General features: G+C 51.9%; 4 protein-coding genes across 14 annotated transcripts; 3 read left to right on the top strand and 1 right to left on the bottom strand.

Annotated features, from left to right (window-relative positions):
* Positions 1 to 5,187: 5,187 nt before the first annotated feature.
* LOC133247929 (interleukin-2 receptor subunit beta-like) lies at positions 5,188 to 17,758 on the top strand. Of its 2 annotated transcripts, none has more exons than XM_061417393.1 (8): positions 5,188 to 5,279; positions 5,499 to 5,619; positions 5,983 to 6,199; positions 7,019 to 7,121; positions 7,695 to 7,800; positions 9,471 to 9,619; positions 10,908 to 11,073; positions 16,943 to 17,758. In XM_061417393.1, the coding sequence occupies exons 2-8, from the start codon at positions 5,532 to 5,534 to the stop codon at positions 16,987 to 16,989; spliced, it is 876 nt and encodes a 291-aa protein (XP_061273377.1). In that variant the 5' UTR covers positions 5,188 to 5,279; positions 5,499 to 5,531; the 3' UTR covers positions 16,990 to 17,758. The 2 variants fall into 2 exon arrangements, with proteins under 2 accessions (XP_061273377.1, XP_061273378.1); XM_061417394.1 differs by lacking the exon at positions 16,943 to 17,758 and adding an exon at positions 11,353 to 11,619.
* An 11,565-nt stretch (positions 17,759 to 29,323) lies between these two features.
* IL2RB (interleukin 2 receptor subunit beta) lies at positions 29,324 to 46,417 on the top strand. The gene is made up of 10 exons (XM_061417392.1): positions 29,324 to 29,456; positions 32,863 to 32,983; positions 33,313 to 33,529; positions 34,371 to 34,473; positions 35,025 to 35,130; positions 36,762 to 36,910; positions 38,329 to 38,494; positions 39,036 to 39,156; positions 40,517 to 40,601; positions 44,172 to 46,417. The coding sequence occupies exons 2-10, from the start codon at positions 32,896 to 32,898 to the stop codon at positions 44,925 to 44,927; spliced, it is 1,791 nt and encodes a 596-aa protein (XP_061273376.1). The 5' UTR covers positions 29,324 to 29,456; positions 32,863 to 32,895; the 3' UTR covers positions 44,928 to 46,417.
* Positions 46,418 to 63,479: 17,062 nt separating this feature from the next.
* Positions 63,480 to 103,050, top strand: TMPRSS6 (transmembrane serine protease 6). 6 transcript variants are annotated; one of them, XM_061417372.1, is made up of 18 exons: positions 63,480 to 63,718; positions 69,271 to 69,467; positions 74,304 to 74,437; positions 75,848 to 75,915; positions 76,471 to 76,655; positions 76,897 to 76,938; positions 80,961 to 81,165; positions 83,886 to 84,022; positions 85,379 to 85,491; positions 85,787 to 85,896; positions 94,319 to 94,464; positions 94,842 to 94,940; positions 95,882 to 95,995; positions 97,358 to 97,474; positions 97,801 to 97,969; positions 99,330 to 99,601; positions 101,596 to 101,813; positions 102,242 to 103,050. In XM_061417372.1, the coding sequence occupies exons 2-18, from the start codon at positions 69,272 to 69,274 to the stop codon at positions 102,398 to 102,400; spliced, it is 2,484 nt and encodes an 827-aa protein (XP_061273356.1). In that variant the 5' UTR covers positions 63,480 to 63,718; position 69,271; the 3' UTR covers positions 102,401 to 103,050. The 6 variants fall into 6 exon arrangements, with proteins under 6 accessions (XP_061273356.1, XP_061273359.1, XP_061273357.1 ...); XM_061417375.1 differs by having other exon boundaries at positions 63,481 to 63,718; positions 75,848 to 75,903; positions 76,462 to 76,655; positions 101,596 to 101,732; XM_061417373.1 differs by having other exon boundaries at positions 63,481 to 63,718; positions 101,596 to 101,732.
* A 2,995-nt stretch (positions 103,051 to 106,045) lies between these two features.
* On the bottom strand, positions 106,046 to 116,803 carry KCTD17 (potassium channel tetramerization domain containing 17). 5 transcript variants are annotated; one of them, XM_061417388.1, is made up of 9 exons: positions 116,575 to 116,763; positions 115,295 to 115,403; positions 112,858 to 112,949; positions 111,827 to 111,922; positions 109,940 to 110,065; positions 108,530 to 108,599; positions 108,263 to 108,337; positions 107,844 to 107,934; positions 106,046 to 106,911 (listed from the first exon to the last, which is right to left on the bottom strand). In XM_061417388.1, exons 1-9 carry the CDS (start codon positions 116,746 to 116,748, stop codon positions 106,842 to 106,844), a joined length of 903 nt encoding a protein of 300 aa, XP_061273372.1. In that variant the 5' UTR covers positions 116,749 to 116,763; the 3' UTR covers positions 106,046 to 106,841. The 5 variants fall into 5 exon arrangements, with proteins under 5 accessions (XP_061273372.1, XP_061273367.1, XP_061273371.1 ...); XM_061417383.1 differs by having other exon boundaries at positions 106,046 to 108,337; XM_061417385.1 differs by lacking the exon at positions 106,046 to 106,911 and having other exon boundaries at positions 106,929 to 108,337; positions 116,733 to 116,803.
* Between the last annotated feature and the right edge of the window lie 22,987 nt (positions 116,804 to 139,790).

The raw sequence follows: 139,790 nt of genomic DNA, 5'->3' as shown, positions 1-139,790 counted from the left end.
GGAGCCTGGTAGGATACAGTCCATGGGGTTGCAAAAGAGTCAGACACCACTGAGAGAATAACACTTTCACTTTTCCTACTCCCATACTAAAAGATGCTTCCTTGATTTAGACAGACTTCAAGTCCCACACATCCTGTACCTCCCACACTGCCCAGCAGGGTGCTGGCAGTAGGTATTCTATGAATCCCTATTAGACTGATGAAAGCATGAATAGACACTGTCTCAATCCAGTACCGAGACCTTCCTTCTTTCCACCCTCCGTCCTTCTCTCCATTTGTCTATCCCTCCATCCATCCATCCAACCATTCTTTCAACAGCTACAATTTGAGCACCTACCATGAGCCACATATAGCTCCACTTGCCAGAGAACCCATGGGACACCATGGACTTGACCTGTGATCTTGAGGAGCCACAGTCCAGCCAGGAGGACAGATCCCAAGCAAATCCTTCCCCAATGTCCAACCAATTACAAATGAGAGCGAGTGCTCTGGGGAGACAGGTGGGTTCCACGACTTAACAGGCACATGTCAGCTTTAGATGGGGTGAGGCCGGTCTGGGAAGACTGTAGTAGGAGCTCAGAGGGAGCATGGTGAGGATCTGGCAGGTTTGAGCTTAGAGCCCTCCAGGGACTGACAGGGAGGCCGGGGCAGGGGTGGCAGGGCTGAGACTTGCAGGGTGAACAGGTGAGGTTGTATCATAAGTGCAGCAAGAAGCCTTTGTTGGGTGGCGGGTAGTTCAAGCAAGGACAGGATGTTATTCGATTTTCATTTCTTTGCAACTCCATGGACTGTAGCCTACAGGCTCCTCTGTCCATGGAATTTTCCAGCAAGAGTACTGGAGTGGGTTGCCATTTCCTTCTCCAGGGGATCTTCCCAACCCAGGGATTGAACCCGGGTCTCCTGCATTGCAGGCAGACGCTTTACCATCTGAACCACCAGGAAGCCCAAGAGGACAGCAGCTGAGGCTTGGCAGTGGTACTTGGAGAACAGAATGATGGCCAGATGAGCAGAACAAGGGAGAGAGAGGGCTGAGGAGGTGGGTCAGAGTGAGAACTGCAGGACTGTGAATCCTTGGTAGTTAGGGTTGGAGGTGAGGGTATTTGGGAAAGAGATGCAGGAGGAGCAGAGGGCTGGGGCCTGGGGCTGTCTCAGGAACCCATTTCTGATCTGTACCAACTGGAGGAAGGTGAGGGATCCGTTGAGTTAAGCTTCCTTCTCTGTATCTGGTGGTTAAGTGGGATGAAAGGTTCTGGGAGGCTGGAGGGCAGGGCTTAAACCTCCACCTTGCTGTGTGACCTAAGGCTGACATCTGCCCCTCTCTGGGCCCAGGCTAACCATCTCTACAGGGACAGGATAGATCTGAGAGTCTCTAAGATCCCTTGTGGGTCATTCTCTTGGCTTTCTCTTTCCTTGGGTTCCCCTCATGCTGCCTGCCTGGAATTGACCGGCCCTGCTTGCTTCCCCGTCTTGTCCTGTGGGCACCTGGAGCTCCCAAGGAGGAAGAGGCCACTGTCCACATTGGGCTCCTCCATGCTTTCATCTCACCTTCCTGCTCCAGTGTGGAGGCTGGGAAGAGGCACACATCGCCCTCTAGTGGCAACTTCTGGGCTCATAATTGGTGGGGTTTTTTCTTTTTCTTTTTCTTTTTTTTTTTGCAGAATGCCAGATCTTGGTTGAGGCCAGGAGGATCTTCCTTGCATCATGCCAGATCTTTACTTGTGACACATGGACTCTCTAGTTGCCGCACGTAGGCTTAGTTTTACTGCAGCGTTGTTCAGTTTTGTTCAGTTGCTAAGTCATGTTCAACTCTTTGCAATCCCATGGACTACAGCATACCAGGCTTCCCTGTCTGTCACCATCTCCCGGAGCTTGCTCAAACTCATGTCCATTGAGTTGGTAATGTCATTCAACCATCTCATCCTCTGTCGTCCCCTTCTCCTCCTGCCTTCAATCTTTCCCAGCATCAAGGTATTTTCTAATGAGTCAGCTCTTCACATCAGCACTGGAGCTTCAGCTTCAGCATCAGTTCTTCCAATGAATATTCAGGGTTGATTTCCTTTAGGATTGACTGGTTGGATCTCTTTGTAGTCCAAGGGACTCCCAAGAGTCTTGTCCAACCAGGGAAGCCCTTAAAGCAATTATTGAGCACCCTTTGTGTGCAAAGTACTGAGACAATGCTCTGTTCTGTAGAGGACTGGAGGATCCAAAGAGACAACCAGCCTGGTCAGGGAGCATTGCTCTAGGGAGACATTGTGCTGGGCAAGGAGGAGCAACTAGGTACCTTTCTGGGCCCTGCTCCACACTCAGGCCAGATGCCTTCTGGTGGGCCAGTGAGGTTCAGGAGGGGAAGCTGCGGGCCTTACTTCTGGGACAGGATCTGGATGGGACAGAATAATGGGAGGGAACGGGCCTCTTGGTGCAGCCCTGGGGTGGAATCCCAGCTCTGTTTCTTCTGCAATATGACATTGGGTGGGTTCATGGCTTAGAGCCTTGGTCTCCTCATCTGAGTAATGAGACAATACATGCTTCCAGCCCCTGCTGCTGACAGATTAGATGAGCTGGTGCACATGAAACCCTGGCAGAGCGTGAGGGCTTAGTCCCCATTCCCCCACTCCACCCCTTACTCAAGAATTGCTATGAGGTTTTGTTACAAGATGATCAGCACAGTTTACTGGGCTCTAGGCAGTGTGCCTTGGCTCAGATTCCACAGCTGCTTCTTATCAGCTGTGTGATCTTGGGTAATTTGCTTCACCTCTCTGCACCTCAATTTCTCTTCTGAAAATGGGAATACTGAGTGTATCTCCAGTAGATAGCCTGATCGCCATGGTTAAAGGTTTGAAATAGAGCCTGGCATAGAGGAACTGTAACAGGAGGGAAAGGGCAGGGCACAATTTTTGAAAGCATGACAGCCCAAGGACACAACATAAGCACATTTGATTAAGAATCAAATGGGTCCAAGATGGCAGACAAGTGGACTTTGATTAGACCTTAATCCTCAATCAGCAAGCTAAATGACATAACAAGAGACCCCTGGCAGTTCCAAGGCACTGTCAAAAGAGCAAGGTGGTGGCCCAATTCCTGGAAATCTCCACCCTTTCCCCAAAATAGTTGGAATAATCCTCCTACTCATTAGCATATGAAATTACCCAGTCTATAAAAACTAACCAGGTCACATTTCACTGCCACTTCACAGTGGCCCATACCCTGTCTGTGGAGTGTGCTTCTCTCTGAGTCTGAATAAATCCCCTTCATACCTATCACTTTGTCTCTCACTGAATTCTTTCTGTGACAGACACAAAGAACCTGAGCCTCAGTAAGTCCAGACATCAGGTGAATGATTCTAATTAAAAGATTGTGGGTTCAAGTCCCAACCTGGGTTTTGGCTGGGTTCCAGTCCTGGCCACCTGGGTTCAAGTCCTGCTGCTAAATCACTTCAGTTGTGTCCGACTCTGTGCGACCCCATAGACGGCAGCCCACCAGGCTCCCCCATCCCTGGGATTCTCCAGGCAAGAACACTGGAGTGGGTTGCCATTTCCTTCTCCAATGCATGAAAGTGAGAAGTGAAAGTGAAGTCGCTCAGTCGTGTCTGACTCTTAGTGACCCCATGGACTGCAGCCCACCAGGCTCCTCTGTCCATGGGATTTTCCAGGCAAGAGTACTGGATTGGAGTGCCATTGTCCTAACCTGAGGTTAATGGTTTCAAAACATCTTAACAAATGGTTTTGGTGTGGGTGAGTGAGCAGCCAGGTAGAGAGGATGTGTTCAGTCACTCAGTCATGGCCAACTATTTGCAACGCAACGGACTGTAACCCGCCAGGTTCCTCTGTCCGTGGAATTTTCCAAGCAAAAATACTGATTTGGGTTGCCATTTCCTTCTCCAGGGGATCTTCCTGACCCAGGGATCTAACCTGAGTCTGTGAGCTCTAATTCCATCTCTGTGCTGGCCTCTCTATGTGGATGTAAGCAGGTCTTCCCTCCTTCTGGGCCTTATTTTCCCCAACTTTTCAATAAGGGTTGGGCCCACTCAGAGAGTCCTTTCAGCAATGACAACATGAGTCCCTGAATCTCCAAAGGAAAGGAAAGAGCATGTGTGGGGCAGAGGGACTGTAATAGGAGGGAAAGGGTCAGAGCACAACTTTGACATAGCCCAAGGGCACAACATAAACTGATTAGAATCAAATGCGTCCAAGATGGTAGATAAATGGACTTGATTAGACCTTGCCGGGAGAAATATCAATAACCTCAGATATGCAGACGACACCACCCTTGTGGCAGAAAGTGAAGAGAAATTCAAAAGCCTCTTGATGAAAGTGAAAGTGGAGAGTGAAAAAGTTGGCTTAAAGCTCAACATTCAGAAAACTCAGATCATGGCATCTGGTCCCATCACTTCATGGAAAACAGATGGGGAAACAGTGGAAATAGTGTCAGACTTTATTTTTTGGGGCTCCAAAATCACTGCAGATGGTGACTGCAGCCATGAAATTAAAAGACGCTTACTCCTTGGAAGGAAAGTTATGACCAACCTAGATGGCATATTCAAAAGCAGAGACATTACTTTGCCAACAAAGGTCCATCTAGTCAAGGCTATGGTTTTTCCAGTAGTCATGTATGGATGTGAGAGTTGGACTGTGAAGAAAGCTGAGTGCCGAAGAATTGATGCTTTTGAACTGTGGTATTGGAGAAGACTCTTGAGAGTCCCTTGGACTGCAAAGAGATCCAACCAGTCCATTCTAAAGGAGATCAGTCCTGGGTGTTCTTTAGAAGGACTGATGCTGAAGCTGAAACCCCAGTACTTTGGCCACATCATGCAAAGAGTTGAATCATTGGAAAAGACTCTGATGCTGGGAGGGATTGGGGGCAGGAGGAGAAGGGGACGACAGAGGATGAGATGGCTGGATAGCATCACTGACTCGATGGACGTGAGTTTGAGTGAACTCTGGGAGTTGGTGATGGACAGGGAGGCCTGGCGTGCTGCGATTCATGGGGCCACAAAGAGTCAGACACGACTGAGTGACTGAACTGAACTGAAACCTTGATCTTCGATCAGCAAGCTAAATGACATACCCAGAGGCAAAAGACCAAGGAGTGGGCTGTGGCCCAGTTCCTGGAAACCTCCTTCCCAAAAATGGTTGGAATAATCCTCCCACTCATTTACATATGAAATTACTCAGTCCATAAAAACTAACCACATCACACTTCCTGTCTGCACTCGCCTTCTGAGATGGCCTACACTCATTCTTGAGACATCAAGAACTGAGCTTCATTAGGGCCTGAACACAGGTACTGTGGATTTTGACTGGCTTCAAGTCCTGGTCACGTGGGTTTGAGTTCCAACTGAGGTAAATGATTTCAGAACCAGCAGGTGCAAAGGCCCTGAGGCTGGCATGGTGGGGAGCCGATGGGTGAACCTCGGGAGGGCAGAGCCCAGCCTGTCTCTTGGGTGGGGGAGGAGGTGGCTGGCTGCTCACTCGTGCTCTCTCCCCTTCTTCCTCCATCCAGGGCTCCCTTCCCCAGCCCCCATCCGTGGATGTGATGGCGGCTCCGGCTCTGTCCTGCTGTCTGTCCCTCCTCATCCTCCTCTTGCTGCTGGCCATCCCTCAGACATCTACAGCAGTGAATGGTGAGGACCCTGGTATCTGGAGAGCTGGGCTTTCCCTCAGGAGGGAGGCTGAGGCCTTTCTAGAACTTGTTCTAAGACCCCTGGTTCTTGGCAGAAGCCCCATCAGCAGGGGCAGAAGGTGGGGGAAGGGGCCAATGGGACCAGAGACCGGTATCTGGTCTTTTCCCAGATTTCCCAAAAGGGTATCTACCTTTTCCTTCAACCATCCTGTCTACATTGTACCCACAGGCCTCTCCGAATCCCAGGAAGACAATGTCTTCTTGTCCCTGCCCTGCCTCGACCAGTCTGGGGGTCCTTGTGGGCTGTGGGACTCAGTTTTGTCCTCTCTGAAGCGGACCCACTAACCCTTTCTCTGCCCACCAGGACTGAGCATCTCCTCACCTGGTAGGAACAGGAGTGGCGGGGGAACCTTTGAAGGCCATGGGTGCCCTACAGCCAGCCCCACACGCCGCATCTTCACGGCATATGCTTCCAACATCACATGCTTCTATAACTCGAGAGCCAACGTCTCCTGCATCTGGAGCCATGATGAGGGCCTGCGGGCCACCACCTGCTGCTTGCACAGCCGTCAGCCTCAGAGGTGCGTGTGCGGTTGACGGGCAAATATACAGAATTGCAGCGTGCTGAGATCTTGTCATCCTGACTTCTGGACTCTTGAAATCTTACTAACAGCTCTCAGACTCCAAGAACTCTGCACTTTGAGAATTTTGGACTAATAAGACACACAGACTGCTGGTGTCACAGGAGTCTGGAAGAACTGAGGGAGTCAGATATTTAGGATCCTGGAGCCTGAGTGGAGGTGGGGTGTGTGATCCAGGCTGCAGTAGCAGGGCTGGGCATGAGCCAGACTAGGTAGTTTGGGGACACTGGGCTGCTCGCCTGATATGCTGAGGATGGACTCGATGTTAGAGGCAAGGAGGACCAAATGGGGTTCCCCAAAGTTTTTGAGTAACCTGGGATTTTGTGAGATGTCTAGGGCAGCTGTGGGGACAGGGGACTGGGGAGAGGCTGGGGGAACGAACTTGCCGGCTGGGAAGGAACCAGTGAAGGGTCACTGATCCAAACATCCTGCTGGTAGCAGCCAGCAGGGCGGCTTTGACCTTGGCTCCCAGGTGGGTAGTGATTCTAAGGAGCTCTGGAGGGCCTGTCAAGGATTGTGTGCACCCTATGGGGAGAATTTGGAGGGCTTTAGGTGGAAAGGGCCATGTGCCCTGAACAGATTTGTTTCTGGATCACTTTAGCTGCCCTGGGGCTTGACTGAGATGAGGAGGAAGGGAGAGATGCTCACAAAGGGAAGCAGGGCAGGTGGGGTTGGCATAAAACCCAGGCTTAGGACAGTAATGCTGCATGGGCACCCTCCTGAGGCCAGCTCTGAGGGGGTCCCTCTTTTTCTTCAAAGAGAGGTGCTTTTTCCTACAAAACAGTGGAACCACACCTGTGAGCTGCAGCCAGTGAGGCCAGGATCCTGGGCATGCAACCTGGTCCTGGGACATTCTCCAGAAGTGAGTAGCCAGAGCTGGGAGGGGCAGCCGGGGCGGGGGGAGGTGCAGAGGAGCTTCTTTCTGGTGGAGGTCGCAGCACACCCAGTGGTCAGGGCTGCGGCAGAGTGGGCTTCCTAGGCTGGGGAGGCAGGAGGAAGGAGGCAGCATCCAGGGAGAGCAGATGACTGACCCAGGCGCGGAGGGATCCGAGGTTCATGAGGTGTCGGCTGCTCAGCTCTGCTCCTATAAATTAAAATTAAATTAAAAGCTCTGCTTCTCTGCTTTTATAAATTAAGTTTTATTGGCACACAGCCACACCCATTTGCTCTCTTGTTTTTTTATGGCTGCTTTTGCAGGACAGCAACAATGGCAACGTTGAATAGTTGTGACAGAGATCATATGACCTGCAGCGTCAAAATTATCAACTTTCTGACCCTTTTCATAAAGAGTCGGAGCCATGCCTTAGATGGAGGATCTCAGGGAGAGGGTCCAGCTTATTACAGCCGTGGTTTCCCCTGCCATCCACATCCCAGCAGCCTCTCCGTCCCCATACCAGCTACTGGCAATTACATCCCCAGCCTCCTTCCCTTGCAGGCTCAGAAACTGACCATAGTGGACATCATGAAATTGACGGTGATGTGCTCTGAAGGCGGGAAGTGGAGGAGGATGATGACCCAGGATATCAAGCCCTTTGATTACAGTGAGTGAGGCCTCCAGGGTGGAGCTGGTGTGGGGTGGGAAGGGTGGGCTTCCCTGTCTTCCCCTTTGGGATCGCCCAGCACTAGTCTCTCCCCATCAGCTTCCACACCCCTATCAGCTTCCAACTCACTGCCCCTTGAACTTGGGCTGAAGTCCCGGACCCTTACCCTAGTGTTCAAGGTCACTTGGCCTGGCTTCCTTCTCCAGCACGCCTCCTCTTGTGGCTTATATTCCTGTCACACCAAGGACCAGCTCTCCAGGCTCAACTTGCCCTTCCATGCCTCTAAACACTTGCACACCAAGCAGCCTCAGCCTGCTTGGAAGGCTGTTGTCACCCCGAAAATTGCCACTCTCCCATCAAGTTCAGTGAGGAGTCACCTCCTCCAGGAGGCCTTCCCAGACCTTTGGAGCCCCTGGTACCTTCTCTTTCAGGGTGTTTACTTCCTGGGTCTTTGCTGCTTGATAATGGGTCTGTCTCCCTCATTGGGCTGAGTTTCCCTGAGGGCAGAGCTTCTGCCATCCTTACATCTCTGTTCTGAATACTCAGCATCAGGGCTGATCTGGGTGGTGCTGGGCTGAAAGTTTGTTGAACGACTGAGTGCCCTCCCCCACCTCCAGCCTATCCCCCTCCCTCTCCAAGCTTGGAGGTCATCTCTCGGGAAGAGATGGGAGCACAGAGTGAGATCCAGGGTTCTAAATGCAATCCTGCATTAGTGAGTGTAATCTAGCTGGCAGGCCATTTAATATGTCTGAGCCTCAGTTTCCTCATCTGTAAAGTGGGGATAACCAGTTACCTGCTGCCTGTGGTTGCTGTAGGGCTTATGTGGTGGTGCAGCGATAAAGAATCCACCCGCAATGCAGCAGATGCAGGTTCAACCCTTGGGTCAGGAAAGTCCCCAAAGAAGGAAATGGCAATCCACTTCAGTTTTCTTGCCTGGGACATTCCACTGACAGAGGAGCCTGGTGGGCTACCGTCCGTGGGGTCGAAAAGAGTCGGACACAACTTAGCAACTAAACACCACCAAAAGCATGGTTGCTGTAGGAGTCTATAAGCCAAGATACAGAAATTGTTTAGCACTTGCTCAATAAACATTTGCTAATTATTATTTGTGGAGTTCTACAGAGTCTCAGAAGTATAAAAATTAAGATCAATTGAACTTCAGAATCATACAATCTTATAATCATATAAGAGTGATGAAGTAGAATTAAATTAAATAAATGAGATGATTCAGGTAAATCTCTGATCAAATCTGAGTGCAGAGAAAGACTGCCTTGACTCATTCATTCTGCAGATATCTAATCAAGTGCCCACCACTTGCTGGGTAATGTTCCAGGCACCAAGGATACTCCAGAGATCAAGTCCTTGCCCCCTCAGAGAGCTCAGTCTGGTGGGGCAGACAGAAAACGAATAAAGAATCAGAAGTAGATATTTAATATATCAGATGATGATAAGTACTAGGGAGAAAAATGAAACAAGCGACAGGGGCAGAGAGTGGTGGGTGGTTGGGGTAAGCGTCTCTGAATGGTGATATTTGAGCAGGGACATGCCGATCCCTGGGAAAAGAGAGCACCAGGAGGGAGGAACAGCAGGTACAAAGGTGGAGGTGGGAGCTCGGCATGTGGCATCCCCCAAGCTTGTTCTCTCTGCCTTTGTCTCTCTCCTGTCTCCAGTTCGTCTGATTCCACCCCACTCACTCCAGGTCGTCCGCATAGAGACCCATAGGTGCAACATAACCTGGACCGTCTCCCAGGTATCCCACTACATCCAAAACGACGTGGAGTTTGAGGCCCGGTTAAGGTACGCCGACCACAGCTGGGAGGTGAGTACCTGGCTCCATCGCACCTGCCCTGACTCCTCCCTGTCCTGGTTACCCTGTCCATCCTTCATCTCAGCAAAGCCACAGAAGCCCCTAATCAACCCCTCCTGCTCCTTGGAACTGCCCCCCACCACCCCCCTCTGGGGTCCCCTGACACCCCAAGGGTCCAGCTGGCATCATATTCAAGGCAAGATTTACAAAGCCAAGAGGCAGGTGACTCCCATTCTGAAGATTACAGAGGCCTTGGGCAGCCACTCTTCCCTCTTCAAATCCAGTGTGGTCCACGTCCATGGGGGTTGATCGCTTACTCATTCACCATGTGTTAGTCACTCAGATGTGTCCGATACTTTCAAGGTAGGAATACTGGAGAACGTTGCCATTCCCTTCTCCAGCGATCTTCCTGACCCAAGGATTCAACCCAGGTATCCTGCATGCAGCAAATTATTTACTGTAGAACCACCACTCATTCACTTACCCATTCCTTTATTCGCTCACTCAGTCAACAAACATTCCCTGAGTACCTACTGTGTGCTGAATGCCGGGGCAAGAATCGGGGGAGAGTCTGACAAGCTGCCTCTGAGGAAACTCACATGGGGGATAGGAACAGACTCTGCGCTGTTTTTACATACTCTCATGAAATTTCATTGTGATAACACAGTTCAGAAGGCCTGGGCCAGGCTCCTTCAGACTCATGTGACCAGGGCTTTCCGAGATCTGGGGCTTAGGCAGGAGTTGAGCCTTTGAGGATCTGGGGAGGGTCTTCCAGGCAGAGGAAAGAACCATTGCACAGGCAAGACACGGCCTATGTGTCTGGAGTGCTGGAAAAAAAACAAAAAGGGTGACTCCAAGCAGGTAGAAGTCTATGGGAAACCCCTCTTTATGGCTGAGTGGAGAAGAGACTGCTGCAGAGCACAGGGGTGCGGGGCGCAGGGAAGGAGGGAGACCTTGGACGGGGCTCAGAGGTCGTGGGAGCTCAGACCTGCAGGAGGAAGGAGTGGAGGGAAGAGGGAAGGGTCCAGAATAGGTTCTGGAGGTGGAGCCAGCTGATTGACAGATGGCTTTGGATACTGGAGTAGAGAGAGGGGGAGGAGTTCAGGAAGACCCTGATTCCTGGGGCCCCTGCAAGTGGCTAGTTGGGGAGCCTTTCTGTAGGAGGGGGGACAGTGCAGGGTGGATGGCTGGAAGGGATAAAGGAAGGCACTGCTTTGCTCATACTCTCAGCCAGCCCTGCCACAGGAAGTGAGGGGGCAGTGCAGACCCCTCTGGTCTGACAGCCCTGTCTCTGCCCCAGGACGCCCGGCTACTGACCCTCAGGCAGAACCAGCAATGGATCTCCCTGGAGAATCTCGCTCCAGGCATGGAATATGAGCTTCAGGTGCGGGCCAAGCCCCGGCTAGGCAGCCACGAGGTTTGGAGCCACTGGAGCCAGCCCCTGGCCTTCAGGATGCTCCCTGCAGGTACTGATGGGGAGCGGAGGTGGGGAAGCAGCCTGGGCAGGAGGCAGGGACTGGAGGCAGCTGCTCGGGCAGCATTGGAGTGTGGGTATGGCACCCTTTGACCATCATTAACTCACTGGATGTGACCTGCAGGGTGGTAACGTGGGCATGTTTTACAGATGGGAACAGGGATTCAAAGAGGGAGTGGAACTTGCCAGTGGGCTTGTGAGTTAGTGTGAGGCCAGTGAGATTCTTTCCACTCTCTCCACCCTGAAACCTCAAACTTTTGATTTCTTTTAGTTGCTCTGAGACATATGGGATCTTATAGGACCAGAGACTGAACCTGTGTCTCCTGAATTTGCAAGTGGATTCTTTACCTCTGAGCCACAAGGGAAGCCCCTCCTTATGGAATTTACTTGGCTCTTGCATTTACTGTCTGCCCACCCACTGCTATTGTCTCCCCTGACCCCCACTCCCACCAGACTGTAAGCTCTATACTGTTATAGTCCAGGAACCTAGAAGAGAGCTGCTACATAGTAGGTACTCAATAAAAATTTGTTGATTGAATGAGTGCAAGTCTAGAATTTTAGAAGGTTAAGGGCATATATAGAAGGTTTAGAAGGTATCTAAAAGGTCTTCCCTTCTAGGCTCAGTCAAGTAAGGATCTGTTTTTTTTCTCTCTGCATATGTTTTATTTGAACTGGCCTACTGTATGCATTTTATACTTAATACGACCACATTTTCTAAAGACAAAACTGCTTATATAGTCTGAAAAATGATTGTTTTTCCCTGCATTGTTACTTTATTTAGATAAAACCTTGAAGGATTTAGAATCAAACATAGTATTTACTGTTATCATTTGATATTAGGACTATTCTGAAAATTTAACCCAATGGTTATTGTACTGACAGCCTCCCTTTGTTGTTATTATTTGCATATTTGCCCTACTCCCATACTAAGAGATGTTTCCTTGGGTTAGACAGATTTCAAGTCTCATGCATTCTGTAACACCCAGAGTGCCCAGCACATGCTGCCAGTAGGTACTCAGTAAATCACTGTTAGATTAATAAATGGATGAATAGACCCTTTCTCAACCCAATGTCAAGACCTTCCTTCATTTCATCCTTCATCCTTGTCTCAATCCATCCATCTATCCCTCCATCCTCCAGTGAAAAAGTTCACTTTAAATTCAATGTTCAAAAAATTTAAGATCATGGCATCCAGTCCCATCACTTCATGGTAAATAGAAGGGGGAAAAGTGGAAGCAGTGACAGATTTTATTTTCTTGGGCTCCAAAATCACTGTGGGTGGTGACTGCATCCATGAAATTAAGACACTTGGTCCTTGGAAGAAAAGATATGGCAAATCTAGACAGTGTATTAAAAAGCAGAGACATTACTTTGCCAACAAAGGTTCATATGGTCAAAACTATGGTTTTACCAGTGGTCATGTGCAGATGTGAGAGTTGGACCATAAAGAAGGCTCAGTGCCAAAGAATTGATGCTTTGAGACTGTGGTTCAGGAGAAGACTCTTGAGAGTTCCTTGGGACGCAAGGAGATCAAAACCAGTCATCCTAAAGGAAATCAACCCTCAAGAGTCATTGGAAGGACTGATGCTGAAGCTCCAATACTTTGGCTACCTAATGCAAAGAGCTAACTCATTGGTAAGGACCCTGATGCTGGGGAAGATTGAGGGCAGGAGGACAAGTGGGTGGCAAAGGATGAGAAGGTTGGATAGCATCACCGACTCAATTGACATGAATTTGAGCAAACTCCAGAAGACAGTGAAGGACAGGGAAGCTTGGTGTGTTGCAGTCCATGGGATTGCAAAGAGTCAGGTATGATTTAGCGACTGAATAACAACATCCCTCATCCATCCATCCCTCAGAGAGCTATTCTTAGGTAGGTTGATAAGGAGTCCGGGGCCCTCAAGGAGGAGAAAGGGACAAATGCTTTTTTCTACATTCCTTCATCTTAGTTACATAAGACTTTTTTCTTAAGGTCTGAGTTGTTATGGAAACAATCATAACAACTAAATTAAAACCAATTAAAAATATTGCTTAATACTAACTTTATTTAAGCCCAGAGCTAAGGGCACCCCACTCCAGTACTCTTGCCTGGAAAATCCCATGGATGGAGGAGCCTGGTAGGCTCCAGTCCATGGGGTCGCCAAGAGTCGGATACGACTGAGCGACTGTACTTTCACTTTTCACCTTCATGCATTGGAGAAAGAAATGGCAACCCACTCCAGTGTTCTTGCCTGGAGAATCCCAGGGACAGGGGAGCCTGGTGGGCTGCCGTCTATGGGGTCGCACAGAGTTGGACATGACTGAAGTGACTTAGCAGCAGCAGCAGCAATGACTACACAACAAAACAGCTCATCTTGCTGAAGGGTATGTTTTTCTTTAAGCTCTAGATGACACCACCCTTATGGCAGAAAGTGAAGAGGAACTAAAAAGCCTCTTGATGAAAGTGAAAGTGGAGAGTGAAAAAGTTGGCTTAAAGCGCAACATTCAGAAAACGAAGATCATGGCATCCGGTCCCATCACTTCATGGGAAATAGATGGGGAAACAGTGGAAACTGTGTCAGACTTTATTTTTGGGGGCTCCAAAATCACTGCAGATGGTGACTGCAGCCATGAAATTAAAAGACGCTTACTCCTTGGAAGGAAAGTTGTGTCCAACCTACATAACTTATTGAAAAGCAGAGACATTACTTTGCCGACAAAGGTCCGTCTAGTCAAGGCTATGGTTTTTCCTGTGGTCATGTATGGATGTGAGAGTTGGACTGTGAATAAGGCTGAGCGCCAAAGAATTGATGCTTTTGAACTGTGGTGTTGGAGAAGACTCTTGAGAGTCCCTTGGACTGCAAGGAGATCCAACCAGTCCATTCTAAAGGAGATCAGCCCTGGGATTTCTTTGGAAGGAATGATGCTAAAGCTGAAACTCCAGTACTTTGGCCACCTCATGTGAAGAGCTGACTCATTGGAAAAGACTCTGGTGCTGGGAGGGATTGGGGGCAGAGGGAAAAGTGGATGACAGAGGATGAGATGGCTGGATGGCATCACTGACTCAATGGATGTGAGTTTGAGTGAACTCCAGGAGTTGGTGATGGACAGGGAGGCCTGGCATGCTGCCATTCATGGGGTCGCAAAGAGTTGGACACGACTGAGTGACTGAACTAAACTGAACTGAAAATGTATGTTATGGGAGTGGGTCTAGTAAGACTTTTAAAACCTTGAAACATTCTTTTAGTCTACTGTTACTAACCAATTGATAAAGTATATAAAACCCCATCCCAACTAGTGAGTGGGGTGCTCCCTGCCTCCTTCTGATGTCTATGTCAGAAGCTTTCTCTATCTCTTTTTCACTGTAATGAAACTTTTGCAAAGCTCTGAATGACTGGAGCCACGTCTTCGGTCCTGAAGTGAAATCCTTTCCTTCGGAGATCACGAATCCAAGACTGCTCACTGTAAGCTATCACCTCCATCCATCAGTTCTTTCAACAATTACAATCTGAGCACCTTCCCTGAATCACAAAGGGCTTTACTTGCCAGAGAAGCCGTGGGACTTCATGGACTTGACCTGTGATCTTGAGGAGCCACAGTCCAGCCAGGAGGACAGATCCCAAGCAAATCCTTCCCCAATGTCCAACCAATTACAAATGAGAGAGAGTTGTCTGGGGAGACAGGTGGGTGCCAGGACTTAACAGGCACATATTGGCTTTAGATGGGGTGAGGCTGGTCTGGGAAGACTGTAGTAGGAGTTCAGAGGGAGCATGGTGAGGGTCCAGCAGGTTTGAGCTTAGAGCCCTCCGGGGCCTGACAGGGAGGCAGGGGCAGGGGCGGCAGGGCTGAGACTTGCAGGGTGAGCAGGTGAGGTTATATCATAAGGGCAGCGGGAAGCCTTTGTTGGGCGGGGGTTCAAGCAAGGACAGGACGTTATCTGATTTTCATTCTAAGAGGACAGCAGCTGATGCCAAAGGCTTGGCAGTGGTACTTGGGGGACAGAATGATGGCCAGATGAGCAGAACAAGGGAGATGGAGGGCTGAGGAGGTGGGTCAGAGCAAGAGCTTCAGGACTGTGAATCCTTGGGTAGTTAGGGTTGGAGGTGAGGGTGTTTGGGAAAGAGATGCAGGAGGAGCAGAGGGCTGGGGCCTGGGGCTGTCTCAGGAACCCATTTCTGATCTGTACCAACTGGAGGAAGGCGAGGGATCCATTGAGTTAAGCTTCCTTCTCTGTATCTGGTGGTTAAGTGGGATGAAGGGTTCTGGGAGGCTGGAGGGCAGGGTTTAAACCTCCACCCTTCTGTGTGACCTAAGGCTGACATCTGCCCCTCTCTGGGCCCAGGCTTATCATCTTTACAGGGGCAGGATAGATCTGAGAGTCTCCAAGATCCCTCGTGGGTCATTCTCTTGGCTTTCTCTTTCCTTGGGTTCCCCTCATGCTGCCTGCCTGGAATTGACGGGCCCTGCTTGCTTCCCTGTCTTGTCCTGTGGGCACCTGCCCTGTTCAGGGCAGAAACAGCCACTGTCCACACTGGGCCACTCTCCTTGCCTTCGTCTCAGCTGCCTCCAATGTGGAGGCTGGGGAGCGGCATGCATCGCCCCCTGGTGGAAACTTCTGGGCCCATAACTCTGTGTTTTTGTGTTTTTTTTTTAATATTTATTTATTATTTCACTTCTGTAGGGTCTTAGTTGCAGCATGCAGGATCTTTGCTGCCTCACGTGGGATCTTTCCTTGTGGCCCATGCCGTATGTGGGCTTCTGGCATGTGGGATGGTGTGTGGCCATCTCCTTCATGGCCGGGCAGGTTCTTAACCGCTGAGCCATCAGGGAAGTCCCTTAACTCAAATGTTCTAAAGCAGTTACTGAGTGCCCTTTGTGTGCAAAGTACTGAGGCAAGTGTGGAGGAGGTGGGCAATGAGGGGAAGGAGGGAAAGAATCTTGTGTAGGTGCTCAGAACTCAACTCTAGTGTCGCCGACCTGAGCTCAGATCCCAATTACAAGGGAGCCCTGGGTGTCCTCATGTCTAGTGTTAGTCATGGTGGAGGGAGGTCCTGTGGCTGCAATGGGTGTGAAATGGCATTGTAGGGGGACCTCCTGTCACCGTCACTTCAGCCCAGGACAAGCAGGCTGTGTTTATTACATGTGCATGCTCAGTGCCCTCAGCAAAGAGCACCATCCAGAGAGGCTCCCTACTGTGTGCGTGGACATGCCAGCTCAGGGTTCTTCCAAGCAGGGTGGAGTCCAGACGCTAAGGGCCCCTTTCCTGTGTGGACCAATACTCTGGTGGGGTATCCCACGGAGCCAGGACTTCAAGGCTCTAGAGGTGGGAGCCTGTCTAGTACAGCAGATGTCTTGGGCATTTAGGCATCTCTTATTCCCCAGGTAGCAGCAGGACTGGCTGGATATGCATAGCTCAGGTGTGCTTGAAGGACATCTACCTGTACACAGGTGTGCTGGCTAGAATGAACCCATCTGTGGGCATGCCAGAGATAGCCTGGGCTTCCTGCTATAGGAAGGAGTGGTCTCCTCATCACAGGGGGGCATTCAAGGGAGTCTGGGCACTCTGGGTGAGATTCTGTGGAAGGGAGCTGGGCATCAGTTGAGGGTTGGATGGGGGGATGCTTTAAGCTAAGCTCCATGCACCTACTTCAGCCACACAGGCCGCTTTACACCTGTATCTACACCCCCCTCTGCCCCTTCACTCAAGCTGGCCTCTGACCCTTGTCCTGTGTTAGATATTTCAGCCTTCAAGGTCTGGCTCAAAGCTTCCTCCTCCCTGCAGTCTGCCTTAAAGAGGCAGCCACGCAGGGAGTGTCTGACCACCTCCAGATAAAGTTTTATTCACCCATGTGACCATTCCTGTCTTCTGTCTCTTCTATTAGGCCCTGGACTCCCGGCGGCAGACTTGAATCCTGAGCATCTTTTGTAAAGGTCATAACTCCCAGGATGACACATGCTTGACGAATGGTCCATGCAGTTGGTGGGTTCTTACCTTCTATGCCTGAGAAAACCGTGATTCAGAGGGCAGAAAAGTAGTGGGAAGGCTGGAGTGGGTTCTGGAAGGTAGGGCAGCACAGGTAGAACAGGTGCCGAACGGCCAGCAGTGACTGGAATACCCACGGTCCTCTCATTCCTAAGGCAGTGGCCTCCCAGCAGTGAGCAGTGTGTCCTCTGGAGCCAGACGGCCTGGGTTCAAGTCCCAGCCCTGGCACTAACCCCGCTGTGTGGCCGTGGGCAAGCTGTTTAACCTGTGCCTTAGTTTCCCCATCTGTAAAAGAGGATCATAAGAATACCTACCTGAAAGTGTTAGTTGCTCAGTCGTGTCTGACTTTTTGTGACCCCATGGACTGTAGCCCACCAGACTCCTCTGTCCATGGAATTCTCTAGGCAAGAATACTGGAGTGGGTAGCCATTCCCTTCTCCAGGGGATTTTTCCAGCCCAGGGATTGAACCTGTTTCTCCTGCATTGCAGGCACTTTCTTTACTGTCTGAGGTACCAAGTGCTGTTATCAGGGTTAAATGAATTAATATGATGCTTCTCAAATTTCCGTGTGTGCAGAAATCACCCGGGAACCTGGTTAAGATGCAGATTCAGATTCAGTCTGGGGTGGGGCCTGAGATACCGCGTTTCTGACAAACACCTGGGGATGCTGGTGCATTGGACCTCAACCCACACTTGGCCTATTCAGGAATTAACACCCATAAACTAGGAACAGGGCCTGGAGCATGGGAGGGACCAGGCCAGTGTTGTCAGCACTGGTACCTGGTGCCTCAGAGAAGGCTTTGAGGACTTTCTGGCCTCTTTCAGTGCACCTTCGCGGTGCTCTGCTCTCTGGAGCCTTGGTGATGCTGGCGCCTCTGCTGTCTGAGGTGGGCTGTTCTGAACCTTCTTGGTGGTCTATGCTGGGGGCGCTGAGGAGGGACAGGTGTTAGTGGGCAGGTTTCAGGACAGAGCTGAGAAGAGAGACACAGGAAGAGGGCCTGGCAGCAGAAGCAGCTCACCAGGCCCACTCACTCTAGTGTCCGGGCTCACCCTGGTATGCACTTCACAGTCTAAACCACACACCTCGCAGCTTCCCCTGCCCCCTCCGCTCCTGCCGCCCCCTGCTTCCTGCGGGAAGGGCACAGGTGACTTCAGCCAGGGGCCAGCAGCGCTCTGGCTGGAACCACAGGCCCAAAGCCCTCGGCCACATCCTCTCGATGGAAGTGCCCCTTGGTCCCTTCCTTGCTCTGCCCAGGCCCCCCCAACCCCACCTGGGTTCTGGTGCACTGGCCAGACCTGGTTGGTCCTTGAGTCCTGGCTTGGACAGTGGTGGTGAGGCTGGGCTTCCTGGGTGCTTCTGCAGAGGTGGAGGTTGGGGGATGGGAGAGCCAAGAGGTTGTGGACAGATAACTCTGTGTTGGGGGCCTGGATGGCTGAGCATCTGACTCAGCTCTGCCTTCGAGACCTGCCCCTCCCTTTGCTCCCTCATCCCACGGTCTTTGTTTTCTACCTAATAGGGTTGTTTCCAGAGGTGCCATGTGGTGACCCATGAAACGTGGGTATACAAATCACCTTCCTCAGTCAGGAGCAGGCGAGGGCCTCCTGGCGGGTACAGCCGGTTGCTGACCGAGTTCCAGTTTAGGTTATTTCCCGGCTCCAGGCCCCGAGGAACGAGCTAGTCACAGTGTTCCTCCGGCCTTGCCCTGAGATGGGCTGATGCAGCCTGGGGCCCTTCATCCTTTGCTGCTTTCAAGTTAGCTCATAAGCTCCCTGGGGCCCATGAGAGCAAGGTCACTGGTTTAAGCCCCATGTGGGGGAGGAGGTAAGCATCCCTCCTTCCCACTCAGGCAGCTGCCTTGACTCTGCCTGGTTCTCTCTTAAATAGGGAGGCTTCAGGGTGGGTGTGCAATGCACCCTCATGCCAGGAGTCCCCTCTGAGGTCTGAGAAGAGCCTCTCCCACCACCCTGTGGCTCCCCCCACACCCTTCTGCACCCCACCCCAGCAGGGAAGCAAGGTGCCCAGTTTGGATTCCTCCAATCAGAGGATGCCTTTCCTGGAAGAATCCATCTGACCTGATCCTGTCCTTGTAGGGCTGGGAGGCTGGGCCCAAAGAGGAGTGGTCTGACCCTTTTGGTTCTTGCTTATTCAGCATCATTTGGCACCCTGTTTCTGGTAACATCACTCATTTCTCTTTGGAGATTAACCTTCTGCCCTAGAAGACATCTTGATCAAGCTGTCAATCAAAGTACCCCATCCAACCTCTCCAGCCAAGGGGTGGCCATTTGACCTCATCATAGCCAATGGTACTGTTTGAAGAGGAGTGGAATGAGGCCAGGAAACAGCTGGAGTTTGGTGCCTTGAAGGCAAGAGGCAGCCAGGTCCCTGAAGATGGTCTGGAATCTGCTCCCCTGAGGTCTTGGTCTTGGGAACCACTCCAGATCTTTTCATTTCTGTAACGCCCAAGTTAGCCACAGCCTGTTCCTGTGGTCTGCAGCCCCAGAATGGTGATTACCGTGGGGAGGATATGTGACTCAGGGGTTGGGGGTGCTCCTGGAACTCAAACCCAGGTCCCTAGATTCCCAGCCTGTGACCCCTGAAAGGCACCCTGGCCTGGCAGGAGGGACAGGACTGAAATGAAGTAGAATCATAGAGAAGATACATGTGTTAACTCCAGCCTGGTGTTGGGTGGGGGTGTTGGTGGTTTGACTGCTGGGCAGAGTGTGAGAGGCGTGTGAAGGTGGGAGGGAGTCAGCCAGTGCTGGAGGCTCCCTGCCACCCTCACACATGCCCTGGCCCTGCCCAGAACCCCTGGCACGTGGTAGAAACTCCCTCCAGGTAGGGATGAGGGGGTGCAGGCCCTCCCCAGGGAAGGAGGAATTGGTAAACAGAGCATGCGCTGATCTGGTTCAGACAAGTCAGGGTGGGTTTGTGACTCTGTGCAGTGGGAGGATTCACAACGGGCTGAGTCTAACTCATCCTGAAAGCGAAACCAGCCACCCACCAAACATGGGGGCCTCCGGCAGGCTGTCTCTTTATTAACCAGCACCCAAAGTGGAAACCAGTCAGTGAGAGAGATTCAATGTCAGCCAGCCCACTAAGTGTTCATGGGCCTCCCGGGCATTCAATCATGGAATCGGCTAGGAGGACATCCAGCCGTGACTGCCTCTTTAGAGTCACCTACAACTGGAGAACACAAGGCAGGTTTTTGTCTTAACCCCCCCTGTTTTGCCCTCAAGAGCTAGTGCTCATGCCTGGCCATCAGATCTGCATTACAACACAGATTTTATTCCAAGGGCTGCGGCAGAGAGAAAACCCCACACAGACACATTCCTCTTGTGCCCTCTCACTTGGTTCCCACTTTGCCATCACCCTAGCTGGTCAGCTCTACATGAAGAGTGGGATGGTGTGTGTGTGTGTGTGTGTTAGCCCCTCAGTGGTTTCCAACTCTTTGCAACCCCATGGACTGTGCCCACCAGGTTCCTCTATCCATGAAATTTCCCAGGTAAAAATACTGGAGTGGGTTGCCATTGCCTTCTCCAGGGGATCTTACTAACCCAGGGATGAAACCTGGGTCTCCCGCATTGCAGGTGGATTCTTTACTGTCTGAGCCACCAAGTCCCGGGATGGGGTGGGGAGCTAGTAATTAAACATGATTTCAAGTCTTAATCTGCATGTTAAGCGATTGTCCACCCTGCCCGGCTTCAAAGCACCTGTGTCAGTCAGGAATCTCAAATGCAAACCAAAGAGCCCCACCTGGCCACTTTCGTTAGAAAAGCGTTTGGTTCAGGATCTTCTGCAGCTCGAGAATCTCTATAAACCAGGCTTGGAGGGGTACAGTTTCTGAAAGGCTCTGTTGTCACCTTCTCCAGCCTCCTGGAGTTCTCTGCCTCCTAACCTGCATCCCTGGCTCCCATCCCGAGGAAGGTCTGCAGCAGACACTCCTGAATGGGTGAGCCCAATCACGTGCTCGCTGCCCCCGCTGCAAGGGAGACTGGGAAAGTAAAGCTTGAGCTTGTTGCTTGGGACCCAAGGCTCCTAAAGAGGTAAACACCACAAACACAGGAAAGGTTTGCAAAGCTGCAGTGTGACCACGATGAAAAATAAATATCCGGCCAGTACCTAAGAAGAAACATCCCCAACAGAGGGTCCTTGTCAGCCCTCAGCCCCACCCCTCCCTCCTAAAGTCGGCTTCCTCACACCTCGTGGCCGGCAGTGTGTTCTCTCTGGGCCGGCCTGGTGGTGGGTGTCTTGCTGTGGGTTGAAGTTAAAATAAATGACCATTATTTTAAGTAAGAGAATTTCACGTTTAAAAAATAAATTCTCAATTTTCTGCTTTTTATGAAAATTGAGAATTTCCTGGCAGTATTGAGCCATTGTTCCCATCTGCCATCTCCCACAGCAATGGAGACCCCAGTTTGCCATGGTCCCCTCCTGCCAGCCTCAAGCGGGGGTTCCTGTCTGGCCCCTGTGGCATCTGAGTTGGGGTCCCCCACCCAAACCCACAGGGAGGAGGAGACGAGGCCACCTCCCTCACCCAAAGAAAAGTCTTTGATGTTGGGAGACTGAGGGAGTTGGATGTATTTTAGTGAATTGCCGACTGTCCGAAAACTCTACTTGATCCCTGATATCTCTACAGTACAGCTGAGGTGGCCCTCAAGTGGGCCTGTGAACCTGAGTGGGTAGAATGATGTCAAGAGAAGCCTGTTTTAAACTTGGTGGAGCCCCTGTAGGAGCACACAGCTGGCAAAGCTTCGAGCTGCAGGTGTGGGGGAATAAGGACAGGACGTCCCCCAACCAGCATGCTTCCCAGAGTGTCACCCAGAGGGGCCCTCCTCCATGAATTCTCGATGCTGGCCCAACACCTTTCGAGGCTTTGCACTTGCCCAGAGCTCCCCCTCATCTGGCTCAGTTCAGCCCCTTTGTTCTGAAGGAGACTCAGGGTCTTTTCTATACTCTCATCATAGTTGTTTCAGAATCTGCCAAAATATGGTTGCCTCTCTTCTCTCAGTCCCACCTTATTTAGATCCTTGAGGTGGCAATGAGACCCACATACCAGGATGCCAAGAATCAAGGGCCAGGGGAAGGTTTCACAGTCTCTCTGTATGATCCTGGGCCAGGTGGTAGCCAGATGTGCCTCACCTTGCCCCTCCCTACAGCCTGAAGCAGGCATTTTCACTGCTCAGAGGAGTTCAGGGTTCCCGTTCTCTGGGTGGAGGCAGCCATCTACGGTTCCCACCCCTGTGGCCAGGCTGCACTGGGGCCATCATTCCAGAGCTGGGTGAGCTTCTGACCCTGTTTACTGCTTTCCTCCAAGCAGACGCTGTAGACAATACTGACAGCTGGGGACAATCTAAGCAAAGGGACATTTAAATGTTTTGCCATTCCTTAATAAAAACACCCAGAAAAGAAAAGCAAGCAACATAACCTCTAGATAGAGAGGAACTTCTCACAGACACTTTGCAAACATCACACGTCCTCTTTCCTCGCTGCAACACCTAGATTGTCTTCTGAGAAAGATCACAGATCTTGGTGAAACCTACTTAAGAATAAGAGCAAGTGAAAAGATCTTTTTTCTACCTGTTTCTCACGGGAAAGGGGGGGAAACCATTGTGGGAGCTGTCAAAGGGTCCTCATAGCAGGGGACCTGTCTGGCAGTCTGGACTCTGGCAGCAGGACTCTGGCCTGGCAGTCAGGAGACAGGGGTGAGGAGTTGGTGTGACTGTGGACAAAACGCTTCCCTTCCATCAGCACAGGGAGGTGACCCCAGCGTTCCTCTGTAGAGGTTGGAGTTAAACAGGAGTAGTAGGAGGTCTCGGAGAAGGCAATGGCACCCCACTCCAGTACTCTTGCCTGGAAAACCCCATGGACAGAGGAGCCTGGTAGGCTGCAGTCCATGGGGTCGCTAAGAGTCGGACACGACTGAGCGACTTCACTTTCACTTTTCACTTTTCTGCATTGGAGAAGGAAATGGCAACCCACTCCAGTGTTCTTGCCTGGAGAATCCCAGGGATGGGGGAGCCCGGTGGGCTGCTGTTTATGGGGTCACACAGAGTCAGACATGACTGAAGTGACTTAGCAGCAGCAACAGCAGGAGGAGGTCTGGTGTCTGGTGATCCTTGAGGAGAACCCCAGCCCCCTCCAAGGGTCCCATGCTTTTAGAGTTTAATTTTGATTCCTATTTTATTTATTTTCTTAAATAGGTATTATGTTCCCATGAAGCAAAGTTCAAAAGGTACCAAAGGTTATTCAGGAAATATTCCCCACCCTCCACTGCTTCTTGGGTCTCCCAGCTCCCTCCCTGAGGTAAATCCAGTCCCAAAGAATTAGTTCCAGAACAACCCGGTGCCTGTACCTGCCAGGTCACAGACACACGCACACAGCACGCACTCACTTGCACACACATTCTCACAACACACAACAAGCACACACCCCACTCCCCCTCACACATGCACACCCTCTCACACACAGACAGACTCACCCTACACCCATAGACACTCACACCTACACACTCCCCCCCACACACACCCCCTCACAAACACACACACCCACACCCTGGTACGTGTCCTCTCACAGTCACACACTCATGCAGTTACACCCTTCCACTGCACACTTTGAACTGAACTTGGCTTGTTTTCACCCACTGGCACATCCTGGGGATTGTTCCACATCAGGAGTAGACAACTGTCTCTTCCTTTAAAAAAAAAAAATGAATTTTATTTGTTTGTTTTTGGCCTTGCTGGGTCCTTGCTGCTGCATGGGCTTTTCTCTAGTTGTGCTGCGTAGGTTTCTCACTGCAGTGATTTCTCTTGCTGAGGAGCTCAGGCTTCAGTAGTTGTGGCTCCCGGGCTCTGGAGCACAGGCTTGACAGCAGTGGCACACGGGCTTAGTTGCTCTGCAGCAGGTGGGGTCTGCCCAGACCAGGGACTGACTCGGTGTTCACTGGCAAGTGGACTTTTTACCACCAAGCCACCGGGGAAGCCCTGGCAAACCTTTTGAAGCTTCAAATACTGATATTCTCTGTGTTGTTTCTAATCTGCCACTTCTTGGTCCTTTAGGGCATTAGAGATCTGGAAACCTCAGTTGCTGGGGTCCAGCCCCAGCAGGATCCAGGGATACCCTTAGGATGACGGCCTAGGCGATAAGGATAGCAAAGCGGAGAGCAGGGCTTGATCTTCCTTGATAAACACAGAAAGCCAATAAAGCTCCTGTGTTCCAAGGAGTCATCCTGAAAGAAGAACAGAGAGAGAAAAGGAGGGAAAAGGAAAAAAAGAATGACACGGAGAGACCAAGCTTCGGTGAGCGAGGCCCATAACTTTATTTTCAAAAGGAACTTTTATACCTTGACTTATACATAGAGGGAAATGAAAGATACAAAGTCATACAGAGTCAGCCCAAACAGTACACCTGTTTTGTCTTTATCAGAACCAGGATTTTTTCTGCATGCCTTTCGCATAAACAATGTTGTGTGCATTATCTTCTGGCCTTGGAGGCCTGTGGATATTTTATGACCCTTTACTGATAAAGGCTGATCAGCGAGAAACTTGTTTTCCCTTAAAGTGTTTCTTCTTTATTTCTCCCAGCCTCAGAAAGTACTAAACAGAGTTACATTCTCATGGAGCAAAGGTGCAGTGGGTCACAACAAAGAAAGAACCAATTAGCTCAAAGATCTGATGTGGTTAATTCCAAGGCTGCTACTTGTTTTTCTTACATTCCAGTTACGTTAACCAATGCACTCCCAGGTGCAGAGTGGATAAGGGATATGGGAACTTGGCAGCAAGCATTGGCCCAGTAATGAAGCCCTTTACCAGTACTATCTATTCTAATGATTTTGCATCCCTTAAAGGGCTCTATGCTCATTAGGACTTTTAGAATGTTTTGGCTTCCCATGCCTTTCAAGGTTGGGGAGTTGTGAACAATCACGTGTGTTAATTGCAAGAGTATGGATAAACCTGTCAGACAAGCTAGAATGCCATCAGAGGGGTTAAAATAGAAATATTCCTTTCATGTTCAGGAGACTTATTAACTAAAGCCCTAAGCTGATTTTTTCCAGAGAAAGGTGGTCGGGGATAGCCCCCTGTTAATGTCAGAAGAGTTGGTGAAAGGCACAAAATAGTAAGACAGACAGATTCTGGTTTTGGGGTAGATGCTCGAGCAGATTCAGGGGGTCCCTCGAGGCCTGATCTGCCTTTGCCTGTCAGGTCTCTTCCGCATGACCTTCGTCATAGGTGGGATCTCCCGTGGTGGCTCCCAGCACTCAGTTCTTTTCCTTTTCCTTTTCCCTTTTTTTCCTTCCTTCCCTGCAGATTGACACCTCTGTGTGTCAGGTCATTTTTGAGGCTCTGGGACAATCTGGGTGAATCAAACATGATCCCTCTTCTCAGGCAACTCCTAATGTAGACACCTGAATGGAAAGTCATGACCCAAAATAAGCAAGTGATGTGTGTCTTGGATCTGATTAGTCTTGGGTGTCGGTTCCGGGAAGAATCAATTTTAAATCAGCCAATTGAGTTAGTTTGGAAGAGTGGGCTGGCAATGGGGGTGACCAGCTCTGTCCTAGTTTTAGCATTGAAAGTCCTGTGTTCTGGAAACTGCCTCAGGCTGAGCAGGACAGCTGCTTCCCCAGGAGCCGTGCTGGTGAGGAACAGGAACAGGGAATGACTTTCTATGTGAATGTCATGATTTGCATGAGACATGAGTTGCTCAGGGCTGGTGCTGGAATGGCTGATGAACCAGGCCACTCATGGTGGAATGCGAACAAATGGTCATGTGACTCAGTTATAGCCAATGGGATGTAAAGTAGAAGTGTCTAGTGCAACTTTGGGGAAAGATCCTTACCTGGCAGAGGATATCCTTCTTTGCTTCTTCCTCCAACTGCCCAACTGCAGGAATGTGTATGTGATGGATGGAGCTTGTAGAAGAGAGGTATTGGGGATGCCCCAGTAGCAAAACGGCGTGGACTGAGGATTCTGATGTCATCATAGGGCCCCTCCACCAGCCCTCAACAGCCTCCCTCTGACGACTTTTTAAAAATTGTTTATTTTATTTGTCTGTGTCGGGTCTTAGTTGTGGCACGTGGGCTCAGTAGTTGCAGCACATGGGCTTAGTTGCTCCGTGGCATGTGGAATCTTTAGTTCCCTGATCATGTCCCCCACATTGATCAGAAGACCCTCAACCACTGGACCACCTGGGAAGTCCCTGGATGGCTTTTATGTGAAAAAGAAATAAACTTGCTCTCTTACTTTAGGGTCCTGTTACGCTCTTCAATTCTCTTTTGACAGACACAGCTGGACTCAATGCAAACTGGGACATTGTTGCAGAGTGGAAGGGGTGGTGGCCGCAAGGGGGTCTGGGGTGCCACAAGTCAGGGTGATGACGGGGTCCCAGGGTGGACCTGGGCTGCAATGTGGAGTCAGCAGAGGGTCCCTGGGGAGAAGATGGTGCAGAAGTCTGAAGGCTGCTATGAGGCCCTGAAGTTACCTGGGAGCTGGAGCACAGAGGAAGGGGGAGGGAGCATTTGGTAGAGGCCACGGCTGAGGTGGGCACAGGGTCTGGCATCTCCAGAAGAGGCAGCCCTGTGATGGGTGGAAATGTCATGGTCAGAAAGGACACAGGAACCAGAAGAGCCCAAATACACATGCCCCACAGCTCCTGTGAAAGTGGGGTCCCTGGGCAGGAGCCATGGCTCTGTCCATGAGAGCCAAGGGTGCAGGGAAGTTGGTTCACAGTGGGACCCTGAGGACAGTGTGGAAGGCACAGGACAGGGTTTAAGGGGCTTTGTATATTGGGTGCTGGGACGGAAGGAGGATGGCTGGAGGAGGCTGGGTGTAACCCCCAATCTCCTGAGACCAAGGTCTGGGCAGGCCTGAGAGGGCTCTGTCAGGCTCCTGCCATTGGAGAAGTTCCTGGATTCCTCTTCAGGTCGTCTCAGAGAGAATCTGATGTCTCCCGTCAGACAGACAGTGGTTCTAATCCCGGTCCTGCCACATTCTGGTTGGGTGACCAGTTAGCCTCAATTTCCTTGCCTGTAAAATTGGAAGGAAGGCATTAGCTCTGCAGGGAGCATGGAACCAGCTAGGTGGGCATCAGTGTGTACACAGGGGCTGGGGGTGGAGGTGGGGTGCTTGGCATGCTTGCTGACAGCAGCCATGCCTGAGCATGGACAAAGCTGGGTCCACAGTTTCTGCCTTCACCTGCAGATGGATTTTATCTTTCTTTTTTTTAAACTGAAGTGTGGCTCAGACAGTGAAGAACCTGCCTGCAATGCCGGAGATCTGAGTTCGATCCCTGTGTTGGGAAGATCCACTGGAGAAGGGAGTGGCAACCCACTCCAGTATTCTTGCCTGGAGAATTCCATGGGCAGAGGAGCCTGGCGGGCTACAGTCCATGGAGTTGGAAAGAGTTGGACATGACTGAGAGACTAACACTTTCACTTTTCACTTTCATAGCTAATTTGCAATGTTGTTAATTTCTGCTGTATAGTAAACGCAGGTATATACCCATAGACAGTCTTTTTAATATTCTTTTCCATTATGGTTTATTCCAGGGGATTGGATATAGTTCCCTGTAGAGTGCAGTACAGTAGGACCTCGTTATTTATCCATTCTACACGTAAGAGTTTGCAAGTTCTGCCAACCCCAAGCTCCCAGTCCATGCCTCCTCCTCCCCCCTCCCCCTTGGCAACTTTGCGTCTATTCTCTGCGTCTAGGAGTCTGTTTCTGTTTCATAGATAGGTTCATTGTGTCATATTTGAGTCCATACAAGTGATATATGACTTACCACTTCATATTAAGTGATACGTATGAAATACCACATGATATTCCCATGTGGTATTTGTCTTCCTTGGATTTTTCTTTATATGCATGGATTCATGAGTTTGGGGACAGGAAATATATGCATGTGATATAAAAGGGTCTACAGCAAAAAGCAGCCTTCCTCTCCCTTCCTGAGCCAGCTTTCCTGCCTGGGAGAATCTGCATCCCTCGTTTCCTGAGAAGCTTCCAGAACTATTCTAGCCTTAATAAATCTCGGCTGTTATCCTCATCTTTGTGGTGCTCATGTTTGTCACTCTCTCCCGCAGTCAGAAGACTTGCTCTAGGGGAGAGGGGAGATGGGCTTCTTGAGGGCCCACTCCAGGGATCACCAGGTGAGAGACTCACGCCCTCCTGCTGTTCGGTCCTCCTGACATCCCTGCAGGAACACCCACCCCTCATTCTACAGGTGTGGACAGGGAAGCACAGGCAGGCAGGTCACTCAGCTTCCAGGAGCCTCGAATCTGGTCTTGTTCTTCTCGGCCACACTGGCTCCTGCCTCCTGCTCAGAAGGGAGTCGGCCTGATTGTCTCTCAGGGTCTTCAACTCTGTTTTCTCACTTCTCTGCTGACAGAAACTTCTGCAGAACTGCTCTTTTTATTCCCCGTCCTTCTCACCCCATTCCTTGTGGTGAAAGAGATGGCAGCTCACAGGAAAACCTTCCCCGAGGCAGAGAGTTTAGAATCAAGAGACAGCAGAGTTGCTTCTTCTGACACTGGATGGAATGTCACGGGGTCCCTAGGCCTGTGACACTGGAAATAGGTGGACATGCACCTTCCCAAACAGGGGGTCTGTAACTGCTTGGTATTAAAAAAAAGAAAAAGCCTGGAACTGATTCTCTCTGCCAAAGAAAGGAGGAGAAAGGGGATTACAAACCGTGACTGGAGAGGCAGAGGAAGGTTCTAGAATGTTCAATAAGTGGCCATTTGATTGCAATTGTTTGCAAAGGCCCCCCAAATAGTCACCCCTGAAAGCTAAACTGAGTCAGGGGCTTATTGGAAGGCCGGATGAGAAAGGGTGTCTGAGGTAGTTGGGGTGTCTCTTTCCATGGCTGGGGTACACCTAAAGGATCGGGTTTGCGTGAGGCCTGGGTGTTAGTGGACATGTGTGTGACTGGATGAAGGTGTCAGAGGCTTGAGGTGGCCTGTGAGATGGGATGGGGGTGGCATGAGAGGGAAAAGATGGGACCTTGTCCCCATGGGCTCTTGTGTGCAGCGCGGCACCTATTTGAGAGTGAGAGACAGCATGTGTGTGACTGTACACGCGCCCCTGCTGCCGCAACACCCACAGTGGCCCCCCCCCGACCCCCCCATACCCCAGCCGCCCCCAGCGGAGGAGGGAGATCTTTATCTGGCTCCTGGTGCTGCAGGAGTTTCAGGCTTTCTAACCAGTCAGATCTCCCCCGCCTTCCCACCCCCAGGCCTTACCCCCTCCATCCTCTGCACAGGAAGTGGGCTGGCCCTGGGGTTTTAGTCTCTGCCTGCTCGGCCCAGCCGTCTACTACCTGGGCCGAGGGAGCCGGAGCCCGGCCCTGGGGAGATGGCTGCGGTCCCAGCAGCGGAGAGAAGCAGAGAGAGCGCGTCGCAGCTCCATGTCCCAGCCAGGTAAAACCCACCCTGCCCTGGTCCTGCCTGGCCTGGTCCTCAGGTAGCCAAAACCTCCCTCCTGACCCCTGCCACCAGCCAGGGGGCTGGAGGTGAAGGTCACGGGGATTTCTTTCAGCTCTGACTCAGACCCACCAGAAGTTTCTGCCTGATCTGCCATCTCTCAGCCCTTGCCCCCAAGCTTATCTTAGAATCCCCCAGGGATGGGTCAGGCCCTGTTCCCATGGCTCTGGCTTCAGGTTCTAGTCTTTCCCTCCCTTCCAACTCTCCCCGTGGGAGACCAGGAGCTACTCTGGGATGATGGGCTTTCCCAGGCCCTGTGCTGGGTCCCCCAACTGAGAGGAGTGGAGAAGGAGGTTCGAGGCCTGGGAAGGGGAAGGCTGGCTGAGACTGAGATGTGCTAGGTGCCCAGAGAGGGTGTGGGGTGTGGGTGGGAGAGATGTGGCCGGCACCGGGGAGGTGCCCCTGTGTAAAGGGTGCCTCAGGAGGCTGTCGGGTGAGGGAAAAGGAGAGGGACCCCTCTGAAACCGGGCTATGAAGTGGGTGTTCTGGGAGGTTTCTGGGAGCCCTGGGCTGGAGGCCAGACTCCTGAGCTTGAGTTCATCTTTGTTGTCCCTTACTTGTATGTGTGACCCAGCAGGTCAGGAGGGTCTCCAGGTGCCCCCAAAGGGGGCAGGACTCCCTTCAGGTCAGGGTCTCCCTCCACTCCTGGGGGCCGAGGCCTCCCACCTTGAACTGTGTTTGGAACATCTAAGGGTTAGAGCCACCCCCAAGGGTCCCCTTTCTTCCCCCAAAGCCAGCATCCCACACCCAGCTGGGGTGATGCTCCCAAACTTAAACAGCAAGAGGGAGTCCTAGTGTGGGAGATGAGGGGTTGGCCGGAGAAGCCAAGGGGAGATGGAGCCCCTGCTTCAAAGGTCAGGTGGGATGTGACTCGGACTACTGAGGCCCTGCTTCAAACCCTCCCCCAGCCCCTCGGTACCCCACATCCCACGATATTAGCCCTGGCAGAACCTCAGGCTATACTGACTGGGTTCAAATCCCAACTCCAGCCCAAGAGGCTTACAAGGGCCTTAGTTTCCTCATCTGAGAAAAGGAGTCATAACAGTACCTACTCATAGGGTTGCTGTGAGCTTTGAATGAGGTAACATCTGAAAGTGCTAAGGACAGTGCTGGGCAGAGTGAGGGCTGAGCATTAGTCATCATGACCACTAGCATCACGACCACCATCACCATCACCATCATCATTTACTCCATCGCCGTCACCATCGCCATCAACTCCATCATTATCACCATCACTGTCACTGTCATCATTATCCTCCTCTAACTTGACATCAGATAACCTGCGTTAGAGTCCAGTTCCTTGGGCAGCTCTGACAGTCTTGACACCTATCAAATGGGGATAACAACACACATTCCCAGGGCGAGGTGGGGACCTAATGAGTCCCTGAGTGTGCTCGGCTGTGCAGTCATGAAGGAAGGGCAGGGCACAGGTGCGTGGACGTGTGTGAGAATCCAGGATGGAGCCAGCTGGGGACTCAGAGATCCCACTTGCCCTCTCTGAGGCTGGGCCTCATCATTCCTCTGCGAGCTTGAGCAGGTTTCTTAACTGACCCGAGACTCTCTCTCCTCCTCTACAGGAGGGGGCAGCCTCAGAGACAGTTGGGAGCCCTCCTCACCCCATCCTCCTTGCTCTTTGCTCTGTCGGGGTTCCGCTGCACCCTTTTGGCTATGGGTGGTGGGAACTCATTCTCGATGATGCGTCTTCTCCTGCCCGACTCACGTAGGCTGGGGCTGTGGTTTGGCCCTGACCTTCTTGTGATACTGCACACCTTTGCCTCTACCCTTCTCCTCTCACACAGAGGCTCTGTGCCAGATCCTTTCCTGGGCCTAGGGTGACCCTGCTGGTGGAGGTCTATCCCTAGGCAACTCCCTCTGGGGGGCCCCAGGGCCATGATCCACAAAGAGAGGGCACCAGGGGCTTGTTGGAGCTGCTTTGCTGGGCTCCCCAGCTTCTGGGGTCCCAGCCCTGTGCTCTGTGCTATCGTGGGTTGGAGGATCCAAAGAAAGAGGCAAATAGCCCCATCCTAGGAGCGTTGCCCTGAGGAGACAGTGGGCCAGGCAAGGAGGTGCCCCCAGGTACCTCTCTGGGCCCTTCTCCACAACCAGGTCAGATGCTCTCTGCCCCTGCCAGGGTTTGACTCCCCAGGGAGGGGAAGCTGTGGGCCGTACCTCTGGGACAGAGTCTGGGTGGGGCAGAATGATGGGAGGGAATGGGCCTCAGGGTGCAGTCCGCAGTCCGGGGCTGGAAATCCAGCTCTGCTTCTTCTGCGATGTGACCTTGGGTGGGCTTATGGCTTACAGCCTTGGCCTCCTCATCTGAGTAAGGAGAAAATACACACTCCCAGCCCCTGCTGCTGGAAGATTAGATGAGCTGCTGCTGCTGCTGCTAAGTCACTTCAGTTGTGTCTGACTCTGTGCGACCCCATAGATAGCAGCCCACCAGGCTTCCCCGTCCCTGGGATTCTCCAGGCAAGAACACTGGGAGTGGGCCGCTATTTCCTTCTCCAATGCATGAAAGTGAAAAGTGAAAGTGAAGTCGCTCAGTCGTGTCCGACTCTTAGCGACCCCATAGACTGAAGCCTACCAGGCTCCTCCGTCCATGGGATTTTCCAGGCAAGAGTACTGGAGTGGGATGCCATTGCCTTCTCCGTTAGATGAGCTGGTGCACACAAAACCCTAGCACAGCATGAGGGCTTAGTCCCCATCCCCCACCACACTCACCTCCTCTAGAACTGCTATGAGGTATTGTTATGAGGTGATCAGCACAATTTACTGGGCTCCAGGCCGTGTTCCTTGGCTCTGGTTTCACAGCTGCCTCTTAAGAGCTGTGCGACCTTGGGTAATTTGTTTCACCTCTCTGCACCTCAGTTTCTCATCTGAAATGGGAATAATGAATGTATATCCAGTAGATACTCTGATCGCCATGGTTAAAGGTTTAATTAAAATAGAGCCTGGCATAAAGGAACCTCTTGGCAAATGGTTTTGGTGTGGTTAAGGGGGCAGCTGGGTAGAGAGGAGGTGGGTTCTAATTCTAGCTCTGTGCTGGCCTCTCTATGTGGATGTAAGCAGGTCTTTCCTCTTTCTGGGCCTTATTTTCCCCAACTTTTGAACAAAGTTGGACATGCTAGAGAGTCCTTTCAGCAATGACAACATGGGTCCCTGAATCTTGAAAGGAAAGAGCATGTGTGGGGCAGAGGGACGCGCAGGTACAAAATACTTGAGGCTGGCATGGTGGGGAACTGATGGGTGTACCTCGGGAGGGCAGAGCCCAGCCTGTCTCTTGGGTGGGGGAGGAGGTGGCTGGCTGCTCACTCGTGCTCTCTCCCCTTCTTCCTCCATCCAGGGCTCCCTTCCCCAGCCCCCGCCCGTGGATGTGATGGCGGCTCCGGCTCTGTCCTGCTGTCTGTCCCTCCTCGTCCTCCTCTTGCTGCTGGCCATCCCTCAGACATCTACAGCAGTGAACGGTGAGGACCCTGGCATCTGGAGAGCTGGACTTTCCCTCAGGAGGGAGGCTGAGGCCCTTTTAGAACTTGTTCTGAGACCCCTTCTTGGCAGAAGCCCCATCAGCAGGGGCAGGAGGTGGGGGAGGGGGCCAATGGGACCAGAGACAGGGTATCTACCTTCTCCCTCGACCATCCTGTCTACACTGTATCCACGGGCCTCTCCGAAACCCTGGAAGACAATGTCTTCTTGTCCCTGCCCTGCCTCGACCAGTCTGGGGGTCCTTGCAGGCTGTGGGACTCAGTTTTGTCCTCTCTAAAGCGGACCCACTAACCCTTTCTCTGCCCACCAGGACTGAGCATCTCCTCACCTGGTAGGAACAGGAGTGGCGGGGGAACCCTTGAAGGCCATGGGTGCCCTACAGCCAGCCCCACACGCCACATCTTCACGGCATATGCTTCCAACATCACATGCTTCTATAACTCGAGAGCCAACGTCTCCTGCATCTGGAGCCATGATGAGGGCCTGCGGGCCACCACCTGCTGCTTGCACAGCCGTCAGCCTCAGAGGTGCGTGTAGGGTTGACGGGCAAATGTACAGAATTGCAGGGTGCTGAGATCTTGTCATCCTGACTTTTAGACTCTTGAAATCTTACTAACAGCTCTCAGACTCCAAGAACTCTGCACTTTGAGAATTTTGGCCTAAAAAGACCCACAACTGCTGGTGCCACAGGAGTCTGGAAGAACTGGGGGGTCAGATATTTAGGATCCTGGAGCGTCAGATATTTAGGATCCTGGAGCCTGAGTCACAGTGGGGTGTGCGGTCCAGGCTGCAGTAGCAGGGCTGGGCATGAGCCAGACTAGGTAGTTTGGGGACACTGGGCCACTCGCCTGATATGCTGAGGATGGACTCGATGTTAGAGGCAAGGAGGACCAAATGGGATTCCCCAAAGTTTTTGAATAACCTGGGATTTTGTGAGATGTCTAGGGCAGCTGTGGGGACAGGGGACTGGGGAAAGGCTGGGGGAACGAACTTGCCGGCTGGGAAGGAACCAGTGAAGGGTCACTGATCCAAACATCCTGCTGGTGGCAGCCAGCAGGGCGGCTTTGACCTTGGCTCCCAGGTGGGTGGTGATTCTAAGGGGCTCTGGAGGGCCTGTCAAGGATTGTGTGCACCCTATGGGGAGAATTTGGAGGGCTTTAGGTGGAAAAGGCCGTGTGCCCTGAACGGATTTGTTTCTGGGTCACTTTAGCTGCCCTGGGGCTTGACTGAGATGAGGAGGAAGGGAGAGATGCTCACAAAGGGAAGCAGGGCAGGTGGGGTTGGCATAAAGCCCGGGCTTAGGACAGTAATGCTGCATGGGCACCCTCCTGAGGCCAGCTCTGAGGGGGTCCCTCTTTTTCTTCAAAGAGAGCTGCTTTTTCCTACAAAACAGTGGAACCACACCTGTGAGCTGCAGCCAGTGAGGCCAGGATCCTGGGCATGCAACCTGGTCCTGGGACATTCTCCAGAAGTGAGTAGCCAGAGCTGGGAGGGGCAGCTGGGGCGGGGGGAGGTGCAGAGGAGCATCTTTCTGGTGGAGGTGCCAGCACACCCAGTGGTCAGGGGCTGCGGCAGAGTGGGCTTCCTGGGCTGGGGAGGCAGGAGGAAGGAGGCAGCATCCAGGGAGAGCAGATGACTGACCCAGGGGCGGAGGGATCCAAGGTTATTGAGGTGTCAGCCACTCAGCTCTGCTCTTGCCTACTGTCTGCTTTTAAAAATTAAGGTTCATTGGCACAAAGCCACACCCATTTGCTCTCTTATTTTTTTACGGCTGATTTTGCAGGACAGCAACAATGGCAACACTGAATAGTCGTGACAGAGATCACATGACCTGCAGCGTCAAAAATATTAACTATCTGACCCTTTTCATAAAGTTTGCTGAGCCGTGCCTTAGATGGAGGATCTCAGGGAAAGGGTCCAGCTTATTACAGCTGCGGTTTCCCCTGCCATCCACATCCCAGCAGCCTCTCCGTCCCCATACCAGCTACTGGCAGTTACATCCCCAGCCTCCTTCCCTTGCAGGCTCAGAAACTGACCGTAGTGGATGTCATGAAATTGACGGTGATGTGCTCTGAAGGCGGGAAGTGGAGGAGGATGATGACCCAGGATATCAAGCCCTTTGATTACAGTGAGTGAGGACTCCAGGTAGAGCTGGTGTGGGTGGGCAGCCACCTCCCTCCCTGTCTCCCTCTCTAGTTTCTACTCTCTCCCCATCAACTTCCACATCCCCATCTGAGCAACTCACTGCCCACTGAACTTGGGATGAAGTCCCGGACACTTACCCTAGTGTTCAAGGTCACTTGGCCTGGCTTCCTTCTCCAGATGCCTCCTCTTGTGGCTTATATACCTGCCACACCAAGGGCCAGCTCTCCAGGCTCAACTTGCCCTTCCATGCCTCTAAATACTCACACACCATGGACCCACTGCTTGAAAGGCTCTTGTCACCCCAAAAATTGCCACTCACGCTTCAAGTTCAGTGAGGAGTCACCTCCTCCAGGAGGCCTTCCCAGACTCCTGGGGCCCTTGGTACCTCCTCTTTCAGGGTGGTTTATGTCCTGGGTCTTTTCTGCCTGATAATGGGTCTGTCTCCCTCATTGGGGCTGTGAGTTTCCTGAGGGCAGAGCTTCTGCCATCCTTACATCTCTGTTCTGAATACTCAGCATCAGGGCTGATCTGGGTGGTGCTGGGGGAAGGTTGGTGAATGACTAAGTGGCTTCCCCCACCTCTAGCCTATCCCCCCTTCCATCTCCAACCTTGGAGGTCATCTCTAGGAAAGAGATGGGAACATAGAGTGAGATCCAGGGTTCTAAAAACAACCCTACTTTAACTGAGTGTAATCTGACTGGCAGGTCATTTAACATGTCTGAGCCTCACTTTCCTCACCTGTAAAGTGGGGATAACCAGTTACCTGCTGACTATAGTTGCTGTAGGGCTTCTGTGATGGCTCAGAGGTAAGGAATCCATCTGCAATGCAGCAGACGTGGGTTTGATTCCTGGATCAGGAAAATCCCCTGGAAAAGGAGATGGCAATTCACTCCAGTACTCTCACCTGGGGCATTCCACTGACAGAGGAACCTGGTGGGCTACAGTCCTTGGGGTCGAAAAGAGACACGACTTAGCGACTAAAGAACAACCACAACACCATGGTTGCTTAGGAATTTATAAGCCAAGACACAGAAATATCACAATAAACATTTGCTTATTTTTATTTGTGGAGTTCTATAGAATCTCAGAAGTATAAAAATTTAGATCAATTGAACTTCAGAATCATACAGTCTTAGTATCATACAAGATTGCTGAAGTAGAATTAAATTAAATAAATGAGATGATCCAGGTAAATCTGAGTGCAGAGAAAGGCTGCCTTGATTCATTCATTCTGCAGATATCTAATCAAGTGCCCACCACTTGCTGGGTAACATTCCAGGCACCAAGGATACTCCAGAGACCAAGTCCTTGCCCTCAGAGAGCTCAGTCTGGTGGGGCAGACAGAAAACGAATAAAGAATCAGAAGTAGATATTTAATATATCAGATGATGATAAGTACTAGGGAGAAAAATGAAACAAGCGACGGGGACAGAGAGTGGTGGGTGGTTGGGATAAGCGTCTCTGAATGGTGATATTTGAGCAGGGACATGCCGATCCCTGGGAAAAGAGAGCACCAGGAGGGAGGAACAGCAGGTACAAAGGTGGAGGTGGGAGCTCGGCATGTGGCATCCCCCAAGCTTGTTCTCTCTGCCTTTGTCTCTCTCCTGTCTCCAGTTCGTCTGGTTCCACCCCACTCACTCCAGGTCGTCCGCATAGAGACCCATAGGTGCAACATAACCTGGACCGTCTCCCAGGTATCCCACTACATCCAAAACGACGTGGAGTTTGAGGCCCGGTTAAGGTACGCCGACCACAGCTGGGAGGTGAGTGCCTGGCTCCGTCGCACCTGCCCTGACTCCTCCCTGTCCTGGTCACCCTATCCATCCTTCATCTCAGCAAAGCTACAGAAGCCTCTAATCAAACCCTGCTGCTCCTTGGAACTGCCCCCGCACACCATCCCTCTGATGTCCCCTGACACCCCAGGGGTCCTGCCAGTGGCAATTTCTAGGCAAGATTTACAAAGCTAAGAGGCAGCAGACTCCCCCTCTGAAGATTTCAGAGGCCCTGGGCAGCCACCGTGCCCTCTTCAAATCCAGTGTGGTCTAAGCCACGGAGGTTGATCACTTATTCATTCACTTACCCATTCCTTTATTCGCTCATTCACTCAACAAACATTCCCTGAGTACCTACTATGTGCTGGATGCTGGGGAGAGAATGAAGGGAGAGTCTGACAAGCTGCCTCTGAAGAAACTCACATGGGGGATAGGAACCAACTCTGCGATGTTTTTACATACTTTCATGAAATTTCCAGAGAAGGTAATGGCACCCCACTCCAGTACTTTTGCCTGGAAAATCCCATGGATGGAGGAGCCTGGTAGGCTGCAGTCCATGGGGTCGCGAAGAGTTGGACACGACTGAGCAACTTCACTTTCACTTTTCACTTTCATGCATTGGAGAAGGAAATGGCAACCCACTCCAGTGTTCTTATCTGGAGAATCCCAGGGACGGGGAGCCTGATGGGCTGCCATCTATGGGGTCGCACAGAGTCGGACACGACTGAAGAGACTTAGCAGCAGCAGCAGCGTGAAATTTCATTGTGATAACACAGTTGAGAAGGCCTGGGCCAGCTCCTTCAGACTCATGTGACCAGGCCTTTCTGAGATCTGGGGCTCAAGTAGGAGCTGATTATTTGAGGATCTGTGGAGGGTCTTCCAGGCAGAGGAAAAAACCATTGCACAGGCAAGACACAGCCTGTGTGTCTGGCGTACTGAAGAAAAAAGCAAAAAGGGTGACTCCAAGCAGGGAGAGGTCTATGGGAAACCCCTCTTTATGGCTGAGTGGAGAAGAGACTGCTGCAGAGCACAGGGGTGCGGGGCGCAGGGAAGGAGGGAGACCTTGGACGGGGCTCAGAGGTCATGGGAGCTCAGACCTGCAGGAGGAAGGAGTGGAGGGAAGTGGGAAGGGTCCAGAATAGGTTCTGGAGGTGGAGCCAGCTGATTGACAGGTGGCTTTGGATACTGGAGTAGAGAGAGGGGGAGGAGTTCAGGAAGACCCTGATTCCTGGGGCCCCTGCAAGTGGCTAGTTGGGGAGCCTTTCTGTAGGAGGGGGGACAGTGCAGGGTGGATGGCTGGAAGGCATAAAGGAAGGCACTGCTTTGCTCATACTCTCAGCCAGCCCTGCCACAGGAAGTGAGGGGGCAGTGCAGACCCCTCTGGTCTGACAGCCCTGTCTCTGCCCCAGGACGCCCGGCTACTGACCCTCAGGCAGAACCAGCAATGGATCTCCCTGGAGAATCTCGCTCCAGGCATGGAATATGAGCTTCAGGTGCGGGCCAAGCCCCGGCTAGGCAGCCACGAGGTTTGGAGCCACTGGAGCCAGCCCCTGGCCTTCAGGACGGTCCCTGCAGGTACTGATGGGGAGCGGAGGTGGGGATGAAGCCTGGGAAGGAGGCAGGGACTGGTGGGGCAGTCTTGGGGTATGTGTACAACACCCATTGATCATCTTTAGCTCACTGGATGGGACCTGTAGGGTGGGAAATGTGGGCAAGTTTTGCAGATGGGAACAGGGATTTGATGTTGGGGTGGGACTTCTCAGAGGCCTTGTGAATTAGTGCGGAGGCTCTTTCCTTTTTCTCCACCATTTAACCTCAGGCTTTTGGTTTCTGCCAAGGTCTGGGGTGGGCTGTTTTCACCTGTTAGCCTATGTCTTCGTCTGTGCAGTGGGTCCCATGGTACCACGGCAGGGCCGCTGTGATGAAGGCATGCAATGCCCCATGTCGGCCAGGTACACAGCAGCTCTGCTGGGCCAGCTGGGACCCTACAAAGGCCTTGGGTCAGTGGTCATCCTGTCCCTCAGCACCACGTTATGGGTGGGGGATGCTGGAGTGGCTCGGGGCAGGGCACTCTTCTTTAACCCTTCCCCTTCTCCTTTTCCTACTCCCTGGGCAGAAACCAAGAAGAAGATCCCACCTCTCCCTTGGTTGAACCACATCTTCTTGGGCGTTGGCAGTTTCTTTGGTCTTGTCGTCTTGGTTTACTTTCTGGGCAGCTTCCGGTGCATCAGGCTATGGTAAGGAGAATGCTCCCTTCCCCGTCTTTCACGTCTCGGTATGACATCCCCCATGGCCAGGTCAGCTTCTGGGCTGAGCCCCGTGTTCTGACACTCCAATGCTCCCTCTGCCATCCCAAGGGTCCTCCCTGCCTAACATCTGGCCTTTCCTCCCAAAGAGGGAGGCCCAAGGGACCAGCCCAAGAGGAGAGGCACAGGGAGAACCCCATGGGAGCTCTGCCCCGAGCATTAGGCTCAGGAGTTGAGTATGTATTTGTATACAAGCCAGCTGCCTGTGGTGGGGGATGGAGTGTCATTATGGGTCTGACCATTCATTTGTTCTTTCCTTTATTTCCGAGTCCCAGCTTAGAACCAGGTATGGTGCTGAGTGCTGGGAACGTAAGCACAGCCACAGGCATGGCGTCACATTTTCATGGACTCACTGTCCCATGGGGGATGGCAGATATTTATCATGCAGGGTTATAATGACATGAGATTAGGGTGGTGAAGGAAAGAAGGTGCTAGATGTACTAGAAGAAGACAGCAGGAAGGGCAGCCTCAGCTCAGGGGTGACCAGGGTAAGCATCCCCGAGGAGGTGATGACGGCCTTGAAATCTGGAAGAGGAGCAAACCAGGCAGGGAAGGGTCAGGAGCTCGTCCATCCCAGGCAGAGGAAAAGCTTGCGCAAAGACCTTGGGTGGGAACAAGGGAGGAGCATTCCAGGAACAGAGAGTATAGGAAAGTGGGTGTGGTCAGAGACCAGAAGGAAGTCTGCGATCTGAGCCTGGACTTCTGGGCAGCAGCAGGGTTTCCTGGGGTCTTGAGGCATACATCTTGAAGTGGATGCACACAGACACTGGGGCACTCAGCTTGGCAAGCAGTGCATGGGCTGGTATTCAGCTTCCAGTCACCATCGGTCCTCCCCCTTAAAAAAAAAAAAAAAACCCAGGCACCCTTGGGCAATGCACACCTTGTACCACTGTCCACGGCAACCTTGACTAGGAGGCCCACAGTCTGGCCTCTCTCCTACCCACCTCCTCGTGGTTCACTCTGCTCCGGTCTTCTCTGTGGTCTCCCACCCCCACGTCCTTCTGCTCTTTGTCTCCACAAAACAAACGGTATTCTTGCACACTTGGTTTATTGACTGGCTCCCCATTAGAATGTCAGCTCCTTAAGAGCAGGGACCTCCTCTGTTGATTCTTCTTATGTTCCCAGCGCCCAGGACAATACCCTCCCTTACTGGGCATGCAATCAACATTGACAAAATAATGTGTGTGGTGAGGATCTGTGCCCTGCGCTCAGAGCTGCGGGACTGATGGCAGGGCACTGTGGGCCCCTTTCCCTTCTCACCCTTCTTCCCTCCCTCCTCTCCCCTCTGTAGGCTGAAGAATGTTCTCAAGTGTCACATCCCAGACCCCTCGGAGTTTTTTTCCCAACTGAGCTCTGAGCATGGAGGAGATTTCCAGGTAGGAGTCTGGCGGAGGAGGACAGGGCAGGCATTTGACGCAGGCTGGCCAGAGGGTGGGCTAGGGTGTGGACAGGGTGGGGAGGAGGTGCAGAACAGTGGGTTTTGCACTTTGGGTGAAGAAATGTAAAGTCAGTTGCCTCGTGGGTATGTGTGTGCACAGTCGTGTTGGACTCTTTGCAACCCCATGGACTGTAGCCACCCTGGCTCCTCCGTCCGTGGGATTCTCCAGGCAAGAATACTGGAGTGGGTGGCCATGAACTCCTCCAGGGGATCTTCCTGACCCAGGGATCAAACCCAAGTCTCTTGCATCTCCTGCACTGGCAGGCAGATTCTTTAACAACTTCACTACCTGGGAAGCCCTGGACCCCTTTCCCCAGTTCTGGCACCAGTGTTCTCAGGCTGAATGGCAGCGTCCATCTGAGTGAGCCAGCCTACCTGGGCTCTAATTCTGGCTCCACCACTTCCTGGCTGTGTGGCCTGGGGCAAGTTATAGAACCTGTGTGTCAGTTTCCTCACCTGTAAAATGGGTGGGTGGGTAAGGTGAGATAATGTTAATATGCTTACAATCCCAAGGACATAGCCCAGCACACAGTTAATGCTCACAAAACCCTCACTGGAATTACCCGCACTGGGCTGCTGTTGGAGCAGGATTCACCAGGTCCAAGTTCTCAACCCTCTCTCTTGCAGATCTGCTCTGAGGGGCTAGTGCTTTCGCTGCTCTTGAAAAATCCTCCCAGCCAGCCTCCATGTTTTATCACAGACACTAGCAAGGCCTTTTGGCATTTCTAGTTACAAAACAGATTCATTTAAAAAGTGCACCCCTGTATGTCGGAACGCTCTGAATGCCATGCAGAGTTCAGTTGTCTCCCTCAGCCCACACATGCTTCAGGAAGCTTCCAGTGGGGAGGCGGGTGTGGTGGGCCAATTATACCACCCCACCCCATACTCTAGGCTCTCTGGATTGGTGTTGGTGGAGCGGGGTGAGGCGGGAGTGGACAGAGGTTGAGAGAAATGCCCAGAGGCTGGAAAGCCATGCTGGAGCAGGCCTGTCACAAGCTGGCTTTGGCGTTCTCTATCGGGGCTGATCAGGGCCCCTTCTGGAAGTCTCTGGAAAACTCCCAGGTCTGGGCACATCTTGCCTGCAGTGCTCTTTATGTGGGGTTATGCTGCTGCTGCTGCTGCTGAGTCGCTTCAGTCACGTCCGACTCTGTGCGACCCCATAGACGGCAGCCCACCGAGCTCCCCCATCCCTGGGATTCTCCAGGCAAGAACACTGGAGTGGGTTGCCATTTCCTTCTCCAATGCAGGAAAGTGAAAAGTGAAAGGGAAGTCGCTCAGTCGTGTCCAACCCTCAGCGACCCCATCTCCTTAAAACTCTTCCTTTAGCCTGAAAGGTAGTGATCTCCCCACCAACAAAGGTATTCAAGCCAGCCTTGGCTGACTATGTGTTGGTCACATGGCAGAAGGGATTCCTGGTGGGACGCTGGACTAGATGCAGCCTCAGACCTCTTCCAGCTTGAGGTCCTTCTGAGTCAATGGGCTTGGGACATTTTGAGGCAGGACTGGGGTCCTTTCTAGAGAGCTGCATCTTCCCATGAGATCAACCCCAGGTCGAAATGCCTGGCCCAGTCCTTCTGTGTGTGGTGGGGGGTATCCTGAAAAGGCCCTGGGGATGCAGATGTGACTCGGGGCGACAGACAGCCGAGAGGGACCCCACCCTCTCCTCTGCATCTGGGTGACAGGCCAGCTCCTCTCTGTCTCTCTGCCCCAGAACCCCAAGCTCCAAGACCCCAGGGCCCACTGCCTGTGGGACCTAGGAATGCATGTGCCATTGTGTGTGATAAGGATGAATTTCTTCCAGTGTCGCACCACAATCCCCCCTCCCCTACCCACGTCCACTTCAAGGCATTGTGGATGGAAGCCCAGGCCCCGAAAATGGCTGACCACACAGCTCTGAGGCCCAGCACACCAGCGCAGGCCACAGGGCTGCCCTTTTCTTCTGGCCACTGCTCAGCACTGCTGCCTGGCCCTGCCTTCCACTGCCTCTTGGAGTGTTGGAGCCCCACCCGGCCTGGCTCTTGCCCTCTCTCCAGCGCCTCTGTCCTTTGCCATCCTTAGTTGGCCATCACTGTCCTTCTTTCTTGGCCTTTTCTCCTGTAACACGAACACCTGGTTTGGGGAAGAGGGTAGATGTTGTCGAGTGGTTCAGTCATTAATTCACCTGCAATATATCAACTGGGCCTCTGATCCCCACGCTGGGCACAAGGGTGCAGGGGGACCCGTCACACCTGGCCCCTGTGCTCAGGGGACCACAGTCCAGCTGCAGAGGGCTCCCAGGACAGAAGGTGTTGGGGTTCTCAAGTGCACCCTCCTGAAGCCCCATCACCCTGTCCTCAGGGGGGTACTGTCCCCTACATCTCTGCTGGGCATGTGCATGTTACCTGTGCCAGGAGTTTCCATCTTCATTTTCTTCTTTAACATCTCTTTGCCGGGCCAGAGTGAGGCAGTCAGGAAGGAGGCAGCTAACTATTACAGAACTGAGGCTCAAGAGGTGCAGTCACCTGCCCAGGGTCACACAGCTCATGAGTGCCAGGGCCAGGGCTGGAATTGGGTCTCCTTGCTCCTTGCCAGGGCTCTCCACACTCCAGAGCAACTGAGAAGTGCTTGCCTCTGATGGGTGCTTGCCTCTCTCAGTGGGTGGAGGGTGTGGGAGGCATGGGGCAGGACCATTAGTTCCCCGCTGGAGATGGTTCCATGGCAGTGTGAGTGGGGAACCTGAAGCCCAGCTTTTCTACCTGCTGGCTGAGTGATCAGGGCCAGGACATAGGCTCTCTCTGGGCATTCGTATGGTGGTCGTGATGTACTCTCAGGGCTCTTTCTGCTTTGGCAGTGGTTGGTTGGTTGGTTCACACACTCACACTGGTCCCCACGAGTCAGTCTGAGGATTCCACCTGTTGCTATGTCCCTGGGACCTGGAGCAGCACTAGGTTCCCAATACTGCTGCTGCTGCTGCTGCTGCTGCTGCTAAATCACTTCAGTCGTGTCCGACTCTGTGTGATCCCAGAGATGGCAGCCCACCAGGCTCCCCCATCCCTGGGATTCTCCAGACAAGAACACTAGAGTGGGTTGCCATTTCCTTCTCCAATGCATGAAAGTGAAAGTGAAGCTGCTCAGTCGTGTCCGACTCTTAGCAACCCCATGGACTGCAGCCTACCAGACACCTCTGTCCATGGGATTTTCCAGGCAACAGCATATACTAGCTGCTCAATAAGCAGTCAGGTATTGACCCAACACATCCCCTGGGCCCCTGAGGCTGGGAAGCAGGCACACCCACTGATGTGGAACATTCCCCAAACCAATGGGCAGAGTTTGTGTGTGTGTGCATGTGTGTGCTTTTGGGAGGTAGGGCAGCAGGGGTGGGGATGGGCTGGGGGTGGGTTTGCAGTCAGGGAGGGCTTCCCGGAGGCGGCAGCCCCGAGTCTACTGCTAAAGAAGGAGGAGTTAGGGGTTATTGCTGAGTTTGGAAGAGACGGCCCCCTCATCCTCCCACTGTCCTTTCTCTTCACAGAAGTGGCTCTCTTCACCCTTCCCCTCGTCCTCCTTCAGCCGCAGTGGCCTGGACCCTGAGATCTCCCCACTGGAGGTGTTGGACAGGGACGCCAAGGCCACACAGCTGCTCCTGCTGCAGCAGGACAAGGGCTCGTCATCCTCAGCTGAGACCAGCGGCCACTCGGTGACCAGCTGCTTCACCAACCAAGGCTACTTCTTCTTCCACCTCCCAGATGCCCTGGAGATTGAGGCCTGCCAGGTGTACTTCGCTTACGACCCCTGCACAGAGGAGCTTGATGACGGTGGGCCCAGGGCCCCCGAGGGAGCTCTCCTTCCACCCCTGCCGACTCCACCAGGGGATGACGATGCCTACTGCACCTTCCCCCCCGGGGAAGACCTGCTACTCTTCTCTCCGAGTCTCCTCAGTGGCCCAGGTCCCCCGAACACTGCCCAGTGGGGCACTGGGGCTGGTGAAGAGAGGCTGGCCTCCAGCCCACAGGAGGGAGTCCCTGGAGACTGGACCCCCCAGCCCCTGAGGCCTCCTGCTCTGGAAGCCCCTGACCTGGTGGATCTGCAGTCATCCCCAGAGCATGAGCTGGGAGAAGCAAGAGAGAGGGTACCTGGTCCCAGTCCAAGGGAGGGGACCAGCTTCCCCTGGGCCAGCCCTCCTGGGCAAGGCCAAGTCAGGGCCCCCACTGTCTGCCTGACCCTGAACACTGATGCCTACTTATCCCTCCAAGAGCTCCAGGATCAGGACCCAGCTTACTTGGTATAGACAGACAGGCAGAGCTGGGAGGCAGGTGGCCGTCCACTGCTGCGCCAGGCCTGCTTTAGGACTCTCTGTCCATGAAGCTTTTCCCCTGCTGAGACACGGTGTCCAGAAGCCTCTGGACATCCCTGCCCAGAGGGCCTCACCCAGCCCTGCACACTCAGCTGTTGATTTCCAAACCTCAGTTGCTGCTCCCTGGTCCTACGGCCCAAGCCAAGAACTTTGGGGGTGGGGTCCTTTGACTCCCCCATTCCCTCATTCGTCGTGGAGTCCTATGGGTTTTACCTCTGAACCATTTCTCCTCTCCAGACCTGCAGCTACTTTTCAGGGAGAGTTTGTGGTTCTCTAGCGGTCTTTGCCCTGGCTTACTCACTGGGCTTCCTGCCTGGATCACACCCTTCCCACCCACCCCACCACAGGACAATCAGCGGACTCTTTCCAAAACATAAATGGAGCTATGCCGCTCCTCCTGGAGAAGGAAATGGCAACCCACTCCATTATTCTTGCCTGGAAAATCCCATGGACAGGGGAGCCTGGTGGGCTACAGTCCATGAGATTGCAAAGAGTTGGGCACAACAGAGTGAATGAGCATACATGAGCTGCTCCTGGTTTAAAATCCCGCCATGGCTCACCACTGCCCTCAGTACAACTTCTTGGCCTACCCGTTGGTCCTCCAGCATCATGCTGGGACATTCCCATCTAGAACCCTCCCAACAGTCCTACTCAAAGACCCTGATGCTGGGAAAGATTGAAGGCAGGAGGAGAAGGGGACAACAGAGGATGAGATGGTGGGATGGCATCACTGACTCAATGGACGTGAGTTTGAGCAAACTCCTGGAGATAGTGAAGGACAGAGGACTCTGGCATACTGCAGTCCATGGGGTCTCAGGAGTCGGACATGACTGAGCGACTGAACAACAACAGTCCTACAGAGCCATTTGGAACTTCTTCATTTCCCCACACCTTTGTACGTGTGATTTCCTGTTCCTGGGGGGCCATCTCCTCCCTCATCTGGGTGACAAACCCCCCTTATCCTTCAGGTGGCAGTTCTGCTTCCCTTGCAGAGAAGCACTGCCTCCTTTCATGTGCCCAAACTCGAGATTCAGTGCTGGAGGGACAGGCTCTCAGGGACACAGGGTGGCGGGACAAAGTGTCTCTGTCACATCCCCTTTGGGATCTCTCGTGACCTCGGAATGCTTGCCTACAGCTGTGGCCCGTTTGTGCACAAATGCCCAGCAAAGTGGACGCTGGCTGGATCTTTCCACAATGGCAAGCTGCTGGAAAGTAAACCCCCCCAAGTGGCGGGTCCTGATGCTGTCGTAGGAGGCCTCCCTCAGGCCCCTCTTACTCCATCCTCCACTGGAGGGGGTCTTTTCTGCAGCTCAAAGGCTGGCACACTGCCTCCAGATGGCAGTTCCATTCCCTGCCCTTGATAGAGTGGACTTTACATCCTATCATAGTCCCTGAGTGAATTAATAAACTATCTGGCATCTCCATGCCTGGTCTCCTTGTGCCCTTGCTGTCTTCATGCAGGGTGGATATCATCGACCTCTCAGGGGCACCCCTGGCACTTTGACGTTTCTGAGGTCAAGCCTTGGAGAGGCAGGCAGTCCATATCCACTAGGTTCTGGCATGCCCGCCCCAGCAAGAGGCTCATCCCTTCACATGGCAGTCCTGCCCCATCACACACAGCGAGCCTCTTCCTTCTCGATGCTCCCACCACCCGTCCACTTCTCGTCCTTCTATCCCTGACATTGATCACACTTGTGATGACAAAAATTCTCCCGGAGGTGAGGGCCACAAGCGGTTCCCGCTAATCAGCCAAGGTACGAAAGAGCACAGTGCCTACATTTATAGGCCCTGCTTTCAACTGATTGGGCACCTGACACAAGCCCATCCATTAGTTCATCAGCAGCCTATGAGGTGACTGAGAACAGAAGCTCTGACCAATCAGAAAGGCCGGACCTGAATTGGCCAATCAGGTTTCTCTCAGTCGGGTATTTGAATACAGAGCAGGCGAGGAGCCCCTGGGAGCAGGTGCCACGTGAACAAGGACTGGAGGGACCAAAAAGCCTAGAGGGGAGTTAGCAGAGGGTGTCTGGGCTCCTAGTACGGATGCACCTGCTCCACAGAGGACTGCTGCCTTCACTCAGGATTCCTGTTGCTTTTATGTCCAAAGTAAACTCCCCTTTTCCTGAGGACGTCGGAATCTTGGATACTTACCACAAAATAGCTTAATTACCTTCCTGTTTCTCTTCCTGCCTCTTGTCTCACAATGCTGTGTGTTCTGGACCATGAGTCATCTCAGTCCTGAGGAGAGCACCAGTCCCAGACTCAGTGCCTGCACCTGTGCTGTGTGTCCTGGGGCAAACTAGGAAATCTCTCTGCGAGTGATTTTCAACTTTGCAAAATTCTCCACAGGTTACATTTCTCAGGGCTTGATCATTGTGTGAGGTGTGTGTATATATATATATATATATATATATATCTCACACATGTGTATATATGTATATATCTTAATTATCTGTGTATATCATGTTTGTTACTGTTTACTTGGTATTTTTCTTTAAATCAGTTCAATTTTTGTTTAAATAGTTTTATTTAACGAAAAATCTTTATGTTGATTCTGTAAATAGAAAAACCAATATTCAGTATAAATAAAAGGCAATAGCACAAAGTAAATATGGTAAAACAGAATGTTTCAATTTATTGCCTGCTGAAAATCTGCTCTCTTATTGTAAAGGGGAGATAAACAAGTGTTGGGAAGCAGATGAAGGCATATGAAAACCAAACAGAGACTTCTTTCTTGAGAAAATGCAGAAGGATTATAAATAGAATGTATTTTTCACTAAAAGGAATCATATTTATCTTATTCTGTGTCCAGGCACCATTTGACATGGTCTTATGGGAAAATATTCCACTTGAATATGTAAGTGAAAATTGCTCAGTTGTGTCCAACTCTTTGCAACCCCATGGACTGTAGTCCATAGAATTCTCCAGGCCAGAATACTGGAGTGAGTAGCTGTCCCCTTCTCCAGGGGATCTTCCAACCCAGCAATCGAACCCAGATCTCTTGAAAATATAATTTTATTTTTTTCAGTATCCTTGATTCTGAAAAGTTGGCCCGGATCATGAATAGCAATGTTTGGCATTCATTAAGCTGCACTCAGGGCAGACATTGCTAATCAACCATATCAATAGTACTGGTGCTTGGCAGACACTGCTAGCTGACCACAGTCCTCCTTTCTCTGGTGCTTGGACACAGTCTTAGATTCTGTAGGGAGGTCCCAATTGATCATAGCTGGCACCTGGCGGTAGCTCTAGACCAGATAACTCCTCAGGTTTCCTCCACAACAGAAGTTATTGCTCTCGACTCCAATTTTCTTGGCAGGTAAAACTGAGGCTGAGATGATGGAGACAGGAAAGCTGAGAAGGGCTTATGAGCAGGCACACCCAGGGAACCCAGCTGTCCCTACACAGTCTGACAGGAGACCTGAGCTAGCAGTGAGCAGAGTAGGGAGTCACCTTACACCAAGCGGAGATGGATTGACGGGCTGGAAGCCACAGTGTGGCATGTTTAGTGTGCAGTAGGGTATGGGTCTTGGGAGATGGGGTAAGGAGGGGGCAGCTGGCAGGGGCAGAAGAGATGAAGGAAAGACAGGCTTGCTTGGGTCAGACCGTAGGAGAGAGGAGAGGCACCAGCTGGGGACCAGGCAGCCTAGGGTCTCAAAGAACTGTCAGGTGCGGAGCAGTAAGTATGAGGCAGCCAGGGCTGATTGGGGAATAAAAGAACAGAGAGGAGAGGTGAGAAGGGCCTTCCAGCCCCTCAGGTCTCCAATGTCTTGAGCTGTATTTATTCCTTCAACTCCCCAACCCCCCAATACCTCTGCTCTCTCCCTACCTACCAATTCCCACTCCAAACAACTTTAACTGTCCACAGTTATCAAGCAAATTACTGTCGAAACAGTTCATGGCTAGGATGAATCACTTACCACTGTCCTCCGAATTATTGACATCCTAGATAACTTAAAAAATGATCAAGAAGCACCTTTAAAAGTGGGAAGGCAGCTAATATTTTATGTTCCAGACACAGTGCCAGACATTTTCCAAGCAGCATTTCATCACCTGAAAAGAACTTTGTGAGGCAGGTGACACGCTCCACATTTTGCAGATTAGGAAACTGAGGCTCATGGAAGTTAAGAAATGCAGCTGATTGTTGGTGGATCCAGTATTCAAACTCAGTGCATTTGGTGCCAGAGATTTTGGCCCTTTTGTATACACAAGGCTGCACAGGGGACAATTAATGGGAAAAAAAAAAAAACAAGGAAAATTCCATTCTAAGCTTCCTGGTTGTTGTTGTTCAGTCACTCAGTCACGTCCGACTCTTCGTGAACCCATGGACTGCAGCACACCAGGCTTCCCTGTCCTTCACCATCTTCTGGAGTTTGATCAAACACATGTTCATTGAGTCAGTGATGCCATCCAACCCTCTCATCTTCTGTCATCTCCTTCTCCTGCCCTCAATGTTTTCCAGCATCAGTGTCTTTTCCAATGAATTGCCTCTTTGCATCAGGTGGCCAAAGTATTGGAGTTTCAGCTTCAGCATCAGTCCTTCCAATGAATATTAAGGACTGATTTCCTTTAGGATTGACTGGTTTGATCTCCTTGCTGTCCAAAAGACTCTCAAGAGTCTTCTCCAGCACCTCAGTTCGAAAGCATCAATTCTTCGATGCTTAGCCTTCTTTATGGTCCAACTCTCACATCCATACATGACTATAGGAAAAACCATAACTTTGACTATATGCACCTTTGTTGGCAGTGATGTCTCTGCTCTTTAATATGCTGTCTATGTTTTTTATAGATTTTCTTGCAAGGAGTTCAGTTCAGTTCAGTCGCTCAGTCGTGTCCAACTCTTTGCGACCCCATGAATCGCAGCACGCCAGGCCTCCCTGTCCATCACCAACTCCCGGAGTTCACTCAGACTCACGTCCATCAAGTCAGTGATGCCATCCAGCCATCTCATCCTCTGTCGTCCCCTTCTCCTCCTGCCCCCAATCCCTCCCAGCATCAGAGTCTTTTCCAATGAGTCAACTCTTCACATGAGGTGGCCAAAGTACTGGAGTTTCAGCTTTAGCATCATTCCTTCCAAAGAAATTCCAGGGCTGATCTCCTTCAAAATGGACTGGTTGGTTCTCCTTGCAGTCCAAGGTACTCTCAAGAGTCTTCTCCAACACCACAGTTCACAAACATCAATTGTTCGGTGCTCAGCCTTCTTCACAGTCCAGCTCTCACATCCATACATGATCACAGGAAAAACCATAACCTTGACTAGATGGAACTTTGTTGGCAAAGTAATATCTCTGCTTTCGAATATGCTGTCTAGGTTGGTCATAACTGTCCTTCCAAGGAGTAAGCATCTTTTAATTTAATGGCTGCAGTCACCATCTGCAGTGATTTTGGAGCCCCCCAAAATAAAGTCTGACACTGTTTACACTGTTTCCCCATCTATTTCCCATGAAGTGATGGGACCGGATGCCATGATCTTCATTTTCTGAATGTTGAGCTTTAAGCCAGCTTTTTCACTCTCCACTTTCACTTTCATCAAGAGGCTTTTGAGTTCCTCTTCACTTTCTGCCATAAGGGTGGTGTCATCTGCATATCTGAGGTTATTAATATTTCTCCCGGCAATCTTGATTCCAGCTTGTGTTTCTTCCAGTCCAGCGTTTCTCATGATGTACTCTGCATAGAAGTTAAATAAGCAGTGTGACAATATACAGCCTTGACGTACTCCTTTTCCTATTTGGAACCAGTCTGTTGTTCCGTGTCCAGTTCTAACTGTTGCTTCCTGACCTGCATACAGATTTCTCAAGAGGGAGGTCAGGTGGTGTGGTATTCCCATCTCTTTCAGAATTTCCCACAGTTTATTGTGATCCACACAGTCAAAGGCTTTGGCATAGTCAATAAAGCAGAAATAGATGTTTTTCTGGAACTCTCTTGCTTTTTCCTTGAGCCAGCGAATGTTGGCAATTTGATCTCTGGTTCCTCTGCCTTTTCTAAAACCAGCTTGAACATCAGAAAGTTCACAGTTCACGTATTGCTGAAGCCTGGCTTGGAGAATTTTGAGCATGACTTTACTAGCATGTGAGATGAGTGCAACTGTGCGGTAGTTTGAGCACTCTTTGGCATTGCCTTTCTTTGGGATTGGAATGAAAACTAATTTCATGGCTGCAAGTCATCATCCATAGTGATTTTGGAGCCCAAGAAAATAAAGTCTGTCACTGTTTTCATCTTTTCTCCATCTATTTGCCATGAAATGATGGGACTGGATGCTTCTTGGTAACCAGTTAAAAACAGAAAAGCAGCCTATATTCCATGATTGTGATTGTGATCGAAACCATCCCATTCTTGTAACCTGGAAACATCACTTCTCACTCAGGTTCCTGCTCAGCCTCCTCCTGGTCCACCGGTCCCCCTCCACGTGCCCCGCATTCTTCCACCTCTGAGCCCTTCCAGGGTGATCTTATCATGGGCACATCTGGGTCATGCCACATCCCCACCTAAATCCCCAACAACTCCCTGTTGTTTTCAGGACACTAGCTGAAAGCATTAATGTAATAATGAATGACTTGGGGACTCCATGCAGGTCCCATCTGATTTCATGGCTCATTCATCCATCTGTGAATGGCGTAGTCAGATGGATGATTTCTAAATGCTCTCCAGGCCCTGATAGTCTGCAGTTTCAGGTGTTACACGGAATGTGGCTGGTGGCTGGGATTACACACATTTCTCTTCAAGAGTGGGAGGCTAGGGTTCGAGGGTGAGGACAGAGGACAGAGACCACAACTGACTCACTTGCTTTGGGACATGCTGGTCTCTGGATTTGAAGCAGACCCGCCACCCAAACAATTCACCCCTGGACTCCTACACATCCATCAGGACCTTCAAGCATCCCCACTTCTGGAAGACCCTCTAATTCATTCCAAGTTGGATTGAGTACTTCCTCCTACAGTGCCCCTCCTGAGATCCCTCTCTTAACCATCTCTCATGCTATGGGCCAGAGAGATCCTGAGCTAGATTCTGGAGTTACAGAGCTGATAATAACAGCTATGGGAGAAAACCAGCTAGAGCCCCACTAGCACAAGCCTTTATTTGGAAATACCAGGCACGAGAAGACAATGAAAGAGTTTCTGACTCAGGGACAGAAGGCAGAATGTTGCGTGGGGCTGTAGTAGGGGCTCCGCTGGAGTTCAGCTTGTATTGGAAACAATTGTTTGAGGGTGGTTCTTAAAAGAGAAACTGTTCTTACATGTCAGCAGCTACCTTTTAGCAATTTGGATTTTATCAACAGGCAGTGTGGGAGGGGCAGGTACAGGGACAAGGACCTGTGAGGGCCACAGTGGAACGTTCTCCATCCTTGAGGGTCTCATCAAAGGGGCATTTTTTGAGCACTTAGCAGGCATCAGACTGTTCTGAATACATTGTGTTACTAACTCACTTGATCTTTACAACATTGCCACAAGGGAAGGACTATTCTTACCCATTTTGCAGGTGAGAAGACTAAGTCACAGAGTAGTTAATGACTTGCTCAAGGACATAACTGGAACACAGTAGACCAAGGATTTGAACCCAGGCAGTCTTCAGCTCTCACACAGGCTAGCTCTTTACTGCTTTAAAGTGTATGCACTCAAAGATCTCATACAATCTCTCAGCAACCCAGCATGACAAGAATTACCAAGATTCCAGGTTCTGCATCACAAATACAGACATGCAATCCTGAGAGGAGGGTGCCCTGTGCCAGGCCACTCGGTGAATTTGACTCGGGGAATGACTGGAAACCCAGACTCCCACCCTTGGAGCCTGCTGTCTCCTGGCCTTTGTCACTGGGGGTAGGGAGGATGGTTGGGTTGTTGATTAAACTTGAGCTCAGCACCAACAGCCTGGGTCTTGCCCCTGTGACAGCCCCGGGACATCCCCTTGGGTGGCTCTGAGACATTTTCCACCACCGCAGGTATGACACACGTCCCATCACAGCACCCGGGAGGGAGGCTGTTGGACAGAGCTGTGAGAAAGCAAAGCCGGAAGTGCTGAATGGGGGGAGAGTTGCCTGTGGGGAGAAAAGGTACCCAGTCTACAATTCCAGGAAGTCAGGATGCAGAGGGGAGGGAGGAGCTGGCAGGAGATGCATCAGCTTCCAGTCCTCGGTGCATCTGGCCGCGTGCCAAGCCCCAGCCACAAAGAAAAGACTGCCTGCTGCCCAGCCGGCAGAGACTCCAGCCCTTGGGGGAGGGATGGACGAGTCAACACACAGTCACACCCTCCTACTGTGGAGTGCTGTCAATCAGAGCCTTTATGGAAATACCCGACCTGGGAAACCTCCAGAGTCTCCTAGCTTGGGGAGGGAGGGTGGAATTTTGTACAGGTCTTTAACAAGAGGAGTTCAGCCCCATTGGTTTCAGGTACACAGATAGCAGTCTCCCCTTATCCCCGGGGGACACAGTCCAGACCCCCAGTGGATGCCTCCAACCGAGGATAGCGCTGTGTGCTAAGTTGCTTCAGTCGTGTCCGACTCTTTGAGACCCTGTGGACTGTAGCCCACCAGGCTCCTCTGTCCGCGGGATTCTCCAGGCCAGAACGCTGGAGAACCGAATCCCATATATACTGTTTTTACCTATACTGTACCCACATACCTATGATAGAGTTTATAAATGAGGCCCAGGGGACTTCCCCAGGGGTCTAGTGATTAAGACTCTGCCTTCCAATACAAGGGACATGGGTTCAATCCTTTGTCAGGGAACTAAGATCCCATATGCAGCATGGTATGGCCAAAACATTAAAAAAAAATTTTTTTTTTTTAATAAATAAATGAGGCACAATAAGAGAATATCTGAATTGCCAGCATCACTACTCTTGAACTTTAGGGCCATTACTAAGTAAACAAGGGTTACTTGACCACTGCTCTGAGATACTTTGACAGTCCATCTGATAACCAAGGTGGCTACTAAGTGACTATCGACAGAATAAGCTGGATAAAGGAGTAATTCATGGCCCAGCTGAGGTAGAAAATGATTTGAAACTTAGGAGTTGTTTGTTGATTTCTGGAATTTCCCATTGCATATTTTTGAACTGAGGTTGACCACGGGCAACTGAAACTGCAGATACAGGGGGGTTACTGTAGTTGACCGAAGTTGGTCCTGGAGGAAGTGTTCTGAGAGATTCATTTATTCACTCAGTGTGTATTTACTGAGGGCTTTTTATGTGCAGGGCGTGTTCTAGTTGCCAGGAATGCAGCAGTGGACGAAACACAGTCCAGCCTGCCTGGAGGTTCCTACAGCCCCTTAGGGACCACGGGTGTGGTGGTTAAAGTTCTCACTCTAGACCTAGGTGGCATGGATTAAATCCTGGTTCTGCCGCTTCCCAGCTGTGACCTTGGTCAAGTGCCTAAACTGTGTGCCTCTGTGTTCTCATCTGTAAAAGGCAGAGGGAAGGACCGGGACTGTTGTCAGGATTAAAGAAGCAAGTGTATACAAAGTACTTAAAAGAGATGAGCTGGCTTCGGGGAGATAGGACAGACAGATACAGGGCTGTGACCAGGGAAAACCCAAGGGCTGCAAGTGTGGAGGCAGCTAACTTGCTGGGCAGCCTCTCAGATGCTCTCTGCTGTTTGGGGCAGGGCTGACTTGGATGCCATTGCAGTGTCTATCTACCCCAAGCACCTGGTAAGTCTCAGGGGGATAATGGCTTAAGGTGTGACCCTCCCTAGGGGTTGCAAATGCCCCAAGGGATCAATCTCTAACAGGGGGGATTCCAGAGGTGTGAGGAAGGCAGAAGGAAATCTGCATCTTCTGCCTGCCTCTCAAATCCATCCATGTGAGCTGCTGCCAGCCGAGTCCAGGGTCAAGGGCATTCAGTCTGTCCCATTTGTCCCAGCTCTGAGCCACTCATCCCCTTTGAGGCTCAGTCTCTTCAACTGTAAACTGGAGTGAAGAGTGCAGGGGGAGGGGAGTCTGTCTAACCTTAAAGCTCTCTTCTGACTCAACCAGTCTGTTCTGGATGGAGTCCCCACTCACTCGGCTAAAAATGGCCCAGAAAATTTGCCTTGGCAATTTTCCTCCCCAACCCCCGTCTCAATGTTAAGTATCCAGGGGAGATACTAATTAGATAAACCTCGTGTGGCATGATTGGTAGCCCAGTCTGCTGCAGGCAACCCATCCCCATTCATTCTGATGCATTTATTGAACTCCTACTGTGTGCATGGCACTGTTCAAAGTAGACATTGGATTGCAGGGACTTGGGATCGCTTGGGTCAGGGCTTGGTGTTGGTCAACCCCAGGGTTTGAGAGGGTGTCCCTGGCCAAGTGTCCAGTGACTGTAGTAAAAACAGGTGCAGGAGAGCTCCAGCTGCAGTGGTCAAAGCAACCATCCGGGAGCTGAGTAAGTCAGCGAAGTCTGTTGCTTGTGATTTATGCAAATAGGAGACTAACAACGAAACCTTTACCACTGGGATCCCAACTCAGATGCAGATGCTGCTGGGGGAGGCTGTGGGGGACAGATCACAGAAACAGTGCTGAAAATGATGACAGCAACATGCAGTGAGTACTTAGTAGGTGCAGGCACTGTTCTGAGTTCCACTCATCAGTTCTTTCTTTCAGTTTTCACACCACTTATAGTTATTGTCTCATTTTCTATATGAGAGAGCGAAAGCATAACTAGACCAAATAACTTGTAACTCAGGTCTTATGCTAATAAGAGTCAGAGTCAGGACTTGAACTCAGGCTTCAGGCTTCAGTACCTGTGTTTTTAACCCAGACAGTGGAAAACAGTTAGGAGTGGTGGGGGTCTGTGTCATGTTGAAATTGCTCAGGGGAGCCACCACTGACAGTTGCTGTGTTGGGAGGCAGACCCAGATCTTTGAAACATTTAAGGGAAGCTGGAGAGTATAGTATCCTGTGTTTTAAATATTGGCAACTAACTTTAAAAAAAAAAAATTAAAACACAAAAAGGCCAAACAAAATGTGTCTTCTTGGGAAGAATAAAGGAAAGCCATCTTCTGGGATTTACTGTAAAAGGTTGCTTCCTCCAGACCTTGGCTGGGCTGGGTGCTCCATCCTCCCCACCCTGTGCTCTGAGTCCCACTGTGAGCCTTTGCAGGCCCTGATCCCGAATGCCCCATTCATCACTGGATTCCAGCACCTGCCACAGGATGTTCATTGAGTGAATGTGTAGACTGTGAAGGGGTGAGAGGAGGGAGAGGCAGTTACATAGAGGTTCCAAGAACGTGGACTTGCATAGAAATCAGACACCAACGAGGACAGCCGTCGGAACAGAGCCCACAGGCATTAGGACCTCATGCAGCCCCACCAGCATGAGCAGCTGCCCTGATGACATGGAGACTCAAGGAGAAGAGAGGCACCGTTCAAGGCCAGAGCCAGTGCTGGGGTTGCCTCTAAGGGCAGCAGGAAAGAGGCTCTTTGGAGAGCCTTCTGTTCCTTCGACCTTGAACAGGACTCCCCCGGAGGAGCAAGAGTCAGACTCTCAAACTCAACTGCCTATAGCGAGGAGCTCTGGCTGCAACAATATTTGAGGCTATACACACACGTGTGTGTGTGCCTTGGAAAATTTTTTTAACTTTCTACCTAAGAACTTGAATGCTCAGTAATGATATTGCCCTTTGGTTTTATTTTTAAACATTTAATTTGGGTCAGAGTGCTGACAAGAGCACAGGCTGGGAACCTGGGTAATTTGCGTTTCAGCCCCAACCCTGTTTCAGCCATGCCACGTGACTTTGGGTAGTCTATTCACCCCAACCCCCTGCCTGGAACCCCTTCTGCTGGGACCCCACGGTGGAGAAGGCCAGGTTGAATGACGCATAAAGAGTTTCCATTCTGTGTCCCCAGCGGCCTGGCCTGAGGCAGCGCCTCTCAAACCTCAAACCCCTGATCAGAAGCCACTCCCCTGACCGCCCGGCTGGGAAAGGGCAGGCTGGAGACCTGTGAGTTCTCACCTGGCAGACAGAGGCCAAAGGCCAGGGTCCAGGAGGGCTGAGAGGGCCAGGAGAGGGGTGGCAAGGGGGGAGGGACACACACCCAGAGGGGATGAAGTCAGAGGGCTCTGAAGTCAGGGGTTCCTAGGTCTGAACCCCAGCACTTCCTGCCGTGTGACCAAGAGCCAATGACATCTGCTTTCTCAGCTCCACTTTCTCACCTGCAAAATGGGGTCAAGCGGCCATTTTTTAAATTAGGGGATGAGGCCAGCCATGTGTTTGGTTAGTAGTAGCGTAAAGTCACAGAGTCTCAGGGCCTCTATGGGGATCCTGGAGGAACTTAGGACCTTGAACCCCTCTGCAGGTGAGGGAACTCAGGCCACCAAGATGATGACTCCTGCGAGGGCTCCTGTTTGGCTCCATGGCAGCCCCTTCCTATGGATTCCCCTTCCTGGAAGCACTAAGGAGCATCTCTAAGTCTACCAAGGGCCCTGTCCTCCATCTGCCGTTGTGAGGACAGAGGTCTTCGCCTGTTCCACTGTCTCCCAGGGTGGGCTGCATCCCTCAGGGGCAGACACTGAGCCTTGCTTGTTTCTGTGACCTGGGGGCCAGCACAGGCCAGCACCGTGTAGGTGCTTGACACCTGTTTAAAGAAGAAGTGAGCTAGCGACTGTAGGTGTGCAGTGCATTGGACAAAAGTAACAGAGAGACCCCTGCCTGGTCAGCCTCTGAAGGTTTGGTTGAGGCAACGGGAAAGATGGGTGCATCTCAGGGAGTTTCCTCCCCACTGCTCACCTCCATGGAGCTCCAGAGCCTGCAGGAAGGAGAAGGGGGCAGGTTGGACCTGTGTCTGTGTGGGAAGAGGGTGAGGACATTAGGAGTTCAGAGAGAAAACAGGCTTTGGAAGTGACATGAGGACCCAGGGCAACATGGATCTTTGGAACAGCAGTCCACAGTGATGTCAGTGACCAGCCTGTTCCCAGCCTCTTATCGTGTCTGTGTCCCCAGAAGATATGCGGAAATATCAAACTCTAGTAGCTCTGGATGTGACCTTATTCGGATCTAGGAATTTTTGCAGTTATGAATAGATGAGGTCGCTACGTGTGCCCGGATCCAACATGACGGGTGTCCTTAAAGGAAGAGAAGAGACACTGAGAAAGACACGCAGGGAGAAGACCATGCAGCAAAGGAGGCAGAGGTTGAAGTCATGCTGCCGTGACCCAAGCAAGGGTACCAGCAGCCACCAAAGCTGGGAGAGGCAGGAAGGAGCTTCCCTTAGAGCTTGCAAGAGAGTGTGCACCTGTGGGTACCTTGATCCCGGACTTGAGGCCTCCAGATCTATGAGAGAAAGAGTTTCTATTGTTTTAAGCCACCCCGCTGGTGGTTCCGTGTTAGGACAGTCCCGGGAAACAATTACACACCACCTTGGCTAGAAGAGCCTCCTCTTTCCAGACACTGTCTAGACAGCATCTATCAGGGCACCTGGAGCCCGCCCTTCACCCCTCACCACAGCCCTTAACTGTGAGCCCTGTGCTTCCTCAGAGGGTGTCAGAGCCGGCTTAGCCAGTCAGAAGCCTTCCCCAGGGATATCCAAGCTCTACTCTCACTAGCCTTCTTGAGCTCTGAGACTTGCTAACCCACAAGACAGGCTGACCAGGAGGGTTAGCACTCTCATGTCTCCCAGCCTCATCCCCCTGAGACAGTCAGTCTGTGTGCTGGACTGAACAGTGTCCACAGAACCCATGTCCACCAGGAATCTGGGACACACGGTCTTTGCAGATGTAAGCCAGCAACCATGAGGTCATCCTGGGTTAAAGGGGCCCTAGATCCTCTCTAACTGGTGTCCTTATACCAAGAAGGGATTTGGACCCATAGACACAGACATACAAGGAAGAGAACACGTGACCATAAAGGTAGAGATCAGAGTGATGCTTCTCCAAGCCGAGAAATGACAAGGATTGCTGGTGACAACCAGAAGCTAGGAAGAAGCAAAGGAGGGTTCTTTCTTCCTTCAGAGAAAGAATGAACTGATGTGGGATTGTGGACTCCCCTCCAGAATTATGAGACAATATATCCCTGTCATTTTAAGTCATCCAGTTTAAGCCACTTTGTTACGGCCGCCGAGGAAACTGATATACCTTCCATCAAAGAGATCGGTTCCACCTGCCCTAGGCTGTGCATCCTGGTGCGGGGAGGGGCGGGGGGGCAACCTCTTCTCTCAGGATCTCGGTCTTTTCTGCTGCTGAGTGGAGACATGCAGTCCCACTCCCAAGCCTGAACCTGAGACATCACTGGGGCTCCAGCTGGGGGCCAAAACTCAAAATACAAGGTTACCATCCATGGATTAGACAGGAACTGGTACTTGTTCACTCAACAAATGTTGGCTTGTCCTGTTTGCCAGGCCCTGTTCTAGGCTGGGATCCTAGATGGGACAAGACAGAAAAACCCTTTGTCTTCATGGGGCTCACAGCCTAGGGGTGGGGAGAATAGGGCAGGGATGATTTCAGAGGCTTGTTGTGACACAATTTGCCTCTGGGCTGTTGAAGTCCTCGCTGTGGGGCTTTCCTAAGTTCAGATAAGGTCAGCTTCCCCAGCCTCCTCCAATGTGACTGAGCTCAAGACATCATTAAAAATGCAGATATTTGGCTCTTCAGCCTCTTTGGTGGCCAGTCGTGAGCACCTGCTGTGTTCACACAGCACAGACATGGTTGCCATGGCATTTGTCCAGCGCCTCCTGTTAGTTTGCTTAATGGGCTGTGTAACAAAGTACCCCAAACTGAGCAGCAATTTTTTGTCCATGCTCCATGGCATGTGGGATCTTAGTTTCCCAACCTGGGATCAAATTCGTGACCCTGCAGTGGAAGCTCAGTGGAACCACTGGACCACCAGGAAGTCCTAAAACTGAGCAACTTAAACAATGGCAATGTAATGGCTCACGGTTCTGGAGGTGAGAGGTCCAAGATCAGGGCTCTTAGCAGGCTTGGTTCTTTCTGCAACTGTGAGGGAGAATCTATTCCGTGCCTCTTCCCTGCTCTCTGGTAGTTTGCTAGTGATCTTTTGGCTTACCTCGGCCAGTAGAAACATCACCCCGATCTCCGCCTTCATGTTCACATGGAATTCTCCCTGTGTATCTGTCTCCAAATTTCCCTGTTTCATAAACCCATGAGTCATATTTGATTAGGGACCCGCCCTTCTCCAGTGCGACTGTCATCTTAACTCATTACATTTGTGACTTTATTTGTAAATAAGGTCACATCTAGAGCTACTGGGGGGTCACATATATGAATTGGGGGTTCACAGTTCAACACATCACAGGCACCTTCTCTGTGCTTCCAGAAAGTCAGGCAGCACCTGTCCGGCTGGCAGGCACCGAGGGCTGAGGTCAGGGTTGTGACTCGCTGCCCCAGGCCTCCACCTCAGAGAGTCAGCTCATCTTCAGAATGTCTTGTGAAGAGGAATGCTAACGTCCACCTGTCCACCTTTCCACCCAAGGGCTTTTCATAATGTCCTGCTCTGTTGAAAAGACGTCAGACGTGTCTTCTCCACGTCCCTTTCCCAGCACCCAGGACAGCCTGACCCTTCGTAGGCACTTAATGTATGTCTGTGTGATTAAATAAACTAGGAGTTGTGAGTTCAGATTTCACCAGGGCCTCAGTTTCTGCAAACTGGGGCTAAAAATGGTATCGACTAAAGGGTGGTTGTAAGAAGTAAGTAAAGTAATCCGAGAAGTGCTAGGGGTAGGGTCTGGCCCACAGTCAGTATTCCCCACAGCACTGATCAGGACCTGGAGGGCCCTTATCACAAGGCTGTGATGCAGGGTGAGGGAGCATGCAGCTGCCTGCCCCTGCCCCTGACTCCTCCCTAACCTTGGATTAAAAGAAAGCCAGCCAGGGATGTCCCTGGTGGTCCAGTGATTAAGACTCTGTGCTCCCAATGCAGGGACCACAGATTCGATCCCTGACTGGGGAACTAAGATTCCGTATGCTACATGGCATGGCCAAAAGAATGATAATAATAAAACAAAAGGTAGCTGATGTTTTTTAAGAGCCTCCTGTGCACCAGGCACAGAATCTGCCATTCACATCCAGTTTCTTCTTTCTGCCTTCAACGACCCAGCTTTGTGGTCCCCATTCCACAGGTGACAAGATGGCAGCGCGGGGAGGTGGCACGTCTTGCCAGGTCACAGCAGGTGGAGGCTCTGAGATTCGGGCCAGGTCCTCTGTTCTCCGGCTGGATCTTTGCTGCCTGAGCGTGGTGCACATGCTGAAGCCTGTCTCTCCTTGTCCTGCTGGGTCCACCCTGCTGTGCCCCGAGGCCTCCAAGCCTCACGGGCCAGGACTCCAAGGGCTTCTCTGCCCCTGGAGACCAAGGGGACCCAGTGTTAGTGTGAAATGCAGATTACCAGGGAAGAGCAAGGCCTTTGTCCCTTGTTTGTGGCTGTGTCTCGCTGCCCCAGGGACGAGGGGCACACTGTTGCCCCATTGACAGAGGTTTAATCAAAGTTTCTTTCTTTCTTTGACTGTACTACGAGGCATGAGGGATCTTCCCTGACCAGGGATCGAATCTGCACCTCCTGCACCAAGAGTGTGGAGCCTTAACCACTGGACCACCAGGGAAGTCCGTCAGTTGACAGAGGGAAGCCTGTCCCAGTGGTGGGCGGCCCCAGCCCACAGTTCTCTGAGCTCTTGGGGAGTTGGCGCGCTGCCCCTGCTTTCAAACATCTTCCTTGGCACTTTGCTGCCCCCCCAAGTCAGCCCCTCCCCCCAGGCTGTGACCAATCGATGGCTGGGTGTCGACAAGTACAGAGGACTGATTGCACAAGATCTGCTTTTCAAAGACTGTCCAGCTCCCAGGGAGAAGGGGGTGGTGGTGGGATGAACCGAGAGATTGGGATTGACATATATACACTATTCATACTATGTATAGAAGAGACAGGGATTCCCTGGTAGCTCAGCTGGTAAAGAATCTGCTTGCAATGCAGGAGACCCCAGTTAGATTCCTGGGTTGGGAAGATCTGCTGGTGAAGGGATAGGCTACAGACTCCAGTACTCTTGGGCTTCCCTGGTGGTTCAGCTGGTAAAGAATCTGCCTGCAATGTGAGAAACCTGGGTTCAATCCCTGGGTTGGGAAGATACCCTGGAGAAGGGAACAGCTACTGACTCCAGTATTCTGGCCTGGAGAATTCTATGGACTGTATAGTCAATGGGGTTGCAAAGAGTTGGACACAACTGAGCGACTTTCACTTTCACTTTTCATAGAAGCAATAATAATGAGAACCGACTATAGCATAGGGAACTCTACTCAGTGCTCTGCAGTGACTTAAATGGGAAGGAAATCCAAAAAAGAGAAGATATATGTATATGTATAGCTGACTCACTTTGCTGAACAGTGGAAACACAACATTGTAAAGCAACTATACTCCAATTAAAAAAAAAAAAGACTCCCATTACCAGCCTGCCTCATCCAGGGACCTGGGCTACTTTGGAGAAGGACAGAGGCAGGGCTTGGGGTGTCTCTGTCTACACCCCAGTGCTCCTTGCTCCCATCCTAAGTGCCTCTCTCTTGGAATGTTTTTGGGGAGGGGGGTACCAGGGCCTAGCAGGAGGGGAGACTGGAGGGAGGAAGGAAAATTGCCCTGGGGCTGGGGGCGATGGAGGGGAGTCAAGGCTGAGGTAAGGGTTAGGACTCAGGCAGGGTTAAAGAATAGGAGAAGTGAGGGAAGGTATTCCCAACCCAGAATCCCTAACCAGCCCCTCCATGTACCCTCTGCTGGAGCCCAAGCCAGTCCTTCTCCTGCCTGGAGGTAGCCAGCAGCCTGTACACACCCAGAAAACCCTGGTTCCCAACAAGTGCTTTGGAGCATGGCCACATCCAACCACCATCTCTGCTGCATTCCATTCACTACCACACTTGTGATTCCAATGTTCTTATAGTCATATTAAAAAATGTAAAATTAAGCAGGTGAGATGAATTTTAATAATATATTTTATTAACCGCATATTGCTAAGTTATCATTTCAACATGTGATGAACCTAAAAAATTCTTCTTCAGCTATTTTATTTTCTTTGCACTCAGTCTTCAGTACCTGGTGTGTATCTTACCCATGCAGCACATCTCAGTTCAGACTGGCCATGTTCCAGGGGGATCAAGAGCCACATGTGCCCAGAGGCCACCAAAGTGGACAGTACAGCTCTCCAGAATCAGGCTGCAATTCAAATAATTTCCAGCTAAACAGAAAATGGCATCCTACCCCACCCCCACTCCACCTTCTCCCCTCCTGTCCCCAGAGCACATGGGCCCTACCTCCTTTGCTCTCTTGGAGCCTCTGACTCCTCTGGTCTCACCTGTCCAGGTAAGGAGACCTGCGTGAGCCCCTGCTTGCACTGCCCGGGACCCTGCCCAGGCCCCAGTCCTCAGCCACCCCCACCTCATGCTCCAGGGGACCAGGGGCCATAGCCAGGCAGGAACATCACCAGGCAACGGGCCTCGAGGGAGAGCTCGGATCTCCTGCACCTGCCTGCCAGCCTCCCCGGGTGCCCATGGGCGGGGTGAGGCGGGGCGGGGCGCTGCTTGCCTCCTGCCTCCTGGGCTGCCTCCGGTCTGTTTACCTGGGCTCAGTCACAGTGCTGTCCCCCACCCAGCAGGAAGCCCATGGAGCCTGGGGCCACAGGCCACAGGGGACAAGGGCCAGACATCCCGGCCATGGCTGTGGGTCATTGATCCCAGGCTGGCTGGGTGGGGGTGGGGAGACGTTGGCCTGGACAAACAGAGGCTCTGAGGCCTGTGCAGGCCTGGCACCCACCCGCCACTCCCAAAGGTAAGCAGGGACCTCCAAGACAGGAGATCAGGACCTAGGAATGACCCGGTGACAGCATCCACCTGGAGAGTCGGGCCTGGTTCCCTGGGGCAGCAGCCAACTTTCCTGCTCTGAGACCTGGTCTGCTGGGCCTCATGGGCCAGAGAGTGACCGGGTGAGCTGAAGGTGAGGAGACCGTAGAGCTGGGAAGAGGCACAGGGCAGTGGAAGGGCTACAGGTTCTGGGGTCTGGGAGGCCCAGGGCTCAGCTGTGGTTGGTGGACTCTGAGGCAGGCACGGGGCAGGGGAGAGGCCAGGTTTGCCAGGCTGAAGACCCCACTCTCATTCTGGGTTGGACAAGCTGCCCCCTCCATATTCAGGTACTCCACCTGGGGTTTCTGGTACGGGAGACAGGCCCAGAGCTCCCCACTTCACTAAACAGGCGGCAAGCTCAGAGCTGAATGTAGCTCTGTGTGTGTGTGCGTGTGTGTACACAAGCATGTACCTAGCCATTTGTATATCACAGATAGCTGTGCACGTACTTCAGCCTGTTTCTGTTGGTGTACATCTGTGTGTGAGTTTGGGAGTGTGTGGAAGGGACTTTCACCCCTTCCCCTACACTTGGGGACTCAGTCAGCGCAGCTTGTGGTGGGGGTGAACTCTAGGCCTGAATGGCCTCCCCAGTAGGTCCTAGATCAGAATCCTTGCCCCATTCTGCTCTGTCTACCCTGGTGGAGTGACCCAAGTAAGTCCTTTTCTCTATATATATGTACTTTGGTTTCCCTAACCATTAAGTAGAGAAAACAAGGCTGCTGGAGGCGGAAATAGAACTTGATTGTGTCAGTGTCCAGCACGGGCTTGCACACAGGAGGAGCGATCGTCCAGCTCCAGCTAGCTCAGCCTCCCATGGGCAGACTGAGGACCTGAAATGACCAGAAGGGATGGAGGGAGTGAGAAGCAGGTTCCAGGCTGGTGTCTAGGTTCAGGGGAGAAGCCCCAGACCCTTTGGCAGTTGGAGTACACCCAGTCCCTCCTTCCAGGGGCTCACCGTCAAGGGGCACACAGAGAATGCCCCAAGATGAACTGTGCATTGATGGGAGAAGCCCAGGACGCTTCAGAGGAGCAGCCGCCCCTCCAGGGCACTCTGGGAGAGCTGCAGGAGCCTGTAAGAGCTGAGCGGAGGTGTGAAGGGGCCAGGTCAGGAGATGGGCAGCCCAGACAGAAGGAAGAAAGCCAGGTGGTGAGCAAGAACTTTCAGGGTTTAAGACACAATCCTGTGAAGCTCTTCACCCAGAGCTAGCTAAGAACCCTAGATCTGGAAAAGCTTTTTACCATCTTCATTTTCAGAATCAATCACGGGGAAGCCCAATGTCATTAGGATGCAACAAGCGTAAAGTGGGAGAGGGGCGGAGGGAGGCAGAAAGAGTTGGCCAGGCCACACGTGCACCCAGCACCCTGGCTGCACAGGAAGGAGCCATGTTCTGCTCTCTGAGCAGGGTATGCAGAGCAAATAGAATAAAGCCTCTGCTCCAGTACAGCCAGGGAGGAGACTGAGCAGGGATACAGAAGCATATCAGGCAATTTCAGTCCTGAAAAGAGCTATAAAGAAAGATGAAGCCAAGAGAGGGGAGCAGTCAGGGAAGGTCTCAGCGAAGAGGTAACATTTGAGCAAAGACTTGAAGGAGGTAAAGGAGCAGGTCATGAGGCAAGACTGAAGGAAAAGCATTTCTGGCAGAGGGAACAGCAAGTGCAAAGGCCCTGAGGTAGCCTGTACTCTATCTGGTGCAGATCCAGCCAGGAGCTGTGTGTGTTTCAGAAAGGTACACAAGGGCCATGTCACGGAGGCCCTGGTGGGCTGTGACAAAGGCTGCGGGCTCTGTTCTAGGTGGGGCTTATGAGCAGGATGCGTGGTAAAGACCACTCTGGTGGTTGTGTGGGAATTGGCTAGTGAAGGTGGCCAGATGACTGGCTGGTGTAGGAGCCAAGATGATAGATGATATTGACCTGGATGGTGGTGGGAGCCACAGAGGTGCCAAGAAGGAGTTGGGTCCTGGGAGCAGTTGGAAGATAGAGCCACACACTTTTCTGGTGACTGGATCCTAAAAGTAATGTAAGAGTCACCATATAATAAAAGACAGGAGGATGCGGTCATCATCACAATTGTCAATTGTCACAATTGTCCACCTCCTGCTGGACTGTCAGCCTCAAGAGGCTGGGAATGAGGTCTCTTATATTCACCAGTGTGACCCCCATGCCCAGCACAGAGCCTGACGCCAAGCAGGTGCTCAATAAATATATAGGGGCCTGATAACTGAATCCTGGACCCCAGAAACTGGCACCACCTCCGTGACCCAGCTCCATGCCTCTACACGTCCTGCTTCCCAGAGGCAGCAAGATGTGAACGAGAGCACTGCAACGGGAGTCTAGATAACTGGGGCTCTACTCACAGTCTTTTTTTTTTCAAGTTTTATTTTTTAAAAATTTAATTCAGTTTTTGCTCACCCATTCTTTTATGAACTATTCATTCAAGTGGCAGGCCCTGTGCTGGGTTCTATAGGGATCCAGAAGTGGATAAGACACAGACATGTCTTTCTTGTAGAGAAGAGGAAACGAAGCCGAAACCCAGGCAGATTGCTGATCTTGACCAAGGGCTGCCTAGAGTGGCTTACTCTCCAAGGCCTTGGGCCCCATCACTGGGCAGGTGACCCTGGAGCTGGCATTTAGGGGCCCGTCCTTTAGGCAGAGGGTGTGACAGTACAAAGGCACACCCTGTGGACCTGCAGGGTGATGTGTGTGACAAAAGGAGGGCTGTGGGGGCAAAGGCAGCAGCCTGGCCATGGAGGGCCTTGGGTGCCTCAACTAGGGGTTTGGAGGTGGCTGGGGGCCTTGAGAGGACTCTGAGCAGGTGAATGGTTGGAGGTGGGCAGGGAGAGCTCTCTGCTGACAACATGGAAGATGTGCTCGAGGCAGAGATGGGAGGCAGAGAGGGCATTAGGAGGCTGCCCTGGGAGGCCGGGTGGGAGGTGATGGGGAGCCCAGGTGTATTCTTCACCTGCCCCACCAATTTGGGCTGTGTCAGATCTTGGGTCTCACACAGGGGATTTTCTGTGATACTCAGAATTCCCCCAGACGAATGTAAGCGTCATTTATGAAGGAGGCAAAACCCAGGGAGTGAAGGCAGTGCTTGGGGTATGGGGGGAGGAAGGGGGTGCCTACTGAACATCCTGCCTGTGACTACTCCCCTCTGTGCCTCCTCTATCAGATCCATGACCTTCTCTGAGCCTCAGTTTCCCCTTGTACCCTGATGATGTGTGAGGCAGTAAAGCATGGTGGTGAGGGCATTATCCTGGAGACAAATAGCATCGGTTTGCAGCCTGACTCTGCCGATAACCAACTGTAGGATCTCAGTCAAGTTCTTCAATCTCTCTGTGCCTCAACTTTCTCATCTGTAAAATGGGGATGGATAATAACAGACCCTGTCCCCCAAGAGTCCGCAGAAGGCTTACACGAGATAGTGCTTATAAAACACTGGAAAGTGAGTGTTAGTCACTCAGTCCCGTCTGACTCTTTGCAACCCCATGGACTGTAGCCCACCAGGCTCTTCTATCCATGGAATTTTCCAGGCAAGAAGTGGGTTGCCATTTCCTTCTCCAGGGCATCTTCCCAATCCAGGGATTGAACCTGCCTCTTCTGCATGGGCAGATGGATTCTTTATTGTCTGAGCCACCAGGGAAATCACTAAAACACCGGAAAAAACAATTCAAATAAATGTCAGTCATGGTCATCTCTGTGCTTTCCGAGTCCCCAGTAGGTCCTTGGTGATCCAGACTCAGTAAAATAGGGATGTGGCTCTCTGGCAGAGAGAGTGGACTTGGGGCCGAGAGAGGGAAGGAACTGGCCCATCACAGGGCTCTCCTGGCTGTAGCCACCCCACTCAGCTCGTGGGGGCAGCCACTTTCACCTGGGGGGCCTTGGACACTCTGAGTAATGGGCAAGGCTGTCCACTCATTTCAGGATCTTTATCATCCATGGTCCTGGCCCATGAAAGCCAGCAGGGCCCCATGTGTAAGAAGTCCTCTGGTGGAGGGGAGTCCTATACCCAGTTGAGAATGACCAGCAGTCACCTCCTTTCCTTGCATTCATGGAGGCCAGTTAAGAGATCCATGTGCCTGGAGCCAGACATCCTTGGCTGAGAAACTTCAAGCATTACAAATGAGCCCTATTTTCAGAAACCCTTTGTGTGAAAACCCAAGACTCAGCCCAAAGGACCCCTCTGCCACACACACACACACCCCTGGGGATGTATTTTAAAGGTACAATGGCATTTGGGTTATGGGAAGAAGAGGCTAATTTCTCAGAGGTGTGGAATCCTTGCTCTGCTGGTGGGTGGGCAAGTCAAGGGCCCTCTCTGGACTGTGGAAAACCTGCCCAAGAAGCCAAATAGCTCTCAGCAGTTTCCCGGAGGGTCTAGAAGGGGAGACAGCTGCAGGCCTGGGGCGCAGAGGGGTGACATTCAGGTATTATTTCATCATGATTTGTTATTTAACACCTCATTTCCAGGAAGTGGCCCAGAGTAGCGGAAAGATCAGGGAGTCAGACACCAGGGCTTGGAGTCAGACACCCCACTTATCTGCTACGTAACCTTTTGTGACTGGCTTAGCCACTCTGGGCTTCAGTTTTTCCATCTGCAAAATGGGGCTGGTTGCCAGCACCAGACATTCATATTGCATTGATATAAAGGAGGCTAGGAAATCCCTGGACTGAGTTGTTGCTAAAACATTCTAGCTCTCAGTCTCCTCCTCTGTTCAATGGGTGCAGAACCTTGAAAGGCATTTGGAAGTTAAGCAAGAAAATACAAGTAGAGTGTCTACACAGAGAGGACCTGAGGAAGAAGAATGCATGGGGACAATGTTCCTCACATCCCAGAGACCAGAGGATTAAAGGGAGTGATATCTATGAACTGTCTTGTGCAGACACTACATGAATACTAGTTTTTATCTCCTTCCTCTGCCCCTAAGATACTTTGAACAGTAGGGACACAAGAAGGCTGGTGCTCCTTGGAGGGCAGTCCCTGGCTCAACACAGAGCTGACTCAGGGCTTCTAGGCAGGGAGGGCCAAGTAAATGAATTGCATTAATGTTGTGGAAAGCTTTGCTGTTGAGAACGAGGAGCAAGGAAAAAGCATCCCCCGAATGGAAGAGAAGCCAAGGCTAGGAAATCCTGATGGCAGGAGGAATTGTTTTATAGAAACATTTATGCCGTGTACGCACCCCAGTTCCATCTGAGGGTACAGCCTTGGGGTGGGGTTTAGGTAGTGAAACGTCCTTCTCTCCTCTGACACCAGATGCAAAGGTAGGGGTTCCAGCTGGCCACCCGGGGTGAGCCATCCTGAAGCATGCTTCCCGCCTTTGGGAGCTGGCTCAGGGCCCACTTTGAATTACTGGTACCTGGCATTATGATCCTGCTCCTCCAAAAGGCAGAGGTGCTGTCTTACTTCTCTGCAAGGCCAACATTCAGCAAAGGCTCCCTTGCAAATGCCAGGCTGTGTCCAACCCTGGTCTGTTTCCTTGCCAGGATGCCCATGGCCAAGGCCCCCCAAGCGGCTGGCGGGCAGGGTGATGGAGGTGATGGCGAAGAGGCAGAGCCGGAAGGGATGTTCAAGGCCCCCAAGGATGCGAAGAGAAAAGTCCGAGACTACCTCCGCCTGGCTCCCCTGTGGCTGGCTCTGGTCATGTTGGCTTCAGTGGGGGTCCTGCTCTGGTATTTCCTAGGTAACTGCATGGGCCCCTGGGAGAGGCACATGGGGAGGACTTAGGGTGGTCGAAAGGGCACAGCAGGACAGACCAGGATTCCAGGCTCAGCGACACCTGGAAATTCACTGTGTGACTTGGACATGCACTTCTCTTGGAGTCTCCCTTCCTGTCTTGTTAGATGGTAGTGCAAGATCCTTTCTGGAGCCAAGTGCCCCTAACTCCCAGCAGCTGAGGAAGAAGTGCTCTTCCAGTTCTTGTAAACTGACAAGCTGAAGGAGTATAAGCATTGCCTCCCTTGCCCACAGCCCTCCTGGGTTGCCCTGGGCTTGGAGCCAGCTGGCTCAGTTGGAGGAGGCCCAGTGGTGCTGGTGGTGCCTGACACCAATTAGTGTTTCTGCTCACTTGAGTCCAACCTGGGAGCTCTTCTGGGCGGGGGGACCTTGGCTCTATCATCTCTGAGTCTCCAGGACCCAGCATGAGTTGGGATAAAGGGGAGGGGCACCCAGGACTCAGGTGTCCAGGGCGGTGTCCATGTATGCCGATGGCTTTATACCCCAGCCTGAGCACACCTGGAATTCAACCCAGAGGGAAATGGGGGCAAGAATGTCTGGAGCAGCTGTGTCTCCCCATGTCCTGAATTTAGGCCTTCCGTTTCTGGTATCACAGCTCTCAATCAGTCTGTTGGGGCCCCACGAGCAACTAGCCTATATTCTGGGTCCATTCGTCCATCCTTCCTTCATTCATTCATTCAGTACTGACCACCTCCTATACACCAGCCTTGTGCAGGTTCTGGAGACAGTCCCTGCCCTCAGCATAAAGTCTGCCAAGTGTTAGGACAGAGCAAGCTGAGGGGACCCAACAGAACCCTAGCAGGGACAGTCCACTTTACCCAAGAGATCAGAGATCTCCCATTATGCACTCTGCAAAAGTTAGACCATTTTCTTACTGATTGCATCTCCTGGTGGAATTTCAGGTCCATTGAAAGGAATGGGGACCCACTTTGGAGCAGCCACTGGGGAGAGCAGCCTACGCCCGACTCCAAAGGGAGTTGAGGTAGGGGGTGTTCTAGAACCAGCCCCTGGGTCAAAGCTGTTAGGAAGCCTGGGTCTGAAGTGCACCCACTTGCCATGATGTTAGGTGGATTGTGATTCTGCTCAAAACCGAGCAATGCAGGCTAAGAGTAGAAGCTGTGTGCATTTCACCACCGGCAGGAAGCCAGCTTCCCAAATAGCACAGGGCTGCCGAGGCCTCCTTAGGCTGCAGGATAATTAGTCTTCAGGGAAAACTGCAGAGCGCCAAGCTGCGGCAGTGGGGCTGGTGGGGGGCGTGGGGGTGGGGCAGGAACTCACCTGCCGATTGTCTTCACAGCGTCTGATTTCTCCTGGTTAGACTTCTGGAGTGAATCACCCCACTGGGGGCACAGGATGCTCCATGGGGCTGAGGACCCAGAGGGTGAGAGCTCCTTCCAGCTGGGGGAAGGCAACCCTCTCCCCAGAGGGACGCAGGTAGAAGAGCACTTTAGGAGATGTTTGAATAGTTTCTCCCATCCTGGGCCAGGCAGTGCTCTGGATATTGGGCACTGGGGAGGGGATGGACTACAGACATGCCCTGTCTGGTCTGGAAGGGGAGATGGACAAGAGGCCTATTACACTGGAGCAGGATAAGCCTGAAGTGAGGAGCAAACGTCTGGATAAGTGGCAGCCTGACCCAGTGGCCCAGAAGAGGATGGGGTGAGGGCCGGCTTCCCAAGCCCAGTGGGCTCTGGGCTGGTCCACTCAGATCCGGGTAGCAGGGCCTTTCATGCTGCCCAGCTGTATTGCCCTGGTCCTTTCCCTCTCCTGCTGTCTTCTCAAACTCTCCCATATCCCCCACCCACTCTGCCTCCTGCTTCAACAAGAAAATGGAACCACTCAGAAGAGAAGCCCCATAGATGCCCTCCCAGCTGTACCCATGTGCTCTGCCCTCCACCATCCGCATGGGTGAACCAGCCCTGCCTTATCTAAAGCCAGTTGTGGGACGTCCCTGATAGTTCTGTGGTTAAACTCTGGGCTCCCAGTGCAGAGGGCGCAGGTTCGATTCCTGGTCGGAGAACCAGATCCCACATGCTGTGTGGTGCGTCAGGAAGTGGGGAGCAAACCAACCAAACAAAAAGCCTTGTAAAGCCTGCTGTCCTCCCAGCCTGGATCCCAGCCCCTCTGCCCATGCGGTGGCCCGGCTCCAGCCACGCCCCCTCTCTCCTCTGGGGAGCCTCCTCTCCATCAGTGTACAGTGCTTCTCTTTGCTCTGGTACTCAGTCCCTCTGGTCTCCCCACCCCCTGCCAGCCATTACTCAGATTCCTTTTGTAGCAAACTCCTGGTGTTTCAAAATGCTGTGCCCTCCAGTTCCATACCTCTGTCTGGTACCCTTTCCAATCTGACTCCCTGTCCCCCACCCGCCCATAACCCCAAGAGTACTTGTCACGGTCACTGCTGAATCCAGTGGCCAGTCCTCATGGCATTTGACCTGCAGGCAGCACTTGACTGGGTACCTCATCCCCTCCTCCTCGAAACACTTTCCTCGCTTGGCTTCCGGGGCACCCACACTTTCTTTGTCCTCAGCTTATGATGGCTTCTCCTCTGTGTGTTTGCTGTTGGAGGGACTCTCCTCCTCTCTGCCTCCATTTATGCCCATATCCTCTGATGATTCCCAAATTTGCATTTCCAGCCCTTGAGCTCCACTGTGCACCAGGAAGGTGGGCTGGGGGTGGGAGGGGGACAGGGGCAGGCGCTGCTCCTCCTGCAGGATGTCTAAGGGTATTTCAGACCTTACTGAGAGTTAACTCTTTTATAAATTGTCATTCAACCTTTGGAGTATATTTTGAAGGGGGCTTTAACTTTTTAATTGATTTGTACCAGTTGTTAACATAAAATGATATTGAACTATTGATTTTCCATGTCTCTGAGGCAATGTATCTTTATAGACAAGTGTTTCAGAAGTTTGAGATTTTGAGAAATGATTGTAACTTTATCGTATCATCATTAGTGACCTGGACTTCGCTGGTGGTCCTGTGGTTAAGACTGTTTCCACTGCAGGAGGTTTTGGTTCAATCCCTGGTCAGGGAAGTTCTGCATACCTAGCAGTGTGCCAAAAAATAAAATAAAATAGAAAATCATGACCTAAGAAAATCCTTTAAAATTGAAAAAAATGGAGAGAACATCCCAGGAGGTGGTCATTTTATCCTTCCTATGTTCCCTCCTCTTTCTTTTACTGCCCAACCTCAATTTGCCAGCCAGCAAGCCCAAAATATACCCTGACACCAATCACTTCTCTCTTCCCTGCACAGCCTGGTCAGGCTCCCTTGGACCACTCACACTGGCACGGCTGCAGGAGCCTCCTGTAGGTCCGCGTGCTTTTGCCCTGGCCTTCTTACAGCCTGTTCTCAACACAAAGGCAGAGGGATTGTTTTATAAAGTAAATCAAATCATCAGACTCCTTTGCTTAAAGCCTGCCATGGCTCGCATCTCACTCAGAGCAAAAATCAAAGTCCTTCCTGGGTTGCCCTGTGTGACCCTTCCTCCACCATCTTATCTCCTCCTGCTTTCCCCTCGTTCAAATCTTTGCTGTTCCTCAAACACAGCAGACAAGCTCCTGCCTCAGGGCCTTTGCACTTGCCAGTCTGCTGCCTGGAATGCTCTTTCCGTAGGTTAACATCCACTTGACCAACACCACTTCCCTCCTCTCTGGCCTGCATGTTGCAGCCCACAGCAACGCTTGATTTCTATACCACTTAACACCTCTAATATGTTATGTCCTGTGTTCGCTGTCTATTGTCTGTCTTTCTTGTTAGACTACAAGCTGTTAGGGACAGGTTTGGCTTTTGTGTTGTTGTCATCTGTTCACTGTCCTACTGGTATATTCCCATGTACTCTAGGCCAGTCCCTAAACATAGCAGGTTCTCAATAAATATGCATTGAATGAATGAATAAATGACTGAATAAGGCTAGAAAGTCCGGGCTATGAATCTGTTGTCTTCACATCAGTCAAAACGATCTTTGCAAAACGGAAATCTGATGACATCATCCCTGATTTTAAACCTTTCATGGTTTCCCTTGTTCATCAGGGAAAGACCAAAATCCCGCCCTGTTGATGTCTCAGCCTCTTATTACCCCTGTCTGATTGCGCCACCAAACAGGCTCTTGGCCCTGGTCCTTAACATGACCCCCATTGTGGAGATTTTGCATATGCTATTCCTTCTGCCCTGACGATACTCTGCTGCTTCCCCTCTTCTTAATTTATTCTCCATCCCTCCTGTCTCAGATGGAGCGTCACCCTGGCCTAGGGTTTGCCATGAACCCTTAAGAGCACCTCGTGCTTCTCCTTTAAGACATCCTGGCAGATGAACCCACAGGCTGTACGGCTACTGGGGGAAAGTCTATCTTACCCATCTCTGTCAGGTCCATGTGGGGGGACCTGTCTGTCTTGGTTTACTAGTGTACCCCTCATAGTAGGTGCAGCTTGGACCACTCAGTGGACAACACAGAGGTGCTAAATCAAGAACTTGACCTTCTGGGCCCAAGATGGGTTTCTTGGTATCCATGTCCTGGACTAATCACTGGGTCAACTTCTGCCTGGGAGCCCCTGGGACACCACCCACCTGTGGGCCTCTGTCCTCCCTGGCTCTGTGCGGCCAATTTGTCACTACACAAACTCTGAATGACAACGACAAAGACGATGGCAGTGATGATGGTGCCTTGGAGGCCCAAGGTGCTGGAGGCTGTGCTGAGGGTTCGGGGTGGCAGGAGAAGGAGTAGGGGATTCAGGAACCATCCCCATCTACTTCATTGGTTAACCTTTGCTGGTTTCTTCCTGGGCAGGGTACAAGGCAGAGGTGACAGTCAGCCAGGTGTACTCAGGCAGCCTCCGCGTGCTCAATCGCCACTTCTCCCAGGACCTTGCCCGCCGGGAGTCCAGTGCCTTCCGCAGTGAAACTGCCAAAGCTCAGAAGATGGTAGGAAGGATGGCAGGGATGAGAAGGGAGAGGGGAGGGGCCTGATCATGTCCAGGCAGTGGGTGAATCCATCCAGAACACTCATTAGGATCAGAGTCCTGCTCTAGGCATCATGGAAGGGAGACGGTGCAGACTGGTGGGAAAGCAAGTGGACTCTAGGGTCAAACTGCACTTGGATTAAATCCTGATTTTGCCACTTAGTAGAAGCATGACCTTTGAAAATTAGGGCAGCGTAAGGATGCTGCCAGGACCTTCCCACACCCCTTTTCCTCCTAACAATGGCTTACTGCACTGGGGATGGTCTCCCTCACAGCCAGCACCCTGTCCAGCAGGGCGGGCTGGAAGTGCTGAGGAGTAATTCCCAGCAGCAACCCTCAGGCACAAGAGACAGAGAAGGTGGATCCCTCAGCTCTTGGTGAGAACAGTTCTGAAGATGCTCCCACAGTCTCTCAGGCTTCTTTCATAGCTCAGTTGGTAAAGAATCTGCCTGCAATGTAGGAGACCCGGGTTCAATCCCTGGGTCGCAAAGACCCCCTGAAGAAGGGAATGGCAACCCACTCCAGTATTCTTGCCTGGAGAATCCCATGGACAGAGGAGCCTGGTAGGTTCCTAGTCCATGGGGTCGTAAGAGTCAGCCATGACTTAATGATCAAACCACCACCTCCACCACAGTCTTTCAGAGATCCCTGCTGGATCTGCTCCTCAGCCACCCATAGCTCTGCCCGGAACCTTCGCAGCCATGTTGGCTGCCTTCCTGCCTATCTCCTTCCCCACTGATGTGCCTTGGAATCATCTGGAAATAAACCACTTGCCTCAGGACCTACTTCGGGGAGACCCACCCAAGACTCTCTTTCCTTTTCTGCAGAGTGGAGTAATAACTACAGTGCCTGTCTGCAGGGTTGTCGTGGGGTTAAAATGAGAGCATGTGGATGTTAGCTCTGTGCCATTCAGAGCTCTTTAAGAACCCACGATCCTGCATTCCACCCCACAGCAGCACTGCCATTGAACATGTGCGAAGACCAACTGTCTGAGCCCCAGTGGCTGTGCTTGGGCCTAAGGAGGGGACTCAGAAGCCCAGGGGGAGCTTCTCAGAGTCAAGGAGTGATTTGATGGAGGGGGAGAAGCCACTGGTAATCTAGTCAAGTTCAGAGCTAGTGGAAGGGGCAGGCAGATTCTTTACCACTGAGCCACCAGGGAAGCCCGGCTATGTGCAGGGGGAGGGAAATAAAAACTGAATGAGGTTTGTTCCCTGTCGTGGTCATTACTCACCATGTGACCATGGGCAAGCCTCTCTATCCTATAGATTCCTCAGTCAAGGAGGGCTGTGGGAGGGTCAAACGGTATCCCAGGGTAGGAGAGGGTTTCTGCAGAGAGTCATGAGGGGACTCTGATTGTTTTCCCTCTTTTTAGCTCAAGGAGCTCATTGCCAGCACCCCCCTAGGTACTTACTACAACTCCAGTGCCGTCTACTCCTTTGGGTGAGTCTTCTTGAGCACCCCCCACCCTCATCAGCCTTTGCTAGAGCCTTTGACTCGGAGAATGGGAGGGGATGCTGTAGGCTTCTGATGCAATGCCTTCATGTTTTAAAATGGGGAAACTGAGACACAGAGAGGAAACTTGGATTCCTGCATGTGACCTCCCTTCACTGAACTTGGTTTTCTCATCTGTAGAATGAAAACAATGGTGTGGCAGGGATTATACTAGACAGTGACTGTGGTGTCTTTATCAAGGGCCTGACAAGTATCAGAAGAGACCATGGAGCAGTAGTAGGGGTGGGGAGTGCAGTGGTCCCATTCACTTATAACAGAGTCTGTGGTATATTACCTAACCTCTCACGCCTCAATTTCCTCATCTGTGAAATGGGTGCGGGTCTCCAGAGCTCCTCCCTCAGAGGGTGTTAGGGATGTCTGGCTCAATGCCCATCACATGAGCCATAGTTGCCGCCCCCTCTAACTCTCACCAGGAGCAGGGGACTGGGTGGGGCCCACACTCCAGGCTCCTCCCCCAGCCCTTCTCACTTCCACCTGCCCCAGGGAGGGACCATTCACGTGCTTCTTCTGGTTCATCCTCCAAATCCCGGAGCACCGCCGGCCAATGCTGAGCCCCGACGTGGTGCGGGCCCTGCTGGCGGAGGAGCTGCTGTCTGCGGTCAACAGCTCGGTCCCCGCTCCCTATCGGACCGAGTATGAGGTGGACCCCGAGGGCCTGGTGATCCTGGGTCAGTACTGGAGACGAGGAACATGGGACAGTCTGGCGAGGCCCGGCAAGCCTGCCTCCAGGGATGGCTCCTCCCACCCCCCAACCCCAGTGGCCAGGAGCCAGGACTGAGGGGTGGGTCATGGGGGACGGTGGGCAGTCAGGGTCAATCTCAGACAGGCTCTGATAGTCTCTTCTATTTTTATTTTCATTTCATTTATTTATTCTCTCTGCTCATTTGTTTGTTCGTTTCCTTTTAACAGAAGCCAGCGTGAAAGACATAGTTGCACTGAATTCCACGCTGGGTACGCCACTTTGGTTTTTCCTCCCCACTTTCCTTTTGAGTTGGTATTTTTCTCGTTTGGCTGAGTGTCAGGGGTCCACACGGCTTCTCTGGGTGCAAGGGGCACTGGTCTGGGGTCACCCAAGGGGCATGATAATATAGACTCAGTGACAGGTCCTGAGCAGGGCTGGGGGCCTCTGGGGGGAGGAAGTATTGTGCACATGTGAACAAAGTGTGTATTTGCACAAAAGTGTGTGTGTTTCATGTGTGGGGTGTGAGTGAGTAGCAGATTTAGTTGCACATCAATGTGACTCTGCTCTTCTCTCATGGAATTCCATTTCTTCTGTTTTGAAATCTTATGTTTCCACTGATGGTAGAAAATAATCTTGTCGATTTGAGGTATATCAGTCACTTTGGCTTTGAAACTTGGTCTTGGGAGCTATTTCTGTCACAGGTAAGGATACTCCCTCCATCTTTTCCTTCCCTTTCTCCGCCAGTCGGGCTAATCTGTCCTTTCCTCCCACCCCATCCCCATGCCCTATTGCTAGAGTCATCTTGTGCTTCTCCAAGAGCCTCCAGTCTTCCTGAGCCCTGGGAAGCAAAGCACCAGCAGGGCCACCAAGGAGTGCTATCCACATTGTAGGCTGTTGTGACTACTGACTTCTGGAATTAGGCAGTGTACCGCCTGGGCTACTACTGTACCCTGTGGCTCTGAGCAAGATCTCTTAAATTCCCAGATTCTTCCTCTTCTACCTAGGGAGGCAGAGTTGAAATCCTGGTTGTACCTTCTCTGACCTTCCTGTCCCTCCATGTGGCTGGTCAAAGGCTTATTTCCTTGGTGGATGGAGGTGATGGGGTCAAAGGACAGTTTTCAAATACTTAAAATCATGATTCTCATACAAAGATATGAGCACATGTCAAAGATTTGTTTAACTCACCGATGAGGGAAGCAGTAGGATTTTCCCTCATGACTAAAGGAGAGCACAAGAAATTAATCTGTCTATATTTATTGATATGCATCATCTAACACTGCATTGGTGCACACACTGCCCTTATCCTTGGTCTCAAACAGGCCTTTCCATTGCACTTGCCTGTGCTGAGTGTTCACATGTCCCCAGCCTTCTGGCAGTTGCTTTATAATCGTCCCTATTTGGTTCAGTACATGCCTAGAGCCCCTGCCCTCCCAGAGCACAGTGTCTCATGGGGCAAGGATGACAACTCTTGGGGGCACTTTCTCCCTGCCAGGCCCCACACTGGCTCTGGAGACACCAGCTGACCGTGTCTTCACCCTGCCCTCAGAGGAGCTCTGAGCCCCATGAGGGAGACAACCAAATACACAGAATCTCACAGCACCAAGTGCCAGGGCAAGAATAGAGGTCCCGGGGGCAGTGCAGAAAGGGAACCATTCTGCCCTGGGACAGAGGTGGACCCCCGGGGCTGTGATCCAAAGCAGAGGAAGGGATGTGTCTCTAGAGGGAGGAAGGGGTGCTTCTGACTAGAGAGGTCCTAGAAGGCTTCCTGGAGGAGGGAGGCTCAGAATTGGGGGATAGGGAGGAATCTGTCAGATCCAGCGGGGAAAGGACACTCTGGGTATAGGGAGGAGCATGAGCAAAGGGCAGCGAGAATACACAGGAGCTTCATTTACTTTCTCCCAGGCTCCCTAAAGGTGTTTCTGATGATCAACAGAGACCAGCACTCCCCTAATCAGCTTCATACAAAAAAGTAATTATTAAAGCGGCAAAAGCAAGCATCAGCTTGGAGCAAGATTCAAAGAATACAAGTACCTGGGAACAGCCAGACACCTTTCCCCAGGCTCCCTCTCCCTTCCCCTTGGCAATGTCAGAGGTTTCTCCCTGGAGAGATCAGCTCCACAGCTGGGGTCAGGATGGCCAGGGGTCATCAGGAGGAGGGAGCTGAGCAAGCGGTAGCAGTCAGAGCAAAGCCTGTTCCTTCACCTCCATGCCCTTCCTGGTTCTCAGAACCACGCAGAGAAGGAGGTGGGACAGGGATTAGCATTATGTCCATTTGACAGAACTCAGAGTGACTGAACAACTGATAGGAAGTCACACAGCAGTGAGAGGTGGTGCCAGGACAATCGTACAGAGTGTGAACTCCCTGCACACCAGGCTGCCTCTCACATCCGGGGCTCGTTCCCACATCCCTTCTGCTTAGCTCAAGGTGAGGTTTAAATGACATACTTACGGCCCAGGTTCACTGCTGGTCCTTGGAGCCTAAGTCAAGCACACTGTAGGTGCCCATCAACTATGATGAATGAGTGAATGGTATAGGTGATACTGCTGTGCAAGGTCTAGCACTGCAGTCAAAGCTCATGGAGAACCGCAAGAGAGGAAGCACAGTGGGGGTGTGATGGAGAAGGAGGTGTGGACGAGGGCAGCCAGCGGGACAGGTTACATCTGAGCCTCAAATGTGACCAACTGAAGGGTGAGAAGTCAAAGAGTTTCTTCCCAGCTCCACCTTCTCCCTTTCCCCAACACCTACCTAAAGAAGAATGGTCACTACCTGTATTGAGCACCTGCTATGTGCAAGGCTTCCCAGGTGGCTCAGTGGTAGAGAATCTGCCTGCAATGCAGAAGACCTGGGTTCGATCCCTGGGCCAGGAAGATTCTCTGGAGAAGGAAATGGTAACCTACTCTAGTATTTTTGCCTAGAGAATTCCTTGGACAGAGGAGCCTGGTGGGCCACAGTCCATGGGATCGCAAAGAGTTGGACACGACTGAAGCGACTGAGCATGCATGCATGTGCAAGGCACTATGCTGAGTGTTCAAACATGCACTCTCCTTAAGCTTTGTGACAACCTAGCAAGGATCACTACTGCCTCCATTCTATAGAGGAAAAAACTGAGGCCCAAGAAAGATCAGGTGAACCTAGATTTGCCTGGCCCAGGTCTGTAAAATGGGGACAATAATAGAAACTATTTCATGGAACCATTTAATGAAATGGTGAGTGTACAACACTTGGTTCACTTCTGGGCATGTATCAAAATGCCTGCTAAGTGCAATCTGTTTCATTCGTGCTGTTTGATGATCACTAGCTTGAGCTGGCAGTGGCACCCCACTCCAGTACTCTTGCCTGGAAAATCCCATGGACAGAGGAGCCTGGTAGGCTACAGTCCATGGGGTCGCTAAGAATCGGACACGACTGAGCGACTTCACTTTCACTTTTCACTTTCATGCATTGCAGAAGGAAATGGCAACCAACTCCAGTGTTCTTGCCTGGAGAATCCCAGGGACGGGGAGCCTGGTGGGCTGCTGTCTATGGGGTCGCACAGGGTCGGACACAACTGAAGCGACTTAGCAGCAGCAGCAGCAGCAGCTTGAGCTGACTTCCTCTACTTGGCTGCCTCCCAGCCCCACTGGAACACATTCCCTTCTCTCCATCCGAAATGCAGCCTTGAGCCCGCTCCCCTTATTGCTTCCCCTTATTGCTGGTCTCCTGGTTTCCTTGGCATTGCTCTCAGTAGCCAGAGGAATCTGTGACCCAAGCCCAATCGTGTCCCGTCCTTACCTAACCTTCCATGGCTCTCATGGCTGCAGGACCAAAAGGCTTCTCTCTTGGGCATGAGGGGGACCCTGCCTCCCTCCTCCAGCTTGCCCTCCTGCCTCCAAGTCCTCTGCCCACCCTAGCCTGCAGCCCTTTGCTCACTCTGTGACGCACCTCCCACCCTCCACTGGACTTCCCTGAGATCCCTCACTTCCGAGATATCCCCCCACCCCCCGCAGTGTCTATATATTTCCCTGCTGTTCTCGTTACGCTCGGGCAGCTGACCAAATCTTTCTCTAGCATTTACCTGGTCTGGTGAGCTCAGTGAGCGTGAAGGGAATGAATGAATGAACAAATGAATGTATGTGTGGATGAGGAGGCTGGAGATGGAAGCGGTGGGGAAACAGGAAGCTGGGACAGAGGGCCTCTGGGCTCTCCCCACCCCACCCCTGCCTGGGTGAGGACCTGATGGGGCTGCCCCCCAACCGGGTCCCTCCTCCCAGCTAACAGGGGTCAGGGGGCCTGTTCCTCTCCCTACTCCAGGCTGCTACCGCTACAGCTACGTGGGCCAGGGCCAGGCCCTCCGGCTGAAGGGGCCCGACACCCTGGCCTCCAGCTGCCTGTGGCACCTTCAGGGCCCCCAGGATCTCATGCTCAAACTCCGGCTCGAGTGGAAGCTGGCTGACTGCCGGGACCGGCTGGCCATGTATGACGTGGCGGGGCCTCTCGAGAGGAGGCTCATCACCTCGTGAGTCCCTGGGAAGGTGGTGGGAGGAAGGTTGGGAAGGGGGTGATGGTGTGCGGTCAAAGCCACACCCAGTGTTCTGAGATAAGGGGCTGGGTGCCCCTGGGCCCTATATTTGGCATCTGGGAGACAGGCCAGAGGGAGATGGCGAGAGAAGAGTGGAAGTGCCTGTGTACTTTGGGCAACCCCCTTCCCCTCCCCAAGCCTGTTTTCCCATCTGTAACAAAGCAGTTGTACTAGGCGATCTCTAAGCTCAGCTCTGGGAGGTGACATGATCTTGTAAGAATGCTCTGAAGGCTGGCAGTCCCTGACTTCCAACCCTACGCTACTGCTTCCTAGCTGTGTGCCCTAAGGCAGGTTACTTTGCCTTTCTGAACCTCAGTTTGCTCACCTGTAAAATGGGTGCACAGCCATTCCTACCTTGCAGGGTTATTGAGAGGATTTCAATCAGATCTGGGCCAAGATCTTTACACACAGTAATGCTGTCCACTATTACCATACATTTGATGTATCCATTAAAGCTCCAGCAGCTGCTGGCCATTATTACTTATTATTATGTACAGTCTAGCTGGGGCTAGGCCACAAAGGGCATGGAATACAAGGGATAATCTGATCTTTAATACTTGGTAAGTGGGGAACTAATGGAAAGTTCTTGAGCAGAAGAGAAGAACTTTAGGATAAGATGTGGAATGCAGAAGACAGGCAAGTAGTGGGCCATGGGGAGACCACGAAGGGGCTGGAAATGGCATTGGCCTCCAGGAGCCTGATCACCTTCCCACAGGGTGAGGGTGGGGCAGGGGACTACAGGAGGTTGGGGGAGACCCTGGGGCACCGGGCTGCTGCCTCTCTGTCCTGCGTGGGCACCAGCTTCCAAGCCCAGTGAGGGTGCAACCTGCATGTTTAGGTCCAGAGCAGTCCTGCAGGGTGAGCTGAGTGAGGTTCTCCCTGGCCCCCTCCCGCAGGGCCTCTCTGATTCTCCAGGCTCTGAGGCTGCCTTCTCATCTGCGGCCCCAACTCACTGCCATGTGCTGACCGCAGTCTGGGGTGTGTGTAGGCTGGGTTCCTGGAGGGCTCTGGGAAGCAGAGAAGCCAGACACCAGCTGATTTCCAGGCCTGATGAGGGTGGGGACACTTCAGGGCTTTCCCTGGGGCTTCTCCAGTTGTACCCTTCAGCCTGCTACTGGAGAGGGGATCTGACTGCGGTCTCAGGCCCTCAGAGAAGGTATAAAACGGTGGATCAGACAGGACCAGGGGACCCTCAGACTTGCCCCCCATACCAGGAGAGGTGTACTTTAGTGGCGGTGGGAACACGGAGCGAGGGGCGTAGGGTGGTAGGGGGAACTGGTGGGGTCTCCAGCAACCTTCACCTCGTTTTAGTTGCAACAAGGGCTCAGCTGCTTAAGTAAATAAAAGAAAAGAAATCCCCAATATTACAAGTGAGGATTAAAGGCAACCTCTTGTATCTTATCTCCCACCTCCTGAAGGAGACGAGTAGTGGAGGCGGGAAGTAGTGTAGGAGGGTGGGGGGGCCCCCCAGCAGTGAGAACAAGCAAGAGGACCAGGGAGATGTGAGCACCTCCTGGGCAAGCTGAGGCCAGGGGAAAGGACCCTTCCAGGACCCTGGGGAACCAAGACTCTTCTGGGGAAATTTCTGGGATTGCTCACTCTTCCCTCGCCAGCTGCAGGGTTCCCAGGGCTGGTGTGGATGGTGCTTCTGAGGCTGTGCTTGAGGTTTCTCGCATTTGCCTGGGTGCCTGCAGTCCCCCCATTGCCGTCCATTCACACTGGTCAAGTTCAAAGCTGGCACAGGGAAGGAAGGCAGTACCTCCCTGCTGGATGCTGGCGCACCCCATCCAGGGGAGGCAGGGTTACTAGCTTCCTAGGAATTGGTCTCCTGATGAGCACAGCTCCAGAGAATTCTGAGTCAAGAGGAAGTTTGGCAGAGGTTGGCCAAGAGTGAGGGACGGGGAAGCCTGGAGCATCCTGCCCTGAAATGGGTTGAACGGGGGCACAGACATTGCGGGACTGCCAGCCGCTATCACAGGCAGTGCCCAGCATGGGTCTGTCTGTGCTGTGGACCCAGAGTGGGGCCTTGGCAGCTTCATGAGCCTCAGTTTCCCCACCTGGTAACCAAGCAGTTAACCTTGACAATCCCTGAAGAACTTTATCATGGTTGACATTCCTCTGAGTCTAGAATTCTAAGATATGGTTATTTCTCCTGTGCTTCCCCCAAGCCAAGCTCTGGGTAGAGTTCTGGGGTACCCAGGGGATCATCAGGCTGTACACCTGTCTTCTCTCTGTTCCAGCCAGGAGAGCCAGGAGTTAGGTATGGTCAGCCAGAGGGTATGGCCCCCATAGGTGCCAGTCTGGTCTCCTTACAGGGCATAGGATGGGCACTCAGGGGTCACAGGGATTCTGAGGGGGCTGCAGGGGTGCTGTGGGACAGGAGTCAGCAGTCACAGTGGAATTGTAAGCTCCAGAAGTCTGAGAAACCCCTTGTCTTCTCTCCTCTGAGGAGCTGGACTGACCCTTATAGGGCCTCTGGTCAGCCCCCTGGCCAGAGAGGGTTAGACACCTGCCTAAGGACACACAGCAGCCTGGCCATAGACTCAGATGTACAGGCTCCCAGTCCCTCCTCATCTGTTCCTCTGGGCAGCCCACAGCCCTCCCGGATGTCCTTCCCAGGCCCCGCCCCTCCTCGTCACCCTTCTCTGTCCCACCAGGGTCTATGGCTGCAGTCGCCAGGAGCCCGTGGTGGAGGTCCTAGCCTCAGGTGCCATCATGGCGGTGGTCTGGAAGAAGGGCCTTCACAGCTACTACGACCCCTTTGTGCTCTCCGTGCAGCCTGTGACCATCCAGGGTGAGGGGTCAGGAGTCCTTCGGGGAGGAGAGGGGCTCAGCGGCAGAAGCCACGGGTGCTCCTTGGGCTTGCCTTCCCCTTCTCTGGTTGGAGATGGGATGGAAGAGGGAAAGTTCTGGAAGCATCTCTGGTCTCCAAACTCACACCCACGCCTCTGAGCTCCTTTATCTCTCTCTGTTCTGGCTCCATCACCCCCTCCCCTGCCCCCTGTGCTACCTCCCTCCTCCTCACCTCATCCTCTCTCCTGCCCTCTTGCAGAAAACTTGTGTCTGTCCTGCCTCCTCTCTTTTCTCTTCCTCCTTGGCTGTCTCCTCTCCCGGTTACCTCCCCTGCCCGTCCTTCCTCTGTGCGCACCCTGGCAGAGTGTGGACAGTGGGGTCCCCCAGACAACCCTCTCACACTAAAGGTCAGCGCATTTGTCCCTAGAGACGGCAGGGAAGGGGTGTTCAGAGGCGGGTGATTCATGGGAAAGGGTGCCTGGGCTGCCCCTCTGAGCCTTCCCTACTCTCTCCTGCTTCTGAAACCCCCTCCACCACCTGCTTTCTCAGGAAGAGCGGGCCCCACCCTTTATCACCATCAATTATCATCCATCAGCTGCCTCTGGGCAGACAAAGCAAAACCTGAAGTTTCCTGGGCTCCGTGGAGGGACGGTTAAACGCCAAGGACATACAACCTGCCCCCTTTCCCTTCCTCTGCTGTCAGTCTCAATCTCCTCACCCACTTCCCCCTCCCTCCCCTGGTTCCACCTGTTTGCTCTCCTGTTGGTCACCCAGATCCACAGATGACCCTCTGGGAGTCTCTGGGGTTGAAGAAGTGCCAGAGCTGGCCCGTTCTCATGGGCGTCTCTGATATAGGTCTACGGGGAGGGGAAGGAGGGCTTTCCCTGGCTGCATGGGAGGTGTCGGGGCAGCTGGGGACACAGCTGCTCCCCATCCCTCACCCTTTCACTGTGTGACCTCATCCAAGTTGCTGCTCTTCTCTGAACCTCATCATCTTTGAAAAGGAGAATGGTTCTTTCTCCCCAGTCCCTGTAACCGTGAGGCTGGCACAGCAGTGAACACGTCCAGTAAATGGTCAAGGGCTGCACAGCTGATGTCAGTAGCGAACATTTACTGAGCATTTAATACATGCCATGTCTGTGTAATCTGCTCAACTACCCTATGCAGTATGTACTTTTATTGTCTCCATTTCACAGAGGGGGAAACTGAGGCCCAAGTTCATGCGTTCACACTCAGTCTTCAGGTTGTACTGTTTAGTGGCAGTCAGGATGGTGGGTTTCAGCTGCCCCCCACCTGCTGGCAGGTGCAGTTGGATGGGGCTGAGGAACCCTCTGTAACTTCTGTTCTCTGGGCCCAGCCTGTGAGGTGAACCTGACCCTGGAGGGCCGGCTGGAGCCACAGGGTGTCCTCAGCACACCGTACTTCCCCAGCTACTACTCACCCAGCACCCACTGCTCCTGGCACTTGACGGTGAGCCCACCTACCCTCTGCCCACGGCACCCTATAGACCTCCAGGGACCCCAGCTGGGAGGGAAGCACTGTTCTGCCTCTGACCCAGGCTGCCCCCTGGCTACTAGTCCTCTGGGGTGGGTGGGATGGGTCCCTTGGCCATGGCGACACGTGATGGTTGAGTGACTGACAGACCTCAGCCCCAGCCAGCACTCTATGTTGGCAGGCCCCCTTCCTGCTTTGTGATCCTGGGAGATGGGGCCATTAGCCCGGCCACAGCCCACAGGCCCCCTGGTGACCAGCTCCTCTGTCCTAGGTGCCCTCTCTGGACTATGGCTTGGCCCTCTGGTTTGACGCCTATGCACTGCGGAGGCAGAAATACAACATGCCATGCACCCAGGGCCAGTGGACCATCCAAAACAGAAGGTACCCACCCCCTGGACCCCCTCCCTTTCTCTGCAGGTAACCTCCCTTGGGAGCTCAAGTGTGCAATCTCAGAGGGGCATCACGGGAAGAGAGCAGCGGTGGGGTTGGTCAGGCCTGTTGCCTTACCCTTGACCCCTGTCCACCTCCAGCCCCAGCCTCGCCTCCTGCCACTCAGAGGTCCCAGACACACATTCGTCATCAGTCACCTTGGATGCTGATCCTAGTTAGAGTGAAATGGTTTCATTGCTGTAGGTACTGTCACCCCATTGCCTGGCACCCCGAATCCTTAAATGAGATGATGCAGAGTCATAGGACTCAGCGGTGCTGGGACACCTTTCCTAAACCCACCCCAGTGCCATCCCTTATCCTGCTCCCCATTGTTGGTCAAAATAAAGCAGCTTCTGGGTCTCAACACTGCTTAGCCTGAGTCCACGCGACTTCTGCTAACCTGACCACTCTCCGAAGCCACCTGAGTCACCTGCATCCCCTGTGGGATGCCGGTCCTGCTCTCTGTCCTACCCTTGGCCCCCTGGTGACAGAGTTCCTGAGGAAGAATTGAGTCCTTTGGAGAGGTGGGCAGGACGCAGCAGAGCCAGGCCATCCTCTGGTCAGCGTGAATACAGTTTGATCAGTAGGATGAGGGGGGCTGGCCCTCTGAGGGCCACAGGTGGTCCTGGCAGTCGCAAAAGAGTGGGGTGGGTGGGAAGGTGGGAAATGGAGACATTGCAGATGAGTTTCCCCTGGTCTGGAGAGAGACAGAGAACTCGGCATTCAGGGAGGGGATGTGTACAATGGGAGGGGCTCTGTGCGGGAGCGTCCCATAGTGGGAGAGGATGGCTCAGGCACAGGTCGTAACCGGGAGGGAGGTAAGGCGGGAGGGGAGTAGGAGGCACGAAGGGCAGCAGAATAACATCCTGCCATGGCGCCGTTGTTGCAGGGGTGGGGCAGAGGCTTGGGGAGAGAGAAGGGATCTCAAAGGAGCCTCGCAGAACTCGGGAACCCCCTCCCCACCTGGGGTCCAAGAATGCCCAAGAGAAGATTCTGCATCTTGTCTCAGCTTGGCCTTCTGCTCTTCCTTCCAACCCTGAGATCCTAGGGGTCTATGAGAGGCTGGGATTCTAATGTGCAAGGTTCCTGATTTCTTGGTTTCATGGATTTTCAGTATCAAAGATTCCAATAGATTAAAATTGGAAAGTTCTGGGACTCTGGAATTCTTGGATTCTGGGGTTAGTGATCATGTTCACCCACGCTTGGGTTTTGCTTATTGGTTGATCCTATTGAAAAACATCAGCCAGACAAAGGGGGACAGGGATTTGACTACGCTCGTTGACTCGTCACCATCCTTTCCAGGGATTTGGGAAGCTATCAGGGACTGTGATTAAAAGGGAAAAGAAGACATGCCAAGGATGTGAGTTTGGGCCTGTGCTATTTGGGGGTGATGTCAAGTGGTGTGACTCTGGCCCTGTGCTTTTTGGAGAGCAGAAGGCATCTTGTCCCACAGGTCCCAGCATGTGGGTGGCCTTTCTGGGCATGACTGCCTTGATCTTTCATGGAGCTCCCTCAGGGCCCCTCCCCATCGGCTTGGGGCCACACAGATTGAGGATGACTGGGCTGACCCCCCACTCAGCATCAGGAGCCCACAGAGTGACCTTGAGAGTGGTCCTTGATTTATGGTTCTCTGAAAGAGATTAATATCTTTTCCTGTTGCCTTCTTAACCCTAGAGGTGAATCTGATATCTCGAAGAGGAGCTAGGAAGACAGAAGGGTCCTGGGTCTGATGCTCCTTCACGTACCTCCCACCCCCAAGGCTATTCCATGGACTGGGAGGTGGTCCCTGGCATCAGGTGCCCCATCCCACCTGCTTGGTGTTCAGCACAGGGCATCAGTTCACTGGCCTGACAGCCTGTGATGTCAGCAGTATCATCATTCCATTTCCCTGAGAAGGAAATCAAGGCTCAGTGGGATTAAGTGGTACCCAAATGGGTCCAGAGTCGGGGCCCCTCTCCCAGGCACACCATGGGAACAGCGGGACACACGGTGGTCCACACCATGCTCCCCCGGAGGGCCTCCTTCCTGCCTCCCTGACACAGCCAGGAAGGTTGGGCAGAGGTGGGGGCCCCAGGTGGTAGGACTTCATGAGTTGCCCTTGGGTTTCAAGGGTGGATCACAGATGGGGAGAGTTTTCATCAAAAGGAATGATGTTGCAATGGTGAAATTTCAGGCACTGTGACAGAATCTACCAAAATTGGAGGAGTCTGAGAAGGAAATGGCAATCCACTCCAGTACTATTGCCTGGAAAATCCCATGAACAGAGGAGCCTGGTAGGCTGCAGTCCATGGGGTCGCAAAGAGTCGGACAAGACTGAGCAACTTCACTTTCACCCTCCCTAGTGTCTCAAAGCACCGTTAAGCTACAGAAAAGTGGGCTGGGCTGGCCGTTGAACCCTGTCTTTACCCATTGTACAGGTAGAAAACTGAGGCCAAGGGAGGACTGAGGACTTGTCCTTTTATTATTATATTTATTGATTTATTAGTTTTTGGCTGTGCTGGGTCTTCCTTGTGACGGCACACTGACTTCTCTTGTTGTGGCACGTGGGATCTTAGTTCCTTGATCAGGGATCAAACCCACATCCCCTCCATTAGAAGGTAGGTTCTTAACCACTGGACCACCAGGGAAGTCCCTGGCCTCTTGTCCTTGTCTCTTTGTCTTGAAGTGGTGGCAAGGGACCCGGATGTAGCTGGGTGGCGGGTGGGGTGGGGAGGTGAAGCCCCACAGGGCCTGGCACTCCCACCCCGCTCTCTCTTCTGAAGCCTCTTCCACCTTGGCCATTGACAAGGAATGACAGAGGGGAGGCTGGGGTGATAAAGATGTGCTCGGGGAAGCCTGTCCACCTGGTTTTGCATGTAACTCTGGGTACATCCCATTCTTATCTATAAAAAAAGGGGGTTAGGCCAGCCCAAGGCCCTAACTTTTTATTATTTACCTATCAGAAAGATGTCTCCCAATAAGTTGTGTTTATTAGTTCCTAATGAAATGTCATTCCAAGTTGGGCTGGAGAGGTAGAAAGAGTGTAGCTGTTGAAACAAGAAAGTAGGGTTCAAGTCCTGGCTCCTCTCCTTCTATTTGGCAAGGACTCACCTTTCTCAGCCTCAAGTAGCCCATCTAAAAAATGGGCATGAAGCAGACCTCCCATCCAGGGAAGAGTAACTGAAATGATGGGTAGAGGATGCTGGCTCCTGCAGGCTGGGATAAAGCCCAGTTCAAGAAGGCACCAACCATGCATTCAGAACTGGCTCCTGACTCTGCACCAGGCAGGCCCTGAGCTCGGGTGCCGTTTCCTTCATCCTCAGCAACCTGGCGAGGGAGCTGGCCCCACGCTGCCTTTATAGACCTATGAGGGGCTGAGGCACAGAGAGGCAAAGGCGTTCCCACAAAATCACCCAGCTCATAACTAGAGAAAACAGAGTCGAGCGGGAAGATCCAGAGCATGCATGAGGGCGTGTGGGCCTGTGAGCATGTGTCTGTGAGAGTATGTGCACTCACACTTGTGCAGTCTTTCCTCAGAGCCTTGGGGCAGCCGTGTCAGCTGTTCCCTCCCATGGCCACGGCGCCCTGCTAAGGGGACTGACCACTGCTGTGCCTCTCACCACATCTGAGAGCCACCCGGGAAGTCCCATCTGTCTTTGCAGACCTTTGTTAGGGTCAGGGTCCCTAGGAGAGACTCGTGGCCCCCTGCCCCGAGGCTCCTGCCCGTGTCTGAGTGCAAAAGGGGAGGCAGAAGTGTACCTCCAGATTACAAGCACTGGGCAAACCGTTTCCTCTAGTTCTGATCTTTTTTGATAACCATCAGCCCATGTAGTTGCTGGGAAATTCTTTGAATAAGCATTTGTTGGAAAATCTGCTTGTGTGGGTGGCAGACATGAGAGGTCTGGGGAAGGGTGTAGATTTCCAGGCACAGGATTTGTAGGGAGGGGGATGCACAGAATGGCCATTGATGAAGAGTGACAGAGGGTAGGTTGGGGGAGAGGGGGTCTCACCCCTCAGTGCCAGCATGGTGATGAGGAGAGGCTGGCTGGGCTCCCTCCACTGGCGAGGCATCCTTGGGCAAGTCACCTTCCTCCTCTGAGCCCTTTCTGCCTTCCCCCGCCCCACCCTGTTTCCTCCCCAGTTTCTCCCTGGCCTAGGCCTCTTGCCCTTTGAGTGGCCTGGACGCGGGGGAGGGAGCTGACCTCGTGAGATCCGGCCAGCAGCGGCTGGGTTTCACAGAACCCACTCTGACAGGGCGTCAATACAGCACAGGCTTCCCCCTTTCTGGGAACCTGCCTCCTGCCAGCTTCCTCCCCTGTGATGTCACTTTTCTTGTGATCTGCCCAACCATTTCCACTTCGCTGATGGCGACAGGCAGAGTCACTGGCTCCTTAAGCCTGCTGGATCCCCTCAGGCTGGGCCTAGCTATAGGGTAGCCCTTCTGGTCTCCAGAGCCCCTGGGTGGCCACAGAGGCTCCCCAGGCACTGCTGGGGGCTGGCAGTGTGGAAGGAGGAGCTACTGTCCTCAGTGAGCTCACAGCCTGACGACGTCAGCAGCTAGTTTTCAAAGAAATCCCTTCTCATTCACTCCATAAAACATCCGACGGGAAGCTACCACCCCGTCTTACTACAGACATGAAAACAGAAGCTTGCTGAGGTTGAGTGAGATGCCCAAGGTCACTCAGCTGGTTCACGTGGCGAAGCCCAGCCTCAGCCTCAGCTCTGCAGCTTCAGGTCCAGCGCTCTGGCCACGTGAGACACGGCTGACCTTCCTTTTTCAGTGCTCACCTTCTTTGACTCTCTTTCCCATTTAGCCTGTCTTGAGGGAAGGGAATATCTGTGTGTATATATTCATCTATCCATAGATGTATATATTCTCTATCCATTCATCCACCTTCAATCCTTCATCTATCCATCAGTCCTTCCTTCCTTCCATCCATCCATCCATCAATATGCCAACCCACCCTTCCTTCTTTCTATCTACCCACCCTTCTATCCATCCACCTTTCTTGAACTCCCTGAGTTCAGTTAGAGATGCTGATATGCAAGGTTGACCGGATCCCTGTTTACTGTCTATGTGAGGCAAGAAGCAAAATTCCTCACATTCAGAGAAGGGAGAAACCAAGGCAGGCATGAGTGCAAAAAATGGTGCCTTCAGACCGCGAGTACTTTGTAGCTGAGATGGGAGGTGGGCTCCACAGTCTTCAGACTTTTGGCGTGCCTTGGAGAGGGTATATGGGGGTGGGGGCAGCATTTGATAGATGAAGAGGGATTGGAGAGTCAGGGGATTTAAACCCTCTCCCAGAAGGCACTGCAGTAAGAACCAGAAACGAAAATGTGCAAAGAGGCCAAGCCAGTGTGTAGTTCCATAAGCTGGGGTGCCGTGGGGCAGAGGGAGCAAGGGAGGGAGGAGCCTCTTAGCTGGACTATACATGCCCTGGCTAATTCGAGGAGCCTCTGATTACTTCCAGCCAATGTTTCTGGGGTGTGTTTTTCAGAAGCAAGAATCTAGGCCGTTATGTGAAATTAGCTGGCACATGCATTTTTAAAAAGGTTTTTAACACTGCATAGGCTAAATAGATCCTCTTTCGATTGAGTAATTTAGCCTGCGTCGCCAGATTTCAGCCTCTGCCGTGAATTCTTTTGTTCGTGTCTGCTAACGAAGAGCCTTGCCTCCAAAATGTCCTTAGAGCCTCTGGCCACGGCGACCACGCAGCCCTCAAATTCTTATAAACATAACGTTTCCCTCCCCTCTAACCCAGCTCTGGTTCCATCCCTGTCCACGGTGAGCATGTGGGGACAATGCCCCAGGCCCCTGAACTTTAAGTATGTTCAGGATGCCCCTAATTTCTCATTTCCCCTTGCTCAGTATCTCTCAACCCCCAGATTCCCTATACAATCCCCAGGACAAGTCTCTGGGGATAGTAATCCTTGATAACTTTTACTAAAATACTTTTAAAACAGATAGACGATTGCCCGATCCCACCACCATCCCTGCCTTGTTTCCTTAGCTTTGAAAGGATAAGAACCAGGTTTGCTCGGGACGCCCCCTGGTGGCACCTCATCCCTCTCTGGTCCCTCTGGGCTGTACTGCCCTGGTTCTCAAAAATTTCCATTTCAGAATCCTCTACACTCTTTTAAAAATTATTGAGCAACCCAGAGAGTTATATGCCTCATATAAAAACTATATTTATAAACTATATGTGCAGTAGTAGAAATGAAAACTTAAAACATTTAAACATATTTATCAATTCATTTAAAAGAAGAAACCCATTACATTTTAACATAAAGAAAATGAATTATATTTTCCAAAACTAAAACCATTTGGTGAAGAAAAATATCCTCATTTTATGTTTTTGCAACTTTATTTAGTAATTGGATTAACAGACCAGGACTGAATCCGCACACCTGCTTCTTCGTTCAGTGGGTTACGGTATCACATATCCCGTAGTCTCTGGAAAATTTACTGTATTCTTACATGGGGGCTTCCCTGGTGTCTCAGACAGTAAGGAATCCGCCTGCAATGCAGGAGACCCAGGTTTGATCTCTGGGTCAGGAAGAGCCCTTGGAGAAGGGAATGGCTACCCACTCCAGTATTCTTGCCTGGAGAATCCCATGAGTGGAGGAGCCTGGCAGGCTTCAGTCCATGGGGTTGCAGAGAGTCGGACACAACTGAGTGAGTGAACACACATGCACGTCCTTAAATAGTCTCTGGAAAATTCTACTTTATCCTTGTGGAGAATGAGAGTGAAAAAAGCAAATGATACCTGAGAATTATTATAAAAATAGTTTTCTCTTTGAACCTCCAAGGGTCCCCAGACCACATTTTGAGAACTGTTCATTGGCATAGGGGCAAGAATATGGTTCCCACAGCCAGACAGTGTGGCCAGGTCTGAGGGGGGCCATAGGGGACATGAGGTCTCAGCCTCTGGAGCTCATGTGGCGTGAGGGTCAGGGTGCCCACCTCCCCATAGAGCAGGCCAGGTGGGGCCTTCTGGGTCCTGAGGAGGCTGGATTCTTGCCTACCTTCTCATTTCCCTTGCTGAGTATCTTCTGGGAAACAGGATGAGAACAATTCCTGCTTATAGGGTGGAGCTGCTGTGACCTCAAAATCCCCATGCAATGAGGCCTCCAACTATTACTGAACCAGTAAGTGCTTGCCATGTTCTAGGAGTTATCAGGGAGCCTCTGACCCCTGGGAATTAGGGGACCTGCAACGTGGGCTGCTGCATCTGCTGTGAGATGTTCCCATCATGCTCTGGGGCACTCTCACTTGCTTTCCTGACTTCCTCCTACCTTCTCTGCTAGGGGCATTTTCACTTCTCCCCGTAGACTTTTCCATCTGTATTCTGGGTGTTTCTCTCATCTGTAAAGACATTCCCTATAGGGGCAGGCATTCCTAATATCTGATGGGGCTGACCCATCTGTTCCGTGAGGGTGTCCCGCCTGGGAAGGCAGGGTGCCCCGGGTAGCTCTCTGCGGCGGGTCCTGCCACTCTGGGGGTGTGGCTGCACCTTCCATGAAAGCATGTCCACTTGCTCTGTGAGGTGAGCTGGGACCAATGCTGTGTGGGAAAAGCCCTCTTTTCCCCCTGCCCTGGAGTTGGGAGGATTCCTACCTGCTCCCCAGGTCGTGGGATTCCACCTTTCCGTGGAGGTCTCCCACCTGCTCTGTGGGAACAAAATCATCATCCGTGGGGGTTGGAGGCGGCCAGCAGGGATATGAGTGTGCTTCCATGGTTGGGGGATGGTCCCACCTGGGTGTGGCCATGCTTGAGAAGGTGCTGCCCATCATCTGCTGGTCCTAGAGCTGCACTGGTGTCCCCTTGTGTCCAGAGAGCCACAGGGAAGCCCCCAGGGGTGTGGAGACTTCTCAGTGGGAGGCACAGGCTTGAACGGAGAGCATGGCTGCCTTCTTGCCCCACTGCATACATTAGGAACGTTCCTTCTCGCCTATGGAGAGTAGACCAGTAAAGGAATTTTCCTTTCACTGACACATTGGAGCCCTTTATCAGGTCAACAGAGATGAGAATTTCCCTTGTTTTACAAGTGAGGAAAGTGAGATTCAGAGAAGGACTCTGACCTGCTAGAATCTCACAGCTCCTAGGTGACTGGGACTAGAATCCAGATGATAAATTTTATCCTGCCGGCAATGGGGAAGCATCGAAGGCTTCTGAGCAGGGCAGTGACACTGCCAGGCTGCTTTCTAGATGACTGTGGGGGTGAGCGGTCACCCAGGGGAGAAACCAAGACAGAAGAGGTGGGGGTGGGGTCGGGGTGCTCCCCTTTCTTCCCCAGCTGCCCTGTCCTTGGTCTGTCTGTGCACCGGGACCCAGGCTGTCCTGTGCCTTGGACCAGCCCGTGTAGCCCTCAGTCCATCTCTGGTCACCCCCTAGGCTATGTGGCCTGCGCACCCTGCAGCCCTATGCTGAGAGGATCCCTGTGGTTGCCAGCGCCGGCATCACCATCAACTTCACATCCCAGATCTCCCTCACCGGGCCCGGCGTGCAGGTGCACTACAGCTTGTACAACCAGTCAGATCGTGAGTGCGGGCAGGTCGGGGAGTGGGGGGACCCCAAAGCCCCTTCAGCTTCTCCCTGCTCCTTAGCCCTCCCTGGAAGCACCTAGAGGCTAGTTTAGACTAGGAGTGTTGTGTGTGTGTGTTCACTCATGTGCCCACATGTGTGCATGAACATAGGCAGCTTTGCGTGTGCCCACATGTGCAAGGCACTTACAGGTGTTTATGAGGTATATACACTCATACATACCCGAGTATGTGCTGTGTGCATGTCCCCAGACATGTATGTCCACATGGACCATGTACACAGGCACATGGGTACACATGTGAGCACACAGGTGTGGTGTGTCTGCACGTGTTTTCATAATGATGTGTGTCCTGATGGTGCCTTCCCCATCCAGCCTGTCCTGGAGAGTTCCTCTGCTCTGTGAATGGACTCTGTGTGCCCACCTGCGACGGGGTCAAGGATTGCCCCAATGGCCTGGATGAGAGAAACTGCGGTGAGCAGCCCACCCACTCCGTCCCTCCTCTCTCCCCACCTCTGTGCTGCTGGGCTGAGCCTATCATTTTGAGATCTCCCAATGGGCAGCTCCCGTTATCAGCATTCAGGAAACTCCCTCGCTGTGTTGAGATGCAGGGTGGATGCACAGGATGGACAAGTGTCCTCTCCAGGGCTACCCTGTGGGGCAGTGGCAGAGACAAATGGGGACCCAGGTATGCTGCTTCCCAGCTCATGGCTTCTTGCCACCAGGCTATCACCCTCAGCCTTCTGCCCAGGCAGCCATCCAAGAAGGAACAGAGCAGACGAGGGAGGGCAGGACCAGGAGGAAGAAGGCTCTTAAGCAGGGTCGGGCAGGCCCAGGGTGGCCAAAGAGAGGACGCTGTAGCTGCCTCTTTTGAGCAGGACCCTCCACTGCAGGGGTTCAGAGCTGCCGACTCTTCCTGGGGCTGTGCTCACCGCCACCCAACCCTGGCAGAAGGGGATCAGAAGGGGCTTCTGACGGTCCCCAAGCCAGGATTCTCTTGGAATAATAATTCTGCCTCTGAATCCTGGCTTCTGGGCCCTAGAGTCACCATCACAGCAGCCTGCATCCCATCAAAGTCTATACATGTGAGGAGGGAAGTGGGAGGGAAGAGGGATGTGCCTGCCTCTGCACTGATCCTGCCTTCGTGCTGGGGAAGACATCTCATATTTGGAACCAGAACATCTGGTTCAAGTTCTCGCTCAGCCAGGTGACCTCAGACAAGTCACTTTGTTTCCGTTTTTCCACCAGTGAAATGGAGTATCTCACTGGGTTGCTGTGAGACTCAAGTGTAAAGTAGCTGAGAAAGAGATTTGTGATCATAACTTGTGACACCATGCATGGTCTCCAGGAGACAAAAAGTCCCAGCCTGGCGCCTCTGGCTTCCTCCCACTTGTCCCCCTTCTGTGTCCTCACAGTCTGCAGAGCCACATTCCAGTGCCAAGAGGATAGCACATGCATCCCGCTGTCCAGGGTCTGTGACCGGCAGCCCGACTGTCTCAATGGGAGTGACGAAGAGCAATGCCAGGAAGGTAGGGCAGGGTATGACTAGGTATCTAGAGGGAAACCAAAGAATGGGCTCAGCCAGACAGCCTGGCCCTTCTCCATGCTTCTTCCACAAAGGTTTCTGCCCTCTTGTCCAAAAACTTACTAGCCCATCTATAAGTGTGCCTATATGTCCATCTGTTTACCCATCCATCTGTCCATCCATCCATCTATCTATTTATCCATCCAAATACCCATCCACCCATTCTTCCATCCATCCATCCATCCATCTTCTGGTCTCTCCAACCATTTGTATGTTCGTTGATTCATACATCCACTCACTGATTCATCCATCAGCCTGTCCAACCACCTATCTCCCTGTCCACTAAGCCATCAATCTGCTCATTTGTTGGTTTTATTTGTTTACCAAATTACCTGTCTGTACGTCCATTGTTTCATCCTCCATCCATGCATCCATGAATGCACTTGTTCGTGCCTCCGTCCAGGGATCTAACTACTTGTTTGTCCATTGGTACTTACATCCACTCATTTATCCATCTAAATAGCTGTGTGTCAGTCTTATCAGACCATCAAACCACACATTTATTGGTCTGCCCAATCTCTTGTCTGAGTCTCCATTGTTTTATCTATCCATCCACCCACCCACCCATTCATCCCTCAGACCATCCAACCTTCACTTGCAGACTGCCCAGTGATATGCAAGGCAGAGTAAGGAAAATGAAATAAAAGGCATCAGAGAAGTGGTCCCCGTCCTCTCAGGGTTATCTGATTAAAAAAAAAAAAAAGATGGGTTACTCTCTCTGGGCCAAAGCCTCTGAACATCACGTCCAGTAGCATAGGAAGACTGGAGGGTGAGGAGGAGATGAGGCTGGGAAAGCTAGAGAAGGTGGGCTTTGAACTGGGCCTTGAAGAGAACTTAAATAGAGGAGGTAGCTGGTGGGGCAGAAAGCTCTTCACAGTGAAGGCAGTGAGGAGCAGGTGGGTGTCTAGATGGCTGGGGGCCTGGAGGGCTGCCAGGCCAAGGTAGTGTGATGGGAGGGACATAGCCTTGCTCTTGGGAGCTTTGCTCATCTCAAGGTGGAGGCACAGTTCTGGCTTCAGGTACCACACCTGGGGAAGGCACGACCCTACCATCAGGAGCCCAGGTCTGAGAGGGGAGACGTCACCTTCTCTCAAAACACCAGTCTGAGGGAGCGAAGGGTCGGGAGGGGACACGGCCTGCCTCTAGGGATCCCTAAAGGAGCCTCAGGGGACCCTTTAGTGTGATCAAGGCACCCCTCTCCAGTCGTCTCCTGGCCTCTCTCAGGCTCCATCTTCCCTGGACCTTGTTTTGGAGGCTCCTTTGGGTTCAGGGACCCACCCTCTGCACCCTGCCCCCCCAATCCTAGGGGTGCCTTGTGGGACCTTCACCTTTCGGTGTGAAGACCACAGCTGTGTGAAGAAGCCCAACCCACAGTGTGACGGGCACCCCGACTGCAGGGACGGCTCAGATGAGCAGCACTGCGGTGAGCCCTGGGCGTTCGGACAGGCTGGGGTGGGCAGGACACCCTCCACCTGCTGGGCCCCTGAGCATGGGGGGTAGGGAGGTGCCCACCCTGGGGGGCTGGAGGGAGAGCTCACCGTCTGTCCATCTGTCTCTCTTTACCCCACCTCTGCCCCCTCGTGGGGGTCCTGCCCACCTCTCTCTCTCTCTTCCCCCTCATTCTCTTTCCCTGGCCCCCTCTGTGTCTTTCCTCTCTCCTCTTCCATGCCTCCCCTTCTGCTCTGTGTCTGTTTCTCACTGGTTCTCTCCTGCCCCTGCCCCTCCATCCACCCCTGCCCCTGCCCCCAGACTGTGGCCTTCAGGGCCCCTTGGGCCGCATCGTGGGCGGGGCCGTGTCCTCGGAGGGTGAGTGGCCGTGGCAGGCCAGCCTCCAGGTTCGTGGCCGACACATCTGTGGCGGGGCCCTCATCGCTGACCGCTGGGTGATCACTGCTGCCCACTGCTTCCAGGAGGAAAGGTGAGCCTGGGGACACAGGCCACAAGAGGTGGGTAGGGAAGGTGGTGGTGAGGGGGCAGGGGCAGCGTGTCTGAGATCTCAGCAGACAGAGGGGAGGGTTGTGGGAAGCCCCTCAGACTTGCTGTCCCGACACTTCAGCCCTGCCTCTACCTCGAACACACTCTGTGCCCTGGGAAAGGTTGCTCACCCCTGCTGTGCTGTGCTTCTGGTGTCTTGCTTTCAGCTGGGCCAGTGAGCCATTCATTTACTCACTCCTCCACTCAGCGATATGCGTTGTGCTTCTACTATGTGCCTAGACACTGTGCTAGACACTGGGGTAGAGCTGAGAACAGAATTCCTGCCCTGGTTATAGGTCATGACACCCTTCTCCAGGTGTGCCTGTCCCCCGCCCTGGGGAGGGAGAGAAGCAGAGAAGCCCACAAGAAGGGCCATCTCACCCCACCCACAGACATGCCCCCATCTCCGTGGTGGGCTAACAGCTCCCCTCTCCACCTCCAGCCTGATGCCCTGTACTCCAGACCCAACCCCCAGCACAGCAGCCCTGGACTCTCTCCCCACACCTCCTCCTCTTTCCTAGGTCTGCACAGTCCAAGCCAAAGGCCTGGAGCCACCCAGGCACCCTTCCTTCTCCCCCACACTCAGCCAGGCAGCAAGCCCTCTCAGTGGTCCGAACGCGTCTTCAGCCACTGCCCGTCCATGCTGCCACCATCACCCCGGTCACTGCAGCAAGCCCAGAGTCCAGCTCCCTTCTGCATCCTATGCCTGGGTGCCCAGGTGCCCTCTTGGGTGTGGTCTGACTACCCAGGTTCTTTCACTCCATCCCTGGTTCCCCACTGTCCACAAAGTAGAGAAAACCTGGATGCTGACCTGGCCTCCAGGGGTCTGCACAGCCAAGTCTCTGCAAATTCTTTCACACTCAACTCCCACCCGCTCCTCCTGAGGACCCGCAAATTCCAGGAGTTTCCCAGTTTCTCCACCTATAAAGTGTGCAGAAAACATCTGCCAGTGCCTGGCACTGTGCTGATTTTTTTTTACATCCACAGTCTGATTGAATTCCCCAACATATGAGCAGACGATGCTATTCCCTATGAGCAGACGATGCTATTCCCACTTCACAGATGGGGTGACTGAGGCCTAGAGAGGTACACTCACCTCTAGGAAGGGATGAAGCTGGGGCTGAAATCCAGGCAGTCAGACTCCAGGGCTAGCACTGAGCACCACACTGCCAGCTACATGGCCTGCCAGAGCAGGGTGGGGATGGGTGTGAGGGACCGGGCCCCAGGTGGGAATGCTGTCTATCACAGGGATTCGAGATGGGATGGGGGAGGCGGCTGCTGAGCAAGTCCCCCTCCCGCCCCAGCATGGCATCCCCGGCGCTGTGGACCGTGTTCCTGGGCAAAGTGTGGCAGAGCTCACGCTGGCCGGGAGAGGTGTCCTTCAAAGTGAGCCGCCTGCTCCTGCACCCGTACCACGAGGAGGACAGCCACGACTACGACGTGGCCCTGCTGCAGCTCGACCACCCCGTGGTGCGCTCGGCTACTGTGCAGCCCATCTGCCTGCCTGCCCGCTCCCACTTTTTCGAGGCAGGCCTGCACTGCTGGATCACAGGCTGGGGTGCCCTGCGAGAAGGCGGTGAGCTGGACTGCAGGCAGGGGAGGTGGGGTGGGTCTGGCTCGCCTAATTTCGGGGCCTGGAAGGGAGTTGGCAAGGGACCCTGGGGCTCCACTCTTGCTAGTCCTGGATTAAATGGGGTAGTATTTCATAGAAAAAAAAAAAGCTTTTACTACGGCCATGGGTTGTCTCCCTGGCCCTTCCCTTCCTTCCAGAAGGGCAGTTCAGTTCAGTTCAGTTCAGTCGCTCAGTCATGTCCGACTCCTTTCGACCCCATGAATTGCAGCACACCAGGCTCCCTGTCCATCACCAACTCCCGGAGTTCACTCAGACTCATGTCCATTGAGTCGGTGATGCCATCCAGCCATCTCCTCTGTCGTCCCCTTCTCCTCCTGCCCCCAATCCCTCCCAGCATCAGAGTCTTTTCCAATGAGTCAACTCTTCGCATCAGGTGGCCAAAGTATTGGAGTTTCAATACCTTTCAAGTGAAGGGCACTTAAGGAGAACCAAAGTCATGGGAGGCGATCCTGGGGGATATGTGTGGGGTGACAGGGCAGGCCAGGGACCCCATGGCCCTTGGGCAAGCTCCAACCCTGTGCTCCTTGGACAATGGAGGGTATATGTCTGTGTTGGGGGGAGACTTTTAATTATTAACACTTATCACATGGATGTTAGATTTTAGGGCAACATGATTTCATTTAATCCATCCAACAACTCTAGTTATTGGTTATCATGGACCCCATCTTAAGGGTGGGAAAACAGAGACATTTAGTGTTGACTCAAAGTCACACAGCCAGGGAGAGTTAGAATAGAGACTAGAACCCAGGACTGTCTGACCCCAGAGACTCTGCTGTTCCTGCTACTGCCTCTCAGAAACATGAGTTTCTGTCCTTCCCTCCTGCGCTGACCAGAGGCTGATGTCCATAGAGGCCAGCTCTCAGTTCTGTACACGACTACAGCCATGCCCTGCACCCTCCGTGGTGGTGGCTTTCAGGAGTGTATACTGTGCTTTACAATCTGGAGGTGGGTGAGGTTGAGGGATAATGTAAAGATGGAGAAGCTGAGGCTCACGTGTAAAGTGACTTGTCCAAGAGGATGATAGAGAACAGTGGTCAAGGATCAGTCCACTTGCTCATTCATTCATTCAGTGACACATTTGTGAGCATCTACTATATGGCGGGCATTGAGTTGGACAAAGCGGTATAAAAATGAATAGGAGACAGTGCTAAGAGCTGACACGGATGGGGGTGTGGGGGCAAGGCAGCCCAGAGGAGGGGTGGGCTGAGCTGAGGCTTGCAGGGTGGGTCAGCAGTGTCCCAGCAAAGCAGAAAGGCGTTTCTGGTAAGAGCATAGGTGGCAACCCACCTGAGAACACCCAGCACCAGAGGGGAGCCGGGAGCTGGTGGATCTGGGTGAGGACAGGCAGGAAGGATAGGCAGGGGATCTCAGTCAGGATCTTGAGCCAGAATTCCTACTCCTGACCTGAATGAAGGTCTCAGGGCTTCAGAAAAGAAAACCAGCGTCTGGGTCCCACCCCAGCTGAACAGACCAGATCTTCCAGTGGAGCTAGGCACAGGGTGTATAGTGAAATTCCATGGTGGGGTGGCGGGGTCCAAACACGCATTCTCGTGGAGAAGCGCTGGCTGGACAGTGAGCAGAGGCTGACTGAGTTTTAGGTGGGAGCAAAGGCGTGAGGTGTGTGCTCTGGAAAAATTCCCCAGGGCTGTCACAGAGAAGAGGGGAGGTGGCCAAGAGGCCTCAGGCCTCAGGCCACCAGGGGTGGAGGAGAACCTGAGGACACTGGCCCTGGTGGGTGGGTGGGGGGCTCTGTCCCCAAGAGCCACTTGGAGAAGGAGCCAGAACAGAGCGTCAGTGAGGGGGAGGGCGGAGATGGGAGGGAGGGCAGAGCAGGACGAGGAAGGAGCTCTTGAGATACGAAAGGAAAAGCCAAGAGAAGAGACGGAGCCCCGGGCACCTCAGACCCTCTTACCTTTGCCCTCAATCCTGCCGGGCAGGCCCCACCAGCAACGGCCTGCAGAAGGTGGACGTGCAGCTGATCCCGCAGGACCTGTGCAGCGAGGCCTACCGCTACCAGGTGACACCCCGCATGCTGTGCGCCGGCTACCGCAACGGCAAGAAGGATGCCTGCCAGGTGACTCCCACGGAGTGTGCCGGGGGCGGGGAGAGGGCATGGCCCTCAGCTCACAGCAGCCTGCAGCAGCCTCACGGCAAGGTGGGCTTGGCTGTCCCCACTTTGTGGGTGAGGAAACTGAAGGTTGGGAGGTTGAGAGACTGCCTCCAGGTTGCAGACCCCAGATCAGAAAAGACCCCCGGTGCCAGGTCTGAGACCCAACCCCAGCTCTGCTTCTTATCCTCTGAGAGGCACTTTGCCCAAGTGACCCAGCAGAGAGGACTAGATGGAGCCCACAGAAGGGAGGCAGAGCTGGGCAGGGCACTGGGATGCACATTCAAGCTTCCATGACAGCCAGACCCTGCTGAAGGCCAGGCTGGGTTGGTTCGGGCTCCCTCCATGTATCGGAGGCTTCCAAAGGGGATGTGATTTTCCTGCTGTCACTCTCAGACTATCCCCAGTAGTCCAGCCCTTTACCTGGAAGTGGATTGCTTTACCCTGACGTAGTCCTGTCTCTCCCTGCCTTACAGGGTGACTCAGGTGGCCCGCTGGTGTGCAAGGAGCCCAGTGGCCGTTGGTTCCTAGCAGGGCTGATCAGCTGGGGTCTGGGCTGCGGCCGGCCCAACTATTTTGGCGTCTACACCCGCATCACTGGTGTGATAGGCTGGATCCAGCAGGTGCTGACTTGAGGAGCTGCCCCCCTGCAGAGCAGGGGCCTACTTCTTGGACTCAGAGAGCCCAGGGCACCCACCGGGGGGTTGGGAGCAAGTATTCTTCAGGCAGCAGGGCCTGGAGGGGACAGGAGGTGGTATTTCCTGTCCCCCAACCTGATGCCTGATATCAGCCTCAGTGAGGGTACGAGGGAGGTGGGCCATCCGCTGGTGGTCCAGACCACCCCTGAGGGCCTGGGATGGTTACCAGTCCTGGATGAGGGGTTCTCATCCAGGCTGTCGCCTCCTGATTCTCTCTTCTCCTCCCCGCTCCTCCACTGCTGACTTTGGGGGGAAGAGTTGAGCAGTGATCCTGTGGCTGCCAGGTCCTCCCACCACCACCCCTGCCCCAGTGCAAAGGCTGTTGGGATGGCATCTTCTCCAGACAGCAGATTCCAGCCTTTGAAGCCCTCGGCCTAACTTGAGTGGTGGAGGAGGAAGGTGCTCCCACAGGAAGGGACCTCAGAGTCCTGGAGACAGCCAAGTGGGCCAGCCGCCACTGCAAGCCAAAGGGTGGGGAGCCCTGGGTCCAGGGTCCTCCCAACCCCACCTGCCCCTTGGGACTTCACTGCCCATTCTCACCAAGAGGTGAGCTCAGCTGCCCTGTGGAATAAAGCCGTCTGACCCAAGGTCCTGCTCTGGGGGTTGAATGGGGCCCCAGCACCAATCTCATGCCCTTGACTGAAGAGACCCTTGCTATCTGCTCAGCCTGTTGGCTAAGTGTCCAGAAGGCCACGGCAGGGTCAGTGGGGGCAGGGCTGGCCTCCAGGGCAGCTGCCTAAATCCCAGGAGCCACCCTGAGAAGGCAGTGGTTGGGTGCCCTCAGGTCAGAGTTGGTGGTGCTAGTGGTAAAGAATCCACCTGCCAAGCAGGAGATGCAAGAGACACAGGTTCAACCTCTGGATTGGGAAGATCCCCTGGAGTAGGAAATGGCACCCACTTCAGTATTCTTGCCTGGAAATTCCCTTGGACAGAGGAACATGGCGGGCTACAGTCCTCTGGGCCACAAAGAGTCAGACACACACAGGTCAGAGTCAGGGCTGGGACAAGTGCTGGGCTTCCTCTGGAAGCCTAGGAGGAAACTGAGGGGCAGAGAGCCTCCTGATCACACCAGGGAGGGGTCAGGAGTGGAGCCTGGGGCAGAAGCCCTGTCTCCTGATTCCCAGGTGACCACTTCTCTGTCTCAGCACTGCCTCTGCATTCTGCGTCCCTTATTCAGCACCTCACAGGCTCTGACCACGTGCCAAGTGCTGTAGTGGGGTCATGGAGCTCACAGAACTCGGCTCCTTATCTCGGGAGGGGTGGGATGGTGACCGAGTGTGAAGGGTTCTGGGGGAGGCAGCCAGTAACTCAGAAAGTCAGGGAGAGCTGCCTGGAGGAAACTTGAGTTGGGATTCAAAGGCAGCCAAGGTAGGGAAGAGCATTCCAGGCAGGGGAAGAGGATGTACAAAGGCACAAAGTCCTCAAAGTCAGTGGGCTCTTAGGGAAAGTCAGTTGTTTTTAGTTTGGACACAGGTTGGGGTTAGGGGCAAAGCAAAGGAATTCTTTGCAGAATTCCTTTGGGGAGGGGCAAACTGAGATGAGATGGCAAAGAACTTGGAGTGGAGCTAAAGATCTGATGCTGGGCACTCTGGGGAGCCACGAAAGGTTCTAGAGCAGGAAGGTGACACACAAGTGGCTTCATATTTAGAAGCAACACTGACATCAGCGTGGAGAAAATGGGAGGCAGGGAAGCTGGTAAGGAGGCTGCTGTAGAACTCAAGAAGGAGGAGGCCTGGACCGAGCAGGGCAGTAGGGATGGACACAGCATTAAAGGGCCTTCATTATCCTCCAGGTGCGTTGGTGGTGGGGGTAATCTGAGGACCTCTTCCGGCTGGGCTGGTGGAGGACCCATTGCCTGACCTGGGCACCTGGGGAAGGAAAGGCTCTGGGAAGATATCATGAACTTAGGTGCCCCTAGGAAGGAGATGTCCAGGAGATAGGCAGAGCTTGAGAAAGGTTTGGAGGGGGGGTTTTCCAACCACCCTGCATGGAAGGTGGTCCAGGGAAGACCAAAGACGTAGGGGAGACGCAAGCACTGCAGAAGTGGGGGCCCAGAGTAGGAGGCTGAGGGGTGTGTCCAGTGGCTGGAGGGGAGCTGAGGGGGTGGAGTCTTAACAGCCAAGGCTATGGCCTGATTGGGAGTGATCAGGGAGGGCCGTGGGGTGGGCCCTCGTAGAGGTGAGGAAGGGGGGTGTCAAGCACAGAGTGGGAGGAAGAAGAAGCGGGGAGCCTCAGCAGGGACCTAGTCTCCAGAGGGTTTTCAAAGGGAGACAAGGAGTGGCCACCAGAACCACATGTGGGGAAGCCTTTCACCTGCTGGGTCCCCACTGTGGAGACGGAGCAGATGGAGCAGCTGCTATGGGGGGTCACCTTTGGGGAGGGGACAGGACTACCCCGGGGGGCTTCTCAGAGGGGGAGCAGAAGACTGCCAGAGGGTACTCTGCTAAAATGCAAATTCCTGGCCTATCCTAGTCTTAGTGGAAATTGTGTGGGGGGGTGTAATCTGTTCTTTTAACAAGCCCCCTGGTGACCCTTTTGCGATACAGAAAGTGAAGTCAACCCAGAGAGCCAGGTGGACTCAAGGGAAGAAGTGAGGACCCCCAGGGCATCGAGTGGGCTTGGGAGGGCCTCTGCTTAGGGGATCATGGCTTTGCAGAGATGTCCCCCCCCAAATCTGCAAGATAAACTGCTGGGGGGAGGGGAGGAGGGAGGTAAGGTAGACACTCAGTAGGACCAGCACATGGTTAAGGAATTGGCCAGGTGGGGTGGGGGTGGGCAGGGCTTTGTTGGACTCTGAGAAGATGGAGGGGAGCCTGCGGGTTGTATTTCTTAGGACTTGGGGCAGAGGGTGGAGGTGACCAGAAGGTATCACAGCAGGAAGCAGAGGGGACGTCCTGGGAAGTTAGGATGGAGCGGAGGTGGCAGGGCAAAGCTGGGGAGCAGAGGGCCAGCTGAATGGGGAGGTGAGGAAGGGAAACTCCAGATGCCCAGAAACCTAGCTCCCCATCCCTCAGCATCCCAGCTAATCCACTTCTGCCTCAAGGCCGTGAGAGACTGAGTAACCCCGGGGGCAGGGCCTTAGAAGTCATCTCGTCCAACCCCTTGCTTTACCCATGAAGAAACAGACCCAGAGAGGGGCAGATACTTTCCAAAGTTCACCCAGCAAGGCAGCGTTGGTCCCCTGGACGCCCACCCACGGGACAGAGGATCCAGCCATGATACTTCCCCTTAACACACACGGGAGAGTGACAATAGGCAGACCCCAGGACTTTAGGGAAAAGCCCCATTACCTTTGGGCTGTCTATCCCACCTTAAGTTTAGCCCCTGATCCAAGGGACTTCCCTGATGACTCAGCAGGTAAAGAATCCACCTGCAATGCAGGAGACTTGGGTTCAATCCCTGGGTCAGGAAGATCCCCTGGAGGAAGAAAGGGCAACCCACTCCAGTATTCTTACCTGGAAAGTCCCATGGACAGAGGCGCCTGGTGGACTCATCCACAGGGTCACAAGAATCGGACACAACTAAATGCACAGAGCGCTGTCCCCAAATGTGGCCCAGAGAAAGGGAGGCAGCCAGGCCGGCTGTTTCTTCAGGTTTTATTACGATGGGGTTGGACACAGCTGAGAAGCAAGAACCTGGCCCAGGAGCCCATATATGTGAGAGGCCCCTCGTTCAGCCCCTGCCAGCCTTAGACTCTCCCCTGGGTGGAGGGAGGACGGTCCCTTTCCCTTGTCATCAGTTCCTGAGGGGCCCCGCTGCCCCTGCTGAATCAGTGCCTGCCTCCCTCCTGGCCAGGCCACTCTGCGCCCAGCAGTACAGATGAAGGGGATGGGGTGGGCGTGCGGAGCAGCCAAGCTGAAGGCCAAGTCACCCACCCCCTCCTTCAAATATGGCCAACCCCCAGACCTTTCGCCCCCACCAATCCCTGCATCTCTGTGCTAGGCCAGCCTGCGTTTTACACCCTCCCTGAGGGCCTTCAGGGCCCTCACCCGTCTCGGTAACCTCACAACACCTTGTGAGGTAGGTAGGGCAGGATGTGACCCGGGTGACACACAGAGACACTCAGGCTCAAGGAGGTGACGTGACTGGGCTGCGGGGGAGCGTAGTATTTGCCATGCAGCTGGGGGCCCTGGGGGCGGGAACGTGGGTGCCTGGGAGACACAGCTGGACAACACCACACTTCGACCACAGGCAGACAGCTCTGCCCAGGGGTCCCAGGGCCCACCTCAGGACTTGAGAGGTCCCCACGGGCCCCCTCCCGGACCCCGGAGGCAGGGGTGAATGACATCCCCTGGGGTGTAGACAGAGGTGACAGCGGGGAGAGCTCTTCCTCTGCCTCGGGCCGGGGGCCCACCCCGTGGTACAAAAATAAAGCATTTCAGAACGGAACCCCAAGTCCCTGGAGGCGATCTGGGGCCTTACATCCGGGTGCCTCTGGCTTGTAACAGCTAGAAAATAAGAGGGGCAGGGGGATGGGGTGGGGGTGGTCAGAACACCGGGAGGGGGAGGAAGGGGTGGGGCCAGTGAGGAGAGGGGAGTGCAGGGCCAGGAGAAGGGCAGAGGGGAGATCGAAATGGAGGGGGGGGGGGTTGGGTGGGGGAGACAGGGAGAGAGAGAGAGTTAGGTGAGTCACGAGGTCCTTTCTGCGAGGAAGGAGGAGGGCTGAGGCCCAGAAAAAGTGGATTCAGAGCTGAGAAGGAGGCGATACAGGAAGGGGACCTGGCTTGCCGGTCTGCTGGGAACCCCACACCCCATCTTGGGCTGGGTGGTGGCCTCTTAGGAGTCCATATTCTGCCAAGACTCTGGCCGGGGGAGTGAAGGCCAAGAGAGGCTAGTCACCAGTGTCTCAGACAAAAGGTCACGGAGAACAGCTGTTTGTCCCCATTTTAGAGGCAACTGCGGCCCAGAGAGGGACAGTGACTTGCCCAAGGTCACAGCAGGTAGATAAGATGGAGTGGGGGCTTGTGGGCTCCTGGCCAGGGCTTCTTCTGCCACAGCCCAATCCTTAGCCAGCTCCTGCTGACTGCTCCTAGGCCACGGGCATCCAAGTGTGGCCTGTCCTTCCCAGCCCCGCAGAAACTGGGGACCCAGTACCCCGAGGCTGTGATTAGGAGTCCTGGGAGTCAGGGATGAGGTCTGGGCACCTGGCTTCCGTCTCCCTTCCCTCCTTCCCAGTGTGGCTCTGGTGCTGATGGGCAGGTGGGAGAGAATTTCCTCCCCCTCTTGTCTGCTCTCAGAGCCTCATACCCAAGGCCAAGATAGGCTGAGAAACTTGGGTGAGGGGAGAAAATCAGCCGGAAGTTCGGCCCAAGTTCAAGAAATAAGAGATGAGCACCCTTCTGGCTTCTGCCCCTCCCTCCAGCTCCGCCAGGCTATGAACCAGGCATGGCAGCTCTGGGGGCAGGCGAGGGGCCCAGGAGAGGCCCTCCCTGCAAGCACCACCTCAGGTCTGAGGGGGTGCAGCCAGAAACCTGCAAGGAGGAAAAGTGAGGAGGTGAAGCGCTGGAGCAGTGCCTCAGACGTGGCCGGCAGGGGGCGCTGAGGAGGTGCAGCTGCTCCCCTCCCCCCCGGCCCGGGAGGCAGGAGGTGCCAGAAGGGGTGCAGGAGGCGGCAGGCAGGGTGCTCTGGGATGCGGGGCCGGGGCGCCTGGGTGCAGGGCGCAGGAGACTGGGACCAGGGCAGCCCCGGGATGGAGGTGTGAGCAGGCAGAGAGAAAACCCGGACAGGGGCAGAGAGGGAAGAGGCAGGGTGTAGGTGAGATCCAGGAGGAAGAAGAGGTGGATGAAGATGAGGCAGGACCTCCGGCGGGGAGCGGAGGAGGAGGAGGCGGTGGTGGGAGGGAGAAAAGGTTAGCGGGATCCTGAGATGACTGGGCTGCAAAGAGAAAGTGAGAGAAGGGATGGTTATGCAGGTGAGGCACCAGGCATGCAGCTGAGCTAACCCTGGTGGGCCCGCCCGACCCCCGGCCGCCCCCAGGACCCCAGGTTCTGCAGCTGGCTCCAGCAGGGAGCGGGCGGGAGGCGCCGGCTTCTACTAGCAATCATTTTCCTCGGGGGTTGGCTGCACCTTTCTCCTGCGTATCTGCCTCCACCTGCACCTCCTGCTCCTGCTGCTGCTCCAGCTGCTCCTCCGCGCTCTGTGAACCAGCCGGCGGACCCAGGGAAGAAAGAGCGCAGAACTGACCGGGGGACCGGGGCCTGCTGGCGGCTGGCCCCGAGGGCCCCCGTCTCAGGGTAAAGGGGAGGGGCAAGAGAAGGAGGACCTTTGGGGAGGGGAGCGCTACAGCCACAGAAGCCGGTGCATCGTGTCCGGTCCCGGGAAGCCTGGGGAGGGGCCTGGGGGAACCAGCGGGAGGGTGGGGACCTGCTGAGGATGCTGGCGGCTGGGCCCAGCCGCTGTGACAGCGGTGGAAGACGAAGAGGGTGGGTGTGTGGCTGGGGTATCCTTGAGGGGCGCCCGGGAAGGCCTCATTTTAGAAGGACCAACCCAGAGTACATATGAGGCCAGGGAAGGCCCAGGGCAGACACCAGCCAGATCTGAGATGCCAGCACCAGCTCTGACATCCCAGATCCTGAGGTCTCTCCCAGAGAGGCAGGAGCAGCCGGCTCACCCTGCACCCCTGCAAGGCCACGTCAGCCACTGGCCCCGCTGGTGGTGGGGTGGGTACGGGAAGTCACAGCACAGGAAGGCAGACAAACAGACGGGAAGCAGAGTTCCTAAGTCTTCACCACACAGGGACAGGCTTCTAGAAGGAATGCTCTCCTTTCTTCCCAGCCTGGCTGCTGCCTGCCCCGCCGGTTGCACCCCGGGCTCCTGAGGCTTCTGACCAACGCAGGGTCCAGGGTGATAGGACCATTGATCAACCCCCTCCCTGCAGCCAGCTGAGGCTGCCTCACAGGCCAGGATGGAAACACAGGGTTGGACCCTGAGGGCTCCAGACCCCTCTGCTGCTGAGTCCTATGTGGGGAGCCTGCAGGATGGGCAGAATGAACAGATTCGGCTTCCCTGCCCCAGCCCTGGCCCCCAGGAACTAAACTGGCCCCTTGGATCCCAGAAGTTCCAAGCTGGTGGTCCACCCCCTCACTTCTCTGAGAATACAACCAAAGTGCATAGAGAGGATGCGACCTGTCCAAAGTCACACAGAGCACTCACACCATGCCCAGACCCCTAGTCCAGTGCATTCCCCCGGTGCCATGCTGCCCCATGGCCGCCATGTGACCACCATCCAAGTAATATCTAAGTCCACTCTGGTCACACCCTGGGGCTAATCTCCTCTCACTGTCCCTGGAGCCTGGGCCTGGGTAACTGGCGTGGGCAGACAGGACCATGGGTGGCATGGGATGGATGGCATCAGCTGTGATCAGGGCGTCAGGCGTGTGCAGCAGGAGGGAGAAAGAAGAAGCACAGATGGCCAGGCGGAGGGCAGCAAGGGGAGGGAGGGACAGCAGGGAGGCTGAGGTTGGGCTGAGGGCTCACCTTGGTTTTGCGGCTGGACTCGGAGCTCAGCCCATGTGGGGAGCTGTAGAGCTCCTTGGACACCACACACAGGAACTCTGCCTGGTCCTCACTGCCATAGTTGTAGGAGGAGCCGATGTTCACCAGCTGGAGGGATGGGGCGTGGGGAGAAAATGATTGGTCAGGTGGGGTGGGGGGCAGGGGTGGGCAAACATTGGCACTGTCAAGATACTGACTGTGCCCTGATCTTGCTGCTCCATTCAGGCCCATCCCCCTGGCTTTCCAGAAGACACCTCTGGCCCAAAGTCAGAGTCCTCTCCACCTCCCCAACCTATGCCTCTGGTCAATTTCCAGGGCCAGCCTCCCCACATGGCTTGGCCGGGCCTGATCCTTAGAGGAAGGCAGTTATCATTGCTGTTTCTCCCCCACTCAGCCTAGTCCCAGATCTAGCAGGCTACTTCCAGAAGCAGGCAGAGATCTTTAACAGGCAGACTGTGCTCCTGTGTCCCGGGTGTGGCTGAAGCAGCCCCAGAACCAAGTCACAGGATGGGGTCCACATGACCTGGTGGAGCACCATAGAATATTCTAGGCTCTCAGAAGCAGAGGTAGACTAGATCACCCGTTCCTTAGGCCAGTGGTGCCTGGCATGTTTGCTTGGCTTCTGGGAGCCCATGCAATTGCCAAAGACTCTCACCTAGAGAGAAGAGGAAAGCAGCCCCACTTTTGGTCTGGGATCCCTAAAATAACTACATCTGCAGGCCCCTCCTGGCTGATAAAAGCTCTGCACATGGTGGGTCTCATTAAGCCCCCAGGGACCCTCATCCTGCAGACAGAGGGAAGACCAGCCCCTTTGGCAGATGAGGTCTTGAGGGGTAGTCACTTCCCACGGCCAGAATGAGTGGAACAGGATTTGAATCCAGGACCCTGAGTCCTCTCTGGAATCCTACAGAGTCAAATGCTTCTAATAATTCATAGGATGCTAGCTAGCTTCAATGTTTCGAGGCCTACCCTGGGCTAGAGACTTGATCCATGGTCTTTCTAATCTACACAATGTTCTGGCAAAAGAAGCACTACTGACCCATGTCACAGATTGGGAAACTGAGGCCAAGAGAAAGATGACCTGCTTAAGGTCGCAGAGCACGTCAGTGGTGAAGTCTAGATGTGAATCCAGGCTTCCAGTTCCTGGACTGAGCTTGTTCCTCCCCCCAGGCCTGGCCAAGCTGGGGAGCCTGGCCTTCCTCTCCGTTCTTCAACCTCCAGGTGTGAGGGAGCTTGTATGGATAAAAGGCAGCCCAACCCTTCTCCTCTCTAAGGGCCAATCTGACCTTGGGTTGGCTGCTGGCTCTGATCCTCTGGAAACCTGAGAAAGGTGTGACGTCAACTGGATTATTAGGGCAACCTGTTTATGATAAAAATCTCTCCTGGCTGGTAAATTGCATCAGGACTGGGAGGAAATGCAGGTCATCGTGAATACCTCAGGGGAGGCTGCTGCTCTGTGCTTCTGAAGGTGGCCATGCTTGGAACTGGGCATGTCCCTTGTGGGAACCTGGAATCTATGCCTGTGGAATTGCTACAAGAGGTGTGGCCCCCAGGGGACCTCCGCTCTCCTCTACGGATCTTGTCTCCTCTCATCAGAACCGTCGCTTGAGGGGCAGAGACTCACACACTTCGGTGTAAACGCTACCCAGCTCCTGGGAGGCTTTGCCAGAGCTGCCTTGAGGCCTGTGGGGCTTCCTTTGTCTCTCCTTCCCAATCAATCTGCTACCAAGTGTGGCCTTTCTTAATCTTGTTTGTTTGCCTTAAGAAGACTCCTGGGTAGGGGCTGCAGTGGGGAACCCCAAGGCTGGGGCTTTGGGAAGAGAGGAGCTTGCTTTGCCTGGAGGTGTGGCTCCTGTGCACTCCACCCACCTGCTCAAAGCGCCAGCCATCAGACATGGTGGAGACCATCTGCGTCAGCTCCTCCTCCTGACATTGCAGCACGCGGTATACGTGCTTGGGTGGGACCTGCGGGCAGAGGGCTACGTGGAGGGCACTTTGTGGGAGTGCCCAGCATCCCAGGATAGGAGAGCACCTGCTCTTCACCTACCCTCTACCCCCAAGAAGGACAGAAGGAGGGGATGGGGTTGGGGTGGTAAGCCAGAAGTCACGTTCTGAGTAACTGTGATGTGCCAGGCACTCAACATGCATAATTTCACTTAGTCCCTCCCAAAACCCTAGGAAGGTTCATGGAAGCTCTGAGAGGGTTGGTTACTGGCCCAGGTCACCCAGCTAAAGAGTTGCAGAACCAGAATTGGGACACAGGTGATACAAGGGGTAAGGAAAAAGGGCTTAGGAGGCATCCTGGGTCACTAACTGAGGCAGGTCCTCCAGGAGACAGAGCACTCCCTCTTCAAGCTCCTGGGGAGAGAAGGACAGTGGAAGACAGTGCCTCCCTACCCATCTCTCATCTTCTACCTCTCCCCCAGGGTGGGCAGAGAATCCCACCAGCTCCTCCTACAGACGGGACACTTAGGCCCAGGGTCCAAGCTCAGACATGCCAGCTCCAGGGGGCCACCTGAGCCCATGAAATGTATGGTGTTACTAATCCCCATTGCCCCTACAGGGCCCCCTGTACCCTCACACTGACTCCATATTGCCTGTAAGGAAGGGAAGGGTGGGTAGTTCTCAGCACCTCTATATGCCACAAAAGGAAATGAGGGTCCAGAGAGTGGCGTGACTGGCCCAAGATCACACAGCAAACAGAGCCAAGGCAAGGACAGAACCTGGTATATGTCTCCCAGTCTGGAGCTTTGCGGGGCGATCTGGGAGCTGGACAACCCCTTACAGGGCAGCTCGGCCTTCCCAAGAAAAGCTAGTTCTGCCTCTCCTGACCTCCCTTCTGTCCCCACTCCCCACCACCCCCTGCTCTGGCCACGGATGCTGCCCCGCTGCCCCCTGACCTGTGTGACGGTGTAATCCTTTTCCTCCATCCGGTCTTTGATGATGCGGATCAGCGGGCCAATGTTGTAGAATTCCGCTTCCTCCAGGACCCCTGACACAGAGCGGCACCCCCATCACTCCCACTGCCCCCATGCCCCATTCTCGCCTTGTCCCCTCCATCCCCACCCCCTGCTCCAGTCACACTAGGGTGATGAGCCTCTCTGAGTTCAGGGCTCAGGCAAGAGGAAACACTTCCTTCTTGGGGACCCACACTCTCTATAGCAGGGCTAAGAGGCTGCCGTTCAACCTCACCATCTCCCTGCTGTGCTGAGCACAGCGACCCGGGACACCTGCCAGTCCCCCAGTCTGGGGCTAACCAGAGGCAGCAGGCCTGTGGGACTGGACCCTAGAAGGCCACAGTGAGAGGGGCCTTGGCTGACCCCGATTACATGCTCCCACTGATGAAGCACATGCTAAGCGGCAGGCAGCACCATGCCAGGCACGTTGCACTCTTTACTGTAGTTCGTTCTCAGCACGAGAAGTAGGTACTTTCATCACCCCCACCGAGCAAACAGGGAAACCAAGGGCCAGGCAAGGCAGTAGCTATGCAACACCTCACACCCGGCACGGGGCAGGGCTGGGGTTCACACTCAAGTTCCTCTGTCCTCCAATCCCACTAAGTGCACAATCTTTGTGCACATGCATCTCCCTGACCAACCACACTTCACAGTCTGCAGAGCCTGTCCTGTGCTCATCACAAGCCCCAGGGTGTTCTTGTCCCCACGCAGTTAAGAGAACCATCTTAGAGACTGAGTGAGTCCCTCTCAAGTGAAGGGGACAGCCCTCAGCCTTTGGATTCCCCTCAGCTCCTCAGGGCAGGGACACTCCTGGTCCTTTGCACAATTGGCCTCTGGGCTCCTGGGGGACAGGACCCACATCTGATGTCCCTGGCTGTCCCCAGTGCTCACATCCACCTAACACAGAGGAGGCGGTCAGTGAGTGCTACTGCCAGGAATGCCCACCGTGGAGCCCTACAGATGACAGACAACAAACTCTGTATCACGGGTCCTTGGTGCCAGGCATGGCACTAAGTGACACACTTGTATCCGCTCCTTTTATCTTCACAGCAGCTCAGCAAGGTGGGTGCTATTGTTACCCCATTCCACAGATGCAGGCTTGGAGGCACAAGGGGATAAGTGACTTTCTACGGTTCACACACTAGTCGGTTTCCTGCCAAAGCCCCTGGCCCCTTGGAGCAGGGCCCTAGTCCTGTCTGAAGGTGCTGGGAATGCCAGGGCTTTGACAAACCCAGAACCTGTAAACAGGTGTTAGCTGTGATGCTGGAGTGTTTAGCTCCCTTCCCCGTGGGAGCAGCTTTTGGGCCCAGGCCACGCCCATGGTGTCTGCTCCCCCAGGGGCCATCAGGAAAGCTGTGGGGCTCCCAGAGCTGATGCCTAGAGTGGGCTCTGATTCTGAAGCCCTGGTCCTCTGGAGAGTCACCTGGCCTCTAGACCACTGTGTCCCACAGGGGTCAGGAGGGAAGACTGTGGCCCGAGTGAGGAGGGAGGGGCTGTGTTAGACCCCTTCAGGGTACAAGCCCCGGGACTTGCGATGCCTGTTTTCTCAGAACACATCCCTAATGGAGATCACCGCCCCACTTTATACACACAGTGGAGACTCAGAAAGGAAAAGTGACAAGTCCAAGCTGGCCTGGCTGGGTCAGCTGACCCAAAGCCACACCATGTGCTCTAAGGAAAAGTGGGCTTGGCACCCACCTATAGTCCCTGCTTCAGGCTGTGGTTCTGCCAAGAAGCCATTCTCCCAGGCACGGCTTCCCTGCCATCTGCTGGGCCAGGAAGTGGACATCTACAGGGCCTCAGCTATCCGGCCTGGGAGGGACCAAAACGCCCGCTGGGGAGCAGCCTCCCCGCTCCCCTTCCTCCACCCACAACCCGCACTGTGCAGCAGAGGCTGTCAGATCTCGGGAAGAGTCACCCGTTCCACCTCCCTGCTGACTGTGAGCCCTCACCAGGCATCTGAGATACCCGATCACTCAAAGAAGGAGGCATACCTCTTCCCATGGCCATTTCTACCCACACCCGGCTCACCACTGGCTTCCCAGGAAGCCAGGGGAAAGGACATCCCCGCCCCCGGCAGAGGCTGCCGGCCTCAGGGCTTCCTCTCTCTTCTGCCTGTGTTTCTGCCACTTCCCCAGAGCACCACCCGGTGGAAGCACCCAGTGGAAGCATGGGCCAGTCACCTTGGCCCTAGGCTCAGCCTGGGCAGAGGCTTTGGCATCCAGTCCTGTCTGAGATGAGAAGCAGCAGGAAACATGGAAGAAAACAGAGGTCTCCTCTGGATAGGAGAAATGCCTTTCGACCACCATGGAAGGCCCTGGCAGGCTAGAGAAGACAGGCTTAGGATGCAGGCCCTGGCCAGCCCCCTGGACCAACTTACCCTCCTCGGCCATGTCCTTGTCTAGCACCAGCTTGCCATGCCGGAGGAAGTTCAGGATGGGCCCAAAGTAGGTGGGGTCACGGTCGATGAGGTAGGCCCCCGTCTCATCCTACGAAGGCAAGGGGCACAGGCAGTGAGAAAAGAGTGAGCCCCCCTTCCCCGCTGACCCTGCACATACCCCCACCCTTCAGTCCCAGTAAAGGATAGAGGGAGGGTGGGCGGGGGCACAGTGTTTGCTCCAAAACGGAGTGGTATGATGGAGTAAAAGTGCCTTGGGGTCAGATACAGCTAGGTTCAGATCCTGCCTCTGCCTTTTCCTGACTCTGTGACCTCTGGTCAGTGACTTGACCTCTCTGAGCCTTGCTCCTCTCCCCCACAACCGGGGAGAATTGTGAGCAGCCAGTGAAGTTTCAGTGGCACCCAATCCAGTGTAGGGCTCAGGGATTGTCCCTCTTAGAGGTTGTTGCCTGAAGCCAGCCCTACACGGTCTCCACCAGACCCCAGTTATTCTGGGGATGTTTACAAGTTTCCAAAGGAGCTGCTACCTCATTGGATACCCTCCCCCTTGAGAGAGTTTCAGTGAAACTCTACAGAGAGAAGACAGAGACATCAGCAGGTAAAGAGACTCACCCAAGGTCACAGCATCAGAAGGTCAGGAAATGGGAGAGAAGGGGCCTTAGAGGTCATCGCCAGGCTGGACCCCTGGGGCTACAGACAGGAGGCTGAGCTGGAGCAGGGAAGGATCTGACCCAAGGTCATGCAGGCAGTTTGCAGCAGAACCAAGATGGGAACCCAGAAATGGTGCCCCAGGCCAGCGTTCCTCCCCATGAAGCCCAGCTCAGAAGGAACCTGGGATTTCTCCACCCAGCTCCCTGTACCCCTAGGCCACCCACACCCCAAAGGGGAGGGAGAAGCAGACTCTAACTCCTGTGATGCAGGAGTCCAGTTTGGGGAGGAGAGAAGGCCCTTCGTGTCTGTCCTCCCCACAGCGCCAAAGAAATGGGAGAGACCTTATACAATAGTCTCCTGGGTGGGGAGCCCAGGGTAGAGCTCAAAAGCTCCAAATAGCCCCAGCCTGGCGTTGTGCCGTTGCCAAGGCAATGGGCACATCGCTCACTCTCTGATCCACTTCCTTCTCCCCTCCTCCGACCAGTTCTTCTTGCCTCCAGCTCTTCGGAGCAACCCCGCGAGCAGGCCTGGCTGAATAGCCAGATTCCAGAAAGCGAGGGATTTCCAGAGAGCGAGGGATCCCCAGCGGCCGCCCACCCCGTGGGCCTCACCCGGTCGGACTGCAGCTCTTCCCCCTGGCATAGGCGGCTGAGGAAGGACTTCTGCTCGCGGCACAGTGTCTGCCTGGTGGTCAGGAACACCGTGCCCCCCACGTTGAGCCGCACCCACTTGCCCCAGCCGCCCGCCCCCGCCGGCGGCGCTGCCTCACCGGCCTCCATCCTCATCGCTCTTCCCAGCGTCTGCATCCTCCGGGCAAGGAGGCTGGAGGTGGGCAGGTACCGAGCGCCGGGCATGCTGGGAGCTGTAGTCCGAGCCGCCGCGGGCGGATGCGGCTGGAGCGAGGATCTTGCCTTTCCCTAGCCCCGCCCTATTTTGTCCTTTCTGGGAGGTCTCCAAACGAGGGTCTTTTAAAGATGCTCTTGGCCAAAGTGCTCTGTGTTTGGGGAAGGTCAAATTCAAGGTCACTGGGAAAATAATGAGTGATACCCCAAATCAGCAATCCTCCCATTCTGTCTCCACATTGCTTTCCCTTTGTCCAGTCTGGGTTATCAAACAACCGACAAGAGAAGAAACTTTCCCCTCCCCCAATTTTATAGCAGCATTTACCTGTATCTGTTTTCTAATATTCTTTCATTCTGCTTTTGGCTGGCGGGGGTTGAGGTAGAAGGGAGCTGTGCTCTTTCCCCACGAAAACTCTCTTTGAGGACAACAGAGCTGGGCTTACAGTTGGCTCAGCACCTTCTATATTACAGATGCTTTATGCATCTGTATTATTCATTGATGCTCTCAGTAGCCCTGTGAAGTTGGCGTTACTGTACCCATTTTACAGATGAGGACACAGAAGCAAAGTGACTTTCTGCATTCACACAGCTAGTGAGGGTCAGGCTGGCAGGAACCCAGGTGGGTTTCAAGTGCATTTCCACCACCAAGGCCCCTTTCCTGCTGCGTGGGAAACATTTCTAGAGAGGAAGAGTGGAGAGGGTACTGGATGAATGTCTGGAGAGCTACGTTTTCATTCTGGCTTTTGTAGGGTTAAGTGCTGGGAGACTCGCAGTTTACTCATCTGTAATTCGGGAAGGGGAGGAGGGATTGGTTCTGTGGATGTACTTCTGAGCCAGATACCTTGGCGGGGGATGGGGGTGGGGTGCTGCTACTGTGGGTTCTGCAGGGTGCGGGAAGGGGACAGCTCTTCATGTGGTTTGGGTCCTGGGAGAGAAAGGAGCAGAAGGGAAGTCGCCCTCCTTTATTTATTTCCATGTAGCTTGTGGGATCTTAGTTCCCTGACCAGGAATAGAATCCAAGCCCTTGGCAGTGAAAGCACCAAGTCCTAACCACTGGACCACCAGAGAATTCCTGAAAGCTGTCTTCTTTAACTTCCTTTCCTTCTCACTATTTCAGTCAGTGATCTCTGTCACACACACACAGGCCCCACCCACTGGGCAGCCTGGCCCTGTGGCGGGGTGGGGAGGGGAAGGTTCTGTTATCTCTCTGATTCTGTCTCTGTAAACCTTTCCCCTTGGCAGGGAGTGGATCACAGCTGCTAGACTCCTGCTTCTGGGAACTTGTGTTCTCTTAAACACAAATTCGAGTGTGATCTTGAACCACCTCCTTTCTGAATCTCAATTTTCCCTTTTGCGAAGTGGGAAGTGTCACTGAAGAACACTGTCATGAAGATTCGATTATGTTGGTAAAACAGCTGGCATAATCCGTGGCTTGTAGTATACTGAACACATGAATGAATGAAATAGGATATAAGTTATGAACTGGCCTTGGAAGAGCAGCAGCACTCCAGGTGCTTGGTGAGTCCTCCACCATCGTCAGCTGAAACAAAACCATAGCAGGGAATATGTCTTCTTCCACTTAAGGGTCATAGGCAGGGAGTAACGTGGTCAGATGTGTAACTTGGGCCACTCTGGAGACTGTAGAGGAGATGGCTCAAAGCCCTGAGAGACCAGCCAGGAGGGCTCCTAGATGAGGGGTAGGGAAGCCCCAACCAAGGCAATGTCAACCAGGAGTAGGCAGCTTCAGTGGATACTTGGGAAGCAGAAGTGAAGCTTGAAGGGGCTATGGGAAGGAAGGAGAAGGAGGGAGAAAGAGGAAGGAGGAGGGGTCATGCTGACAACCCTGGCTTCTGGCTTTAACCAGCAGTGTTTCCCTGAAGCAGGAGAAGCTGGTCTAGGGAGGCATCAGGGGTGAAGAGGTCGGTTTGGAGCCTGTATCTGCAGTGCCTGTGGGGCAGGGGACCATTGTCCTGCAGGTGTGATACTCAGCAGAGCAGCTTAGGCTGGAGAGGACTGGTGGGCTGGCCTGAGCCTAGAGCAGGGAGGAGACCCCTTCAAAGAAGACCTGAAAAGTCCCAGAGCTAGAGACCCAGGAAGGCCCTCTCAGGTGGTGGCCCCAGTGAATGGAGAGGATGGGACAAAGTCTGGAGAGTGAGGAGCAAAAGCCATACTCCAGAGACCAAGAAGGGGCCAGTTTGCATGAACAAGTTCACAGGAGGAGTGAAAGCTGAGAAAGTGGAGCTGTAGCATCCTGGAGCTGTGGCAACCCACGGCTTGCCTGAACCAACCTGCTCCTGCAGGTTTGACAGAGTCGAGGCCTGGAGGCAGAGAATAACTTGCACAGGGTCACTCAGCAAATATGGAGCAGACCCCAGATTTCTTGGGCCACCAGCCCTCACCCATCGGGGGTTGCCTCTCCCCGGCAAGGAGCACAGACCACGCAGCACACGTGGACAGTGTAGAGCTTTTAAACTAAAGAGGCATGTCATGGGACAAAATTCAGATCTCTCTTTAGGTGAGGTGAAATTCCTTACTACATTGAATTATTTCACAATAAAAGTGATATTAAAAAGAAAGAAGGAAAGAAAGAAGGGCTTTCCTGGTGGCTCAGTGGTAAAGAATTCCCCTGCCAATGCAGGAGACGTGGGTTTGATCCCTGGTCTGGGGGGATCCCACGTGCCGCAGAGCAACTAAGCCTGTGCACTGCAACTATTGAGCTTGTGCTCTAGAGCCCCGGAACCTCAACTACTGAAGCCCATGCACCATAGAACCTGTGCTCCACAAGAGAAGCCGTCAGAATGAGAAGCCCATGCACTGCAACTCGCGAGAGAGTGGCCCCTGCTCACCACAACTAGAGAAAAGCCCTTGCAGCAACAAAGACCCAGCACTGGTCCTGGCCTAGAGGGGCAAATGGATCAACCCCTCCCCAATACTGGGAGTCTTTAGGACAGGGATCAGTCTTCTTCCTTTACACTGGCTTCTGATGTCTTTTATTTCACTGCTTCAGTGCTTCCTATGTGCCAGATGCTATTCTAAGCCCATCTGTCCCATGTAACAGGTGTGCTCAGGGAGCTGGGTGAGAGCAGGAGCTACCATTTATGCATCTAACACGCTGGAGACTGTGTCCCAGGCATTCTGTACTGGCAGCAGCTGCTGTCACTGATAAAGGGCTTATTCTGGACCAGGTCAAGTCTGTGCAGAATTCTTAAAACAGCCCCATGTGTTTGATCCTGTTCCCACCTCCATCTTATGGAAGATGAGATTGAGGCTCTGAGACCATGGGCCTTTCCAAGTGATGCTGGGAATGGCAACCAAGAGCAGATCTGGCCTTCAAGCTTGTCTCACTGACTCTGAAACTCAAGCTGACACAGAGTCCCAGTACACCCTTGCACAGGCCTTCTTAACTCTGAGAATGCTGGGAGGAAACTGTAGCCACCTAGGTGGTCCAGTGCAAATTTGCTTGGCTCATTGCCATTGTGGATCGTCATGGGGTCCTGAAGGTGTCACAGAGGCTCGGCCAGCATCTTTGGTCCCAGAGTGGTGGGGGAGGCTTACCCTCCTCCTTCTTCAGAAGCCCCCTAAACACCAGCATCCCCTCAGTAAGCACTTAAAATGTTCCCACCTGAAGCAATACCACCTCCCTCCCACCAAGCATCATTCAGTGACATTACTGCTTACTGAGCACCAACTGTGTGCCAGACATTGAAACACAGAGATGAAGGCACTAGGGCTGGTCCCTTCCCTAGAGGGGGCTTAGGATTAGAGGAGGTGGGCTTGAGAGTCTTTGAAAAAACATGGAATCCCAGACTATTCTGCTTGTAACCATGGACTGGTACTCTTCATAGTTTTATGAAGTTTTATGTCTTCTGAATTTAGAGGATAAAATTAAACATCCCTTAGACACTTTCTCAGAGAAGGAAATGGCAACCCACTCCAGTGTTCTTGCCTGGAGAATCCCAGGGACGGGAGAGCCTGGTGGGCTGCCGTCTATGGGGTCGCACAGAGTTGGACACGAGTGAAGCGACTTAGCAGCAGCAGCAGCAGGAGCAGCAGTAGACGATTTGTGATGGTTACCCTGGAGAAGGGCCAGACTTCAAATGCCTGCTGGTTACACTGCCCCCTGCTGTCCGCTTCTGGGAAGAGCAGCTCTCAGGTGCTTTTTTAACATGGCTTAGAATAGGGCTTGGAGAGGGAAATGGCAACCCACTCTAGTGTTCTTGCCTGGAGAATCCCAGGGACGGAGGAGCCTGGTGGGCTGCCGTCTATGGGGTCGCACAGAGTCGGAAACGACTGAAGTGACTTAGTAGCAGCAGAATAGGGCTTGAAAGTGAGACAGGAGAGAGAGACGGATTAAGGGGCACAGAGCTCCCAGACAAGGATGCCAGCCCGGGCTTTATGGCTTGCTAGTTGGGTGATCTTGGCAAAATCACTTAACCTCTCTGAACCTTAGTTCCCCCATATCTAAATTGAGAATAATCGTGCCTAGCTCATGCTGTTATTGTGAGGATTCAATAAGCTAACAACACATGAAACCACATGAAGAGCACTCAGCATGCTGTCTGGACAAAGCCTCAGGTCCTGTGAATATTGGCTTTCATGAAACCAATCCCGCCACTCTGCCTATTGTCCTTTGGGTCTAAGATCAGGGGCTAAGCCAAAGACTGCCCCTTAGGATGCATTTCCCAGCAGCCTGGAATGAACCAGCCCAACAAACACTTCTCTGCTGGGGTCAGAGGGAGAGGCAGAGAGAAAAGCCACCCCAAATGATCCAGCCTCCAGAGCAGAGCGGCTGCCATAAAGGGGCCTGAGAAACTTTCTATTGCCAGACAGAGCTGAAGGAACAGAAAATACATCCTAAAGTTCTCACCTGAGCACATCACCATGTCCTATTTTGAATCTTCTCATTTTCTAAACAGCATCCTCTGCATCTGAGGGTTTTGTTCACATCTGCTGTCACTTCCATGACTAAGATGTCATTCATCTCTGCTGGGTTTTTTGGAGTCAGTCCTCCCCTGCCCCACATTCAGAATGTCAGAACATTCTGATTCATCTCAACTCTTCTTTTTTGGTGTGTGTGTGTGTGTGTGTGTGTTTAACGTCAAATCCAATCCCATCCCTGCCTTGGCTGACAGATCTGCCTCTTTGGAATAGAGATTGCTGGTTCTGAGTTGGCACCTCTTCAGGTCACCTGAGAGAAGAACAAGCTTATGCAGTAAAAGAAAGCATGTCTTTACCAGCCAGAAATATTCAAACAGGCTTTCAGAGGCCTGTGGTACAGAGTTTGCATCTCTGCTCCATGGTTTCCTATGAGACCTCACTAATTAGTTATGTAAAATTAGTTATGTAACCTCTTCAACTCTCACTTTACACCATTTGCAATTTTTATATCATAATGTTATTCTTACTTCTTAGTGTTATTACATGCAGTGAATGTTAGTTATTATGACTGAGCACCTACTATGTGCCACACCTGGGCTAGAAGTATTATTATCCCATTTTACAGATGGGGCTCAGAGAGGCTAGATACCTGGTCCACAGACTTGGAATGTCTATAAGATAACAAGTTGGAGAAGATCATAGCAACCCACTCCAAAACTCTTGCCTGGAGATTCCCATGGACAGAAGAACCTGGTGGGCTACAGTTCATAGGGTCACAAAGAGTCAGAAATGGCTGAAGCAACTGAGCATCCATGCATGCAAGGTAACAAGTAAACGAGAATGCATTTACCTAGAACTTCCTCTAATTGTCAACAAATATTCACAGAGCCTGCCCCAAGTGCTGCATTTTAGAATTCTGAAGTGGAGGTGCAGACCCTACTATTCTTAAAGAGCTCACCTAGAGGGCTTGTTAATGTCTGCAGACTCCAGGGGTCGCCTTTCACATGGCAGAAGGGCAATCAAGGGTCTGGAGGAAAGGATGCCTGCCTTTCTCCAATTTGCACAGAAGTGTAGCTGAGTTTGACCCTGACACTTTCGCGTTGCCAGGGCCCCTGCTGAATGCCCTCAGCCTGCACGCTGCTCTCTTCAACCAGCAGAGCCAGGTCAGGGGTGGGGAACAGGTGGTTAGCAGGGCTCTCGGCCTGTCTGGACTCTGTGGGAGTGTGGCCGGCAATTAGACTTCACCAGTGGGGAGTGCACCAGTCTGCCTGGGTCCTTGGTGGCCCTCACAACGCTTTCCTGCCCACCCTATCCACGCGGTTCATCTGCTCTTGTTGGTTCCCCTTTCCAAAATCTCTGCTCTGGAATACTGAGGTGATGACAGTCAACTAATTTACCAGCCTCCCTCAGAGATCCCACTCTTCCCCATAAAGGTCCTTCTGGTTCCTGGGAAGATCATCCCACAGATAGAATCAGGAACCACACTTGAATCAGAAATTGTACAGAATCAGGAGCTCTTGCCTGACCCCCTGGGCTTCGTGGACCACCCCCAGCCCCGGTCCCTGCTGCCAGAGAGATATTTATGAGCACATCAATGGGCCCTGCTCTGTGTCAAGCAGTCTCATGGATTAGCTCTTTTAACCCCACTCCAACAGGGAGATTTGACTATAATTGCCATCGTACAGAGGAGGAGCCCTGCGCATGTTCTGTGTGCTCTCCTGGGCCCCCAGGTCCTTCTGCACCTTCACTCCCCACCACCTCCTGCTCCTGCACGGCCTGGCAAGCAGAATAGGGGGTGGGAAAGGAAAGGACAGATTTTTCTTCCCTGGTGCCCACGTCCTCTACTGTGGCTTTGCTCTGGCCAGAGCAATGATTCATGCAGGCTCGTTTATCCTGGAGGATAGCTTTGAGGGTTCTTTGGAGCCCACATTGCTGGGAAGAGCTCACTCTGGGGTTTCCTACCCTGACAGAGACTCCTCTTGTTGGCTGTCTGGGGCACCCCACTGGTAGTGAGGACCACTTCACTGGGTCCCGCTCCCTCCTTCCCTACCCCACAGCCCTCTGGACAAAGTCCCTTCTGAGCAGCCCCTGGGCATCTTCTTCACCTGGGTCTTATGTGGGTTCCCCAGAAGTCCTGGCCAGCTCATTGCTGACGTGATTCACCCTATGCAGCCGCATCCACTGACCCCATCACCCAGCAGCCAGCCAGGCCAGCATCTCGCCTGAGGCTTTCCCAAGCAGAGGTCTCGCCCAGCCTTTGAGTTCCTTCCACCCCCAACCCCTGAATCCAGGAGACACAGCTCAAATTCTTCAAGTGGACTCCCTGAAACCCCCACTGACCCAGTCAACCTTTGGGGAGGGGAGGCACCCCAGGCAACTCCCATCATGGGGAGTGCCACAGCACCCCAACAACTGCCCCTAGAGAAAGCCTCCCTCTGCCGTTGGAAAACGGCTCCTGTTGGCATGTCTCCTGTCTCTGCTGTGGGTGGGAGGTGAGGTCTCCTATGGTTTCTAAATTAGTTCTTAACCAAGGCGGCTGAAAGAACTGCTTTAGATGGTCTAGCACCTTGTTTTGGAATGTGGGTGCAGTTAGCAGCCCTGTGAAACTGAATCAGAAACCTGGTGTTTGAAAAATAACACATAGAGAACAAACTTGTGGTTACCCGTGTGTGTGTGTGTGGTGGGGAGGGGCAATATAAGGGTAGGGGAGTGGGAGGTACAAACCGCTAGGTGTAAGATAGCCTCAAGGATGTGTTGTATAACACGAGGATTACAGCTAATATCTTGTAATAACTGTAAATGGAAAGTCACCTTTAAAATTGTATTACAATTTGTTTAAATAAAATTTTATTTTGAAGTAATTTCAGACTTGGAAAAAAGTTGCAAAAATAATACCAAGAATTCTGTTATCTAGTATGTTAACATTTTTTTACTTCACTTGCTTTTTCATTCTCTCTCCTTCTTTTCTTGTTCTCCTGAAGCATTTGGGAGTAAATTACAGAGTTCATGACCTTGCACTCACTCAAACTCTTCAGTGTGATCTGAAAATAAGGACATTCTTTTCTACAACCACAGTACAATGATCAAAGTCAGGAAATTAGCTTTGATACAATGCCATTAACTTATCTAAGAATTTCTTCAAATATTCATTTGTCTCACTAGTATCTTTTATAGAAAAAAAAAAAAGATCCAATCCAAGACGTATTGTCTTCAACTGTCACGTCTTATTTAATCTCCTTTGATGTGAAACGTCCCGCAGTCTTTCTTTGTCTCCCATTTTAAAAGAGGACAGGCTGCTTATTTTATAGAAGGGCCCTCAATCTGGGTTTATCAGATGTGTCCTCATGATATGATTCATCGGATACATCTTCAGCAGGGACACCACAGAGGTGACACTGTGTTCTCAGCGAATCATCTCAGGAGGTACACATGTCAATTTACCCCATTACTGGAGGTTTGTTGTTTGTTCAGTCACTCAGTTGTGTCCAACTCTTTGTGACCCCATAGACTGTAGCACGCCAGGTTTCCCTGTCCTTCACTATCTCCTAGAGCTTGCTCAAACTCATGTCCATTAAGTCAGTGATGCCATCCAACCATCTCATCCTCTATCGTCCCCTTCTCCTCCTGCCCTCAATCTTTGCCAGCATCAGGGTCTTTTCTAATGAGTCAGCTCATCACATCAGGTGGCCAAAGTATTGGAGCTTCAGCTTCAGCATCAGTCCTTCCAATGAATATTCAGGACTGATTTCCTTTAGGATTGATTGGTTTGACCTCCTTGCAGTCCAAGGGACTCTCAAGAGTCTTCTCCAACACCACAGTTTAAAAGTATCAGTTCTTTGGCGCTCAGCTTTATGGTCCAACTCTCATATCCATACATGGCTACTGGAAAATGACAAACACTGTTATAACAAGCAACCCAATTATGCATAAGTGTTTTCCTATTGTTGGAGGTGTATCTTCAGGGGAGATTCCCAGAGGTGGAATGGCTGCTTCCAAGGTAAGGGCATACGCAGTTTCATTTAATAGCTGTGTGATTTTTCAAGCTTTTCATGATTCAGAAATAGAGAAAAGCCACCAGAGGCAGGAGTGAGAGGGAACAGAGAAGAGGGCAGAAGACAGAATGGACAGGAACCAGCCTCCCTGGGGACTGCACCACTGCACTGGATCCCAGAAGCCTCTCTGGTACCTAGCTTACCTGGGAACTTTCAGAAGCCCCTCTTACCTCATTCTGGACTGTCAGGAAGCATTTAACAAGAGGCTTCCTGTGTGCTGTTTTGGATCTGTCATGAATCTTCTGTTCCTTATTAATTCCTGAATATTCAGGAATTAAGAGAAGTGGCAAATCTCTCCCAGGGCTGAGAAATGCATGCATTTCCTTTGTTAGCTTTTCCATACGGTGATAAGTAGCTATTTACGACTCTCTTCCTTTTTATGAGCCATATGGTAAAAGTGATTATTTAAAAGCCTCTCTCTTTGATATGGATTGCCTTATGTTTCCTTGATAATTTGTAAGTCTGGACTTTTGATCTTTATCTTTGCTGAACAAAGCTACCTTGTAAGACAGTATATATACCCACACTATTTTGAATAAAACACCCTTGTTCCATCAGAGCTTGGGTCCCCGTGTCTGTCTTTCTTTCTCTCTCTCTTTCTTTCTCTCTCTCTCAGGCTAATTCTTTGGAGCGCAGAAGCCCGTTGAGCTCACTTTCTTGCCTGGGTTTGCAAGACCCTCGCAAGAGGGGGGCCCTGTGCCTATGTGAATCAGTGCAAGCCCCGTGTCAAGGGCTTTATTGGTTTTCTATGTAAACCAAGGAATATCAGCTTCTTTCTCTCTCTCTTTTACTTTCTTATCATTGACTCCGATCACCAGGTTCCGTTCCATTAAAGGACTTCAAGTGGCACCCAGAACAGGGGCCGGGTACACGTGGCAGATTTGGACAGAGTGACTCAAGGACCTATTGAGGTTGGTAAGTACTAAGACATGGGTCAGACAGCTGGAAAGCCCCATCACTTTTCTACTTTACTTCATCACTTATTTAAAGTTCAGGGACTTTCAGTTCCGTGCCAGTGAATAGAGGCTTGCCTTCAGACAATGGTTGAATGTAACCCTTGGTTCCTTGAGGAAGGTAGTTTTGATTTAGAAATTTGGCACCGGGTCAAAGAGAATGTTGAACAAGCCACCAGACAGGGAAAAAATATTCTGATAGATTTCTGTCCCCTGTGGGTTCTCATTAAAGCTGTGATTCTGCCATTTCAAGGTAATTCTAGCCCTCCTGACATTCAGCAACAGGCAGAACACTTATTACATGAATATGAATTAGATGATGAAAACTTACAAAAGGCCCAATTATAACAACATAAAATATTTCAGAATTTTCCTACAAGCCCTGCCCTGGTTGGTCCAAGCACTCCTCCCCTGCCAATAGGCACAAATCCCAAAGTCTCTCCCTTGCTAGAACCTAATGATTCTGGCAACGACTCCCCTAAGACACCTTTTGACATTAAAACCGACAACACCTCTCTGAATAACAATAATAAGTTTTTAACACATACTCTTAATTGTAAGAATTTGCTATCTACTCACTCTCCTTCAGGCTCTCTGAATTGCTGGCTTCGCAATCACAAGTCTCTGAAGCTGATGGTTTCTCCACCTTTCCAGTTTTTAGGAATCCTGATGCTCAAGGGCACATAATACCTCAATATGAGGGTATTAACTTTTATCACATGCAACAAATTTAAAAAGCTATAACTATGTACAGCCCACATTCACCTTTTACTAAACTACTTCTAAATTCTATAACATCCTCTATTGGAAATTTTATTCCCCATGATTGGCGAGCTTTAATAAAAGCTCTCCTTAAACCAGGAGAATATCTTCAATGGATAATGTGGTTTCATGATATAGCCAGAGATCATGCTAACAGAAATGCTCAAGCTGGCAATCCCCAAAATCAAATTACTTTTGAGATGCTAACTGGTTACAGGACAATTTGTCGCTATAGAAGCTCAAATACAGTGCCCTCCTTTGTTACATAAACAATTAAAAACAGTGGCCCTTGAAACTTGGTATCGAATTACTCCTCTAGGGGAGCCTACAGGTAGCTACACTAAATATTGCAAGGACCTAAATGAAATGTATGCTGATTTTTTAGCTAGATTAGAAACTGCTATTTCCCATATTGTAATTGGAGAAGAAGCCAAAAGGCAACTAGAGAAATTACTTGCTTATGAAAATGCAAATCAGGAATGTCAAAAGGCTATAGCTCCAATTCGTGAGACAGGGACTATTATTGATTATTTGAAGGCTTATCGCAATCCAGGATCAGAAACTCAAAAGATGCAAATGCTAGCTGAAACAATGGTTGCTGCCTTAAGAAAGGGAAATGAAGGATGCTTTACATGTGGAGATAAGAAACATTTAAAAAGGGACTGCCCTAAGAAAGCTAATAGATCAGATCAGATCAGTCGCTCTGTCGAGTCCAACTCTTTGCGACCCCATGAATCGCAGCACACCTCCAAAAATCTGCCCTCGCTGCTGTAGAGGAATGCACTGGGCCAAAGATTGTAAATCTAAATTTGACATTGAAGGGAAACCTATTCCGGGAAACTTCAAGCAGGGGACCCCCCAGGTCCCCTTCAACAAAAACCAGGGGTAAATTCCATCTTCTCCCTCAAACCCTCAACATCTGGCAGTGCTGCCATCCATATACCAGCCCTAAATGACTTTCTCCTTTACTGTCAAGCAGTTCCCTCTAGAATACCTACTGGACTTTTTGGACCCCTGCCCCCACAAACCTTTGGTCTTTTACTTAGCCGATCTGGTTTGACTTCTAAAGGAATTACTGTTCACCCTGGAGTAATTGATTCAGATTATAAAGGAGAAATTCAAATTATTATGTCATCTCAGATTTTATGGCAATTCAAAAAGGGAGATAAAATTGCTCAATTACTTCTTTTACCTTACATTTCTATTAACTCCTCTAATGATATAGGGATGGGTGGATTCGGCAGTACAGATCAAAAACAGTCTTTTTGGACATCAATGGGATCTGAATTTGCCCGACTGACTAGAAATATCAAAATTAATGATAAAAGATTTTCTGATCTCCTCGACACTGGATCTAATATTACTATTATTTCCAAACATTTATGGCCCAAATCCTGGCCTGTACAAAAAATTTCTTGCCAAATTGCAGGGATTTCTCAAACCAAAGTACAAGAGGTTTATCAGAGTATTCAGATTTATCCATGTGAGGGACCAGAAGGCCAACCTGCAACATTAAGACCTTATGTGATAGATGCACCTCTTAATCTAATAGGAAGGGACTTACTTATGCAATGGCAAACTCAGTTATACATTCCACATTTTCCCTAGGGGCCACTGCTCATTTAACAAACAACATAATTATTAAAATAACTTGGAAGAATGAACGAGCCTATTCGGACAGAGCAGTGGCCCCTCACGAAAGAGAAATTACAGGCAGCTAAGAGGGATTGGGGGCAGGAGGAGAAGGGGACGACAGAGGATGAGATGGCTGGATGGCATCACCGACTCGATGGACATGAGTTTGAGTGAACTCCGGGAGTTGGTGATGGACAGGGAGGCCTGGCGTGCTGTGATTCATGGGATCACAAAGAGTCGGACACGACTGAGCGACTGAACTAACTAACTAAGGAACTTATAGATACACAACTAGAATTAAAGCATATTGAGGAATCTTGTTCTCCTTGTAACTCTCCTATTCTTGTTTTAAAAAAGAAATCTAACAAATGGCGTCTCCTAACAGACCTTAGAAAAGTTAATGCATCCATGAAACTTATGGGTGCATTACAACCAGGAATCCCATCACCTACCACTATTCCTCAAAACTGGCACATTATTATTATTGATTTATAAGATTGCTTTTTTAATATACCTTTACACCCTTTAGACTGAGAGAGATTCACTTTCTCTCTCCCTTATCCTAATCATATCGGACTTCAGAAACGGTACCAATGGACTGTACTGCCACAAGGGATGATGAATTCTCCCACCATGTGTCAGTAGTATGTAGCTAAAACTCTTGAGCCTGTGAGAAAGCAATTTCCTAACTTTCTTGTTATTCATTACATGGATGATATATTGTTTTCAGCTCCATCTATCTTAGAAACTCAACACATGTTTGATATAGCTCAACTATGCTTAAGAAAAGCACAGGCAGCTGCGACCGGCGTACTAAGCATGGCCAAGAGGAGCTACCCCACATCCGAGGTCAGGGGCAGAAGCCGGGAGGACCCCCATGCCTGAAGGGCGGCGGCCAAGAGGAGTTACCCCACGTCCGAGGTCAGGGGCAGTGGCCAAGAGTGCCAGGCTGCAACGGCACAGGAACGGCCAAGAAGAGCTACCCAAGTCCAAGGTCAGGGGTGGCGGCTGGGAGGAGCTACCCCGCGTCCGAGGTCAGGGGCGGCAGCCGAGAGGAGCAACCCCACATCCAAGGAGCGGTGGCTATGAGGGCGCAGGAGGGCCTGGAGGAGCTATCCCACGATGAAGGTCAGGAAGGGCGGCGGTGAGGAGATACCCTTCATCCAAGGTAAGCAGCAGCAGCTGTGCTTTGCTAGAGCAGCCGTGAAGATACCCCATGCCCAAGGTAAGAGAAACCCAAGTAAGACCGTAGGTGTTGCAAGAGGGCATCAGAGGGCAGACACACTGAAACCATACTCACAGAAAACTAGTCAATCTAATCACACTAGGACCACAGCCTTGTCTAACTTAATGAAACTAAGCCATGCCCATGGGGCAACCCAAGATGGGCGGGTCATGGTGGAGAGATCTGACAGAATGTGGTCCACTGGAGAAGGGAATGGCAAACCACTTCAGTATTCTTGCCTTGAGAACCCCATGAACAGTATGAAAAGGCAAAATAATAGGATACTGAAAGAGGAACTCCCCAGGTCAGTAGGTGCCCAATATGCTACTGGAGATCAGTGGAGAAATAACTCCAGAAAGAATGAAGGGATGGAGCCAAAGCAAAAACAATACCCAGCTGTGGATGTGACTGGTGATAGAAGCAAGGTCCGATGCTGTAAAGAGCAATATTGCAGAGGAACCTGGAATGTCAGGTCCATGAATCAAGGCAAATTGGAAGTGGTCAAACAAGAGATGGCAAGAGTGAACGTCGACATTCTAGGAATCAGCGAACTAAAATGGACTGGAATGGGTGAATATAACTCAGATGACCATTATATCTACTACTGTGGGCAGGAATCCCTCAGAAAAAATGGAGTGACCATCATGGTCAACAAAAGAGTTCAAAATGCAGTACTTGGATGCAATCTCAAAAATGAAAGAATGATCTCTGTTCATTTCCAAGGCAAACCATTCAATATCACAGTAATCCAAGTCTATGCCCCAACCAGTAACGCTGAAGAAGCTGAAGTTGAACAGTTCTTTGAAGACCTACAAGACCTTTTAGAACTAACACCCCCAAAAGATGTCCTTTTCATTATAGGGGACTGGAATGCAAAAGTAGGAAGTCAAGAAACACCTGGAGTAACAGGTAAATTTGGCCTTGGAATACAGAATGAAGCAGGGCAAAGACTAATAGAGTTTTGCAAAGAAAACGCACTGGTCATAGCAAACACCCTCTTCCAACAACACAAGAGAAGACTCTACACATGGACATCACCAGATGGTCAACACCGAAATCAGATTGATTATATTCTTTGCAGCCAAAAATGGAGAAGCTCTATACAGTTAACAAAAACAAGACCAGGAGCTGACTGTGGCTCAGATCATGAACTCCTTATTACTAAATTCAGACTTAAATTGAAGAAAGTAGGGAAAACCACTAGACCATTCAGGTATGACCTAAATCAAATCTCTTATGATTATACAGTGGAAGTGAGAAATAGATTTAAGGGCCTAGATCTGATAGATAGAGTGCCTGATGAACTATGGACAGAGGTTCGTGACACTCTACAGGAGACAGGGATCAAGACCATCCCCATGAAACAAAAATGCAAAAAAGCAAAATGGCTGTCTGGAGAGGCCTTACAAATAGCTGTGACAAGAAGAGAAGTGAAAAGCAAAGGAGAAAAGGAAAGATATAAGCATCTGAAATGCAGAGTTCCAAAGAATAGCAAGAAGAGATAAGAAAGCCTTCCTCAGCGATCAATGCAAAGAAATAGAGGGAAACAACAGAATGGGAAAGACTAGAGATCTCTTCAAGAAAATTAGAGATACCAAGGGAACATTTCATGCAAAGATGGGCTCGATAAAGGACAGAAATGGTATGGACCTAACAGAAGCAGAAGATATTAAGAAGAGGTGGCAAGAATACACAGAACAGCTGTACCAAAAAGATCTTCATGACCCAGATAATCACGATGGTGTGATCACTGACCTAGACACAGGCATCCTGGAATATGAAGTCGAGTGGGCCTTAGAAAGCATCACTACGAACAAAGCTAGTGGAGGTGATGGAATTCCAGTTGAGCTATTCCAAATCCTGAAAGATGATGCTGTGAAAGTGCTGCACTCAATATGCCAGCAAATTTGGAAAACTCAGCAGTGGCCACAAGACTGGAAAGGGTCAGTTTTCATTCCAATCCCAAAGAAAGGCAACGCCAAACAATGCTCAAACTACTGCACAATTGTACTCATCTCACACGCTAGTAAAGAAATGCTCAAAATTCTCCAAGCCAAGCTTCAGCAATACATGAACCATGAACTTCCTGATGTTCCAGCTGGTTTTAGAAAAGGCAGAGGAACAAGAGATCAAATTGCCAACATCCACTGGATCATGGAAAAAGCAAGAGAGTTCCAGAAAAACATCTATTTCTGCTTTATTGACTATGCCAAAGCCTTTGACTGTGTGGATCACAATAAACTGTGGGAAATTCTGAAAGAGATGGGAATACCACACCACCTGACCTGCCTCTTGAGAAATCTGTATGCAGATCAGGAAGCAACAGTTAGAACTGGACATGGAACAACAGACTGGTTCAAAATAGGAAAAGGAGTACGTCAAGGCTGTATATTGTCACCCTGCTTATTTAACTTATATGCAGAGTACATCATGAGAAACGCTGGGCTGGAAGAAACACAAGCTGGAATCAAGATTGCTGGGAGAAATATCAATAACCTCAGATATGCAGATGACACCACCCTTATGGCAGAAAGTGAAGAGGAACTCAAAAGCCTCTTGATGAAAGTGAAAGTGGAGAGTGAAAAAGTTGGCTTAAAGCTCAACATTCAGAAAACGAAGATCATGGCACCCGGTCCCATCACTTCATGGGAAATAGACGGGGAAACAGTGGAAACAGTTTCAGACTTTATTTTTCTGGGCTCCAAAATCATTATAGATGGTGACTGTAGCCATGAAATTAAAAGATGCCTACTCCTTGGAAGGAAAGTTATGACCAACCTAGATAGCATATTGAAAAGCAGAGACATTACTTTGCCAACAAAGGTCCGTCTAGTCAAGGCTTTTCCAGTAGTCATGTATGGATGTGAGAATTGGACTGTGAAGAAGGCTGAACACCGAGGAATTGATGCTTTTGAACTGTGGTGTTGGAGAAGACTCTTGAGAGTCCCTTGGACTGCAAGGAGATCCAACCAGTCCATACTGAAGGAGGTCAGCCCTGGGATTTCTGTGGAAGGAATGATGCTAAAGCTGAAACTCCAGTACTTTGGTCAAACATGTGAAGAGTTGACTCATTGGAAAAGACTCTGATGCTGGGAGGGATTGGGGGCAGGAGGAGAAGGGGATGACAGAGGATGAGATGGATGGATGGCATCACCGACTCGATGGACGTGAGTCTGAGTGAACTCCGGGAGTTGGTGATGGACAGGGAGGCCTGGCTGCTGCGATTCATGGGGTCGCAAAGAGTCGGACACGACTGAGCGACTGAACTGAACTGAACGAACTGAATGCTTAAGAAACTCTGGATTAATCATTGCCCCTGAAAAAAATCAAACCTCTACACTTTACCATTACTTGGGGTTTGTTGTTAATAGACAGCGTATTATTCCTCAACTAACTCAGATCCGTACTGATAAATTATCAACCTTAAATCATTTTCAAAAGCTCTTAGGTGATATAAATTGGATTAGACCTTCTTTATGCATTGCTAATTATCAAATGAATAACCTATTTAATACTTTAAAAGGAGATACTGATTTAAATAGACCTCATTCACTTTCTCAAGAGGCACGAGAAGAACTCTATTTAGTGCAAAATAAATTACAAAAACAATTTCTTACTCACATCAAACTAGATTTACCTCTAGAATTATTTATACTCCCCTCTCTTCATTCTCTTACGGGACTTCTTGCCCAACATGAACACCCAATTGAATGGATCTATACCCGTTTTAGGGGAATAAAGTCACTTATACCCTACCTTGATTTAATTGCTCTAATCATTTTCAGTGGAAGAAATAGGACTAAAACTCTAATTGGCTCTGATCCTCATAAAATTTTAATACCTATCAATAAATCTCAATTTGAGAACGCATTACAAACTTCTACTGATTTCCAAATAGCTTTTCTGGAATATTTTGGAGAAATTTCATTTCATTATCCTTCTGGTAAGCTGTGGAATTTCTTCAAAAATACTGAATTTATTATTTCTCGCATTATCAGCTCACAGCCTATACCACAAGCTGAGGTTTTTTATATACATGGGACTAAAAACGCCAAAGCTTCATTCTGGTCTCTTAAGGAACATAAAGTCTTTTATACTGAATTTCATTCTGCTGGACAAAATGAACTATATGCTCTTGGCATGCTGCGATTCATGCGATCGCAAAGAGTCAGACACGACTGAGCAACTGAACTGAACTGAACTGATTCAAGATATTTGCCTACATCCTTACCCCATTAATATAGTCTCTGACTCTATGTATTCAGTTTTTGTATTAAAAAATATAGAAACCTCCACCATAAACTCTGATCCACCTATTAGTCAACAACTCTTTTTCGAACTACAATCTGTTGTTAGAAACCACAATTGTCCCATTTATATTACACATATTCAAGCACATTCTTGCCTTCCCGGCCCCATGACTCATGGTAACGAGCAGGCTGATAAACTGGTTTCCTTTGCCACTCCATAGGAACAGCATGCTCTGTTGCATAACAATACTGGTTCCCTACACTAGCTATGGAAAATCCCATATCGTCAGGCTAAAGAAATTATTAGTAATCGCTCTACTTGTAGACCCCTACATCTTTGACCCATTGCACAAGGTATTAATCCTCACGGTTTGCAACCTAATGAACTATGGCAAATGGGTGTAACTCATTGCCCTGAACTTTCTCCATTTTCTTTCTTGCATGTCTGTATCGACACTAATTCTTCTCTTATTTGGGCCACACCTCTTTGCAGTGAGGCTACACAACACGTTATAACTCACTTTTTAGCTTGTTTTGCTGTAATGGGAACTCCTAGTTCTATAAAAACATACAATGGCCCTGCCTATATTTCTAGACACTTTAAACAATTTTTACAATCTTTTTCTATTAAACATATTACAGGTATTCCTTATAATCCATGGCACAAGGCATAGTCGAACAAGCATATCACACACTAAAGTTGTTGCAAATAAAAAAATTTAAAAAGGGGAATACACAGGAACACTACTGTCTTCCTTATCTAAAGCAGACTTTACTAGATTCCAACATAAGATATTTTCTAAACCTATAACTATTATTAATACAGCTTAATTTGTTTTAAATTTTTTAAACTTACCACAGGAAGATATCTTAACAAGAGCAGAAAAGCATTTTGAGGAATTGAAGGACACTTCTCTTCCTCTGCCCATTTGGTACCAAGATAGTTTAACAAAACAATGGAAATCTGGGAAACTAATCTTACAGGGAAAGGGGTATGCTTGTATTTCCCCAGATAGATCCAACGAACTCACATGGCTTCCTCTTTGGAAGATTCGACCCAAGGGAGCCCCCAGCCTTCAAAATAGAGGCAAAACAACAAAAACCCCAGTAGGAAGAAATTCCAATATGGGTCATGGCGTCTCTAAAGATCTCCGGGAAGCCCCGCCCTCAGCAGCATCAACCTTATGATCTTATGATCTCCCCACTTGGGGACAAATAAAAACCCTTACTAATCGAGCTGAAAATTTGGTCTCTCAACAGAGAATGCCTCGGAATCCTGAATACATTCTCCTGGCAATGCTCAGTCTGCTTGCCTGTGCCTCCCCCGTTTGAGCTCTAACTAATCATACTTACTGGGCTTACATACCCCACCCCCTCTACTACAGGTGGTCAAATGGACGGAGAGAGGACCAATCGTTTCAACCAATGACTCTATATATATGCCTTCTCCCTGGAGCACTGAAGGGGCCTCACATCCTGAAGAAGAAGGAAAACTAATTAATATTTCTCTAGGTTATGAAGTCCTTCCTTTGTGCATGGGCCCAGCAGAATTATGCATAAACGTTAGCCAACAAACTTGGGCTTTCACCCTGCCTCCCAAAAAGGATTTTCAGATATTGCTTGGATTATTTACTGCCCTTTCTTTGTCTGTGAACCATGTTTATACTACTGAGACTTTAGGGAAAGAGTTAGGGAAAAAACAAACACCATGCAAAGGATTTACTTATTAGAACTTTACATATGCTCCTGTTCGTTGGGACAAATGTCAAGCCAAATCAGGAAAATTAATGTTTGTGGCTAATCATACAATTGTTGATTGCGGACCCCATGGTATGTGGTTATCTAACTGCTCAGGTGATATTAACAGCACTGTGTGTGACTATGCTACTCAAGTGACATGGAAGGTCACTGACACTTCGATGGAGCATTACCATGACAAAGGACTTCTTTGGTGGATTAGCCCCACCTCGTCCTAGAATCGTCCTCGATAAACAGAGTGGGCCTGAACAATGGGACATCTGGAAACTTGCTGTGAGCACAGAAGAACTTGGTACTTGGACAGGACATTTCACAGGGACCAGTTGTGGTCATAGTAACTATTTCTTTCGCTATAATCAGTCATATTTTATACAGGCGTGTGTCCCACTTCCTTTTGTTATAGCCATAGGAAATTTACAATTTAATAAGACTTTACGTTCTGTTACTTGTATTAATTGCAAACTATATACTTGTCTTAACTCCTCTATTTCTTTAAGAAATGATTCCTTTTTGATTCTTCGATCTCAACGTAATTTGTGGTTACCAATAAATCTCCAATGACCCTTGGAAGAAGGTCCTATGGCTGGACTTGCTTCCAGATTACTTACTAAACTGCTCCAATGATCTAAACAATTCATTGGATGGCTGATTCTTGGCATTTTGGGGTTAATAGCTATTTGCACCACTGCTGCTGTTGCAAGTGCTGCTTTACATACCTCAGTTCAAACACATAATTTTATCCAAAATTGGACTGAAGATGCTCATAATATGTGGGCTACTCAGGCTCAGGTAGATGAGGATATTCAAGAGGAAATACAGGAACTAAAAACAGCCATCAAATGGGTCAGAGATCAATTAATAGATTTGCAAAAACAAGTGATACTAAAATGTGATTGGAATTCTACTCAATTTTGTATTACTCCTGTTCAATTCAATCATAGTGCCTACAACTGGGAACAAATCAAATTTCATTTACAAAACATACATGATAATGCCTCTCTAGATGTACAATTACTGCAAAAGGAAATCTTTGAAACCTTTTCTAAATGTCTGCCCTCTTCCACTAATTTGGAAACTTTAGCTGAACAACTAGCTGATCAATTATCTGGGCTAGACCCACGAGGATGGTTTCAGTGTATTACCCACAGTATCAGGTCTGGAACTGTAACTTTGGTGATTGTCTTGGTAATTATATTTGTTGTTTATTGTTACCTCTCTATAAAGTTGGTTAATACTGCTGCTGCTGCTGCTAAGTCACTTCAGTCGTGTCCGACTCTGTGCAACCCCATAGACGGCAGCCCACCAGGCTCCGCTGTCCCTGGGATTCTCCAGGCAAGAACACTGGAGTGGGGTGCCATTTCCTTCTCCAATGCGTGAAACTGAAGTTGCTCAGTCGTGTCCGACTCTTAGCGACCCCATGGACTGCAGCCTACCAGGCTCCTCCATCCATGGTTAATACTAAACAAACTCAATTGGTCAAGATCTTTTTTACAAATATAATAAAATAGGGGGAATTGTCAAGAAGCATTTAACAGGAGGCTTCCTGTGTGCTATTTTGGATCTGTCATGAATCCTCTGTTCCTTATTAATTTCTGAATATTCAGGAATTAAGAGAAGTGGCAAATCTCTCCCAGGGCTGAGAAATGCATGCATTTCCTTCGTTAGTTTTTCCATACAGTGATAAGTAACTATTTACGGCCCTCTTCCTTTTTATGAACCATAAAGTAAAAGTGATTATTTACAACCCTCTCTCTTTGATATGGATTGCCTTATGTTTCCTTGATAATTTCTAAGTCTGAACTTTTGATCTTTATCTCTGCTCAACAAAGCTACCTTGTAAGACAGTATATATACCCACACTATGTTGAATAAAACACCCTTGTTCCATCAGGGCTTGGGTCCCCGTGTCTTTCTTTTTCTCTCTCTTTCTTTCTCTGTCTCTCAGGTTAATTCTTTGGAGCACAGAAGCCTGCTGAGCTCACTTTCTTGCCCGGGCTTGCAACACCCTCCTGAGAGGGTGCCCTGTGCCTACGTGAAGCAGTGCAAGCCCCGTGTCAAGGACTTTATTGTTTTCTGCATAAACCAAGGAATATCAGACTGTTTCTCACTCTTTTTTACTTTCTTATCGTTGACTCTGGACCACCAGGTTCTGGTCCATTAAAGAACCTCAACACTGGACCACACAATTCTGCAGTTTATCGCATGCTTGCACCTAAATACTGGGTGTGGTTGTTAGCATTAAATAATTGCCTCTTTCCTCCTGTTTTTCTCTGCCGATCGCTACTATGTTCTTTAAAGAGAGGAAGTACAACTTTTATAAAGAGTCCTGGAGATATGCATTAAAGTGCACACATAACTTGGCAAACTGTCTAGCCTGGTTCCATTATTCCTCACCTGTGAGCAAAGGTGTGAGCATGTATAAGTGCATTCCTATGGGGCTTACAAACCCCCAACCCAGACAGAAACCCCAACCCCTCTTCTATGACCCCCTCTCCAGTTCTGTCTCACCATGATGAAACCATTCCATCCAGAATTCCAATCCCAGCCCTATCCTTCCTGAGATCTCAGACGAGTCACCTGACCTAAGCCACCATCTTCCTTATCTGTAAAATGAGAGGAAGGGGTAATAACACCTATTTCTCAGGGTTGTTGGGTTGCTACTGCTACTGCTAAGTCGCTTCAGTCGTGTCCGACTCTGTGCGACCCCATAGACGGCAGCCCACCAGGCTCCCCTGTCCCTGGGATTCTCCAGGCAAGAACACTGGCGTGGGTTGCCATTTCCTTCTCCAATGCATGAAAGTGAAAAGTGAAAGTGAAGCCGCTCAGTCGTGTCCAACTCTTCTCGACCCCATGGACTGCAGCCTACCAGGCTCCTCCATCCATGGGATTTTCCAGGCAAGAGTATGGGAGTGGGGTGCCATTGCCTTCTCCGGTTGTTGGATTAAGTGGGTACAAAACACTTAGCATTCTCCCTGGATATGGAAAGTGCTCAGTAAAGAGGAGGGGTTTTTAAAAATATCTATTTTATTTAGTATTTACTTTGTTGCAATGGGTTTTAGTTGCAGCACACAGGCTCTTCCATCTTCACTGAAGCCTGCAGGATCTTTAGCCATGGCATGTGAACTCTTAGCTGTGCATGCTGGATCTAGTTCCCCAACCAGAGATTGAACCCAAGCCCTCTGAATTGGGAGCTTGGAGTCTTAGCCACTGGACCACCAGGAAAGTGCCAAGGAAGGTTTTTTAGGGTCTTTCTTAGCCCTGCCAGGATATTTATATACACATCAGATACTCATTAAGTCCTGACTACGTCACTGTGCTGGGGTCAGGAAGAGAACCATGAATAAGATATGCTACCCTCAAGGGCATCCAGGCAGGTAAAAGGAGGCAGGAGTGACCTGCGTAGGACAGAATATTAGTAATTTATAATGCATGGATGTCAGGCTCACTGTGCAGGCTTTGTTCTCAATTCTTG

Source organism: Bos javanicus, chromosome 5 (genome assembly GCF_032452875.1).
Source record: "Bos javanicus breed banteng chromosome 5, ARS-OSU_banteng_1.0, whole genome shotgun sequence".
Lineage (NCBI taxonomy): Eukaryota > Metazoa > Chordata > Mammalia > Artiodactyla > Bovidae > Bos > Bos javanicus.
This window is presented reverse-complemented; position numbering and strand designations above follow the sequence as displayed.

Excerpts from the sequence above, each read along its gene's own strand:
- LOC133247929 (XM_061417393.1), top strand. The coding sequence starts at position 5,532 with ATGGCGGCTCCGGCTCTGTCCTGCTGTCTGTCCCTCCTCATCCTCCTC. Across the intron at positions 5,620-5,982 it reads GACATCTACAGCAGTGAATG|GACTGAGCATCTCCTCACCT; the intron begins GTGAGGACCCTG and ends TCTGCCCACCAG. Across the intron at positions 6,200-7,018 it reads CACAGCCGTCAGCCTCAGAG|AGAGGTGCTTTTTCCTACAA; the intron begins GTGCGTGTGCGG and ends TTTTCTTCAAAG.
- IL2RB (XM_061417392.1), top strand. The coding sequence starts at position 32,896 with ATGGCGGCTCCGGCTCTGTCCTGCTGTCTGTCCCTCCTCGTCCTCCTC. Across the intron at positions 33,530-34,370 it reads CACAGCCGTCAGCCTCAGAG|AGAGCTGCTTTTTCCTACAA; the intron begins GTGCGTGTAGGG and ends TTTTCTTCAAAG. Across the intron at positions 36,911-38,328 it reads ACGCCGACCACAGCTGGGAG|GACGCCCGGCTACTGACCCT; the intron begins GTGAGTGCCTGG and ends TCTCTGCCCCAG.
- TMPRSS6 (XM_061417372.1), top strand. The coding sequence starts at position 69,272 with ATGCCCATGGCCAAGGCCCCCCAAGCGGCTGGCGGGCAGGGTGATGGA. Across the intron at positions 85,897-94,318 it reads TGGACCATCCAAAACAGAAG|GCTATGTGGCCTGCGCACCC; the intron begins GTACCCACCCCC and ends GTCACCCCCTAG. Across the intron at positions 97,970-99,329 it reads CACTGCTTCCAGGAGGAAAG|CATGGCATCCCCGGCGCTGT; the intron begins GTGAGCCTGGGG and ends CTCCCGCCCCAG.
- KCTD17 (XM_061417383.1), bottom strand. The coding sequence starts at position 116,748 with ATGAGGATGGAGGCCGGTGAGGCAGCGCCGCCGGCGGGGGCGGGCGGC. Across the intron at positions 112,950-115,294 it reads CAAGGACATGGCCGAGGAGG|GGGTCCTGGAGGAAGCGGAA; the intron begins GTAAGTTGGTCC and ends GCTCTGTGTCAG. Across the intron at positions 111,923-112,857 it reads AGGATTACACCGTCACACAG|GTCCCACCCAAGCACGTATA; the intron begins GTCAGGGGGCAG and ends CTCTGCCCGCAG.